The sequence below is a fragment of the Typha latifolia genome, chromosome 7 (assembly GCF_019914945.1).
Source record: "Typha latifolia isolate L0001 chromosome 7, TyphaL0001v2, whole genome shotgun sequence".
In the NCBI taxonomy this organism is placed as follows: Eukaryota; Viridiplantae; Streptophyta; class Magnoliopsida; order Poales; family Typhaceae; genus Typha; species Typha latifolia.
In genome coordinates, this window is record NC_133092.1 from 5,145,614 (window position 1) to 5,268,897 (window position 123,284).

The following is a 123,284-nucleotide window of genomic DNA, read 5'->3' on the forward strand; positions in this document are numbered from 1 at the left end:
AAAGTGATACAAATCACAAAATTTAGTGAGGAATTCAAAATAGTAGATACCAAATGAAATCTAACTGAAGCAAGATTGTGAGGCCTATGTTGCTTTTAAGATGAAGCATTTCGAGAAATATGTTATTATTAAGATGAACATATGAAGAAGCAGATGTTACCAAGATCAATATAGACATTCACAGTCCTCGAAAAGAATAACATATATTTATCCACATTTGCAGAGTGGTTGAGGATCATATTTTTGGTATACAACAGTCAGAGGTTAATGACTGCTGATGAGGGAGAGTAATCTTTCAACAAGGACAGAATTAATTGTGTTCAATTAATTCAATCATGAGTTCTCTAGCTGTTATTTTCTCCAAGTTATTCCTCAGTATCTACTGACCAAATCTTCCTCACAAAGATGATCGATTCACATCTCTCTTCCACCTTGCAAGAATCTCCCTACCCTGTAGTATCAATTGCAGACAACTTAATGAGGCCACATTTTTCCATTAGAGTTTTAGTTTTTATATGTTGTTTTTTTCAATATGTTTCATGATACTACTGATGAACTATAAAGGGATAAGGCGGCAACAAGCTAGTCAAGCAGTCTACTTTATCTTCAGCTTAATGTTATAAGAAGGAACATTAAGTCAGAGAATTCAGTAGATTATGCAAAATGAAATTCTCATTATCAGTCAGTGAGTTGTACCTTGCGTGGCCCAACTGCTAGCTCATTATTTTCAATAGAAACAACCTTGAAACCGAGTGGCTTCAATACCTCCTCATAGCTACATGTATGCAAAAGCAAAGTATGAAAGTATTAATGGATATAAGATATGATTCAGTAGAAAAATAATAGCCTTGGAAAAGTGTAACACATGCTCTTTGAACATAGCTTCACACTTACTCATCTAGAGTATTGTTATATGGTGGCCCTTCTTCCTGATCAGTGATCTGTCATAAGCATGTAACAAAAAATTAAAATGATATGATAAAAAAAAAGAGAGAAAGAATGACAAGGAAACACCGATAGTTCCTTTCTAGCATTGGTGCACTACAGAAAAAGAATTCCCTTTAACCACAAGGTGTGGGACTTCCGAGTTTTCAGTTTTGCAAAAATGATATGCCAAGATGTTCCAAGTTTCCACCATCACCATCCCTCTCTACGGAAAAAGAATTCCCTTTACACCCCAAATTGAATTTGAGGTGGTCAGACAATATTGTCATGCAGTAACTATACAGGCCCAAATTCACATTTGCCATCAATACATCGGAAAATTCGTTATGAAACTAAATAGCCCATCAACTTCCTTTTGTTCTAACTAACGATGGCCGTGTCACAGGCACGGACCGTGCCAACCACCGGCCGGCACGGCACGGCACGTGCCGCGGCACTTGCCGGCCGTGCCGTAATAGAATGAGAGAAAGAGGTAAAGGATACCCACTTTTGCCATTGTAGTCGCCGTCGCCATCGCTCGCCGATCGCCGCCCGCCGCTCGCCGATCGCCGCTCACTGCCCGCTGATCGCTTCGTGCCCTAGCCATCGAGAGAGAAGAGAGATCGAGATCCGAACCCACAACTTAAGTTTTTAACCCTCCCGATCTCTCTCTCTCTCTCTCTCTCTCTCTCTCTCTCTCTCTCTCTCTCTCTCTCTCTCTCTCTCGATCTCTCTTCTCTCTCGATGGCTAGGGCACGAAGCGATCGGCGGGTGGCGATCGGCAACGAGGTCGATGGTGAGCGGCGATGCACTAGGAGGGATGCCGTGCAGCACCCTCGTGCCACATGCCGGTACGCCACCAGCACGACCATCCTTGGTTTTAACAGACATACTTCAGATTCTCTAATTTGAAATTAGTTGCTCTTTAGAAGTTAGCAGACCTTGTCATGTTGCAACTCTAGACTCTAGGTACTTTCTGCCCAGACTTCTGCGGAAAGTAGACCACGGACTATACACACACTAGTTGTCTATTGAAGCCAGAAGTTATATGCTGTTTGTATCTAGTTTTAATGGCATAGAATGGAATGTCATCTCCGCATGATCTTATATTAGGTATGTCTTACCATATAACCAGAATCTATTACTACATACCAACTTCCATGATTGAATCATTCATGGATGGCCATGTCGATTGCGTACCGGCACGTGGCAAGAGGGATGCTGCACAACAACCCTCCTAATAGTTTTGCCACTCGCCATTGACCTCGTTGTCGAGCTTGCCGTCGCCTGAGCTCGTGTTGGGTGCTCTAGCCCGAGGGAGGGAGGAAGAAAATTTGAGAGAGAGAGAGATCCAAATCCGCAAGTTAAATTTTTAACCAATAATCTATCTCTCTCTCGATCTTTCTTCCTCCATCTCTTGGGCTAGGGCACCCGATGCCGACTCGGCAACGGCAAAGGTGAGTAGTCTCTTATCTTTTTCTTTCCCTCTCTTACGGCACAATAGGCAAGTGCCGCGGCACGTGCCGTACCGGCCAGTGGTCGGCACGGTCCGTGCTTATGGCACAGCTATCATTGGAATCATTAACATGCTCCGCATGATAACTACTATGAGTGATTTTGAGACTGGATAAGTTTACTTCCTTGCCCTAACATATCATAATCTAGAGACAGAGTTATGAAGAAGTGAACTAATCAAAACACATCCTAGAAACTTTGTGTCACTCCCAACAGTATGCTGGAAAATTAATGATCCATGACTGCCACTATAAGTAATATAGGGTCTGCTAGAGTTTCTACATTTTCAAATTGGCACAATATATTCCAGATAAAAGGAATAAAATTGTGGATCTTATGAACAATGGAACTTCATAAAGAAAATCACATCGAAAGCTACAAAATTATGAATTCAATTCCAGATAAAAGAAAATAGTAAGAGTTCAAGAAAAGAGTAAAACATCATACTGTGTATATCAGGGTAATAAGCTCTCCATCTGGTTTTAAAATGTCTCTTATTTTCTTCGCCCAATCTGATCTCAAGCATGGATCAATTGCACAAAAGAATCTGCAGTTTCGTGCTAAAATATGAGCTTATTGAGTAATGCATGAGAAGGCATATGCAGAGAAGTAAAACTTACGTGTAATCAAAGATAAGATCAAACAGCTCCATTGGGTTCCAAGTGAAGAAATCTACTGCCAGAAAGGTGAAACAATTCGCATTTGGAAAAGAGGATGACCACTGGAACCAATTAACTTTGAGCTCAATTAAGCTATATTTTTCAATTCTTCCATATATTAGTCCGAAATAGAGTATCTTGGTTAAATATCTTTGACTTAAACTGCTCAAACATACAGTTCAACCAATAAGAAACTATTTTCAGATTTTTCTGATGATGTTACCTCTTTGGCTTTTATAGTAGCACTTTCAGAAATGTCCAAACCTACAACAAAGCGCTCCGGATTGGCTAGAGCAACAACATCATATCCCTGTCATGTAAAAGAAAATAAATGATAGAAAACATGTTCAGCTAATTAAATAAGTGACATAACAGGAGACAAAGTGGATGAATCAAGAACAAACTTACAAATAGTGAAACAAGTTTTATAGAGCTTAATCCAAAAGAAGCAGATTCCAATATCAGGAGACTGAAGAAACCCAGCAGGTAAGGTTCAATCACATAAAAGATGTCTCATCATTCCTAATTTATTAAATTATTTTCTAGTTATAAGTGTCTCATTGGAACATGGTAGTAATGGTCATGATTACGTGAGTGTCCACAGCATACAGTCAATGACTGTACAAGGTGAATACTTGGTGTTGCCAACTTGCCATCCCACTTTCTTTCAATGGATTATTAGTCAAGTGCATAAATAACATATGCTGTGCCACAATTACATAATATTTGAGGCAACCAAGTTTACCTTCGGAAACAGCTATATGATTACAACATTCACATAGAATGCTTACAAGGACTTAGCATTTCGTTAGCACTTTATCTGTGTGTGCTCCACGGGTTGATACCTAGCCTTTTCTCGTCTATGGGCTTAATATGATTACCACATAACTTAACATGCAATTTTATTCCACAGTAAGGAAATAATTCGACAGATGAGCTTCCTCTCAAGGTGGAATTTAACTGTTTCTCTAACCAAGATGTAGCAATGTTAATGAATCTTCTCCAATGATAAATTACAGCGCAGAGAAATTAGCAGCCAACATCGCCTATTAAAAAGAGAAAAAAAAATCCTCACAGTGCCGCATCCAGGGACTAAAGCTCTGCCTTTTGGGAGTGTTTGTGATTGAACAAGATGTGTCACCACTGGTGTTGGCCCTCCCAAGTCCCACGGAGTCACTCCTTCCTCCCAGCTCTTCTCCCAACCTAATCATAAAACCTCACATTGAGGAATCTATGCCCAAGATAATGGAAATTTAACATTAGCTTCTTCTTTTCTCTCATTGAACAATTCTCAGAAATTGATACAGTCAAAAGAACAACTTTAATAAATTGAAAGCTCACGAAACCAATCAATCCTAATCTGGCTCTTTTCATACTACCGGAAAGGGAATAGGGAAATCGGGGTTAGGCAAACCTTGGGTTTTGTTACTCATGAGCTCTCGGAGCCTGGCCACCTTGGGGTTCGAGCTCGGGTCTCTGAATCGCCCGGCTCCGCCACCGGACATCCTTGAGGCCGTTGCCCACGGATTCCGAGGCGACGATAGGATAGACGGGAGAGATCGTCGGGGGAAGCTATTGGCGATACGAAATAGAGGCGGCATGCCCCGCCGCCGCATAATACTTTCGTTATATAAGGAGTCGTTGACCGAAGTACATATATTTTTAATTTTATTTACCAAAATAAATAACACCTATAATTCTATTTAACTATAGTTGTAACTAAAATACTTAACTGTTAAATATTTTACTAGCATTATTTAAATAATACTTCATATTCCTTATTAAATCTCTTTTTTTAGTTTAAAAAGATCTTTACTTAAAAGATGCTAATATTATCAACGTTTTTATTTTTAAATAAATAAAATGTTTAACGGTTAAATATTTTACTTCAAGCTACAGACCCATTTTAGTATTTAAGTTTAGACTTTGTCTATTTTAATAAATAAATTTTAAAATAGAGCTGTTTAGAACTCTTATTCCAATTTCCAAGTCACAGTTTCTTTTTTATTTATTTTTTAGGGAAATCCACAGGCAAAGAGTGACAAAGGTTGGACTTCTTCTGTATACTTCTTTGATGAGCTCTGCTGGTGAGAGCCTTGAGGGAGGAAGAGAAGTTTCTCTCTCATATAATTATTCAGTTTTAAGGAAAAAAATTAAATACCGTCTAAAATTTACGATACTAATCTAACGACTGTAATAGCCTATTTCATAACATGAAAGGGCATATAGGTTAGTATAAAGAATATGCATCTCTAACTCTTCGAAATAACATTCTATTTCGAACTTTTTTCTCCGCTTAAATTTCTCCTTAAGCTTTAAATGTTATACATATGATTAGGTTTTAATAATCAAAGATATCAGTTAATTTATTTTAATTCTCTATTTCTATATTTAAACTAGTGAAATAAATGTGAGCAATTAAAAAATAATCCAGGAGATAGAATTTAACTAAATTTCATCCAGTTAACTATGAAAAATATATAAATACCCTTATTTTGATTTATATAGATTACTCTTATGTATATCTTTGTCTAAAAATATACAAAGATAATTTAATTTTTAAAAAATAACGGCATCGATTGGACTCATTAAAATTTTACTACCCACTGCATTCACTTTCAGAGGTGATCGAGTCTGGAATGCATGTGATCAATGCTTAGGGTTTAAGGTTTATATTTAGGATTCAGGGTTTGGGGTTTAGGGTCTGGTATGCATCCAACGATGAACTAAATTAAGATATGTATCTTGAGAGAGAGAGATAGAGAGATCGGTGATGATACCCAAGTTAAAATGAATGAGATTGAAACCATTTTTACTCTAGTAAGTTACTTTACTAGGTATGATTGTCATATTAGATGCATCTATATTTACAACTAGGATCACTAATTTAATTCTCTCATTTGCTTTAATTAGAAAGCTAGGTATTTGTAAAAAAATATCTTTTAATTTTTAAAATAATAAAAATCTGTGTATATCTCTTATATAAATTGTGTACATTTCGTTACAAACGATATGCATCCAGTGTAAAAAATTATGAAGGCATTCAATTCCAAGAGCCTAATTTTATTATGACTAAAATTTAAGGGCTTTTAAAACATTAATTTATATTAAAAAGAAGCATAAATTATCCCTATTCTATATTAGAAATACTATTTATATTGTTACACATGTAAGTCTAATTATAGTTTTATCCTTAATGTGACTAAAGTTAATTTAAAAATCCTCTCTCATCTCTCCTACCACCCATTTATTTTATTCCATAAACAAAAAGTTCAAACCCAATTTTTTCACTCAATTTTTTCACCTCTCTCCTCACCACACTTATCTCATTACATACTTATAAGTATGCATTGTATACTTACAATGCATACTTATAATAAATAATAACACTTTAATTTATATATCAAATTAAAGATATTTGGGTCAATTTTTATTTAACACTTATATTTTGTCTCAACTTTATATCACATCAACGATAATTGTTATACTACCTTTTAAATTGCCAATAAAATATTAGAATACCCTACTCTAGATTAGAGATATGAAATAAGAATCTAAAATATCTATCTTAGATTTTCTATCTCTAAGCAAATGTCTATCAACTATGACTACCTAAGTTTTTGTAGTAACAATCTGATTCGAAAAGTATCAAAAATTCGATTGAAAATAATTAAATAAACTTAAACAATGTAAACAAACATGAAAGGATTAGCCTATTTATAAAATCAAACGAACACAACGAAGAATGCGAATGATTATATATGGTCATAAATGAATACACTATTTCGGGTCTGACTTAATTACTAAATAATTTTAGATTTGACCGATGCGCGCAAACTTTGTGTGGGTTGATTTACATAGATTACTTTACCTACAAATAGGTACCCTTAGAGCCCAAAGCCCATAAGAAACTTAACTTTCTCAAATATTTAATATAATACTAAACATTTTTCTCTTTATTGCCAAGATACCTACTTTAAAACTAATTTTCATTTAATTCTCCTTATAGATTTGAATAAGTGAATATATGAAGTTAATGTACTCTTTCTAACTCTTTTAATTTTATAATTAATCTATAATTAATAATGTGTGAACTCCACTAAAAAATAAAGTCAAAATTAATAAAATATTCATGTTAAATATATAATATTTCTAACAGTCAATGACTTACATGAGTTTGAAATCACCATCTCAATTGACTCGTAATATATGAGGCTTGTCTCGATAGAGAAGTGATTCGTTAAACGTAGTTTTGGCCAAAACCTCAAAAGATAAGCACAAAGAAGCCGCAACCTAAGTTTATTTGAGGCTTTATCCAAATATATTAAAGTATTTTTTTTTCTAAAGAAAAGATCTTTTGCATTGAACTCTACATTTTATTGATTTTTAATACATACAACTTTTGACCAAGAATCATATATCATTAGAAAGCTTTAAGCTGACAGAGAAATAAGTTTTTAAATTCCATCCACTCGCGGAATAAGCCTAATACTAGTATAGTTATTTTTTTTTATAATAGCATAAGAAAGATTACATTAGTATACGTTATTCTAGTGTTAGTTGTATATTAGTATAATATATAATAATTATATTTGATTGGATACAAAGTTGAAATAGTAGTTTGATAAATAGCTAAAATACCATTTATGATAAATGGACGAGGAGAAGAGAGAGATTGATGATTGAAGTGCTATCTTTTTAAGGTAAAATAGTTGTCAGTAAATATAAAAATATTAGATAAAATAGGAGAGGAGAGAGAAATAGGTATTAGAGCCATAAAAAAAAGGCTCATCAAACTCGAAATATATATATATATATAACTAATTTATCTAAAATTATTCTAGCATTTAAGGTTTTTACCTTCCTCAACACACATTTGAATCTTCCTACTAGTAAGTTATTTTTTCTAAATAAAGTTCCACTTTTAGTCCACATTGGAAAAACAACAAACTTGGAATGATCTTTATAGCTAAGCTTTTCTCTTAAAATGTGTTTTCTTAAATTAATTTGTATTTAATATTTTAGATGTAAGTCGAGCTGAGCCAACCCGATATTTGGGTGAGTCAAGCTCGAGACACCATTAGCTGAGTCAAGCGAAGTTCTAACTCACTCGAACTCGGAGAATAACAAGTGCCTATTCTTACTCATCAACTCATCTAATTCCCAAAACACAATTCAATCAACACCACTTATCTTAGATGCAGAGACGTCCATAACGGTAAGCCAAGAACTCAAAAAGAAAATCCCTTACTTCAATGAATAGAAAGTCTTAGGTACTAGCATTGTCTTTTGCATCATGAGAAGAAGTAAAATTTTTTAACCACTGCCTGAGAGATAGGTACTAGTAGCCATTCTGTTCTCCAAGTTCTTCAGAAGTATCCATTGACCATCTCTTTCTCAGAGAGCTGGATAGGTTGTGTATCTCTTCCACCTAGCAAGTTTCTCTTTTCCCTGTAATATGAAAATCATCAAGTTTAAAAAAAAATCAAGTTCTTTATTAATATTTACTTTCATTTTTAATAAATTACTAAGGATGATTAGGATATATTTATGTGACTGCCCTTATTTTCTTTGCCTTCTGAGAGATGAAGTCAGCAATGGTAAGGTAGAAAATAGAAGCTCCATATCATAATCAATGGAAGTTACTTATCTACTAAATCAAGTATTAATTCCACATAGACATATTTTGATCAATCATTAGATTATGTTTGTAGCCTTGTAGATCTTACTCCAGCTATTTGAGACCATCGAACTAATTAGTTTCTTAAATAGTTTCTACTGTCATGACATTTAAATACTGTCATGAGAGACATTATCACTGGTGAAGAATATGAATAAGTGCAACGGATGGCGATAACATCTGGGTTATAAGGCCTGATACTGATCCCGAACATAAACTATATATATTAACTGTCTACTTGTTCAATATTATTCCTGTATGATATGGATACCTTATTTTATACAAAATAATGGAAATCAAATAAGCACTCATGAAATTACAGTTAGAGAAATTTTTGCCAGTCACTTTTCCAAAAAATTATAGATAAACCAGAGTTGATATATAGTACCTTGCGTTGTTCAATTGCTTCCTCATTATCTTCAATAGAAAGAACCTTGAAGCCCATTGGTTCCAGCACCTCCTTGTAGCTGAGAGGAATAATGATTGGGAGAACAATAATAGTCTTAGAATTCAGCAACTAATACATACTATGAGAATAATTGCACACTTACTCAGCTACAGCATTGTTGTATGGTGGGCCTCCTTCCTGATCAGAAACCTGCCATAATCATATAAGAAAACAAAATATAAACCCCCTCCTGCCATTTGATGCAATACAGAGAGAAATTTCATTCAACCAAATGATGGGAGAATTGCCTATATTCTGGTTTACCAAGATGATATGCAGAACAATCTAGATTTCCTTCATTTCTTGCATCAAAATATGGACAAGTTACATCTCAAATTGCAATTTTTAGGTGGCAGATAATCTTATCATTCAGTAGTGATACAAGCACTAACAGACAGCACAACCCAATTTTAAACCAAAGAGGGTAGAAACTCGAATTCCTGTAATTCTTAAGAGATATTCTTCTGACTGTTTTTCTGAAGGAGACATGAGATGGTCTCTAAAAGTTACCAGATCATGATGTTACAACTTTAGGAACTTTATGTGTTTGAACTCCTACTCCTGAAAGTACAATAAAAGCTATGCACACAATCTGGTAACATGTTGGAGTTGGAGAAATCATATACTGATTATATCTAGCTTTAATAATGTAGACTGCAAATATACTCTGTACGATTTGGCAATAGGTAGTTCTTGCTACGTAGACCAGAGTCTACTTTATAAGCCAACATATTTGTTGAACCAAGTGACCTACTCCACATGATAATTACTTCAAGTTGTAACCTAGAAATAGAGTGATGAATATGTCAAAACATAAAAATAAATAATGCATCGACAGAAAATTATCAAGAACTTATTTATTTGCCGAATAGGCATAAGTCATTTGGTCCTCACATCGTACATGGACTGGCAGAGTTTCTCCATTTCAAATTTAGTATAATATGTTCTACAGGAAAAGGAATAGATTTGTTAGTCTACTGAACAACATAACGTCTCTTGATCTCCTCTTATGTGTTAGTCTATTGAACAACAGAATGTCTTCTTGATATTTATTCCTCTTATGTCAAGCTCTCAACATATACCAAATGCTGTAGACTAATTGGGAAGCAACTATCCTTTAATGTCCGTTATTTTATTAAAAGATTTTCAGAAAAGGAGGAGAAGAGAATGAAATGTGTATTTAATATCATAGAGACGATCACATTGGAAGCCAAATCTTCACATATTTAATTCTGCATTAAAGAGAAATAGTAAGAGCTGAGAAGAAGTACATAATGACCTTACCAAGTACATCAAGGTAATAAGCTCGCCATCTGGTTTTAAGATGTCACTTATTTTCTTTGCCCAATCTAATCTCATGCTTGGATCAATTGCACAAAAGAATCTGCAGTTTCCTATTAAATATATGAGTTTATGGAGTGCACAAGAGAAGGCCTATATAGAAATGTAAAACGTACGTGTAGTCAAAGATTAGATCAAACAGCTCTGTGGGGTTCCAACTGAAGAAATCTGCTGCCAGAAATAAACAATTTGCATTTGGAAAAGAGGACGACCACTGCAAGCAATTAACTTGAGACTCAAATAAGATAATATGTGAATTCTTTCATATATTAATCCTTATTAGAGCATTTGGTTATATCCCTTTGACTTAAAATGCTCAAGCATACAGGTTAACCAATGAACAACTCATTTTATATTTTGCTAGTGATCTTAGTATCTTACCTTTTTGGCTTTCATAATAGCACCTTCAGAAATGTCAATGCCTACAACAAAGCGTTCAGCGCTCGCTAAAGTGACAACATCATATCCCTGTTATTCAAAAGCAAGTATATGATAGAAACATCTTTAGCTAACAAAACAAGCCAGCTAACAGGAGAGGCAGTACGTAAATAAATCTACAAGAAACTTAAAATAAAGAGAGCCTGTTTTAGAGAACCTAATCTATGCATGGTTGTCGACTTATTTCTTATCTAAGGGCTTATCATGATTACAACATTAATCAACATATGATTTTATCCCAACTATTTGGAGTCAGTTAATGTGATTTTCAAAAGAAAGAATTTTAACTGATGAGCTTCCTTCCTAGATGGCATGGTAAGTATTCCCTTAACCACAAAATGGCATTGCTGACAAATGTTTTTAAATGTGAAGACAAAACAAAAGAAAATTAATAGCAATGTCTATTGACAAGGAAAACAATCCTCACAGTGCCACATCCAGGGACCAAAACTCTGCCTTTTGGGAGGGTTTCTGATTGAACAAGATGTGTAACCGCCGGCGTTGGCTTTCCCAAATCCCATGGTGTCAGTCCTTTATCCCAGCATTTCTCCCAGCCTATATGTTCAAGATAACTGCAAATTACTATAGCTTCTTTCTCATTGAAAAGTACAGAGGTTGATACAGGGTAAAAGAACAAGTCTTGTCTGATAGTTCAAAAACATTACATGTGAACACAGATGAGATGGATTTCTATGATAATTCACCAAATTTCCATAAAAAAATTACGTTATCAGTGAATAATAATTTTAATCTTTTATATTCTTACACTCCTCCCTAATCTCTGAACATAGGACCCCATACTCTGATACCTTGTTAACTTACCATATTCTCTAAAAGCTTAAGCTCTTTGCATCATCGAGTTGTTTAATACAACCAAATCGAATTATTATGACGCTTTTAGCATCAATCATGCATGCTGGATCTCCTCATAACATAGGAAATTCAACAGGAAAGCTAAGGGACGCCGGGATAAATTTCCAAGTTCCAGTAAGGCATTATGAAATCCAAAAAATAGGAAGAGGAGGCTAGATTTAGTGCGTGGCAAATTAAAATCCAAGATGGAGAACAAAACCAAATGTTTGATATTGTTTAATTGTAACACCACATAAAAATGTGAGGGAAAAAGAAAAACGAAACAGATTATCAAACCAAGTCCCAAATTGATTGAATGCAATAGAAATGGAAATAAGAAGGGTGGAGGTTTGGCGACCTTCTCCATCGCGGGAGCCGCACACGAGTCCTCGAACTTGGCCCACCTCCGGATTCGAGCTCGGATCCCTGCACCTCATGCAGCATTCGCCGCCGGCCACCATATATCCTCGCTCAGGGATCACGACTCACGAGGCGCCTATAGAACAGGAGGAGGATGCCGTTGGCAAACGGATGTGACGATGCATCTCGCATTCATGACCCTTTCCATTATATAACACCCTCGTTCAAGTGGGGATTATATCTATTTATTTATTTTACTGATTGAAGTCAGCGCATATTTCAGCATATTGCCTAATGAGCTCAATTCTTAGAAGGTAATGAAGGTATGCGCTGAGCTCACCAGTGACGAATTTGATGATTTATATTTTATAGCGGAATCGTTTGCAGACATATTCTTTCATGGTGAGTAACTATAAAATCTGGGAACCATTTGCCAGCAAAATGGCTGCCCTCCAAGCAGAGCATGCTTGGCAACTCGTGTGCCACACGATTTCTAGCCCTGTTCATGTCACCAATTAATACATATAAAAGGGAATGACTTAGAAGGAATCCTAGCATTCCTCCAAAATTGGCATAGCTCGCCACTCTCTTGACATTTTTCATGGCCATTGATGGCCTTCACCATCTTTCATAGCATCGCTAAGAACCCAGCTGGGTCTACTACTCATCTAAAAACATCCACTTTCTCTCCTACCACTCATGTCTCGATCTTCCTTAAGACTAATTCACGTGATCGAACCTTAACCTTTATCTCAAAATAGATATTCCTTTTAGGGCCCAAATCTCATAAAAATGTTATTGCTTATATATCATACTAATATTTCTCAAATATCCAATATGATACTAAACTTATTTTTCTTTATTTTTTATTGTCATGATACCTACTTTAGAACCAATTTTCATTCACTTCTTTTCATGGATTTAACTAAGTGAATATATGACAATAAAATATTCTTTAAGCTAAATTAATTATACCATTAAACCATTATTAATAATATGTGGACCCCAAGTTAATAAAAAATTCATGTCAAATACATGAAATTACCAACAGCCCTTACCACTCCAGACGACTCAATCACTGAAAGCAATCACCCTTCGTCGCCGGCTCCTCTGCCACCGCTGCACAGTCTGCATGGTTCTCAAACCTAGCATACTCCCTCCATTTGAGAGAATTCATACTTGCATTCTTGCTACATCCAATTTCTCCTATTGAAACACCACCCCTTTTCGCATCTTCCAAGGTGATGCCATATCAAACAACAATCCTTCACCCGACTCAGCATCATACTTGAAGAAGGGGTATCAAGTGTCAAACTCATCATTACTACCAAACCATACAGCTCTCGAGAACTGACACCCAAAGAATACGTGCTCTAAGGTCTCCTCTTGTTCTGGTGAATTTGGCGAGGCTGTGGGCCTCAGTTGGGACCCTTTCCCCTCCTCCGGCGAGGTCTGGAGGATTCCCATGGTCAGTGTCCTATTCGGCACCATTTGGGCCATTGAGCCCAAAGCTTTCCTTAGTCTGAGCCTACCCGATCGGGCTGGGTTGGGAACAGGCTGAGTCAGGCTTAAGCCCCTCTGGATGGACCATCTAGCCCAATCCCATTTGGGCTGTGGGCTAACTAATTTTAGCCCATTTTGGCCTGACCTGACTTGGCTTGGGCAAGCCAGCTAGGCCCAACCTCGAGCTCTTTGTGGACCTTTTCTTATTTTTTATTTATTTATTTTTTGAATATCGAAACATAGGTATTTAACTAGGCATTTTACTAGTGCCCGTCTTAGAGCTAAGCTCAAGCGAGCCAATACTGGCTCGGCTTAGCTAAGCTTGATTATATTTTGAGCTTACAAAAAGTCAGCTCAGCTTGGCTCATTTAGAGCTCGAACTGAGCCTCGGAACCTAATGAAGTTCTTTTATATCATTACGAGTATAGTGGTAAATAAATTTAGACCAAACAATAAGGGTAATACGTTAGTTTCCCCCAAAAATTAATAAACTAAGTACGGAGGAAACGGATTCGAATCCCCCAACTCCCGCGGGAAAGAGCAAAACAAACCCATGAAGATTTCCGAGCTTTCCCCCGATCTCCGTCCTACTTCCGGCGATCCCCAACCCCTGCGCCTCCTCCTAGACGATCTCGAATCCCTCGTCAGAGAAATCGAATCCCTCAGCTCCGACGACCTCTCCTCGCCCGCGACTCTCGCCGCCGGCATCCGCCGCTACCTCTCCCGCCTCTCCTCGTTCGGCCCTCTCCCGGACTCCGCCAAGCTCCTCCTCTGGAAGTTCGCCTTCCGCCTCTGGAACGCCTGCGTCGACCTCTCCAACGCCGCCAGCCTCCTCCCTTTCTCCTCGGACGACGACAGACGCCGGCGAATCGACAATGCTGAGATCCGGCACGCGGCCGCCGATATCCTCCTTCTTGCAGGAACGCCCGCAGGAGTCCCCTCCGCGTCGCTCAAGTCTGCTTCCTTCTTCCACCGCACCGGCCTGATCTGGCACGACCTCGGCCGGCTCGACCTAGCCGCCGGATGCTTCGAGCGTGCTACCGACCTGGTCTCTGGAGCCGGAAGGATCGCCGGAGACGAGGACGAGAGGCGGCGGCTCGTATTAGATCTCAACCTCGCAAGATCTCGAACAGCATGGGAGGCCTCCGACCGGATCCTCGCCATCGCACTCCTGAATCGGTCCAAGACCCTCGTCGCCGGCTCGCCGGCGGTGTTTCCAGCCCTGGCCGAGCAGTACCTCCAGTTCGGCAAGCTTGAGCTGTCCAAGAAACCATCAGACGATGCCCTCAACGCCTCCGATCTGCTCGCGGAAGCACTAGATCTATGCGAGAAGGGGATCGCCGCAGCAAGCGGAGGTTCCGCCGCCGAAGCCCTAGCTCTAAGGAACTTGAAGGAGAGATGCCTCCGGTTCATGGCAGCGGAGAGGCTACAAGCGGATGACTACGAGGGGGTTCTACGCTGCGTTAGGGTTTTGCGGGCGGCGAGTGTGGCGAAGAAGGAAGGAGAGCACCCGAGCGTCGGGTACGTGGCGTTAAGGGCATGGATCGGAGCTGGGAGAATAGCGGAGGCAGAGAAGGAGCTCAAGGCTTTGGTCGCAAACAAGGAGGCGGCCGAGGGGGTAATTGTCTCGGCGGCCGAGGCGTACCTCGCAGCGGCGCCGTCGGAAGCGGCCAGGGAGGTGGTGGCTGCTCTCGCCGGCCGTTGCCGCGCCGGCGCCGCCGCGGCGGTCAGGCTGGTGAAGAGAGTCATCGACGGTGGCGGCGGCGCCGGGAGGGCGAGGGCGGTGGCGGAGCTGGCGTCGGATGAGAGAGTGGTTTCGGTGTTCGATGTTGCACCCAACGAGCGGAACGCGATGCATGCACTCCTCTGGAACAGGTGAGAGAACTCCAATTCTCTCTCTCTCTCTCTCTCTCCATATCTCTTGATTTTTATTTCTCTTTACAGTTGACTCTTTAATTTGAATGTTTGAACACAGTGGAGCGGAGCATTTCCGATCGAAGAACTACGAAATAAGCGGGGAATTATTCGAAAGGTCTCTTCTTTACGTACCGCGTGACGAGGAGAATAGATCTCGCCGCTCGAATTGCTTCAGAGTCCTTGCCCTCTGCCACCTTGCGCTCTCCCAGCTTGATCGAGCTCAAGAATTCATCGACCAAGCGAACAAAGTAAGCAATTCTCTCAAAATATCGATAAAAGCTGGAATATACACTTATTCATCTTTTCCTTCGCAGCTTGAGCCCAACATCAAGTGCGCTTTCCTTAAGGTAGCGTTTTTTTTTTCTACTTGTAACCCCAGACCAGCATATAGAAATCACGTCTTTGAGCTAACTGATACTGACCAAAAAGAATTCAGTTTAAGATCCATCTGCAGAAAAAGGACGAGAGGGAAGCCATCAAGCAGATGCAAGCAATGGTGAACTGCATCGACTTTAACCCAGAATTCCTCACCCTTTCCGCGCACGAGGCCATGGCTTGCAAGTCTACTCCGGTGGCCATTGCTTCGTTGTTGGCTCTTCTCAATCTCTACTTCCCTGGAAATGCAATGCCGATGCCGGAGGTTGCCGTTCTCCGCAATCTCATCACCCTCCTCCACCGCAGCCCGGAACCAGAGCTCGAGATCTTAAAGTACACCAAGCGTGCTCGGGTGCGCATGGTTGAGCTAGGAGCCGAGAGTTTCTTCGGTAAGGGAGCCGTCGGGAGCCGCGAATTGAACTGGTTTGCAGGAAATTCTTGGAATATGGGTCTGAAGACCGGGAAGGAGAAGAAGTATGAGCTCTGTGCTGAGTTCTTAGAGCTGGCAGCTGAGTTCTATGAGCTCGCGGCAAGTGAAGACAACGAAGCAAATCAATCCATCGTCTGCAAATCTCTAATTATGAGTGTTGCTTGTATGCTCAATGTTGAGGAGCAAAAGGCGGCTCCTTTGCCGGACTCTGACATAAAAAAGGCCAATGATATGCTCACTAGAGCTAGTAAGGTACACTAAAATGCTAGATAATATTTTCTTCATGTTTTCGCCAATGTGATTCCTTTCATATATACGTGCAGATACTGCCCTCAATTTCATCCTCTGCTCTGGTTGTTAGTGATCAAACGGTGGAGAATTCCACCCTCTTGTTCGTGCACACCTACTTTTCCTACCAACTCCTTAACAGGGTCGATGCCAATTCACATACCCCACAGCTCCAGCTGATCAAAAGCTATGCTGCTTCTAAAGCATGCACGCCGGATCACCTCCTCCAGCTTGGTCTCACTGCTTCTCAGGGGGCGCGGCCCAACCTTGACGTAGCTGAATTCGCCCTTAAGGCCTGCCTCTCCTCCCTCTTGACCTCGCCTTCACCAGAGTACAAGTTGATTAGCATTGCCCTCCGTAAGCTAGCCTGCCTTGCAGGATTCCATGACACTGATGGTGGCAAGAATGATCCGGCCTACGATGTGTACAAGCAAGCGCAGCAGATCATCGTGGGACTGAAGGATGGAGAGTATCCGGTCGAAGAGGGTAAATGGCTTGCAATGACAGCATGGAACAAGTCAGGTCTGGCGATCCATCTGCGACAGACCAGCATTGCCAGAAAATGGATGAAGATGGGGTTGGATCTCGCTCGGCATTTGAAGGGCATGGAGCAGTATAGAGTAGGTATGGAGGAGTGTTTTGCAAATTTTGAGAAGCTCTGTGGTGGCCAAGGGAGAGAAATTGAGGGAGGGAGCTGTAAATCTCAACCAGTCCTAGTATAGAACTACCTTTAGAGAAACCTTTGGAAACAAAGAAGACTCTGTACAGACTACCATCATAAATCTACTATGCAACGATCAAAGTGGAAATGAAAGAATGATTCATATACTTCGTATCTCTTAGATTTTTGGGGAAAAGACTGAAGATTCGGTTTGAAATTTACTTCAGCAAATTTGTGGTAGTACAAATTTAAATCTGGAGTTAAACCCAGGAATTAGACAGAGTCACTTCAATAAATCAACTCATCAGACTGATACTATACTGTGGACATCATACTGTATTCCTTTTTCAAATAATTGAGGTAATATTTCTAAATTTACATTAACCCATGATTTTTATAGGTCTAAATTTACATTAACGTAAGAATTTTTATAGGTCTTTTCATTAGGGCCTATGGTTCCAGGTACTGAATGCTGGGCCGCAGTTATTTATGTTCCTTATTAATATTATACTTCAAAAAAAATCAGAAGCCATAGTTCATCCTGACAGAAGCAGATAAAATGGATGAAGAAGCAAGCATAAGCTTTTATTTTATTGCTTTAAGAGGAGTAAAAAATATGAAATATACCAATTATTCCAATATCAATACTAACTTCCCCGTGGTTTACCATTGCAAACAATATGCCACTCCGTGCCAGCTAGGAGTCCGTCAGCTAGTGATTCTACTGCAGAAGACAAGAGCCAGGTTCTGTTGGAGCTTGCCGACCGAATCCAACCAGTGGTGCAGCAGCAACCCCTCTACGATTCAGCAAGCACCGGAATCGAGCTAATCTTGCAGCAACACGATTTGGATCCTTCGCAAGCCTGCCAAGTGGAGTCCACAATCGTTCTTGTACATGACAAAAAAGAAACAAACAGATCAATAGATTTGTAAAGCCAATGTGGGTACATCTATCAGTTCATTAAGCAGTTAACTGGAGTCCACAATGTTTCAATAAACTCAACTAGTGTGACAGGAATGTGTATACTACATAGAAGATATAGATATCATGTCTTTGATACTGTGGTTTCTTACTTAGACAAGCCGTTGAGCAACAAGAATACAGCTTTCTTTGATCTTGTTATTTCTTACTGTGAGAGCCGTTAAGCAACAAGAATACGGTTATAATGTTCATCCGGGTAACAATAACTTGGTTTCTTTTTACTTTATTGCCGTCAATCAAAGAATATTTGTGTTTCATAGCATATATTCATCAAGATAAAGTATATATCTATACAGCAAACTGTAGCTGAACCAAACTAAGGTTACATGTAGGGATTGTAAAGAATAGCTGACTTGTTTACATTCTCATAGACTATATTCAAATGCTAATAATTAGATGGCTCATACTCTAAAAAGAGAGGAGATGTAATGGTCAACCGAAAATCCCTAGTTCTAGAAGGTATGAGAGGATTATTTATGATGAAACCTTATCAATTTCAACCTATCAAGAAATTAGCAGCAATATATTACCTGCGGCTGCTGCCGCACGTGGCCAAATGGTTTGTTCAATATCTGATGCATCAATATGCTCACCCCACATGCAAACCTCACCACCAATGACCAATTTCTGTTCTTCAGGTTTAGAGATGTTTGTGAGGGGCTCATTCATATAAAACCCCTCCCATGTGGCATCCAAATGATCCAAGTACCATTTGTCCTGGTTGCTCACAATGCACCGCAATCCAGCAGCAACCACTCTCTGAGCCACTCCACCACCAAGCCTATCAACATATAGAAGAATTTGTCATTTTCGAATGACATATTTGATAGGAAGAATACTACATATCGTCGTACATGGTTCAGTAGCATTAGTACGAAATGCAGAATCGAAGGTACTCTGAAATATCATATGATAGCTGTCATGATCTGAAATAGGAATCATGACCGGCAATGCATCTCAATATGCTTGAGATACACGAAGCCTTATTAATACTTTCTACATGTACGATGACAAAATAAATAAATAAAATGAAGATCTGCTTTATTAATTTTAAAACTAATTGCAATAAACATAAAACAATGTTATTGTTTTTGAGTCTCTAACGAAATAAATAAATCTTCTAATAAACAAGCTTAAAATCCAAAATAGCGGAAAAGTAAATAGGTGAATCCTAAGTGGAGGTGGAGTCCGGGTATATCTCGCTCAGTCGCCCCACTGACTATTACTTGAGATAGATAAATAAATTTTAAAAAAAGAATCCATGAGCCAATAACTATAGCTCAGTGAGTGGAATCTACTAAAAAACTAAATAAATTCTAAATTATATTAATGCTGAATAAGATTAACTGAAAGCAACAATATCCATAACAAGTTGCAATAAGCATGCTCTTTAAAATAATAAAAATGATAACCATAAAGAGTCACAACTTGTAACCTTGCACAGTTTCAACGTATTAACATTTTTTCAATATTTATACTGTCATATGTCTCAATGGGTCTAAACCCTATGGATCCACATCAACTACAGTCACCTCGAGATAACGCTCAAAACTTTTTTTCATAGTTGATCCGGTTAGGGTCATCAGATGATATCACTATGTGATCAATACATTCTGTCTTTTCTATTAACCGTTGAGAGAAGTTAAAGTCACCTAGGAATTTATCATTCATCCTAGGACTGTTCCCTAACTCCGCCAGAGTCACCTAAGAAAGTCATCACAGTGATCTGATTTAAGACTTTCCCCTGGACTTTTAGATAGACTTGAGTCACCACGGAAAAATCGCAAGTGATTTATATCGAGATTGTTCTCTAAGTCATACCAATACTAGTCTCATTTTTTCTTTTCACAAATCTCAATATTTGCACAAAGTATGGTGATGCAATGAGTATAATGATTAAATGCACACAGAAAATGTAACAATTAATTTTTGCACGTACGGATGAAAATAATAATTTTGCACACAGAAAATTTAAATGGTCCGACAAAGATATGAAATATAATAAAATAAATATGTGAGTGAACTCACTCACTTGAGTCTAGGCAAGACAACTGAATCTCAAATCCCTAGCTCACGTGCTAAAAATCACTACCTTTAATAATAAATAACAATAACATTTTTAATAAAAAAAATATTAAAATTTTTTTACAATTTAATTCAAAAATTATTAATTTGGACCAAAATAAGCCCAAATTAGTTGGGTTGGGCTGCAGTTGGCCCGCAGCCCAACCAACTAACACTTAAATGGATTGGGCCCAAGGCCCAATCCAATTAGCTAATGGAACCGGGTCGGGTTCCTTGGACTCGGATCCAACCCGACCCGAATCCAAAAACTAAAAGGGAGAAGACCAGACTTGGGTTGCCCGAGTCTGTCTTCTCCAAGCTGAAAAGAGAGAGAAAAAGAGAGAGAGGGAGAAAAAGAGAGAAAAAGAGAGAAGGTGCTGGCGGTCACTACCGACGATGAACCACTAGCCGCACCCTAACCTCCCCGACACTCTCGCGACCCAGCAGACCATGAGATTTGGAGGAGGAACCGTAGATGACGGTCGACAGCTCGACTCCATGGCCGGCGGCCATGGAGTCGTCTCCTCTACACCTCGAGTCATGAAGACTTTAGAGGAGTGCGCCTGCGACACGAGGTCGACGACGCGAGGCTTTGGCACACGAGCAATAGCGACCCGAAGCCGCCGGCCAACATGAATCGCCAGTGAAGTCGAAATCTCAAATTAGGTATTTCCGTTTTTCCCTATTAAACTTTAATTAAAATTTATGAGTGGGAGAGGGCTTATGGTCTCCGTTGGCTCCGGTGGTGCTCCGACAGGCCGATTCCACGGCGTGACTCCATCGGTGAGGAAGAAGAAAGCGAAAGAGGGGAGAAAGAAGAGAGAGAGATGGGGGCTGAGGTGGTTAAGCAGAGAGAGAGAGGATTAGGGTTTTTAATTTATAGATTAAAGATCCCGAATCTGAATTGGATTCAGCGAGATCTTCTGTTGCGCTTCGTCGCGTGTCGGAGAGGGAGAGGGGTGGGGCTGCACGTGCAGAGCACATGCACCCTCCTCTCTCAACCCCTGATCATTATTTTTTTTTTTTCTGGTTCTTACAATAGCAATGTTAACCCCAATATTAATTTTGTTGACTACTTTCTCTAGGTTAAACTCATTAAAATCACTGATATATACATTTCGATGTAAATTGATCATTGCAAATGATCAAACAGTAGTTCTGGATGCAAATTCTGGAAAAAGTAAATCAATAGGATGTTTTCTTAGCTGAAACATTGTTAGGAATATAACAGAACAAAAGTATTTTTCACATCTTTGTCGCAAAATTCAGTTGTCAAAATGCGAAGTTGCTAACTATATGACATGAGAAGTCTTCCCATCCCTGTAAATTTTAGAACTACAAATATGATTTTCTTGTCAGTTGCATAATGTATCAAACTTTTTCGGGAAGATATCTGAGCAGAAATACCAGTTATGCACCACAGTTTTGGGGTTCAGTTTGTCTCCAAAGTGGTTGAATGTCTCCTCCCTGTGACCATAAATATGAGTATTAGAACAAGCTAGTAAGAAAGCAAAAAACTGCATATAAAAGCTTCTTACCAATTAATGATGTCATAACCATGTGATAGTGCTATCTTTTGCGCTTGTAAGACAAAAAATCTGTAGGCATCAGATCCGTTCATATGATGTTTATGCAACCTAAAGATAAAAAGATGATACGATAAGTATTGAGCATGTTGTATGATGGTCATTATACTTATTGTGATCCTAAAATGCAATAGCATGAGAAGTGGGAATTACTTCTAGAGAATAGAAACCAAAGTAGCGGGAAATTATTGAAAGAAAGCAACCATCATACAAATCAGAAATATGAAAGAGATATGCTTAAAACTCTTTAGGTGATATGGGAAACCTGCTTACATGATAGTGTCATAATATGTTACTAACTTATAAGGTTGATGACAACTCTGAACTTCTATTTGGTGCTTGGAACCTCTCCTATGGAGAAAAACTATTCACATTTACTCCATGAACACTGATTTCAGAAGTATTTATAACTACGTCATGGCTACTAATTACGTTTTGCTGCAACTTGTTTCTTTGTTGCCTACCAGTGGCCTCTTTCTTGCATGCAATTCTCTGACCAGCATAAATGCATATCATCTTTTAAATCTGTTAAGATATGCTAAATAATTTTGCATTTATTCTGTACTATCTCTTTTATCATATTTCATAAAGATTTGGTCCTGATAATTCATCACACATCCTCAAAAACACATTGAATTTCTTCACTTATTGTGACTTCTCTTATAACATGTATAAGGTGTCTAAGTTGAAAGTGTTGAGCTGCAAAGTTGAAACCTGAAAGCTCCTTCATAAAGAAGAAATTTTTTTTCTATTAAGCATATCAATAGATTTCATCAACTTAAAACAAAATTGAGAATCCATGGGTAGGTTCTCCTTTTCTTCATAGATGTGCAGATGATTTTTTTTTTTCCATTTGGGTGAATTTATTAGCAGAAGACACCATGTCCAGGATAGGAAAATTTGCTCAGATTCTGCTAACTGAGTACTTGTTGTCATGAGAGTAGAATATGTAAGTTTTACAAATATAAGTTGCACAATTTAGAGATAAAGTCAAAATGAAAAACATAAAATAACAGAGTTCAAATAGATATACACCATTTTTTCACATGAGGTGTTGTAGTCCAGCAACCTGAAATTCGCAAATAAAAATAAATTTTAGATGTACTTAATCTACACAAAAGGATACCATTATTTTGTAATACAATCGATCTAGGATTTAATGAAAGTAAAATTTAGAGGATTTTTTCTGGAAAGAATTAATCAGAAATAGTGGGTACCACAAAAAGAATAATTATGATAAGGCATTGTGCATAAAAGGACATTATTATGAGGAAGTAATGCAAACAAAAGGTTTAGGAAGCTCACCTGTGTTGACTTCATCACCTCCCAAGTGAACAAACTTGAACTTGAAAACCTTGCTGTAATCTGCAAAATAACCAAAAAAGAAAGCAATTAGTTCATTAAAGAAAGAAAAACAATTGGTTTTCCTAGAACTAACAGGAAGAGATCATTGTACTTATGCATTTTTATAACCATAGAACAGAATTGTTCAAGTAAAGATTTCAGAAACAACTTTGATAATTCTTCTATTGAAGTGAGAGGTTAGTTTCCAATATGACAATTTTACGAGAGGAAGTTACCAATATTCAGTTCTACGAAGTCCTACTATAATGAAATTTTTATCTAGCGATATGATATTGAGCATCAGTATAAATCAACTACCAGATGCTTCATTTTCGACTTCCATGAAGTGTTTGATTCTTGTATATGGTACATAACTTAGTACCACATATCATCAGAAAATGGTGACTGGTGACATCAGAATTACATGACAAGATCTAGTATTTTAATATTGGATGAAGGCTTTGTAATTGTGTGAATCTATTTGACACTTGTAGTTGTCACAATTAAGTAATGAATAAGTCCATCCACACATTCTTACACATATATCTATAGTTTCCCTGTATATGTCAATGCTGGATTGCCAGATGCTTGCTTTACAGTTGAAAGAAGTAGAAGATACACAACAGCAATGGTATATCACCTGAAAGAATTCCATCAAGTACTTTAAAAGAAAATTCATTGCTGACATCAAGTGGTTCTTGGCAGTTAGATGATGGCCATAGTGATGGATATCCAACACCCCTAAAGGAAGAAAGTAGTCAGCTTCTCCAAAATTCCACAGTATATAAAAAAGAGCCCACTATCATTTCTTTGACTGATCCAAAAAATGAATTCTTAAGACCTCATTTACTTTAGGAATAAGATCAATTTTAGAATAGATATTTTTCTTTGTTATTTTCAAAATGACATTTTTATTCTACTATTCTTCTACTCACTTATATTTTGTATTTTAAAATAAGAGTGTAACAATTATCTTTCATATGATATAAAATAAAGAAAAATATTAAAAAAAAGTTATTTTATTTTTTATAAAATTACCATAAATACCTTATGATTTAATACAAAGTAGGTTGATGGGATACATATTAAGGGTAAATTAGTAATAGCATTAGTGTATGAAATAAGATGTAGTTTTGGTGATTAATGTTTGAATTCTAGAATAATGTTATTATAATATTTAGCTATTATTTTGAAATAAGAGGTTGTATTCTAAAATAAGAAACAAATTATTTTTGAAGTGAATGGTAGCTAAGGATCCTAACCAAAATGTAGATATTGGCAAAGAGTTCCATTCAGATTTTGCAAGGTTGGTCCAGCTATCTTCTAGAAGGAAAAAGAAATGGAGAACTTCTTATGCCAAGAATGATTGCTTATAAACACTAAGTAATCACCTAATACTGCATGGTGATTCATTAGTTTCTGGAACTAAGACTTTCAGTTTGGTTCAGTTCAAATTTGGATTTGATCTAGGAGTTCTAAGTAATTCTTTTTTTAATTTGGAATCAACCTTCAAATTTGGATTTGATCCCTGGCTTCTAGGGTGAATTTTCATAGTAGAATCATTATGTACTTCTACAGTTTATTTGCACTTCATATTAGTAAATACAAGGAGCAATCTCAATTTAAAAGCATTTAAGTAAAGAAACAATACGATACATATTAAAAACTAAATATTAGTGAAAGCTATTGATTTAACTGGTTTTGTAAACAAAGATAAATCTGTAAATTAGTTGTATCCTCATAAAGGACGACATAAAAGTTAAAGCAGGAGGGCAACACTTTAGAGCTTTCCTCTGGAGAAACTAATAAACTTCTCTCTGACACTATTCATACTCCTTGTAAGTTTTAAGTAAGAATTGCAGAAATAGTTACTGTGTCAGAACAGGGAAAAAAGTTCAAAATCATAACTACCATGAGCGAGCATGGCCTGGAACATCAATCTCAGCCAACACGTTTACTCCTCTTTTTTCTGCATACCTGCAAGATTAATTTTAGCACAAATGAGAAGAAAACTAATTGTGTAATTATACATAGAAGTAGAACAAGCAACAGATATTCACATCCTAGATTTATGTAAAAGATTCTACTATGGATGAGGAACTTGGGCTAATAATAAGTCTTGAAACAGAGGCTATACATGTCTTAGCTTCCATGGATCCAAAAGAATTAGGACACACTCTATTATTCTACTTTATGGATATGGGCAAATGCACACATCCTCTTGTGAACCACAGAACATAACAGTATTTTCCAATTTCTCTTTAAAAGATATCTTTATTCCTTTCAAGTGTCAAACATCACCATTTACATATTGATGAGCCTATATCATAGAGTTAGACTGCCATAAACATATAATATGAACATTATAGGAAGTGTCCTCGTTTCTCAATCATTTCAGGCAGTAGCTTTTTGAATTATCCAAGATGATATAGTAATTCCTGTTTGCATTTAAATGTGGCTTAACCGAGGCTAGTTACAATGTAGACAATTAAGTTTGATAATCAATAAACCAGGGGAGACAGAAGATATATTAAGTGAATCTTGTGTCTGGATAATATAAAAACCTTCAAACACTCTGATAGTTCAAGATGGTATATCTGTAATATGTCACAAAGAGAGAGTTGGAGCATCATTCATAAGTGGCAAGATATGAAAGTCTGATGTTTGTGGATGGATGAATAATAATTGACCGCAGATTTTTAGCAAGGAAACTGATCAAGTCTGGTACATTAAGTTCATACTTAAGTGAATTCTTTGTCGTAGTCCACAGAGAAATGACAATCATGTCAATGATCTAGATAAGTATATAGTTCTAACCTATTTGTAGAAGGCCGCAGATAATAAATGATCATGTCTCTCAGGAACTTGGACGAAATCATAGTTACTCAAAGTTATATAGTATAACAATGGAAGGAAAACGTACTTCACAATCTCAAGAGCATCAGCCATTGTATATCTTTCTGAGTTAGAGTATGCACCATTCCATAGTTTTGGATATGAAGGTACTTCAATAGGGAAAGACTGTTCATCGACAATATGCCAATGAAGAACATTCTGCATGGCGGTAAGATCAAAAGAATGCAGAGTCATAATGCGAAATCTATAAAGTTAGCATATAATTAGAATAAAGCAAGAAAAATCCTGAATAATTATGCTAAGTATCTAAACTCTATTCAGCTTAATTTGGTGGTCTATGTACAGAGAAAGCTTAGCGGGAAGCAAACAAAACATCAAGCAATGAGAACAAAAGAATTTGACATACCAGTTTACTGTAGGTCATTGCATCAATAACACCTTTTATAATGGGTAAAGGAAGATAATGCCTTGAGGTATCTGTATCATACAATGTATCAGTAAATAACAAGAAAAAATTACTAAAGGAGGTGGTACCACACTGTTAATGAAAAATGTGGAGAAAAGTTCCTATCATCTGAAAGATTCCTAAAATCAAGAACTGAACTAAAAGTCTAAAAGCATGCAAGCACTAGTTTATCTTCAATACTTGAAATGCCAATCTTAATGCAATATAGTATTAACATTTTCATCAAAGTTCATATCTGACATTTTTACAGGTGCATTATTTATTAATGACGAGAAGCATGTAAAATTCAGAATGTATCTAACCAATAAGAAGTCCACGATAAGGAAACCTTGGCAGATCAAAAATAGTCCAAGGAGCTGCATGCAGTTCAAGTACTTTTGTAGTGAAATTGAAATGACACAGTTGACTAAAAGTCTGCAACAACAGAACAATTATTACCAGCTTAGTAGGATAAGATCCCAAACCTTCTCATTTTGCATACAATTTAACTTCTGTAATGAGATGGATTTTGAAAGTTACCTGTAAAGCATGAAATGCACCAAAAACTGTTTGTGCCTGCAAAAATAACCTACTGCTTACAAACAGTTGACAAAAAAAAAAAAAATGATGCATATTATATGACATAGTGGCTGTTTACTGCAGAGAGTCTACTGAGTTGTCCGAGATTGCTTTTGCACATCTAAAACCAGAGGTAATATACTTTTGATGATATATCATAATAAATGCACCTTGAGATCTACTGAATTGAAGGTTTCATCTTCTGGATGGACTTCAGCAAGTGGTAAATTTCCTTTCTCTTTTTATACTCTTTTGCAAGTCATGATGTTCTTAATGCCTATCTCGTTTTAAGAGATTGCATGGAAAAGCACTATAAATCTAAAAGGTAAAGAAATCACAATCTTCTGGTGTAGCTAAGGGAAGGAGATGAAACTCAGAAATCATAGAAATTGGAGATAAAATTTTATATACTAGGATGTACTCGATGATCCTATATAATTATAGTTAAATATGATGCTGAAACTGCTTTGGAATCTAAACGGAATATTTGACATTCATCTAATGCTAGTGTATATGACAGTCTTTTGACAATCTCTAACTTTGGTGATGCAAGCACTATGTCAAGAAACATAATTATTAGATGGAAATACAATGAAGAGCAGTAAGGAGCACAGGAACAACTACAGTCATGATATTTACCAGATTTTGTGACATATAGACCAACTAACTCAACAATGTTCCCTGAGATTAGTTGAGAATCCACTGGAAATATAATCTTTTAAACTTTTGTTCCCACCTCAAGTAGAAAAAAATAAAAGTGTAGATATGAAATCACATATCTCATAAAGCCTAGATACTAACCTCAATTTGCCCATATATGGTATTTCCACTTGCCGGCACAGACAACTTGTATGATTCATCAATCCCAAAGTTTAGCTGCACCTCTTCCAATAAGTACTTGATAAGAGCATTAAAAATACATTTTGCATGCTAATTAAAACCAAGTACTTTGAAGATATAATGTGGTGGAACCTTTGCTGTAAAACTATATCTTAAACATTAATATAGGCTTGTTGCACATAGACTTCTAAATTTCAGATCCAATATATCTATTCTAACCACAAATAAGATCCACATGAAACCACATTGAGACAGTGACAATGTGATGCTACTAGTTTCTTGACAAGTAAATAATTCTGTACTTTGCAACGTAGATGCATAAAGAAAACCACTATGAAATATACTAACTTATATTACCAAAGTATTCACCCCTCAGAAAATAGAAGAAATGCGTATCACTATTTTATCACTTGTCATAGAAATTTCCTTGTAATTGTATTAATCTTTTATGTTAAAAAAAATCCATCAAAATGGTTTCAGTTCCCCCGTAACATTTTACTGGACAAAGTGAAGATATGATTCTACCAATGTTCACTAATCTATATGTCTCTCCTAAAGAACTTTGCATTGTATTGCAGAAATATTACTCATAGCCAGATAATTTCAGCGAAAATTACCTCATCGTCTGGTGAATTTATGACGATATTTAAGCCGGCGAGCACACCGTATCTTGGCAAATTCCCATCAATAGTATTAGCCGCTTCGACCAAGCTGACCATCCTCTCAAACGCTTCCTTCAACATCCCAGAACCATCCGAATACTTGCTCCCCTCCATCGACAACCTGAAATCTTTGCTCACATAAAGAGTCTGCGAGCCACGGCGCACAGCCTTCGGCATTGGCCACAGATCTATGCCATTGACGACGACGAAGAATCCAAGCAGCAATCCAACCAAGAACACCAACGACATTTTACTCCCACGAATTGGGTAGTCTTTTAAACACGATTTGACGCAATGTAGATACCAAATGCACGAAGAACTGCGCGCCCAAAGTTCCTCTTCTAAGCAGCAAACCAAGAAAAAAAAAAAAGAGAGCTCTAACAAGAAGAAAAGAGGGTCATCTCGGGAACAAAACAGAGTAGACGAAAGCGACCAGGGTCCCAAAAAAAAAAAAAAAAAACAAAAGATGGGATCTTTGTGAAAAGAATTCCAAACGACAACAGCGTAAAAGTTGTCGTTTTTCGTCGCTATTAGGTGAACAAACTGGACCGGAGAAGAACCCAATATTAGAAACCAACCGAGAGGACAGCGTAAAAGAAGCGGCTTTTTACGGGAGAACTTCACGAGCTCCAGAGCATCTACGAGCGAGGAGAAGAAGACAAACCGCAGGAGGAGGATTCATTAAAGGTGAAGAAGGTAAATAAAAGCTTGGCGTTTGCGGAGTTAATGAGTTTGGCGAAGGTAGATACGAATGGAGTAGGATTCCATTATTGGCTTCTTGCCTTCCTTTTTTGGCGGGGAGGAGGTAACCCTCGTTTTTAATATTATATCTTTTTCTTTTTTTAACATTTTTACCTTCTCTTTGTTGCTGGTCGGTCACGTGTTCTTGTTCTTGTCTCTGTCCGCCAACAATTAATAGATACGCTGAATTATTTATTGACCAAAATGGGTCTCCTTACAAAACTATATACCGTTCTTATCCTCTCACCAAAATTATGAATAATTTATGAAATTTTACATAATTGTCATTATTATTATTTTCAAAATATCATAATTATCGATGCGATTTTAAAATATAATAATTGTTACTAAAAATTTTATACTCCTTCAAAAATGTCAATCCGACTAATTAAATTTGACTAATCATGATTAAAATCAAACTTGGATTAGAAAAAAATAGCAGGGAAGATATATTCTATATAAGAGAAAAATTACTAATAAATATTTTATGCTCTAAATTAAACTTTTAGAAAGAAGGATCTTTTTAGTCAGTTCTATTTGCTTGTTAATTTTAACAATAATTTTTAAAAATAATTTTACTAAAAATTGAATCATCATAATGGCAACCTTCAAAGAGTCAAAAAAAAAAAAAATAATGGTTAATATTTTAAAAATGTAACGGCAGTTCTGATGTTTTGAAACATTTCAATAGCAATTATGTAAAAAAAAAGAAGTTATATTTTATTAGCATCTAATTGTAGATGATTAATTGAATAATTAATAACATATGTATACAAATTATGGCAAATTCTTAGGCACGAAACTTGATTGATTAGATAAGTTGACTAGGATTCTGATTAAGATTCAAGAATTACCAACTTTTGCCAGGAAAGGATGCCAATGTCAAAAGATGGGGACATAGTTATCAATCTATTTGATGTTTAAAATTGAAGTATTGGATTTGACGACATCACAGAAAACAATAAGATAAATAAAATTGTAGGCATTCTAATGTTTTTTTTTTTCTTTCAAATAAAAGAAAGAGTTATATAACAACTCAATTTATGAAGATATTTTATTCACTAATAATAGCCAATCCTTCCAAGAAATACATAATAAAAAATCTAAAAAAGTATGTACATTAATACTCCGCTAAAAATCAATCTCAACATCCACCGAGAAAATTGAGGCTATAATTTCTGTCATGAGCTAATAGGACTCAACTAACTACTGGGCTATATTAATAACCTTTTTAGTTATTAATAGTTAATGGACTTCGTATGGGAATACAACTTTATTTCTTATATCAATCACTATAGTTAGTGGTGTCAATCAAGTTAGATCGAATCATATTGGGTCAACATTAGGGGGACATACATATGACTCATATATAAAATAGTTAGATAGATCACTCAGAATTTGACTAATTCGCATGTTATTTGGGCTATAAATAGATCGACGCAATCTAACTCATTTATTTCAGATAAAAAGGACTGAAATGATAAGCACAAATAGGTGTTCCTTAATCAGGTTAGACAAATAGAACCGTTTAGAAAATTTAATACCAATTAGTCAATAATACCTAACTTTGGAGTCTTAATAAGAGACTTTTCAGGTGATCTTTGTTGTATTATGTGGTCACCCTAATCAATTGCTACGAAGGTCTGAATGACATAAAAGGTAGTTAACCAAATCACAAACTTTATTACCTAACAAAAGACTAGGGATGGAGAGTTTCTGACCACAGGAGGTATGTACCAAAAATTGCTAAAGAAAAATAAAATAAAATCTCTAACTCAGATAATAAAAACTTATTATTTGGTGTGCAGACTTAGAACGATAAAAGACTCAAAAAGAGTGAAGCAATAGTGAATTTGACTCTGCCTTTTATTTTGAAGGACTCGTATCAGTAATCTTAACAATAATATTACCGTATAGTAAATTTAATGATAAATGCAAAATAACCTTTAATAAGTTTTTTAAGGTTAATATAAAAAAATAAAAGCGGAACCAAATTAAAGATCAAGTGAGAAGTATTTTAGGCATTTTAATTTTAAAAATAATAGAAATATTCTCTACTTTTTTTTATCGGCTACTATTAGGTTATAGTTAACTCAATTTTCTTTTGAGACGTTGAAAATGAAACACTTGCCTTTAAATACATGTGCCCCTCATATGGATAGAACTCACTTAGTTTTTAAGTAACCTAATGGTATTTTTCGACTTCTTTTTGCTTATATTATTTGTGAAAAAGCTTTTATCTTGTATATTATGTATGATTATTAGATCACATGGAAACTACCCACGTGAGGGGCACATATACTTGGAGAAGAGTGTTTCGACATAGTATTAGAGTCTCGGCTTTACTAAACAATTCGAAACTAAGATCATTAGTAGCTCCCCCTACCGTTGATCTTCTTCTGCTCCATTAAGAGGAGCTCTCAACTCCGTCGGCCGGGTCGGCACTATGGGTGCATTCCTTGATTGGTGGGGCATTGACTAGCATGCCGACCTCGTCTACCAACAGCAGGTGCCAACTGACAGTGTAACGCCCTCGCCCGGCATAGGCATGTGCACCCCCACAAGACACGCGCGGTGCATGCGACAGGTCAGGCGAGGCCCGTCACGCACAGATACTCCTATGCACATATAATCATAACATCATCAAATAAAACCTGCTAACCTATCAATGATCACATAATCCATCACCAAATAAATCATACTATTAACCAAATAAACATGTTAACATAAGAATATTCAAGTCCATAATAATATACACTAGACCACTACATAATCTAGCAGAACCCAGACAGGCCACAACAAACCATCAAGATATAAGTAAAATAACTAATACAAGAGTACACTATAATTCAACCTATATTATACAAATTATCGTCTAATACAAAAGAGTACAAATATAAAATACTAGTACAACTCAATTTCTATATAAACTATCATCTATACCATCTCGCATTTATAGCTCACCTCATCATCGCTCTAAAATATCTTCTCAAGATATATCAAGTCGCTATCACGTACCACATATCTAAAGGATTAGAAAAGAAATAAAGAGAGAGTCATGAGCAAAAGACTCAGTGAATAGACCTTACCCTGAATCAGTGATATCAAACAGAGAGTAAATTATGTATTAGATAATATAAATCAGAAAGATCATCATGTCATGAATGAATATATGAATGTATCCTCAATAATACATAAATGAAAAGTAGACAAGATGTCATAACTAATAAATTATATAATCCTCGACAATGAATAAACAAATCTCCATACCATACTATTATCATAACTCTCTCTCAAACATGACACATGATGCATGCCGACCATGACAATGCTATGATATCAAATGCAACCATATATGATGTATATTGACTACTTGATAATCAGGTAATCAGATGATAATGAAATCATATACATTTCTCAACATCTCAGACATTAATGTCTGCTCTATATGTCATCATCATACTAAACCACTATGCATAGTCAACACCTGGTACCCGGTCTCAACATCATGTCCGAAAGCTCCAAGCATACTCCGTCACCTGCAAGAGTATTTCAAAAATAACCATACCCCGCCACCCGCAAGGGTATCAACATCCATCCAGACCGGACACCCTTTTAGCAGATAGAAACCTCGTGAGAATAACTCGTCACATATGCCCTAGCAAACGGCATGTGTCTGAATGTCTACTGCGCACACAGACTAATGACCTCGGACGTAACAGAATCGCGACTATGTCGAGCGATCAATCATCTCTAGGCATGCCCTAACCCTCGCGCCCACTCGGGTATCCTCATGCTTTCTATCAACTATCATATCAATCACATTTCATATTTTCCTTCTAAATACCAGATCATATGCATATATCCAGTACGATAGCAAATCAATGCATAATAGGAATTTAGGTGGAATAAGAATCAAGAGAAAAAATAATGCAATGTAGTCTCCAACCGTGTATCTAACACATGCATAAATAGAGAGAGGCGGTGGGGAGGGAGGCCTCGACGGTGGTGGCGGGGCCCACCGCATCAGCTGGCCCGGCCTAGGTTGGCCGGGCGGCGGTTGGGGCGCGTGGCGCCCTTCCCTCTTGCCACATCGTGCCATGCAATATAATTAGTTTTTTTTTAAGGTTGGGTTGTTACAGATAGCCACTCCTCTTCTCTTTTTCGGATGTCCTTAGTTGAGGAAAAGTAATAGAAGTTGAGTGAACCTTTTGGGTCGAGCTATGACCCAGCCCAACCCAAATAGGTTTGTTGGGTTGGGCTAGGTTCAGCTCAATCCATGTGGTGATTAGGTTGAGTTGAACCTAGCCCAACCTAGTTGGTCGTGGTAGACTACCGCTCAGCCCTAAGATGTAGTCTTAGTGGGTTTGGGCCTTGAGCTCTTTTATGTGGGTTGGGGTACGACCTAACCCTTGTTGCCAGTCTTATTTTGTGGGCTTTGGGCCCATGACCCAACTTGGTGAGTTGGTTTGGATCCAGGGATTAGTGGTAGTCTAACCCTTTCTTTGGGCCTTGGTTTGGCCTAATTGGTTTTATGGGCCGCCGTTTACTCTCAAATTATCTTAACCTTTTGGTTAGTTAACCTTATCAAGTGAGCCCTAATGTCACACTTCGATCCAGGAACATGATGGCCACGAATCTTTAGGATAAAACTCGAATAAAATACAAAAGCCCAAATAGAAATCAAATCCTAAAATAGATTGACACATCGAAAATGGTATTCAGTTTTCAGAGTCTTCACTAAGCTGCTTTTTAAATTCCTACAAAATAACAAGTTCTTATGAGCTATACGCCTAGTAAATAACCCACTCTATTAATAATATGTCTAATAACAAATATCAACATGTGATACATATAGTAGCAAAAAAATAATCATAATAATATATATAAGCCATCTTGGAAAATAAATAATTTTCTTATCTCTTATACTGAATTTCAAAATTCATATATGTTAAATTAAAATTATAAATCATTCATATTATCTCATATTGAATAAATCAACATAAAATGAATCTCCACTAAAGTGTATTGTCATGAAAATCAAATTATAAATCATAATATTTCAATTTAAATAAATCAATCTAAGCTGATGTACTATCATGGAAATCAAATCATAAATCATTAATAATATCTCAATTTCAATAAATTAATATAAAATGAGTCGATCTCTACCAAAAGTGTATTATCATCAAAACTAATAAAATGCCATATTGTCTCATTTATGGGTAAAAAATACTCTAACCACTAGCGACATCGTACTACCTAATCACTATCGGGATGGCGCTCAAGACTTTTCTAAATAGTCGATCCATCTAAGGTCACTGTAGATACTCTGCAATGTCCTACCTACTTTTCTACTAGCCGTTGAGGAAAAATTAGAGTCACCAGGATAAAAATGCAGGAATTTATTTTCTAATCTCGCCAGAGTCACTTGGTAACATGTCGCAAAGTTACATTCTAATAATCTTTTCCTTAGACTTATCTTCTTGAAAATAAATTAGGTTCCAAATCTTAGTTTTGCCAGTATTCAACTAATTTATTCTAAATCTCAAGTATCAAATTCGTCAATCATCAAAATTCTCAATTCTTCAAATACAATATATGCACAAATAATCTATAAATCCAAATACTATTATATATATATATATATATATATATCATTCTTAATAAATCAAAAAAACGAATAAATAATAATCTAATATTTGATGTTGTAAAATTTTACATCTCAAATATTCTCAAAAATAAAGATATCTTATTTTATTTACAGAAAATAAAATATTTTAGCATAAATATTTCCTCTATTATTTTCTGAAAATAAAAAATAAAAAGAAATAATTTTTCGGAAATCTGAAATTCATTTAAATTGAAATACTTCCAATTTATATATTATTTTCTGCAATAAAAATAAATATTAATTATTTTTGGAAATATGAAATTCATTTAAATTGAAATATTCCTAATTTATATCTTATTTGTAACAACCCAAAATTTTAAAACATAAATAAATAAATAAAATATAAATAAACATTTAGATAATGAGTAATTTATTTTATCTCTTATATTTTAGCATTTACATTAAATTAAATTAAAATTTTAGGTATTTCTTGGAATTCATAAAAATTACGATTAATCAAATTAATTTTGGATTGAGCGATCGAGGCAAGTTCCTACTCATATTTTCTTAAATTTTTATTATATAAAAATATAATTGATTAATTAGAAATATCTCTTTATATTTATTCTTATAATATTTAATTTTATGAGATAAGAAATTTTATAATATGCGGGAAGTTAAGAAATTCTTTGTTTTAAGAATTTTCAATAAAGAATTAGAGATGTAAAGATTTTGTATTTTATAGAAAACTCAGATTTATTATTCTTAAAAAATGATTTTATGTTTAATTATTTTTTGAAATCCGAATAATAAAATCCTTTTTTCCAAGAATAATAAATCTAAATTTTCTATAAAATACAAAATCTTAACATCTCTGATTCTTTATTCTTTATTGAAAATCCTTAAAACAATGAATTTAACTTTCCGTATAATTGACATTAATTCTATTTTTATATAATAGAAATTTAAGATAATATTAGTGGAACTTGCCTTGATCGCTCAATTCAAAAATAATTTAATTTTTGCATCATAATCGTAATCTGTATAAATTCCAATGCACTCCATTATTAACTTCTTTTTCCTTTTCTTCTCCAATAAGATCTTTTTTCCATCTATTTTCTATTTTCTCTCAAAAATAATCTTTTTTACATGGCTACAAAACCGCCCCTAATTTCTCTCTTTAAAAAAACCCTTTAGGGTTTTCTTTTAGGCCCCTAATTTCTCTCTTTAAAAAATCCATCTAGGGTTTTCTTCTAAGCCCCCTTTTTATAGTTAAAAACAATATAACAAGAGTACTACTAGAATAAAGATTCTAATATCTTAAAGATATACCTAAAAATTTAATTTAATCTAAATCCTAAAATATAAGAGATAAAATAAAATTCCTTATTGTCTAAATATTTTTATTTTATTTATTTATTTATTTATATTTTAAAACTTTGGGTTGTTACACCAAATATATGACTCATTATTCGAGTTTTGTGTGGTTGACTATAATAATAATTAAATTTAACAAATGAGTCGGTGGTCTAGGTGTATCTGTACTAATTGCTCATATCAAAGAATTAATACAAAACAGTGTATAAGGAAAATCATATTAAGCATGCTTTCATATTTAGCAAAGTAAGTTAATTAAATGTTACCTATTTTAATTGAATCCATAGTAATTAGTGGAAGAATAATCTAAAATAAATTATTTTAATTATTTTTAATAATGCATCAAGCCTTTGTATAGCTATGTCGGCTCTATCTGATTAATAAATATAAGAATTCTTAGATGAACCTATCCAAACCTTTAACGGTTTGCTAGTATGAGTATTTAATTAATTTATGGCAAGTTAGTTGTTGTATGCTTTTTATTACTTTCATTAATGAGGTATACTCAATATCATGTGAGGTTGATCAATGGCATAGTTAGAGTTAGTAAACTGGAAACGACGTTAGGCAAGTGAAATTTTTGTAGTCTAGAAATAGTGTAGAGAATAAAATATCTTACCTTATGACATCATCGCTTTCATATTAGATATTTATTTACTATTATTAATACAAGTTTTAACCTACTTGCTATGTGACATAATTACACTTATCATAATTACTATACATATTCATTGACATGATTATGTATAGTAGGATGTAATATATGATAATGATATGTGTTTTATTATACTTATTTATGCTATATAATATTATATCACTAGCCCGCACTATCATAAAAGGCATGACTTATGTGCCTTGATAGTACTTGACACTTCTCTAGCCAAAGTAAATGGCAGAAGAATTAAATTATTATTATATAATAAGGCCCATACTTGAGGTCTTAGTTTATGAATTTAAAACAATCAAACATGTTGTTTCACTAGGCGATGGGTGATTTACTGTCGATCAATAAGAGTTAAACCTATTATAGTATTTAAGTTGAAGAGCAAATAATATGATGACGTAGATCTAATGATACTTACGTAAGGTAAAGGCATCCTTTGAGCGATAACTCACAATTTCTTATAAGGTGGTGCTATGATATTAAGTTGAGGGTTACTATCGATGTACAATATTAACTCATATGATAGGCTTACGATTAAGATCATTAGTTTGCGGTGGCAAACAATTGATCATACTGTTCACTGAGTGAGAAGCAGTCAATTCTACCACTAGAGTCTACCCTCTCTTAGTGGGTGCTTGTGTGGTTAGTTGTAAGTTTTGATATGGCCTACAAGTGTGGCTCTACATGAGTCTAAGCTAAAGACTTGATAGTCTTGAATGATGCATATTATGATATTTATCATTAATACATATGCACAATAGATATAAATATGATGAAGTTATGGTACTAATGCATCTATTATGATCATGATGGGCAAATTCATATTTATCATATTTCATACTTTTAGACTATATAAATGGATATTTGCTGAGCAAATTCATATTTAATATAATATTTCTTTATTGATACATTTTTTATTGGAAATGGTTATTTAAGTTGACTTAGGCTATTATATGCAAATTATTAGAAAAATAGAGGGTTGAGTTACAAAATTCTTAAAGACGATGTGTGAATTAAAATATGAGTAAAATATTGGAGTTGAATAATAAATATTATGATAGTGTGTGTGAATGATAATAAAGACAAAACACAGTTTTTGATCAATTTCTCAAAAGGTTAATAATTGGGTATATTTTCATATCTAATAACTTTGTTAGATTAGTTAAACTGTTGAGTCCAAAGGATTGGGTCAACTTTAGGGTTTAGGGTTCAGCAATTTTAAGTTGAATCAAGTGATCCACACACCAAAAGAAGAAAAAAATGAGTCATCAAAGATTGAAGCTGAAAAAAAATTCAAGCTACTCTGCAAAACTACAGGAGTAGAAATATTTCTCATCTATCACCCAGGTTTGTACCCCCAGTCCCAAATCTTTTACTAGGAAGGTTGATTGTAGAGTAGGGCTGTCAAAATAGTTGAGCCAGCTCGAGTTTGACTCTCGAAACAATCTTGATGATTAGGATTTCAGATGCAGCAAGAACTTACCTGATGTCTACCACTCTTGTAACATTTTTTTTATACATTCCAGAATAACTGAAGAATTGCTCTTATGAAATCAAGCATTATAATTCAGCAAGTTTATCAAGAAACATATGTTTCGAAAACAACAAGGCATAGTCTGTATGTTTAACGGTTGCACTATGTTATCTCAGAGGTGTATTTTTACAAGGCGTTACGGCCCTCGAAAACATTATATCCTATTTTATGCCAGTAAGAACTTGTTTATATTTTGACCTTTTGAAATGCCCCATCTAACTTACTATTGTAATATTTTTTAGCTCACTACTTAATTTTGCTAACCTGGGACGAGATCAAACTGAGAACATACAGATGCAGCACAAAAACATGTCAGCAATCAACCACACTCTCGACATCATCTGAGACAGTAACAAATGTTGACTAACCTGATTGATGGTGAATGTTTTGATTCTGAAGTCTCTAGATATGCCCTGCCCCATGCAAAGGAAGTAGAACTTAGCTGGCCAAATGTAATACCAGGGAAAGCTTGCTTATGACATCACCAAGTTCTATCTTAATCATATCATAGCAAAATTTTAATATTAAGAAGCATAGGAGCCACTGTGTACTGGTCTTGTGGAATGTGTTACTTTCTGTAACATATACAAAATCCTTGCTTGAATACTTTGTCGAATCCATATGGCAACTAAATCTGAAGACTACTTTTATTTCTATAAACTGGCAACCTTCAAACATATATAGGTGCCAGTCTCTGGGACTGAATCTGTTTGAGCTGACTCCTTCGTAAGTAACGGAATGTTACCGACGAGTAACAACTCCCATAGAACCCATGTTTCAAATATATATACAACTCTCTGGAGATTTTGCTAGCTACTCTAAAGTGCATATATCTTCTTGAATTCACTATTTATTATCTCCGACTCTGATCCCATTGACAGAGACCATGAGTGGGATTGGCTTGCAGATGCTCTTCTTATATTCCTTAAGTTCTTCTCTTCCATCCGATGAGCGATGATACAGTAGCACATGGAACCCAAGGTGGTCAGCATGATTGAAGCACCAATCGCCATAGTAGACCATGCCAACCACCAGTCTTTCCGACCAACCACAACATATGTTAGTGAGATAAAAGAAACTGAGATGAAAAGACATGCTAGCCACATCAACTTGTTCATCACAAACACCATCCTTGTCTTGGCTTTCTGCTCCACAACAATTAAGGAAGTCTGGACAACAACAACAGCAAGAGATATGAAGAGGGCCAAGGAGTCAAAGACCAAGAAGATAATGAAGGCCACCTGGTTTGCTATGTAGGCTTGTCCAAGGGTGAACCCATCTGGGGGATTGTTCTCATTATCAACATATTGACCAGGAACTGTAAATATGGCTGCAAAAGCAACAGTGGCAATAAGCACTGCTACCACAGTGTTGGAGTTGATGGCATTGTTTAGACCACCAATATGGAGCTTTTTAAGCCTATGCTTTATTTTCTGAACTCGGGCCTCTGTCTGACGGGTTTGTCTGAGTTGAGATTGAACATCATGTTTTATATCACTTACTGTCTGCTTTAGTTGCTTTGCAGGGTTGGCTGGTTGTGCATGTTCTTTTGTAGTCACAGCACCGAGTTCTCTTAGAATGTAAGCAATCTCTTCGTTGCAGCTTTTTTCTGCAATGGCAAGAGCAGTCTCACCTGCTTTGTTAACTGTGTTGACATCAATCCCCTCAATAGATAATAATGTCTGCAATATCTGCAATCATGAGACAACAAAGATTACATGAAGCATCCTGTAAAAATATAAAATTTGATTCTTCACTGAAGGATCAATGATATGACTAGGAGAAATTTCTACGGTTTGAAGTTTCACTTTCAGTTTTGACATCTAGAGAAAAGGAAAAGTTTGAGCTGAAACTCACCTGTTTCAACCAATAGTGGGCATAAAAAAATCAACAGTCTTGCAAGTTTCTATGTCTGTCAATGAGTTTTGATTGATTATATCCCATCCCACAAAACTTCAAATCATCAGAAACTATTATGAAACTAAATGTAATGTACCACCTTCTTAATGTATGCTTTCCTTACTAATGGTATTATCTGACCTTAAGCAAGCATCAGAAGAGAAATCCAATATATTGCCTAAGAACTTAAGATGAACAGAAGTGGTAGATAAATTTGTAACAATCAGTAATCAAATCAGATATTTAAACGACAAGTTCTTACAATACTTCATAACTGTTTACCCATCATAAATTACTACTCTATATCTGAAAATTTTGCAATATGAAGCATTTTATATAATGTCTTTTCTGCCAAGGTCATGGATAGGTAGGTGGCTGAAGAGAACAAAAGAAAAGGCTTTAAACATGAAGTAGGAAAAAAAATGTCAAACATGTATCATGAATGTGCAATTCAACCAAAAGAGTACACAGATATCTTGTAAAGTAACTAATCTTGATGGACTATAGCTTAGTTACTCAAATAGCACAATTTGAAATTACAATGAGATCATGAAATAAAAGGGGCAAACTTCTTTCAGTACAAAAAATATGGGATAGATCACATACTGCAATCTTTTTCCTTCTGTAAGAACCCAAAATAAAAAGAAAAAGAATATCCCTTGCCATGATGAAAACTGTTAGGTCAGTTAGGAAATTTGGTGAAGAAATGGACAATTGAAATTAAATGAGATACATGCAAACATAGAGCAGGTTTATTATTGTTGGAAAAAATATATATAGATAGATCATTATGCATATATTATCACCTACCTTGATATTGCCTTTTCTAGTTGCAATGTGCAGAGGTTTATTCCCCTTATTGTCTTCCACATGGATAATTGAAGTATCAGGTTTCAGCAGTTCAAGAACTATGTCAACATTTTGTCCTTTCACAGCCATATGGAATGCTGTTTGCCCCTTCTTGTCAGTCCTCAAACCAATGGCAGGATCCTTATTTAGTAAGGCTCTCACTACTTCTACATGGCCCATTCTTGCTGCTGAGTGTAGAACAGTTTTTCCATTATTTCTTGCAATCTTTGCGAGGCTTGCATCAGTTTCTAACAGAAGATTGACAACATCTGTGTGGCCTTGAGTAGCAGCAGTGTCCAAGGCAGTAGAATTTACTGAATTTGTAGTCATAGCAAGAGCAGGAAAGAAATACAAGAGCTCCTTCAATACTTCTGAAACCAAGGGAAAAGCAAGAAATCAATTCCAAAAATATTGGTGTATTATAAAAGCAACCAAGTTAAAATAGTTTCTCCAGCACTTGAATATAATAAAACTTGATAGAATAATAATTAGGACAAGTTATCCAGAGAAGACAGATGAAGCTTAGAAAAAAGAACTATCCCTTTTGGAATTCATATTTTCTTTTTCTGGCAATTTCCTGGCAGTTCCCATGCGCTGTTTCAAACAATATATATCTTTGATGCTAAATCATTACCAACAATATAATCCTTTAAAGATGTGTCAACTTGAATAGGTCTAAAAGTGTCCCATATGTGAATAAAGCTGGAAGAAGGTGAAGGATGAACCAAGGTACCTTTAAGAACAACCTTATATGTGAATAAAGGGACCGTCTTAGTAAAAATCACTTCTAAGTTCTAACTAGTTGTCAGCTCTCCAAGAAAACAAATATGTGTTGTCAGAACTTATGGGTTTCATGTCTTGGTAATTATGATAAAAGAAGGTGACAGAACTTTTGCTTAACTCGTTATTAAAGATCATAAACAAATTCACTCATATATAGGAAAAACAACAAAGAACTTTCACTCAGAAAGCAAATTTAAAATTCATAATATTATAAACAATTTTTCACAAAAATATTTTGCTGTAAGATTAAGAATAAAGGCTTCATATAATCTCCATTCTTGAGAACACATCATTAGGTTTGAGGAGGTTGTAAAGCTGCCATTATGTGTGACAGATTGTTCAGTTTTAAGATCTTGTTTAACTAGCTCAGTTAATGTTAGATGTAAAGTCAGAAACTTCAATATACTTTATAGGATGGATTTCAAATTACCCGTCTTTGAACTCAGATTTGATATACCAAATAAAATCCATTTTCCAAGTGTGATAACCCTTCGCTCGCCAAACCTCTAGTAAGATTTCTATGTGAATTGTCACACCAGCTTAGCTTCTTCCCTTTGATTAATTCAGTGCCTTTTGATCATAGTTCAAAGTTTCAAACTCGGATTTAGTTTCAGCTCGGTTAGAAAACAAAATTTTTCGGTCAGTTTCAGTTCTAGTTTCACTGTATCAGTTTCGGACTTAATTTGATAAATACTTTTCTTTATCTTATTTTTCAATGCATCACACAAAATCTAATAGCATTTAAGCAATGAGGTTGACATTGATTAGGTACAACTGTTAAAGTAGAGAACAGACTGTGAGAAAGACAACGGCTCATAGTAGAATCACCAAACAGAAAAGAAAAACATCTAGTAGAAAGGAACAAAACACTATGTCAATGAAGAAAGTTCTCAACTGATACATATTATTTCCTTTTCCTTTTCTTCTTTTTGGTTCTTTACAGCATTGTGTCATCAAGGATCAATATCTCAAAATGATAGAAGGCAACCTGGTGTATATATAAACTGAGGCAATTGTGCCACTACATGTTTTGCAGGAGTGGTATAACTACCATACTTGGAGAAAACATGCAGTTCAGTAAATAAATAAAAGATTGCAGACTGTATAACTAACAATTAGCTTATTACCCAAAGAAAAAAAGAAGATTTCAACCTTATTTTTTTAGCGATCGTGCATCAACGTCACCAATTGGTTCTAATTCTTTACAATATTTTCCAGAGGTTATATTTCCGACTTTTGTCAATTGAACTTACATCAAAATGGAGTAAATTAGAATTTGACTTACCTAGATGTCCCTGCTTGGCAGCAATATGAAATGCATCAAAGCTGTTATTGGCCTTGATGGCAGCTGATTGCATATCTGAAACATTCAATATCTCATGAACGACCTCCAAGTGTCCCTGCTCGGAAGAAACATATAAAGCTGTCTCCCCATCCTGGTTCTGCTTAGAAATCAATTCCTTCAACTGGTCCTCACTACAGTTTGAAAGAATCTTTTGAACATTGGGTGTGTTGCCAGCCCTAGCAGCAAGATGGAGTTCTGTATCCCTTTTCTTTCCAGGACTATCTTTGTGCTTCCTCTCTTTAAAGCTCATTTGTTTATCCATAGATCCCAAACGGAAACTCTTCTGTTTCTCCATCGAACCCAACTTTAAGCTCTTCTGTTTCTCCATGACCCCTAAGCGAAAGCTCTGCAATTTCTCCAACGCCCCAAGACGGAAGCTTGATTGTCTCTCCATTTCCCCAGTCAAGCAGATCCTCAAAAGGTAAAAAGATGGAACTCCCTTATTCCTTTCTTCAATTACTTTTACTAATCATGGAATTGCAGTTCGATACTCCCGCTGACTAAAAATTAGTAAATCTACTATTCCCGAGTCAAAAATAACAATTCACTTTCTCAGGAGCACTGTCCAGCAGAATCTGTGGTCAACTTTGATTTACATGAGCGAAAATATCTGCCAAAGATGATAAGAGCACAAATTTCTAATCAGAAGAACTAGGGAATATTTTCACCAAACCTATGGTCATAAAACCAAAATTCTTCAAATGGCAGATGAGAAAAATATATAAAATGTGGGCATATCAGACTAATACTTAAAACCGTCTTCCATCTAAAGCAGTGATCTTGCAAAAACTATAAGGCCAAGAAATTATCTACAAATCGGAAAAGTGGGGAAAAACTTCTGTACTTCCTATCTGAAGTTGCCCACTTTATGATGAAAAAGGATTTCCTTTACTCCATCAAAATGAAACCAAAATCAACATATCCCCAAAACCATGCAAAAGAAGAGTGAAATAAACAGAAGCCCAGGCTGAGAATTACCCCCTCAGATGCCAACTGTAAATCACCACTTGACCACAAGAAACTCCTACTGTCTTCAGAAATCAGAAACACTAGATGCGACAAAAAAAGAAACCACAGAATAGCAATATACCCAACAATCGGATGGAAGTTATTGAGGAAAAGGAGGTACCTTTCTGCCCAATTCCAGAAACCCAACTGACTCCAGAGATCGAAATCTGATCTTTTTTTTCCGATTACCAGCTCGCAAATTGAATCCCCATCCTCAGTCTACCCAAGAAACCCATAAAAGAGGAAGACAGGGACTGGGAATCTAGGGACCTTTTTTCCCTCAGAAGTTACTCTACCTTCACTTCTACTACTTCTCAGAGCAAGAGACCCACTTCTTATTTCAACGCGGTAAACTATTTTTTTTTATTGTTTAGGCTACCAAATCGTTTCGTTGCATCATCTTTTGTGGTGCTTCTTAAAAGGATCGTCTTCTGGGATATAGACGAAGGCGGCCATTGCCATCAACATCAGTGGTGGAAGAGGTAGAGGGAAATGGTGGGGAACACCCCAAGTCAAACTGACTCAAAAGAGAGGTTAATAAAAAGGGGATTTTTTTTTCTTTTTCTTTTTCCAAAATTATTACAAAAACATCTTTTATGAATATATATATATGCACAAAAAGTAAATCATCTCAAAGAATAATCTGATTTATTTTCAGAAAGAAAGAGAGAGAGAGAGAGAGAGAGAGACAAAAAAAAAAAAAAGAGTGATTAACACACTGATTTTCATTCTTGTGAGTCAGGCCATTTTGATTTTCAGTTACAAGTCAATTTTTGTTATATGTTTTCTTCCAAACTTTATCCATAGTTTTCTTCCCAAGAAATCTACTCCTAGTGTTTGCCAAAAGCCTATTCTATGACAAACAAGATTTTTCCTTCATTCTTTCGAAAAACATGTTACATCCTCACTGTCGGCACAAGGAGTGTGTTTCATCCTCTCCACCATTTTTACTCTATTAATATAATCTATTATGCTGCTTTGATGTATGTATGCAAGTGTTTATCTTTATACTTCGTAGTTACGAAATATTTTGATATTAATTAATATTTGTATTGTATCATTTGGGCTCTCCATTAACTTTGATTTTGACATAAAAAATTAACTAAGTATAAGGATTGGTTTGTGATTTTAGGCGTAAGTATAGGAGGATAAGATGTATTTAATCTTTTTTTCTTTCTTCTTGGATTGCTACTTCTTATTATTATTATTTTTCTTATTCTATCTCTTAATCTTTTTTTATATAAATCTCTCTAATTGCTCATTTATTAATAAATAAGAGATTAATCGAGGACTAGTTAAATAACTAAAATCTCTGTAAATATTTCTAAAAGTTGAATGTAAGAGTGATTAGACATTTATATATTAATATCTAGTTTGTAAAAGTTATTATTATATTTGTAAAAGTAGTCATTTATAGAAAATTATAGAATAACTAGTTGTAACATAAGGTGTTAGGTTTTATATATACCTATGTAATTGACAAATTATATTTTAAAATATAATTTGTATTTATGTAATGTGTTTAAATTTTATGTACGACCAGATGCACATGTTATTATATTTGATGAAGAATATTGAAATGGAAGAATAATTTCAAAATCAAAGTGTCATTGAAGTATTCAAACGATGGGAGTAATATTAAAAATACCCAATTGCATAGTAACGACCACTTTGCATTCAACCGTGTAGTCTGTCATTTAAATAAGGTGTTGAGCTAAGCCATCAAACTACCGACCACCAAATATTTTCTCTACAATAATTATTTAAAATTAGAGTCTTTTTTGGTTATAGGGAATAAAGTAATTTTTTTGAAGTAAGGAGCTGTATTCAATTAGATATCTACTGCCCGGTTAATAAACTAGGGGTATCAATCAACAAAAGCTTACAGAGATCTAGGGGTAGGGGATCATTAGGTCCCAAAACAATAGTATCTAAAGAACCCTTCCCCTGTTAGCTGCCCCGGTCAGCTACCCGGTTAGCTTCTCTAAATACATGTGAAATTTTCCAATCACTAATTTCTCTCAACAAACCCCAACACCCAACCAAATTTCTAATACACCAGGGACAGGTCACCTCATGGCCTTTTTCACTATCCCTCGGAAAAAAAGCAGGATTTCCTATTAATATTGTCCAATATCGAGTCAGACAACCAAGTATTTCCCAACCAATACATCGGGATTGCCATCAACATAGCATTAATGAGAGCACTACATCCCGCTATCGAGGGTAGACCCCGCTTCCACCTTGCAAGTTTCCGATCTACTCAGTTGACCGAAGCATGATGCTCTTGGACCTTGACGTGCTTGCTGGAGATGATAACCCCTAAGTAGACAAACGACATTTTGGTGGCCTGCAACCCAAGTGCCTTACTCAATTGAGCCTTTTGGCTCTCAAGTAGCCTATCCAGTAGTTAGATGGCCGAATTCTGGAAATTTACCTTTTCGTTGAATATCGCCAAGTAACATGCAAGGCTCTCTAGAACACGGTGTGCATTGGCCTCTATAGTTTGAGTTGTGATAAGGAGATCATCCGCGTATAGTAGATAAGATAGTTTGGTCTCCGCCACTTAGAAGCCAAGAAGGTCACCATTATTTTCTTTCTCATTAAGAATGCTAGAGAGTAACTAAGAAACCAATATGAAGTGGTAAGACAAAAGTGGGTCGCTTTGACGAAGCCTGCGGTAAGGCTGGATCCATTCTGATAGTTTTTTTGTTGAGAAGAATGGCAAAACACAGTGATGAGATACAAGCCCATATCTAGGTCCGTCATACTTCTAGAAATCCCATGCGAGAGAGAGTACCCGTCATCACCTCCCAACTTATCCTATCGTAAGCTTTTTTTATGTCCATTTTAACCATCATTATTGGTGTTGCAATCTAGTCGGAACACATTGATTGAGCCACCTCTTGAGCTGCCAATGAGTTGTCCATGATGCTCCTCTCAGCCATGCAAGCCACTTGTTTCGACCCCACCAAGAGAGCGAGCCAAGGCTTGAGTCTAGCCACTAGGACTTAGGAGATAAACTTGTATGCAATGTTGCACAAGGCTATCAGCTAGCAGTCCTAGATGAGGGTGGGGTGGTCACGCTTGGGGATAAGCGTAATGTACGTGTGACCTTAGTTGGTGGGGAGCATGGTTGAAACAAATAAGCGCTCCACCACCCTCAAGAGACTCTCACCCATGATGTGCCAATAGTGGATAAAGACCTCCACCTGTAGTCCATCCAACCTTATAGCCTTCCCATAGGGGAGATTCCAGACAGCACTCCTTATCTCTTCTTGAGTAATAGGCATCGACGATCTAGATAGCGTCAGCTAGTCCATGGAAGAGTTGATGGGTGATACTTCATTTCCCCACTTCTCATAGAGGTCCCTAAACAATCCTCCTACCTCCTCTTGCTACTGGACCCATTCCCCCTATCATTCATTATCCTTGAGATGTGGTTGCACCGCTGCCTAATAGTCGCTGACAGGTGGAAGAACCTCGTATTTATGTCCCCATTCGTTACCAGTTCATTTAAGAGTGTTGCATCCACTTGAGGTTGATTTGCTTGCTCAACGCCGTCTTTAGATTATAAAGACTTCTCAAAGCCAGCAGGTCCACCTCACTCAAGATACCCTCTATGTCACGACTTTTAACCTCCTTGATACGCTACTTGGTGTCCTGCATTAGCTTCTCAAGGTTGCCCACATCATGCTTAGCCCATTTACGTAGAGCCCTATGAAGCATGTAAACTTTGTGCATGAAGTTATGCAACTAGTTACGTGTACCCTCTCAACTCCAAATTCACTCAACCTCCCTTTTGCAACTATCATGCTCGAGCCAGTAAAGCTCAAACCTGAAAGTCCGTGGAACCTTGTCAGGCATGAGTTAAACTATGATAAATAAGGGTGTGTGGTCGGATGCGGATCTAAGTGAAAAACTTTACAGAAAGGATGCGCACTTAGCCATGCAGCATTGGCTAACACATGATATAGTTGCACCTAGATTCGATTAGCACTAGTTTGGTTGTTACACCATGTAAACAATAAGCCCTCATATCCCAGATCGCACAGTCCTGCCTCCTCCATAAAGGTGCAGAAGGCTTTGTATTTCGAGCCTAGCTCCACTACTCTATTGCTTTTATTCTCCTGCTCCGAAATATACATGTTGAAATCTCTCCTAACGATCCATAGAATATTGAATTTAGTCGAGATGAAGAGTTCATCCCAAAGCTCCGCTTGAGCATGTATAATGTTGTCGGCATAGATTGCCCAAAACTAGGTTTTACCTGCCCAATTGGTGATGACTAGGTGGGCTGCATAGCAGGAGATCGTTACATCATTAACCTAGCCTAGGGTCCCCTTCCATATGATGATAATTCCATTTGACATACCCATTGCAGGAACTACGAACCAATGCCAATAGCGCTCTAAAGCTCGAGTGACCTTCCGAGCTGCCTCCTATCCGGTATAGGTTTCAAGCAGCACCAGCAAGTCTGGGTTATGCACCCTATTTAAAGCTCTACATCTATCTAGTGCCCTTTTCTTAACTGCACCTATACAATTTCATATTACCGACTTAAACATTAACAACATTAAAGTAGGGTTGGGGAAAGGCTTCCTTTACACCTTCCTCCCCCATTTGGCCGCCCCTGGCCGACATCGTACTTCACAAGAGCGAGCTGCATGTCTTCCCCTTCTCCATATTTGATGGCCCCTCTCAACAAAGGTCCTATCTTAAAGCCTATTTTAAGTTGGTCACAATGGAGACATAACTTCCCGATGGACTATTGGACTCCTCCACCTCTAAGCCCACCCCAACTAAGGCAATTCCTACATGTATTATTTACATAGGGTATATCCTCACTTTCACACCACCAATCCTTTCTTTACTTAACAATTTTAACATATGGAGAACGTAAGGCATGTAGCCCCCCACCCCAATCCCCAGGCAGATAGACATCCCATTTAGGGTAGCCATCCCGATGTTAGGCTCTAGAATTTCTTCCTTGCTGGTCTTGATTCCTTGCAACCCAGCGACAACAGCCAGCTTGACCATTAAATGCTGAGGTGACAAGTCTAGATTAGAAGGCTCGTCATTTGTAACTTCTCACCCAACTTGTTGCCTACTAATCATCCATTTTTCATGTGATATTACCCTTTGGTGTGATCTCTTTATTTGGATCGAGGTAGATACTAAGCTTTCCATTTTGTTCTTACCTTTGTTTGTAGCAGTACCACCTGTCTCCATCTTCCAGCAGCCTCCTCTGGTGGTTGTTGATAGGTAGAGGAAGTTGTTGGCTCCTATTGGGTCTTCGTATTCCTCGGTCTTTTGTCCTCTTCCACCGCTTGTTTGGCATGCACCGCCTCTTTGCCTAAATGTACAGAGTTGTAAAGCTAAACTTGTCATTCCTTGCTTAGCAGAATGTGCTTCGAGAAGGGGCAGCTTTAGGTAGCCAAGTGGCAGGCCCGGCTACATCATGTCTCCCCGTCGCTCCCATGTCATCTTTTTGCTTGGCATCGCTAAGACAACTCCCCTTCTTAGCCCTGCATTGGATGGTGAGCCAAGGACCGTACACCGTCATTGGCTCCGACGAGGCCAATCCCTACGAAGGCTTGACAGCATCCTGCTCCGGCCCATCCTCCTTGGTATGCTCTACATCCATTGGGCAACTATTCCTGCCATAGCTAAGGGGCATATGTGCCCTTTGTGACCTATTACCACACATAGATAGCATAAGACAAGTATACTTTCATAAATCACCATTTGCTCTAGCCGGTCCTCATTTGGCCCCAGCCATATCGTCATTTTTAATGGTAGCTGGAGGTCCACCTCGATGCACATATGTGCAAATCAACTGTAGGTGTGATCCGATGTTGTTTCGTCCACCCTTCATGATTTTCTAAAATAAGCCGCCACTTGCACTAGAGCTTATAATTCCCAATACTCCTTGGGGAGGTTGTGGAGTTGTATTCAGACGGGAGCCAAGACAAAAGCATGGCCGAAAGTTATTCCTCCATGGTATCAAGCTCAAAACTTTCCCTAGGATGGTCCATGGACTACTTGTTAAAGCAAAGTTCAGGTCTTCTTGCCGTTCAAACCTAAAGACATAGTTCCTGCATATCAGAATACTCAAATGGAATAAAGTAATTATGATCAAACTGCATATAATTCTTGTATATAATTCCTACAGTAAGGGTGCAAAGGATTTGCTCTAACTTGTGCATTTGGTTTTGGACAGTCAATTAATGCATCATGAAAGCTTTTGGAATTATTCCAACATAAGTGCACTTTTTCTAGGGCTAGTCATATGTTAGATTAAGAAATCTAACATAAAAATCATGCCCTTAAGAAATTTATCTTCTATCAAACACTAAAAATGTCTTGATTTCTCAATATAATAATTCCATTTGAGTGTTCTTATTCTTGCCGAACACTAATAAGTAAGTCGTGATTAGTATGTAGAATTGACTTTTTCTTTTTTCTTCTTTTTTGGAAGCATTCACTCTTAAATATTATTATTATTTTTCCTCACTTTCTTATTTATCAAACATGTAACAGTAAATAGAACTTCCTTAAGGATGATACTTAATTATCAAACAAATTGGCACTTTATTGTTAAGATCTGCCTACTAAAATTTATGCTTCCTTCGCTCATTAATTTATTCTTGGCACAAAAATATCATATTGTAGTTATGCCTAAAGTCAAATTATCCTGTAAACATTTGTTTGAATAACAGTATTATCCTTGTGTTTTTAATTATTACATAGTTCTAGCAATCATATGTCTTCTACTCATATTTTAAGATTTTATAGTAGTCCATTATTACGTAATTGAGAGGAAGTACATGGTGATGATAGAGGATGCTAAGTTGGATGTGTGGAAGGGTAACTTCTTGCAAGTTTGAAGAATGAGAAAATTGTGTGTAAATATGAATCAAAGTAATGAGCAATTCTTGAAGAGAAAAAAAAAATGGAAATTCTTGGTACTTTTTTTGTCAAGTTTGGATGAAAAAGATATCAGTTTTATAATAATTTAAACCACAAGCAAACAAATCAATATAAATAAAAGTTTATAAATTTTAGGCATAATCACAGAGAAGTAATTTATGGTCTAGCCTTTATTTTCCTAGGAGGGTTAGTCTATTAACAAAAAAATTTAGTGAATATATCAAAGTTCTTCCCCTTGTCCCCAATCTCACACAAACTATTTAAAATCAATAATACTTCAGTTAGTTAGTTAGTTAGTTAGTTATGCAGATGGGACCTCTATTTCTGACCTAATCATGCACACCTGGCCCTATCTCAATGGTTTGATACATAATATATGAAATAAATAGTTACTCCAAGTACCTAACACTAATAGTTTATGGAGCCTTTGGCAAAAGAAGAAGGTCATAATACAAGTCTCAATCTATTTTATGTTATTGGTGGAGTGGGTTTGTCTAGAAATAGACATGTGAAAGATAAAAAAAAGAAATATCTCAATGACTTTGTTGCTCAATTGGAGACTTTTTTTTTTTTTGTTGGTCAATAGAACACGGCTCCTATTTTATGCACTCGTCTTTAATTGCACTTGGTGTTGAAGTTTTTGGTAGCTTTTACTGTCAATTATTGGAGCTACACTTAGTCAAATTTGAGGTTTCATAATGTCAAAGAGAGAATGTTCAAACCTATCCATTGAGTCCAAATGAAAACAAACAGGTGTTGCACGTCTTTGATGTCTAGAAGTTCTTTCCTTTTCAAACTCTAACTCAATTCAAAAACTTAAGCAGTGTGGGTAAATGGGAAAGAAAATTTATTCTCGAACACTTAATTTTATAATTTATTAGTTCTTTTTTTTGTTAGTTTATATAAAAATTTTTAAAAATTGTGCATATAAAATATTGCTATGTGATTATTTTGCATCCGCCGTCGGGAGGAAAGTAATGGAGCATATTACCTCGCAAATATTATGAGTGTTAAAAAAATTTTGATATACACTATTCATTAGTTATACAATAGCTTAATGTTTTTTTGTGTCTAACTAGTTATCCAACAAGATATCAGCATTAGGTTTTCTTAAGATTATATGTGCAAACTTTGTTTTCTTCTAGCATATTATCTATCATATGTCCATATATTTTATTAGAAGCCGCACATAACTGGGATATTTATTAAAGATGCAATATATATTGTTGGTCGGTTATCTAACAACTTAAGTATTTAGATCAACTAATTATCAAACACTGAGATAGAATGTCAATGGAATGCATGAATGTGTGGAGGACTATACCATGTGGAGATATTTTTGACCAATTATAGATTGTTCTCTAAGAGAGCCTATCTCATGGGAGATAGGATTCCCCTATGAGATCATGATCTTTAGAAAAGATAAAGATATTTATTTTCTTTAAACATTTCAAGGACAATTAAAATACTTCTCCTAGCTTCCACCAAATCTTCAGGCTTTGTGTAAAATAGCAAGTGGTCAAATAATCTAATTTGATGCAATCAGCTTGCCTCTTTAAAAAAGGTAGGGAAGGTAAAGAATTAAGTTACATTTATTGACATTAGGTGAGTCAAGTCTTCGTAAATTTTTTCTTTTAGAAAGCAGCTAGATAAGTGAGTATATTAATTATGGGTCTTTGTTTGTTTGGGAGTGATGACATGGGCTTATATTAATTGTGGAAACATAATATTTGTCAGAAAAGTATTCCCAACTAAACTTTAATTAGTTTGGAAGTCACACTCGATGCTCTTTATGGATTGAAATAAGATGATAGGAAGAGCTCTTTTTATTTTTAAAGTTTAGGAAGAGCTCATTGCTTGCCACCTTTTCCTTCTTATTACCTTTTAAGTGAGCATCTAACGTGCCTTTAATCTTATTACTTTACTTTGTTGGATGTGACTTTATAAATGTGAATCTCACTTAATGTGATATTAGATTAAATATAATCTCGAGTTAAATATATTTGAATATCTCATACTTGTGTTTTTTTTTTTTTTGTTAAATTGAAATAAATGTCATATTTATTCTAGTCATTTTTGCAATATTATCTAAAATCTTTCGCATTTTGCCCAGCAAAAGACAAAGATGTATTTTAATCATTTCGATGATGCTAAGTTAAATTTGACCCCAAAAAAACTAATAATTTTACTTTAATTATAAATATAAAGATTGATTTAAAACTTTCTTAAGTATAGAAGTGTAAAATGACTTTTAATAGAAATTTAGCAAGATAATCTAAAGTTGAGAAAGTAAATAAGAAAGAAATGCTAATATTTGTGTTCACATGTTTGCTCTCAATATAATCAACTAATGCATGCCAGGACATTACGTAAATTTCAACATATCTTTGAGAAAAAAAATTGTCAAAAATTGGCACATTGATTTCCTCATATGGTAGAAGAATTAGAAGATGTTTGTAAAATTGGCACACTTTGACAAGATCAAGAGTATGATATTAACAAGGGATCACAATGTTAAAGTATATGTCAGAAATCTTTTACAAATTACATAAGTTTGATCCGCAAAACTCGATCCTTTTTCCTCAGAGAAACTGTTACATCACACGAGTGTAAAAGAATAACGGGATCTTCTGCTTGCTCCATCGGCAGAATGATGTCAATGGAAAACTTTTGATCCTCCAAGATGGATACTTCAAGCTGCTGATTTGGGTATTTTGAAGTGCTTTTTAAGATACTGAGATGCCTCTGAATCACTTCTATGACACAGAATTCTCAGGAGTGTTTTGGAATCAGCTCCATACTTGCTTTTCCCTCCTTGAGTTACTTCTCTCAGGTCATCAATCAACACACGGGTCTGCAAGAACACAGAAAACAGCTTTGATCAATGAGGAAAAGAGGAATCTTTAACAAAACAAGAAGGCACAGTGAGTAATGCAGCAAAAGTTTCCATCAAATAAAAATCAAAGTCAACGTTATTGAGAAATAAATAAGGCTCTCAGTTACTGTCGGCAAATAGGTTAACAGGTCCTTCTTTGGGCCTACCATATTTGATATAGTGGTAACTAATGACTTTCTGCTTAAAGCTGTCTCATAGCTAAATATCTACTTGCAAACACTTCTTACATTAGAAAAGCAAAGATCACATCAGAAGGGAAGGGAAGATTATAGCTGCCGTGACAATCAAAGAATTATACTTTTTAATGGGAAAATATCCCAAAAATATAATATGCATCAATTGAAGTTACAAACTTGCAACTATAAAGTCACATTACATTGCATATAGTAGTGTGATACTGTGATATACAAGACCAAATATTCAGCAGGAGAGCATTCAATTGTTAATTCACTTTCTTTTAGCATAGGTTATCATTCGCTTTCTTTATAGCAATCTGAAATGTGGACATGAACTCGAAACCTAATAAGTGAAGTTAGGCTACCAACTGGCTGGAGCAAACACAAATATACAGGATTGGGCATTGGAGAAGTATTCTTGGAGTTAGTTTCAGTCAAATTCAAACAATGTTATTGGCTGCAAATAACAACTGGCTCCAGTTTGCCACCACATGACGGCTTTAACCAATTTTACTGACAGCATAAGCCAGTGCATCTCTTGAATCCTCACACTTCTGTTAGTTGTAAACAAAGGGCAACTCTCATGTAGGCCCTATTATCAAGTAGGAACAGAACAGGACTAATCTTATCACTTCAGTTGTTATTTCTAACCTCAGAAACATGAATTGATAGCTAGCCTGCTGATCAGCACACGTGCTTTACTATTGTTAGTACTTGGGCATTAGCAATTATTTCCAACAATACTGAAGTATGAGTTCATACCTCAAAATTAAGCAATTTTAGTATAGGACGAACACGTGCAACTAAGTTCTCAACTGTTCCTCGGGGCAGCCCATCTCCACCAGATATAAAAAATTCCTGCAATTCACAGAACAGCGTTTTACAAACATTACATAATATTCTCCTTGCATAATCACTAAACCACAAAAGTTGTCATTCTTAAAGACAATTTTCCACAATCAAAATACCCAAGATAGGGGATGGTCATAATTAATCTGAAAAACAAGCTTCTAGATAATGGAAGATAGCTAGCATCAAACACCTTATTATTAGCAGATAAACAAAGCTCCCTAATTTCATTCATCTGAAGAACTAGTTAAAATTGAAACTGCAATTAATTAATCTAGAAGTCACGGTATCCAGGAGGAGTATTTGTTCAGCATGTGCATATCCATCAAAAGGAGGCAGTCATACATACCTTCAAAGTTTCAAGATCATCTTCTAGCAATTTAGCATCACTAGGAGAGAAGACCCGAGTAGGCCCTCCATCTAATATTACCCGGAGTAGCCCATCCTACATAAAAGAACTATTTAAATATCATGGCACTTTTGAGCTCAAAAAATTATTCTCACAAATGTCATTAAAGTGCTACCAAGGATGCTTGAAGGAGGCCAGTGACAATGCGATCCCGAAGTTGCTCAACAATGACATCGCACAGTTGGTTTAGCACCTGTAGAAAACCCAAAACAAGATGGCATAGTCATCAAATAAGAACTCCACAGACATTTATGGAAAAGGCAAAGATAACCTAAGGAAAACAAAGGTAATCAACTACGAAAATTAGATTTAGCTTGCATCTACCATGCATAATAACTTTCTACTACTTCCATTCCTACAGGTCTTTCTGTAACAAGATCTCAGTTAAAAACATTATCCATGAAAAACAATTGTTTGGTGGTTAACAGTGAATATTATAATTTTGAAGGCAGTTATCATTTTCCACTTCTGTTAAGGAAAAGATTCCTTGGTCTCTTGATAAATTTTAAAAAAACAGACCTGAAACTTCTGAATTGTTTGCTAACTAAAAATTGTTCCATTAGTACTGTCAAGATGTAAGATAACTAAAAATATAAGTAGCAAATTAGTGGCAGCTTTTAGTCAAGAGAGCTGCCAAGTTACATGTTTCTGATGGACAAGTAAAACATACATAAATTCGACAGAACTTGATCTTTAATCAACAGTAAAAAGAGTAATAAAAAGAAAAGGTGATTACCATATCAAAAGTGGGAATCTAGTTAAAATAATGAAAACAGTTAACAAATATAAGGAATTAGTAGTGTTAAATAAACTAATAAAAGTAGTTACATGAACCTTTGATTTCTTTATATGGTTCTGAGAAGAGGAATCACTGTGTGAGGCTGTGAGCTTTTAGGTGGGTAAGAAATGATATAGCAAGGAGCTATGAAGCACGGATATGGATAAAGGATACAGAGATACAAATATGACAAATTCTTAAAAGTAGGATATAGATATGGCATGGATACACCAATAAATAAATAAATAATATATTTTTAATCTATTGTCAACCAATATAACATAGGGTAAAAAATAATTATCTCAAAAATGATAAGATAAAAAGAAAGAAAACTACAGATTTAATATCTACATGCTTAAAACTTTAGAAAAATATTGTAATAGAAACTGATATGAAACTCAAAATATTAGTGAAACATTAAAACCTAATTCAACTATTAATCTACAATAAATTTGGATCTTTAGGTGGTTTTCAAGTTATATATTTAATTTATTATCAAATAAACAAAGTCTAAAAGTATCATGATGGATTGGATAATCGTGTATATATATATATAGGTATATATTTTATATCATCTTTTAGCACAAAAATAGAGGGGGCTGGATGATCAAGGAATGTACTAGAGCCGTATCTCGCGATATCAGTGCCCTATTAGAAACTTAAAATTAATTTTTTTCTAATTCAAATATTCCTCCAACCGTATCAGATAAGTATTGGACCGTATCAGTGTTGTATTGGTATCCGATATGTATCGGATACCGATATGGAGGGGCAAAGAATTCGTACTTCGTAGGCAGGGAGTGTTGAAGAGTGTAAAAGGGACCAAGAACTTTGATTGATAGTAATTTACTGATAGCGCTTAGAGACATATATCTGTAAACAAACATGGCCAGCTAGAGTCTAGTTAAAAGTTGGATGTAGATTTTGCATTTAGATCCATTGAATCTTAGCTCCCCATCTTGGTTTGGTCTATGCTTGGTAAAACAATACTTAACGTGGACTATTACCTGATGAATATTGGATCTGGTTTAGGCTGTACATGGAACCAATTTCATTAGGATATGGAAACTATGGATTCCCCGTTACCTGAATTACACCGAATGTAGCGACAGCTACAAAGATTGGAGAGCCCAAACCGACAAAAGCATGTATGCAGTTTAGTAAAAGAAGAGTTAGAATCTTGTTTGTGACGACTGCTTGATGATCCTACGTGAAAATCACCATGCCTCTTTCGATTGAAGGGTCACTTCTATGTAGGGGTGGCAATTTTTTATCCAAAATAAACTTGAAGGCTTTGAATGAGTTTGAGTTTAATATAACCGAGAAACAAGTTGATCCATCTAATCCGATTATTAAATGGGTTGTGTTCATGTTTATTACTCAACCCATCTAAGTTTGACCATTTATAACCTGATAATTCATTTATGACCCGATAACCTGATTATGACATGAATAACTTCAAATAACCCATTTATATCCTGGATAAACATGTTTATAACCCAAATAGACTTGTTTATAACCCGAATAACCAATGTAATCTCTCATAACCCGTGTAACTCATTCATTAAATGGGTGCTAGATGTAACCCGCTTAATAAAACAAGTCGTGATCATGTTTAATATTCCAACCCATTTAATAAACATGTCATGTTCCTGTTTGGTTGAACTTGACCAAGCTTGACCCAATATGAACCTAACACGACCTGACCTAATTGCCTCTCCTAGTTCCATAGAGAATAACATATCAAGAAAATTTAGTTACTAAATGAGTGCGGAGTAGAGAACAAGTGGATGAACCAGCAATATATGCCAAAGCCATTTGAATATAGATGACCTTTAAATGGGAAGCAAATGAGTTATACAGCAACATGCTGATAATGCTTTAATGCATACTGTACAGTGACATGAAGCACATGATTTTTAGTTCATCTGGTCCATGCAGGGTAATTTCAATTTATTCCTAGTAAGTTAACAAATTATTATCACCTCCAGTACAGAGCTAATTTTTTTTCTAAAATCTGCAAATATTTTCTACTTTTTCTTTCTAAAATCTGCATAAATAATTTTTCATGACTTATGCTTCTATGGGTATACAAAGCTTGTGCATAAATTGACATTTTCATGAAGCAAGCATTAGGTATGTAACTGCGGATCTCAAAAATAGAAAGGCAGTGAAGGGACTTCTAATTCATGTAACTAATATATGTAAGGGTTCAGATGAAAAGCAATATGTAACCTAGTTCAATGGAGGTGACCAGAAATGAAAGCAGTCAGAAAATATGAAAGAATTGGATTTTAGTAACAATTGCATAGCTAAAAGCTTTTCTTCAATTCCTTATTAATTTTCCAAAAGACTATATATGCAGGCATACCCTACCGCATCAAGAGCTTCAGTAAGTGTATCCAATCGATTCTGTGATACATTATGTTTGTACAAGTTGTCTATCAATGGGTCCCTAAGATCCCAAAATATGATTTTTGTCCCTGAAAAACATCAGAAAGTTTACATCACAATTGGTAAATTATATAAATTTTAGTTTCCAAAGGAGTCCAAAGTACAGATATGCATACCTGTAAACTCACAAATTCCATCAATAGCTGCATTAATTTCTTTCCTACTCCCATCAAATGCATTCTTCTGCACTGAAGCAAAGCTTATAGATCTCTCATTCATTGATCTTCCTACATAAAAGGCAGATAGCTAACTCATATGGAGACAGGAAGTTCAGGTTTCTCCTAATTCAGCGTAAAGCCAATAATAACATAGGAATCTACATTAAAAGCACAACATAGCTCTATTCTAAACCAGGTTAGAGGAGTATAATTCATTGTCAACAGTGGAATATTGTTCTAATGGATCAGGAACTCACATATGCGGTGTCAAATGATAGAAACATCATTAGGTATATAAAGAAACATATAAAATTGTTGTAGCCATAGCTGTTATAGAAACTATATCAAGTTAAAAATACAGTGAGATACATTCACATAATTTAAAGGGATCTACACACTATAATTGTAAGAACTGAAAAAAAAAAACTCTTGGGGTGCACGCGCATTGCACGTGCACACCCTTCAACCTCTCCCTCTTCGACATGCGACGAGGAAGTTGCGAGAGTTTTGGCCGAATCCAAAGCAAAATCAGATCTGGATTCTATCTATAAATAAAACCCTAAATCCCCCTTCCTCTCGATTTTATCCCAACATTTTCCTTCCTCTTGTTCTTCCTTTCTTTACCATCGAAGTTGTCGTCGTGGAATTGGACTGCCGGAGCAATCGGAGACCACCACGTGACTCGTTAGTAAGACCTCTCCCACCCCTTAAATTAAATTTATATTTAATAGGGTAGATTAGAAATACCTAATTTGTGGGGTTGTGGCTTCGTCCTTGAATAATTCCGGCCGGCAACTTCTAGTCGTTGCCGTTCCGTCACTGGAAGCTGCACGTCATTGGCCTCGTGCTGCAAGTGTTCTCCTTTGGAGCCCTCGTGGCTCAAGTCGCCGTCAGCCATGGATGGAAGATCTCCTACCACCGGTCGCCATGGCTGATCTTCCCTCTCCTCTTTCATGTCGTCAAAGCCGCAAGGAAGACGTTAGCATGGTCGGTGGACTACCAGCGACAGTGATCGCCAGTGTCTCTCCCTCTCTCTCTTGTCAGTCCCTTCGGGATAAAGAAGGCAAATTCGGCAACCGGAGTCTCATCTTCATCCCTTAAATTAAGGGATTTGTGTCGGGTTTGGATTTCAAATCCAAGGAACTTGACCCGACTTAATTAACTTAATTAGATTGAGCCTTTAGCTCAATCCATTTAAGTGGATTGATAGATGGGTTGTGGGCCAACTATAACCCAGCCCAACCAATTAGGCTTGATTTAGTCTAATTAAGTAATTTATTTAGTTTTAAATTTTATAAATTATGATATTATTTAATTTAAAATTTTATTATTATTTATTATTAAAGGTGGTAATTTTTAGCATGTGGACTTGAGATTAGAGATTTCAGTTGTTTTAACTAGATTCGGGTGAGTGAGTTCACTCACAATTTATTTATATTATTTTCATGTTTTTTATCAAATTACATATTTCTCTATGTGCAAATTCTTATTATATTTTGTGTGCAATTTAATTATTATAATTCTGTGTACAAAATATATGATTTAGTACATCGTTATACTTCGTGCAAATAGCAAATTTTAATAGAGAAAAATATAATTGATATTTAGTATGACTTAAAGAACAATCTCGGTATAAATCGTTTGCGATTTTCCCTAATAACTCAAGTCTAACTGGAAGTCGAAGGAAAAATCTTATTTTAAATCACTACGGTGACTTTCTAAGGTGGCTCTGGCGGGGTTAGAGAACAGTCTCAGGTTAGATTGAAAGACTTCATGAGATAACTATAATCTCTTTAGGAGGAGGAGAGAAATAAAGTCAAGGGATTCATTCACGGATGAGTCCTTGCCTATACCTTAACGATTAGTGAAAAAGACAGTGCGTTTATCACATAGTGACACACCCTGGTAATTCTCATCGGATCAGCTATGAAGCAAAGAACTAAGTGTCATCTCTAAGTGATTTCTAGTTGATGTAGATCCACACGATATAGACCCAATTGACAAAAATGATGTTATTATTATTGAAAAAAATTCAGTATGTTAGAACTAAACATGTTATGAGATATTACTTTATATATTATTATTGCCATTATTATTACTTTAAGAACATGCTTAGTGGAATTGTCATTTTATGTTATTGGATTTAAATTTTAAGTTGTAAATTTTGAATTTATTTAGCTTTTAAGTAAATTTCACTCACCGAGCTATAGTTGTTGGCTTATTAGATTTTCTCTTCTAATATTTTAGGTAATAGTTAGCATGGCGACTGAGCAGGATACACTGGAACTCCATTTTCACTTAGAATCCACCATTTTTACCTTTCAGTTCTTTTGATTTTTATGTTTTAGACTATCTATTAATTTAATTTACTTAGAGACACATTAGTGATAACATTTATTTTTTTAATTATTCTTGAATTAATTATTAAAGTCAGATTTTCTCATTAATTCTTGTCATGTCATTGTGTAGTTAAAAAGTATTAGTAAGGCTTCGTATATCTCAAGTGCATTGAGATACATGGCTGGTCATGATGATTTTGAGTCATGACAATAATAGCTATAAACCATGTTTCTTCTATTGTTCTTTGTGTGCAAAGAGGCTCATAAGTGGAAGGTCCATAATGACAAACAAAAATAAATAATGAGCCTAAGATATGTTCTTACTTAAATCTTTGAAAAAATACAACATTCAAATGTAAGTAGAAAGAAAAAGCATTTTTCTTCTAAGGTTGGCACCATTTACTGAAAATCATGGTCATTTACATGTTAAGCAGAATAGTGCTCAAGTTCTGATAACTATCTTTGGCCATCCTCATGCCTGACTGTTGGCACTATTCAGGCTGATCATCAACTAAAGTTTCAATGAAGAAAACCTACATGTAGTGCTCAATATTTCTTATTTGAATGTAAAGCAGTATACAGATTTAGTGGCGATCTTATAAACAAACAACATCACCAAACACATACAGAAAGAGAAAAGAACATTGTAACACAACAAAGTAATAGTGAAGTAATGATTACAAAAATATTTAGAAGTCTAATATTACTAACTGTCAAATAATTCAAACAACAGCTAAAGAAACATACTAATGTTAAGATTCTCGCTTTTCTTCCTGGTCCACCGCTCTTGAATGCTGTCTTCCAACTTATTTAATTGGGTGTTCGCATACTGTTTGTATTACAAAATCATTGATCAGTATCAAATGCTAACCAATAATCAAAACATAAAGTATATTCTAGGTGATGGTTTCGAAAAATAAGTCAGGATCTTCCTCTTAGCAACTAAAAGGATAAAGTTATTTTGCACTATTCAACTACATTCATGCACTACATTGTTAGTTGTCAGATTAGCATTATTAGTATCAAACACTACTTTTGTCTGCCATATTAGTCATATATATGTCTATGAGTTGGATATATACTTTATTTTGCAAATTCTGAACATTTTGAGCCATTAGCAGCTTAATGCTTCAGGATTTAGAAAATTAATCCAAGGATGGAAAGCGACAGCAGTAATCATTTATTTTTTGAATCGAGAGCCTAGAGTTGCTCTCAAAGTTGTTACAACTTTTGTGGAAGTCTTAACATAAAGTCTGTAGCGCAGTCCCATACATAAACACATGCATATATAGCACCTATTTAGCCATTTCACCATTTCGAGGTTCGCAAAAAGGCTTACTTAAGGTGAAATAAAGTGAGAACACTTTTTTTTTCTCTATATCAAGATTGGTTTTTTCAGAATTCCAATGCACAACTAATGGAGTTTGCACTCAAATAGACATGGATTCAAGCAGAATATGCATTCTATTATATTGCTCATTTGATTCATATCACTTATGAACAAAAATGAATTAAGTGCCAAAACAAATGCTCCTGAATGGCTGGATGTGTGTTCATTTGATTGATCATAAAGCTATATGCCACGTGATACTAGTTACCGCTGATCACATCTATAGGCATTTTATGAAAGGCCATTGGCAACTCAAATTATAAAGGTCTCATGGGCTTAACAAAAATAACTTTCTACATTCAATTACAATCTGGATGCAACAATAAGAAACTCACATATAGAGTATTTAGTCGGATGCAAAGCTTCACAACTGAAAGTGCACTTATTTCGCTTGATTTCCTGTCATCTGTTAATCTGAATTCTCCTACTTCCTTCTTCACAAAAACCTTGATTCCAATTTCCTTCTTATAGCGAGTGAGAACAGGCACAGGCGGTAGCAGATCTTCTTTGCTAACTGCAAGTATCAAGGAACAGAGTTGGAACACTATCCACGCAATAATGGGTTGCTGAAATTTGAAGAAAAAATTTGTGTTTTAAACAAAATGAAAAACAATCTCGGCGATGGATTTAACATAAATAACAAAAAAAATATGGAAGAAATTAACAAGAAAATTTAGTGAGAATTGAGCCCCCCCCCCCCCGTGGTTAGACCTAAAGTCACTTCACCCCTCCTATTGTTTCATTTATATCACTTTACCAGTTTACCCCCTTATGGATCTACAGGTCTAATATACAAACTTATTAGAAACAAAGTTGAGCCCCCCCCCCCCGTGGTTAGACCTAAAGTCACTTCACCCCTCCTATTGTTTCATTTATGTCACTTTACCAGTTTACCCCCTTATGGATCTACAGGTCTAATATACAAACTTATTAGAAACAAAGTTATAAAACATTGGATAAGCTTTTCAATTCATCTAAAATAATATCGATCGAATTTTAGATTGACAAAAATATATATTTATTCAATATATTTGTCATCTGAAATTTAATCAATATTATTTTAAATATATTAGAAAGCTTATCTAATTCTCTATAATTTTATCTGTAATGATTATTTTCAAATTAGATCTGTCGATTGGTCAAATATGATGGAAAGTATAACGATTTTAATTTAAATATAACATAAGAAGGTAAAATGATATAAATAAAACTATAGCAGGGTAACGTGAATTTAGGCCTAACCATAGGAAGGGTAAAATATACGTTTCTCTATAAAATAACATCCTAGCTTGCATCTTAAAAGTTATTTCTAACAGGGAGTTCTTGCAGTAAGTGAACTTTGCACTCATGCTCATTATTTCAGAAGTGTAAACAAACTCAAATTAGCACTTCAAATAAAATATAAGGGCTAAATGGTAGAAATTTACTTTACTCAGTCCAAAATATTTAAGAAAATGCATAATGAAATCAGGTCTTCTAACACAATGTTATAAAGCTACCCCTGGTCAAAGTTCATATTGTTAGGTTCCAGTTGTATCTGCTGATTCTGGCTAAGAACATAACCAAAACTTCATAGAATAAAGGGCTGCAGATTTAGAGAAGTGTGAAGATTGAAGAAAGGGTAGTACTTTGGGATAAATAAAAATAAATAAGTGATTTCTAATGTCACCTCCAATAAACATGAAGGAAAGAAGAGGATTTGCACACAGATAGGAATAGTGATGATTTTTAAAATCCCTTCTGCTACTCTGTAAGTGACCAGCATGTACCACTTAAATTAAAGGACATTTGGGTGGTTATACATCAAAATATGCTTCATGGATTAGAATGTCAAAAGTTCTGGAAAAAGCATATTTTAATATGGGTATCAGTTCATTTCTATATCATCGTACAGTAAAACCGCTATGGTAAATCAGGAAAGAGAAATTGCAGAAAAAAAGAGATTGCATAGACAAAAGCCTAGACCTATCAAATTTTCAAAGTTCAAACCAGACTCCCTTTCTTCATCAGAAACTTTGACAGCATTAAGTTTCTTAAGAGCACCTTGAAGAGAAATAAATTTAATTAAGTCAACTTACCAAAATCACTCAATCTGATTGCCAAACAAAGAGAACTCTCAGTTCTCAACCTGGCAACAAGGATATTCCTTTCACTATTTGGAGAAGGAAAATTAAAAAGTATTACAGATACTATCTATATTATTTATAAATCAATTAGTATGTTTTAAAGAATCTTCTACATGACCTTGCTTTAACAGGAAAAAATTGCTCACAGAAATCTATAGAAATAAATTTGAGAAAATGCTCTATCCAAGAAAGAAAAAGATGTTGCTAACCAATGTTTTCAGTAACATGATGGGTATAAACTTGAAATGCATTATCAAGGCCACGGCAGAGGCTATTTAGTTCCCCAACCCTCATTGGCACATTTAGAGCAAAAAATTGATCCACTGTCTGCAAAAAAATATTTAATACTTCAGGAATTAGAAGTTTTACTGTAACATTTCTGACTTACAAACTAAAATTAATAACAGCACATCTACATAAATATATTGACAAACATAGTAAGGTTGTTCCACGTCGAGAGGAGAAGATACTTTAAGCATCAGTTATGATATGGAGGCATTATCCATGACATGATATAGTAGACACCAGGAATGTTGTAAAATGTAAATAACAGCCAATATCATGTCCTTTATTCTTCTTTCCTAGGTTCTATTTCACAACAGTTGATGTCATCTTTAATCATATTCTAGGAACTCTTAAATTGATTTATTACCTAACAGCACTACATGAACTTAGTCAGATGATAGAATTTTCTAACATCTGGTAGCCAACAAGAAATATATCACTGTTATCTCGATGTATGTTGCTCCTCTCTTTCCTTGTGTTGTAGGACAAATACGTACGAGTTCCAGGAAGTCAGTGTTCCTTTAGGCAAGGTCTGCCAGATCGGCAGGTTTTGATTAAACTGGGCAGATCCATTATGAATCTAACATGAATTATTAATATCCTCGGGTCTCTCTCTCTCCCCCCCTCCCTCTCCCTCTCCCTCTCCCTCTCCCTCCCGCTCCCTCTCCCCCTCCCTCTCTCTCGTTCACTCTTTTCTTCTCACTCTCTCCCTTTCTCTCTCTTTCTTTTTATCAAAGATCTAGCTCTGACGAATTTCGGCGACACAAATCTAACTCCGGCGAACTCCAACAAATTCCGGTATATAACTTTTTAAATTTTATTTCTTTATTTCTCTCAATTTTTTAATTTCATTCACTCTCTCTTTCTTCTCTTTCTTCTTCTCCTTCACTGTGCTATAATTTTTCACTTTTTTTCTTTTGGTTTTCTTTCGCTCTATCTTAATCTAATCTCTTCTTCTTTTCAGTGAAAGTCAACAGAATTTTTTTTCTTTTGGCTTTCTTCTCTAATCTCTTCTTCTTTTTCTTCTCTCCTTAGCTTACTGATTTTACTTTTCACCTAATAACTTTCCAAAATCCAAATTATTTTTTGCTGGAATTTGCTGAATTGTCTAATTTTCTGAAATTGTGATTAAATATCTACTGAATTATTTAATTTGTTAAAATTGAGATTAAATTTTTACTGAATTATTTAATTTGCTGAATTTGAGATTAAATATTTGCTGAATTATGTAATTTGCTGAATTTGAGATTAAATATTTACTGAAGTCTGTAATTTGCTGAATTTGAGATTAAATATTTGTTGAAGTCTGTAATTTGCTGAATTTGAGATTAAATATTTGTTGAATTATAATTTATTTGATCTTTGTTTAGTTGTTTATATTTAAATTAAAATGCTTTTGAAAGAAAAGTCACAAAATACCAACATTTGCTGGCAACATTAGATCCCTCTTAGCTAAGACAAAAAGCGTGTCAAATACAACTCGTGTAGAAAGGAAATGAATGGCAATATTAGTCGTCTGGAAAAACATTTAGCTGAAAGATAAGAAAATATAGCAACTTGCACTCAAGTTAGTTTGGAAGTCAAAGGAGAAAATTTTGTCTATCTAATAGGTAAAAAGAAAGATAAACAAATTGCACAAATAAGAAAGTTAATGATTCGTTAAGAATTAATGCATGACTATGAAAACAATGATAATGATAACAGTGAGCAAAATCGGGAGAATGATAACAAGAGACAGATGAGGGCAATGAAAAAAAACAGAATTACAAAAAGAGATGAGGAGATGAAAAGAAACAATGGTGGCAATTTCCAAAATATCTAAATCACTTCTTATGCAAGGAGAGAATATAAGGGCAGTAGTTTTAAGACTCCTGATATTACGAGCTTTACATCGGAGTTTGAAAATATTAGACCGATAGATACATATTTTTTTTTAAAATGGGTCATACACAAACTATTATCAAAACAACTATCAAAAAGATTAAAAAAATGTAAAGAAATATATTGGTCTGGCTAACTCTAAATTTTTCTTCTACAATCATATATCTCTCAATATAAATAGGTGGACCACATAAAATATAAAAAATATAATTAATGTCCTAATGTACTCAAGCATGAGGACAATATTTTTGAAATCTGTGGATGCTACTATTTGTTTTAAAAATACAAATTACATTTTTCAGTTAATGGATGAGATAGTAAAAGAAATTGATGAAAAAAGAATAGTCCTAGTGGTTACTAATAATGGGGTAAATTAGAAGACTGTTAGACAATTACTTATATTAAAATGATAACATTTATATTGGACACCATGTGTTGTCAATTATCTTAATCTCATATTGAAAAATATTATCAAAGATCCTGAAATTAATAGTCATATATAAAGGTCAGAGGTTGACAAACTTCATACATAATCATATTGGGTTCTTAATTTGCTTAAATAAATGACTGGTGATAGAGAGATTATCAAATCCGGCCTCACTAGATTTACCATTTATTTTCTAGCATTAGAGAGCATAATGCAATATAAATATAATATTATGTGGGTATTTACATTACTAGAGTGGTCTACAAAAATTAAAAATATAAAACCTAAAGATCGAAGTTTAGGTGAAGCTTTGAAGATAGCTTTTGAAAATACATTTTGGCATAATATTATAATTACCACCGCAGTATTTAAGCCTCTTGTTAAGGTATTACGACTTATAGGCAATGCAAACAAGTCTGAGATAGGTTTTATATGCGAGGCTATCTACATAGCAAAAAAGTGAATAAAAATATATATAGGCAAAAGTTATAAAAAGAGGTGAAAGTTGATTGATTCCAAATTAAACAAACAAACTACATAGAAATATGCATTCTACTGCTAAGCATTAGTTTATTAATTTACTTTTATTTAAATATTTGAAGTTTAAATGCTTATTCTACAGAATATTTTCTTAATCCAAGATTTCAATATAATCAATTTCTTATAAAATGTATTCAATAATATTTTTAGATGAAAAAATATTGATTGAGAGCTAGCCAATTCAGTACTGTTAAAGTTGCTGCAACTATATCTCATAACAATCCAGCAGAATGATGATCCATTTATAGATAGGAGAAGGCATCAATTTGACACCAATAACAAAGAAGATCTTAAGTCAAACTGTTTGTATCACAGTGTCAAAAAGTTTTAAATATTTTCTCCTTGATCCATACCAAAACACATAATTGATTGATAATTGAGAGATAAGAGAAATTAATTTACTGTCATTATAATATGAGATTGAGGAAAAAGAATTTAAAAGGAAAACAAAAAATAATCAGCTAATTGATTTAAATTATGTTTTTAATGAAGAAGACTTCCTACCTCCATGGATCGGAGAAGTAAAGAATAGATTATTAGATGATATAGATAATCTATAATTAGATAAGGCATTAGGGGAGACCACGATTAGAGCAAAGACTAGTATAAATCATTCGGCAGCGAGAGATAGTATAACTATCAATGCCAGCCATAACTATAATGATCTTGATAATACACCCGGTGGTGAGAACGTTTTTTCTATATTTGCTGAGGAAAGTCAAGAAAGCATAAAAATTAAAAACATAAAAACTAAAGATGTACATACATATCAACGACATCATTATCAGAATGTTGCTTTCTATGATTATAGTTTATCAAGTATTCATTGTTTGAGCCATCACAAAATCCATATGCTGATTTTTTTCTCCCATTATCCTTAGTATCCTCAGACATAATATTTACATATTGATTATTATCCTCCTCAAAGACAACAAAACCTATTTGATATAAAAAATATAATATAATCACTCTTTGAAGCACCAGGCTCTAAACATTATTATTTATAAACTTATGGTGATTATGATGACGATGACCACAAGGATTTACGAGATCTAGTTTGGTATTCATCAAAATTTTGACTTTTAAATAAATACTTTTTTTAATTTTTAAGGTTCATATGTGAATAATTATTATTTCCTCATTTTTTTGTCATATTTTCTAATTTTTTTTAAATTTTCCTATATTTTTAAATAATATTTAGAATTTTACATAATTAAAAGAAATTTGATCGGATCCGGTCCTGTCCAGCCGATACGTATCATTTTTTCAAAAGACCGATCCCGATATTGATCCCAATTCGGCGAACCTTGCCTTTAGGTATAAAATGGACCCTCTTTTCCCATTTCTCAGTTTTTCTCTCTTAATTCAGCTTTGTATTACTGTAGTATGTAATTGGTGCAACCAAGTATGAATACAAACATGTCTCAATGATCTATTTCCCATGGAAAGAAGAATTAAAATTATGGCATAGAATTATAGTAGCACTTTGAAGTGTAAAAATTTTAAAGTGACTAAAGATGATGGAATCAAATAGCAGAGAATTTAACACAGAAAAACCCAAAACCAAAATTTAGAAATTTAGTCATTATAGGAGATTTTCAGTATTTAGATAGAACCTCTTCAATAATTCTATAGACCTCTACAATGGAACTTCCATGGCGTTGCTGAGGTGATATAGGATCCCAAGCCTGTAAATTTTAGAAGTGTCAAAAAATGATGTAGCAATAAGTAATAATTCAACAATGTTAGGCAAGTGCAGGAACACTAACATAGTAAACATTAAGGAATGAAGACTCAGCCGATAAAACAGCAAAAGAAAGGCACAATGGTGCAAGAAGGTAAGAAGAAGAAAGAAGAGAGTAAGAAATTAAACCCCAGATAGGGATTCATTATGATAGAACAGAGTACAGACATCCCACTGGGGCTTCAATCCAATCCTCTTTCCCTTATCCAGCCTAACTCCAGACTCCCTTAACCTTAAAGTAAGAAAACAACACAGAAAAATGGGACTCTAATCGCAGCCTGAAAGGACACTTACTAAAATAGATTAATTATAATGAAAGAATGATTGTTTCCAAGCCTTTTGGAATTTTGGTTGTCAATATCATGATGTCAGCATTCAGTTGTCCAACCAACATGTTCTGGTGCCCTATTCTGTATTGTCCAGTAAAACAAAATTGTATGTAGAATTCTTGTTATAGACAATTGACAGATGTCCAATCTCTAAATCCTGGCCTTACATCAAGGATCAAGGCAACTGATGTTGCAGCCCCGACTTGATCTCCTGCATGGCTAGATATAGAAAAAGATAGACAAAAGCGGTCAGAGTAACAGACTGGTGCAGGTTAGGCACTAGAAATCTCAGGCAGTTAGGCTGGGGCATGGGTTGGGTGTGGATATGTGGGAATTGTTTGATGCGTTATCAGATGACAGATCAGACATCCAACGAGATCTCCGTCAAAACCAATTAGTGCTGCAACCTAGGTTAAGAGAGGGTGAAAACTGAAAACAGGGATTAAAGAGGCTGGAACAGGTCCCACAGGAGAATCCCGTCCAGCCAGCAACAGGCTCTCATGAAGACCTTAAGGTGGGGTCCTAGTGTGGTAGTATGATCAATCAGGAATTCCTGCAGTTAGAGAGGGCCAGCTTCAGGCTGACTGCAAGGAAACACTTCACATGAAGAATGAAAGAAGAAGCTCATAAGTTTTTCTATGTTAAAGAAAGTTATGTCGTTTCCATCCTAAGCCTGAGGTCAGACACAATAAATAACTTCTGCAGACATTGTGGATCAAAAACCCTGGTTAGTTATGCAAACAAAATCTATGTAACATAGCCTAATCTCCTAATTTTGATGCCGATGTCTCCAAGGTGCAGCTCTAAATTGGCTAACTGAAAGATGTCACTTTACTTTACTCCGGACAGATTCTGAATACAGGAGATATATATATATATATATATATATATATAATTAGTGCTCATATCACACAAAATTTTGTGCTTATCAATTTGACGACAAGAAACAAGAGGTAAGTAATTGGTAGCATTATAACATCCTCGAGCAGTAGAAAAAAGCAAGCACACAAAACTGAGTGGTAATACATTATGGATGATATATGCATGAACCTTCTAAAACAGATAAAACTCCAGTTACCTCCTGTTGAATGGCCCGTTTGACCCAACCTATTATTCTGTCAAGTTGTGAATTCACCCAACGCAAAACCAATGTACCAGATATATTTTCAATCTGAAAAAGGAAAGAAAGTACATACAGCGAAATGTTTAGGATAACAATAATTCTGTGTAACAGAAATAGAGAAAATTATTGTGATCAGATATATGGTCCTCTTCTGTAAATTTAATCCATGTAAACAAGAACATTGTTGTGATTTCCATCCTCTTTAAAAGCTTAGAAAGAGGTTGGCAATATTATTCATGCCTTGGCACCTCCTTTATGTTCTGCCCTCCAGAAACTGCATGGAAATAGACATGTGCAAGCTCACGAGGCCCATAGAGATGGAAGGGGTTTGTGAGAATATGAGGTTAGAAACCCAAGACCTCTTGAAAATTTCACACAGTTACCATGTTTGATAATGTCTTATCTAAAAGGATAGGTTAAAAACTGGCCGAAAAAATATATATGTTGTGACAAGCATAAGAAGTAAACTAGAGAAATTTTTTAAAGCAGGATTACGAGATTTTAGAAGGTGACATCTTAACAGATGGTCACGATACTAAATTCTATCCTACAGAAGAATAAAATGCTATGCGACCTTGGACCAGTAAATTTAGAAGAAGAGAACAAACATATTTTTACCTGGTACAGATTTAGCTTTTGTCGGCATATGTCATCATCTCCCACTGCAGAAACCATTATGGTCATTATGTATTGTTCAAGACTGTCAGCTGCTGGGAACACAGAAACAACATCTTCGGTAAGATGTTGAGCACGATCAAGAAATGGTCTCTGGCACAATAGTTCCAAGTAAGCACCTTGAAATTACCGTAGAATCATGTCCACCATGTGTGATATAAAAAGATAATAGTATAATACAGCTTTTATAAATGAGCCATGGCCAATAGTACACTTACCAGCTTGTTTCCATAAAGTTTATGGAGAAGGGAAGTAGAAGTAAATGCAGCCTGTGGATGCCATTTTGATAAAATCGGTAAGAAAATGGTTGATTCTTTTTTCAGAAGCTTCTTGACCTCCTCTGCCAAAGAGGCTAAAATATGTTCACGTGCCGTCTCTGCCTTGGCTTCAAGAGCATGTGTGATCTGTGAGAAACAACAAAATTCTGTTACATTTTATGATCTGCTGGTACAATAGAAAAGGTAAAGAACGATCCAATCAATGACAAATACATGACAGCAAAATAAGCTGGATATACAGAAAGAGATATATAGCTACAGCAACCACAAGACTACCAGAACTAAGGTTTTCAGTGAAGAGAGAAGAAAGAAAAGTTAAAATCCAAAGAGAAAACTCACAATTCACAAGGTTCTAGGCTTCTAGCAAATCCATGTACTGAGCAATAATCATACATAGAAACTCCAGAGAAACAGATGAGAAGAATACAAGGTTTTATTCATCCGAATAAAAGTTGTTTGAAATCGTGCTTGTCATCTTCAAAATGCATAATACAAATCAAGGAAAATAAATCATTAGTATGGCATTGTTTATGCTGTCACACTCTCATATTGAATAAACCATTACTGCCTAAAAGCAGGAGAGATTACGGACTTTCAGCAAGAAGAGGATAATCAATACTCTGCATACAAGAGAGTAGTAACGTACAACTCTTCAGAAGTTAAATACTATATTTGGACCACATGTGAAGGATGCCACCAGTTGGCATGGTAGGCAATGGAAAATCTTTTTACAAATCCTTCAATGCAGGATCCAAGATGGCCAGTCATAATTTGGACAAGTAAAATTTAGCTAGAAACTTCTCCCAACAAGGTATTGCTATGGTTATGGACTACTTGTGCACAACCATGACAACTTTCAGCCCACTTGCATGATCGCATGGTAGCAGAAGCGGAGAAGGCCCTTCTCACTCAGACCCTTTTGAATAAGGCTTTGGGCTTCGAAAGAAAAGAAGGAAGGCTGTTTGCCATAAAATGACTTACAGATTTAATCCATAAATCCGGTCCAAACAGTAAAAGGAAAGGACAAAGATAGTCGACAGTAACTATAGTACTATACTACCAAAAGACACATTGCCATTACATCATCAAAATACTTTCTATAATCTAAACAACTTAACTGAGAAAAAGGGATCATGTGGAACATTATCAGTACAACAGAAAAATAAAAGAAACAAATGGCTAGGATCTTCTCACCCAATTATAGTGATAATCATGATATACAAAAATAAGCTTATGAAACATAAGGGATGTTGACTCACCAACTACTTTAAAAGCTTAAAGTATTAGAAAACGGTGATTTTTATTTTATTATATTCCAAAATTTCTCCTCACTTTCTAAACTTAAGATATTTTGACAAGTCCAAGAAGTAGACTTAACTTAAATAGGTAGAAGTTTTTATTACAACTTGACAAAGTAGGCCTAGAGGGTTTCGAATGCTTTGGTATCATGTAACTCATCAACAATGCTAATAGCTTAAGCTTTTAGAATTTTAGAAAATGATGGTTTTTTATCTTTTATATTCCAACAAAGATATCTTCAAGACTTATACTTTTCCATCAATCAACTGATTTTGAGATATGCATATGCCCAAGGGATCATCATGAAGGAGAAATGTAAGCAAATAAATTAACAAAATTAATTTAGAGTAATAGAAGACTCACCCTTGAAAAAGCACTTTTAATGGAAGATGAAATATAAAGATCAATCTGGTCACGACTAGCTGAGTCTGTTACCTGCTGCAAAGAAGAAACAGAAAAACATGTATAAGTTACATGTGCAAAACTGCAAATAATAATCTCTTATGCAAAATCCTTCGCTAAGTAAATGTCAAAAGACCATATTCAAAAAGAAATGTAGAAAAACAAACTTCCGTAAAGATATAAGTTGTTGCCAACGAATGAACAAATCATCCAATTTAGTTCACCAGGGCTTTTCAAAACAAATAATGTGGATAATATAACCAAGAAAGGAGAAATCCACAAACCTTTTCATTTTCTTCATTTAAGATCCTTGCTGTAAGCATCGCCACAGTCACTATCTCTGTCATCACGGATGACCCCTGCAAATCACAATGGAGATTTAAAACATGAAAAAGTAAGTCCAGCAGATAAATTTCACAAATATCTGAAAAAGTAAAAGAAATCAAAACAAATGTTCTGAGATATTATCAGTAGACAGAAATTTATATATGGCTCTGACTCATATCTACACGAACTATAACAAATAACAGGTCGCATAGAACTTTAAACAGGTCCCAAAGAACTTTCTCAGCCAAGCAAATTATTACTGAAAGTTTCAATGAACAGATAAAGCATCAATAACTGAAAGATGGAAAATTTGTAAAAAAAATGCATAGATAGTGAAACTAAGTGTGTTTTTTAAGTATCCGATAATTTATCTCAACTTTGAAATGATACCTAGAAAGTTCTGTAAGCTCACTAACATGAGGGGCAAAAGAAAAAAAAGGTTATAAGATCAACTCTTTAGATTGTGGTCTTTGTTTAAGTGACAAAATAACACTCTTCACTGCAAGCAAATTATAGAGGGCTCAGTTTTACATTGATGCTCTGATCCAACAAATAGATATACTTACAAACTCAAATAGACACCAGAAAACTTTGAGTCAGTACCATGCTGCGAGTTCAATGGGTGGATTTCAAATGACAAATGAGACACATGCAAATGCAGTATTTACAATGTATAATAAGTTCGACATCTTATTGACCCTCCAAGAGCAAATCAAGCACCATAATTCGGTGATGCAAGAGATAAAAATACCTCGGAGAAGTGCAGATGATAGTCTTCCAGCATTTTGTCAGCCCATTTCTTAATTGGAAACAAGAAAGACTGAAAAAATGTAAAATTTTGATGGCTCTCTTTGACTTCAACCGAACAACGGAGACTTTTCAAGTGTAATCTTTCCTGTGGACCACGCTGCTCCTTCAATGGCACTTTTCTCAAATGCTCAATCACAAATTGCAAGATCTCTTGCTCGCCTGTAATAACAAACTGTTTCCGACAACAAAACTATAATTAGAAATTTAATTCACCAATACATTGATGAGATATTCAATACATCATATTCCAATATTATAGTAGGAATGTGGCACTGGTATCATTTGAGACACAATTTCATCTCACAAATAAATAGCTCATAATGCTTTATTATAGGAAGATGTGACTCTTAAAATCATCACATGAAACTGTTATCTGGATTTATATCACCCCAGTATGAATATATGTCCTGAAGAAAGCGAAAGGAAGGAAACTAAAGAAAGAAAACAAGGTAGAGACTTCGCATGAAATCTGAACTGCAACTCGCCATCAATTAGCAGAGACATGATGTGTCTTATATTTTAACATGACTCAACATCAGATTAATAAAAAAATTAAAAATTAAAAAGGAAAGCCTCAAAGCTCAAAGACAATGCAAACACAACTATAAGGAGGACAAGGTCACAAAAGAAGAGACATACTCAGCTTATCTACAATACAGCAGAAAGGCTAACTCTTCTGGATAAAGGAATGCCTTCAACAGAAAATAGATCATTGTTGATAAATTGTTTTCAGTAAGCATTCTTCTCACAGTGATATTTAATTTATTGACACTTTTCATGGGTACCCTTCTAGTCTCCTACTAGATGGAGGGGTATAATAAATTAATAACTACAGCAGAGGTGCTACTACCCAAGTTCTTCCCTTATACTATGCTGCAATAATACCAGCATAGGAAGCATGGATCAGCAAGAGCTGCAAGTCACTGGATGGCCTACCAATAGCTAATATACTCACGACATTTTGAAACCATAGTAGGAACCAAATGTTAAATAATGAAAATAAATTAAAGGAGAGTCAAATACACCATAATGAACTTACAACTGGGAAAAGAAGCTTAGCAATTCAGTATAATGATGGCATCTAAGTGTTGTTACCCCGAACTCTGAAGTTTAGTATACCACTACATTAAGTCAATCAACATAGCTACAAGCTTCTGGTCACAATAAGGTTGGTGCTTAAATAAGCAGCCAAACAGAATAATAGATCGCTGCATATGCATGTGGACAGATAATCCAACATCAGGACTGTCTCATTTTCAGTGTTACCTGCCGAAATAATACCCATGCATAGCACGTGTCATGGATTGTCTCTGTGATTCCTAAAACTCGCCAAGTTGACTTCAGAAGCTCGAGAATTTCTTCCACCTCCTGCATTGTCCAAGAAATGTCAGATGTAACAAAACTAGCAAAAGAGAAAAGCAATCATATTAATCTACTAATGCAGTTTCATTTCAATCATAAATAAATAAAATGTAAAGACAACCTCTGTGAGTTTTCCCTCATCCAAGATGTCAAAAACACTGCCTAGCATTTTCTCATACAGTCTAACATTGAGAAAATAGCCATCAGCCCAGTGGCAAACTTCTCCAGTAAGATCTCCCCGAGCTGGCCTCTCAGCAAGTGAAGTGGCAATTTCTCTAAGTGATCGAAGGCATTCTATCCGTTGAATTTCAGCAGCAGATGGTGGCAGAGACTAGAAGTAGAAAAGAGAAAACATATAATTAGCTACCAACCAGAAGACAGATATCATGTTGGATGGTTGTAACTTTGTATAGCGCATGTACGTAAACAGTAAACTAGCGGTGGAAATAGAGAAAATGAACAGAAGAATAAAAAGTCTAGAAAAGTGCAAACCTCAGATTCTTCAATCTTTCTCAATAGGTTCCTTAACTCATTGATCTTGCGCCCTAATTCCCCAAAGCCTACTACCGGATGATTTATGAGGCCTTCTTCCAGCATATTGAGCTAAACAACCAACAAGGAAAAGGTAAAACAGATAAGAACAAAGTTAGCTAGACTCATTTCTGCTAATGTAGATGACTAACCTGCCTTTTTTGCCACCGAAGATAAGCTTTCTTGTCAGAAAACTCCATTCTTGAAACACAACACAATAGTTCAAGTGGAACTAAGAGATTGTCCATTCGTTTCCCCACTTTACCTACAAGAGCATTAAGCAATCCTTGCCTTGTGCGTATATCCATTGACTCTGCAATCTGATGAGAAAAACAAATCAAATTGCAAATGATCAACAATGTCTAATCTTTGGTATGCATAACCCTAAAGTATAGTGAGGAGACTTTGAACGCGTACCACTAATAGACAAGATAGAGTCATTAACTATGATGGACAGTAAGTATTTGAAATTTATGATTCTCCAAAATCAGTTAAAGAAGAGGTATTCTCACAATAAATAGAAATCTTTGCCTCAACTATTAATAAATGGAGTTGATGCTTAGAATGAATATCCCTCGGGCCTTAAAGGCTCCTTTATATGTGTGACCGCGATGCAATGGTTCTGCAAATGTGGTTGACGAACAGAGTTGGAGCAAAATATTCTTGATGTGTTAAACTGTAGGCACTTACGAGTAAAGTTGTACCAAGAAAAAATGGAGCAAAAGAGGAGGATGGCTAAATCTGAATAACCAACCCCTCAAAGCCTATTTGATTGTCTAAACCCGAAAGTGCAATTCGTACTCATTAGAGGTTATGCAAATTTGTTAAAAAAAATACATTGAGAATTTAATACTTTTACAGTATTCCCAAATGTCCAATGCAAGAAGTACAGAAGTTCTTTAGCTGCAGCAATTGCACTAATTTGCAACAACAAAGTATATAGGAAGACACAAGGACATGAGGACAACTTGTATAATAAATGAAATCCAAACATCTGCCATAAGAAAAAGAAAAACTTGCATTCGCGATTAAGTTTAGTAGTTCAAAAGTTGCATTATGTTATACTCAATAAGATTTAGCTAATGATATAACAGGATAAAAGGAAAGGTAAGCAGCATGCCTCAAGTTGAGCTCTCATTGTTTCCAACAGACCAACTAATCCTGGAAGGTGAGTTTCGGGTGCCGGATTTTCGCTTTTGCTGCGAGCAAGTTTCCTCATCAATTTGGACTTCTTTTCTTTCTTCTTTTCTTTCATTGGTACAATGAGACCCCTAGACAAGGAACAACAAATAAGAACAGAGGAGGACTGCAAGCACCAAAATGTGATGACAACTGTTTTGACATGATTTAGTGCAGTACTTAAATTTCTAATATGAGAACAAACACAAGAATCAGGAAGAAGAAATCTGGGAGACTAAGGACAAAGAAGGATACCCAGAAGCACCGGCACAGGCGACGAGAACTTCATATGCAGTTTCACGAAGGTCATCATCAGTAATACCTGAAGAGTACAGCATAACATGTCAGTGCTATTATGCCTTTCTTGCCGTACATATTTATACAAAATCTTCCCACCAGGCAGACCTGGAATCGCAAATCGTTTAGACTCCTCTAATAATCTCATGTAATAAGTGTCATCTTTCTTAATCATACAACATCCTATTGATTAACAAGACAGACTTGGATCCTTAGTTTTGTCTTTATAATAAGTTGCAAGGCATGGGACTAAAGGTGATGGTAAATGAACATGTCATGTCTAGCAGTTCACCAATTGAAGGACCCAGATCTGTTATGTTACGACCCGACTGCAGGGGTCGATTTAATTAGGTTGAGTCGAGTTGAGTCGAATTTAGTTAGTTGCTTTTGCTTATTGCTTTAAGATTTGAATTAAACTGGATAATCTACGTATATAAACCCAGCAAGGAGTTAGATCCGACCCGCTATGTTTCTACTTCTATAAACAGAGGGTTTCAATGTTTACTTAGGGATCATAAAATTGTGGATTGACTATCGAGTTAAAATAATTTTGTTATCTTGCATTTACATTTTAATCGTCGCCGCTGGATTGCTTTCACTTTCTTCGGAGAAGATATTAACCCTAGAAACCCTATCAAGCTATCAAACCATAATCCACACCTCCCCTCATGAGTCACCCTCCCTACTAGCCACCCACCATCACCTTACGGTCATCCGCAGCCCTCCGATGACCGCCGCACTGTCGGTATTTTCGTTTTTGTCCAGTTTCGATCTTCATCCACTGTTTCAGTCATATCTTTTCATCGAGATCTTGGAACCGCTTTATTCTAAAGCCATCAAATCCGTGATATCTGAGGCAACCACACATAAAAATTTTAGAATTTTCCTACGAACATATCGTTCCAGTTCTGATTTGTAATAGGCTATTAATTAAATTAAGAGCAACGAAGAAATCCATCTTAGTATATTTAGTTGTATACAACTTATAGAAGGATCCTATTCTATTAACCCATAACCTATCTTAGATAACTTAGACATCATCGTTATCTAAAGCAATTTAGACAACCAAAAGACAATGACCTAATGGAAGCTAGGTTTCTATCTTTTTAGAGTATATATTTGTTGGAATTTTCTAGCATATTGAGAATATGAAAATTGTATTATTTTCTCATCTGGGGCTCCTCATCTGCATTAAATATTACGAACCAGATCTAGATTGATCCAAACGTAATAAAATTATGAAAATTATATGGTGCTAGGCTCACGAGTTAGAGTTCTAATGGTTCTGGTTCACATGATTCTGACGTCTGGATAACAATATATAGATAAAATAGTGGAGAAAGGTCAAAACAGAGTAGAATAGTAATTATCCGACGTTACGGCTACTGTCAGAGAATGGCGGACGGCCAAAGGTGGTGGTGGACGGCCATAGAGTAGGGTGTCTGCTGGAGAAAGATAGTGGCTAGGGTTTGAAAACTTTTGAGGTTCTACGGCTATGATATACTCCTACGAAGATAAATATGATCTAACGGCTATATTAAAAGATAAAGATGATAAGAAATATTTGGCTAAACTTATATTCATTCCACAAAAATTATCAACATATGTACACTCTTATTTCTAAGAGTAAAAATCCTAGCGAATCGGATCCATATGCAGATGATCTGCTTTATTTGAAATTTAAAACAATAAGATAAATCTAACTAACTGACTCAATTTGACTAGACTAACTTAACCCACATAGTCGAATCGTACAATCCACCATGCTGCCGACACCTCGTCCTCAAGGTGACTAGTATACAACCTAAATCTTCTGGCTCATGTCATGCTCATGGGACCACAAGTCTGCATGCAGGTTCGGCTCAATCAGTTTACGAGGGTCCATCGAGTCATTCCAAGAGTCGTCCTCAGGCTCGTAGTCGAGCCCCAAGTTGACTGATTCGGATCGCGAAAATTCGGTACATCTCAAGATATCTGCACTTCAACTCTCCCATTCCGTAGCTAAAACCCTAACCTTAGGGCTAAAAAAGTTTTTCACCCTAAAGGCACCGATGTGGGTTGTATGGGCTCCAGCCACTGCTGGGTTAGGTAGTGGGTTGCCGACAGTCGACCTTCAAGTTGTCCTTGCAGCGGCAGAGCGACGGTTATGGCGTATCACTGATGGGCCCATCGACCCTAGTGGCTGCGGTTGGTATTAGCCATGGCCCCATTTCACAGGAGCCCCGAGGGTAGAAGCCACCCCAACGTTGCTTGGCTCGCAAAAATTCACCGTGATCGTGGCTACCGAGTTCGGCCATGTGGCGGTCTCCAGCGGCTTGGATGGCCACCATTGGATGGCAATCGGTTAGAGGAAGTCGACCATGGCCACCGATGGTTGCTGGAATGTTGGACCCAAGCCCACGAGCGATGGTTTTGCTGCAACAAAGAGAGTCACCGCGGGCATTCTACCAGCCATCTCCTACGACTGCCGCCGATCTGGCTCGGGTGTGAGGGTCTTATGGAAGAGATAGAACGTGGTGGTTGAAGTCAAGAGCACCTGGATTGCCGTCAGTGGAAAGCTAGGGTTTTCGGCCCTAGCTTCCACCATGGGTGAAGAAGACCTTGGAGCCACTATTGCCGGCAGCTCCGACATGGCAGCGGTTGTGTTCTGGGTCTGCAATTGTCAATGGACCTCCACCACAGCCAAAGGAGGGGTCAAAGTCGCGGTTTGTGCTGGCACACCTCCCCCACAAACAGGTTGGGTTTTCTTAGCGTGAGAGGGCTTCACCGCCGTTGTCGGCAACTATAGGCGGCGGTGGGTGGCTAGTAAGGCCTCTGTCAAGGCCGGGATCAAGTTGTTGAGAGAGGTTTGCATCTTCTTCAACTCATTTAAAAATTATTTAAATATTGTCCTTGCCTGCGCCGGTGGGTCATCGCTGGCGGCTGCTAGTGGTGGTGATGCAGCCAAGGAGACACTCACAAGAATAAAGGTGAGTTCCTGGTCCTCCACAGTTGTTCCTTTCTTGTTCATCTTCTTCGATCTCGTGCTAACCATCGGTCGAGAAACATCGGCTCTAATACCAATGTTACGAACTAAATCCGAACCGATTTAGATGTAAGAAAATTATAAAAATTTATATGGTGATAGCATCATGAGTTAGAGTTCCAATCATTCTAGTTTCACATAATTCCGATGTATGGATGAAAAGTAATAAATAAACCAGTGGATGAAGGTCGAAATAGGGCATAGTAATTATCCGATGTTACGACGTTCGTCGAAAGGAGACGGATGGATAAGGGTGGTGGTGAACGGCCGTAAAGTAGGGTGGCTACTAGAGGAAGACAGTGGCTAGAGTTTGAAAGCTTTGGAGGTTCTATAACTACGATCTACTCCTACGAAGATAAAAGCGATCTAACAACTATATTAAAAGATAAAAACGATAAGAAATATTTAGCTAAACTTAGATTCATTCAACGATAATTATCAAAACATGTCAACTCCTATTTATATGAGTAAAAATCCTAGCGGATCGAATTTACATGCCGATAATCCATTTTATTAAAATTTAAAATAATAAGATAAATCTAACTAACTCAATTTGACTCAACTAACTTAATCCTCGTAGTCGAATCATAATATTAAAATAGTTCATTCATTATTCATTAATTGATGTGATGTGCAAACCATTTAAATTTCGTTGTATGGAGTGATAAAACTATATCAACCTACTTAATTGTTTACCTTAAAATTGTCCCTGAAGTTCAAATAGCTTGGTCAAGAAAATCTAAGTATTGTCGTGCTGATAAACTATCGGCTCGATACATGTCAATCAGCACATTACCACGTCTCTATATAGGTTTCTTAGGGTTTCTATACATATTTTAGGTTCTAGTATATATATTAAGGCTTACATTAGAGTCTTTATCCCTAGATAATATCATAAAAAAATCAATTTTGTTATAAATATAGCAATAACCAAGTCGAAATATGATTCAGCATATAATACCAAATAATTTCATATATTTTGAGTGAAAATTTGGGGTAAGTAATATATAAAATAATTTTAATTATGCTGAAATTTATTCAAAATTATAAATTTCGGATTCAAATCAACTCATATAGAATTATTCTAACATATTTTTTCACCAATTTTGACTCAATTTGAATAACTTCGATATATTAATTTATAATATCTGAAATTTGGGGCAAAATCCAAGGAAATCATGTTTTCCCCCTTCTATTTTTGAAGAGTATTTTTAAATAAAAAAAACTAGCATAATATGCTAAATTTATGTAGAATGACACAAATGATAAATCTAGCTTCAATTTGCTATATATAGAATGGTTAATCTTGGATTTGATTTCTAAACTGAAGAAAATAGAAACAAAAGTAAGAAAAACATCTTTTAATAGGATTTGAAATTCTGATCCTTGGATCAACCTTCTTGTCTCCTAGATCTCTCTCTTTCTCCTTCTCTTCTTTCTAATTTGATAAATAAGCCTATCAACAAAGATACCAAAAGAGGGTCTCTTTGAGTAAGCTAAATAAGTGAGAGTTATGGAATAGAAAACTCTTTTGTTGCACACTCTACAAAACTCTTTTAGTTTTCAGGCTTTATATGAGTAATTACTATTTTCTTATTTTTGTCATTTTTCTAAAATTTTCAAAATTTTCCTGCCTTTTTAAATAATATTTAGAATTTTCTATAATTAAAAAATAATCTGATCTGATCCGAGCGGCTGAAACACATATCATTTTTTCGAGAGGCTGATCTTGATCCCGATATCTTGTACCGCATTTATCGTCCTTCCCATTAAAGTGGGGGAGGTTGTCTGTTCTCCATCACCCCAAGTGGTTGGCCATCTATCGATTGTAAAGCGTGCTAATAAAGTGGTATAGATTTGCTTGATAAATTTGCAATGAATTAACAAATGCTCAACAATTTTGTCCGCTTCACCACATAGAACACACTCAACACTACTAGTGTATCCTTTTCTTTTGAGAGTTGTTATTGTTCGTACAAAGTGTGTCAAAGCAAGCAAGCAAGCAAAGGAAAATCTTTACCTTTGAGGGAACCAAGATCTTCCAAATTTGATTGGTGATCAACGATCATGCCAACCAAATTTTAATTGACAAACTTCTTTAATTGCATTCATTCAAGATGGCAATAGGAACTTTTGCTGATTTTGTAGCATTTATCTGATGCTTAAAGCATTCCAAGGGACTACATATCAATGCATGGGCAGCAAATGTCTTAAAACTACCTCGCTAGGAGTGTTCGCAACTTTGCTGCCCAACCACATATGGCAGCATATGAGATTGCAAGCCCATGCATAATTGCTTAAAGCATGCATAATACGCGCATCTGTATGGGATATGGACCGCATATGCATATATGTGCCTATATCTGCATGTAATAGTGATAACTTTTAGACTTCTCTTCATTAATCATGGTTTACAAAAATAAGATTTAGACTTGTGTTTTCAATATCAATATTTTACATAGTTACTTGGTTGTATCTCAGAGTATTATTCTATTTCTATCCTTTCGTCCTAAGAACTCCATCTCTTTTTCAATGTTGTTTCCACTTTAGCACTTCAAGGCATGCAACACACTCATCGCTTATTAGCACTATTCCGTCACTTCTTAACATCCTACAGAGGAGTGGTAGAGCAGTAAGAGGAATAGCTGTGGTGATGATGGCAAAGGGTAAAGAAGTAGCTGCTGAATTGGGTCTCAAAGGAAGGGAAGAAATTCAAGGAAAGGGGTAAAATATGACTTATTTTGGGGGAAGGGGGGTATGAAAACATCAAAATTTAAGCCACGTTTAATAGTTGTAACCAACAAACCTATTTTATGAAAAACACTATGACTTTAGTTTTAAGAAAATGTGTTTTCCCTAAAACATTAACACCAAATAGCCATTTGGTGTCGTAATTTCATTATATGCTGGTGTATTGTTAATTATTTTATTGCCCTTCGTTATATTCTCTAGTAATTACTTGTTGGTGGTTGTTATCAACTTACTGCATAATTGTCAGAAACGTTGGTTTAGTAGAGTTTCTTAAGTAATTATATGATTGCAAAGTTTTAAAAAATTGTAAGTGGTATACGGGCAAACAAGGGACCATGTAGTGCCTAAGAGTTAGGCAGATGCCCAAGCGGGTGCCCAGAATTCAAGATAGTTAAAAAATAAGTAAACAAAAGAAATAATATTAGAGAAGAAGTTGAATTAATACTTACAATCTAAACAATATTCGAATGCATTCTTATTAAGAACTACCGTAACCTATTTGAATCAACTATTCAACATGTACAATAATTCTGAATTTCAGAGTCAATCTACATATTAAAATATGATGTGAGATGCTAAGGCAGGACTTAAGCGGAGCCTAATTATATTCTATCTAAGATGGGAGTCTTGGAGTTAAGATGGAAGTTTTTCAAAACAATGTATGATTGTAAAGTATCATCTAGATCCGCAACTTAAGCTTTTATTCAACCCAACCCAACCCACCTGCCCATCTTCCTCCTCGAGCTAGGGCACCCGACGCGGGTGCAAGCTGGGCCTCGAGCTCAGACCATGACGAGACCGGCGACTAGCGATGATGGTGAGCAGTGACGGCAAGCTCGACGATGAGGTCGAGCTACAAAGCAAGCTCAACGGCGAGCGATGAAGGGCGAATACTGGTGGTAGGGAGATCATCAAACCCGGCGTCACTAGATTTGTCACTCACTTTTTAACCTTGGAGAGCATCATGCGCTACAAGGATGATATTATACGGATGTTTACATCACAGGAGTGGTCTATGAAAATTAAGAATATGAAACCTAAAGATAAATCTTTAGGTGAAACTTTAAAAAATATAGCTCTTGGAAATACATTTTGGGATAATATTACAATTGCCACCGCAGTATTTGAGCCTTTTGTCAAAGTATTAAGACTTGTAGACAATAATGACAAGTCTGAGATGAGTTTCGTATATGAGGCAATAGACATAGCTAAAGAATCAATAAAAACAATGTAGGCCAAAGTTATAGGAAGTGGTGGAAGATGATTGATTCTAGATTGAACAAACAACTACATAGAGATATACACGCTACTGATAAGCATGCTTTTAAGTTTTAAGTTTTAATTTACTTTTATTTATGAATATTTAAAAATTTGAATGCTTACAAATTTTAAATTTCTACAGCATATTTTCTTAATCCAAGATTTCAATTCTCTAAAAATGTCAATAATGATAGTGAAGTCTTGTTGGGGGTTAGAAAGGTAATCAGCAAGCTTGAGCCCGATATTCATAAACAAATCCTGTGCGATAAAGAAGTGAGTTATGATTCAATTAAATAATTTTATTATTATTTGTTTTAAGTTTTAACTTTCAATATAATCAATAAACTAATAATATATTTATGATTTCAGATGGAGAGATATAGATTGAGAGCTGGCCAATTCAGTACTGCTAAAGTTGCTGCAGCTATATCTCATAACACTCCAGCTAAATGGTAGTCTATTTATGGATGGGAGGAGGCACCAAATTTGACGCCAATAGCAAAGAAGATTTTAAGTCAAACTGTATCTTCATCACAGTGTGAAAGAAATTGGACTACTTTCTCCTTAATCCACACAAAAACACGCAACTGATTGACAATGAAAAGATTGGAGAAGTTAATTTTTTGTCATTATAATATGAGATTGAGGGAGAGAAATTTAAGAAGAAAGGCAGAAAATGAACAACTAATTGATTTAAATCATGTTTTTGATGAAGGAGACCCTTTGACTCCATGGATCAGAGAAATAGAGGACAGGTTATTAGATGACAGAGATAACATATGGTTAAATGAAATATTGGGAGAAACCACGACGAAGGCAGAGGCTGGTACGAGTCATTCGGCAGCAAGAGATAGTATACCTACTAGTACTAGTCATAGTCCTGATGATGCATATGGTGGTGAAATCATTCTATCTACATTTGTTGAGGAAAGTCAAAGAGGCATAAGGAGTGAAAATAGAGAAACTAAGGATATATATACATATCAGTGATGTCGTCATGAGATGCATTTTGGTTCCTATGATTATGGTACATCGAGTATTTATTATTTAGAGCCATCACAAGATCCATATGCTAGTTATTATCCTCAGTATCCTCAGTATTCTCAGGCACAAGATCCAAATGCTAGTTATTATCCTCCTCAAACGCAAGTCACACAATAAAATTCATACAATATGACTAGTATGATGGAATCACTTTTTAGAGCATCAGGTCCCAGACATCAATATTTACAAACTTATGGTGATTATGATGATGAAAACTATAGAAATTTACGAGAACCAGCTCGGTATTCAATAAAATTTTAAATTTTGAGCAAGTTAATACATTTTTTAAAGTTTTTAGACTTCATATGTGAGTAATTTTTGTTTTCTTATTTTTTGTCATTTTTTCTAAATTTTTCTGCATTTTTCTGTCTTTTTAAATAATATTTAGAATTTCATATAATTAAAAAATAATCCGATCCGATACAAACGGCCGATACGTATCATTTTTCCGGACGGCCGATACCGATCCCGATCCCGATACTGGGAACCTTGGAATACGAGCAGCGACGTCGACGACAAACGGATCGCTGCTAGGAGGGGTGTTGTGTGGCACTCCTTGTGCCACATGCGGTACATTGCCCGGCACAATAAGTGCCGATCAGCATGCTCCGAGCCGGTCGGCACAACTATCGTCATAAAAGATATTGAACAATTTGTCATATAAAATCTAGCGCTAATAAAAACCTTCCAAACGAAAGATCCCTAGTCAAGTGCTTGATTGAGAATATTTGAGTATCACCTAGATTTACAATAAAAATAAAAAACAAAAATAGTATTTACAAATGGGTCATATTAGCTTATTTTTCATTATTTTCTTTAAATAAAATTTGGGCCACTACTTTGAGCAAAAAGAGAATTCTAGCTATCACCACTGCACATGTTCCAAATCAAACACTTACTTAAATCTAGACGGGCCACTACTTTCTTCAAGTTTGAATTAATCTTATGGATGCTCACTCCACTCAATTGATCAATGATGGAAGGGTCGCTTTACTCGTACAACACTGACATTATGTCAAAATAAAACATCAGGTAAGCATTATTACATTTTATGAGAGCAATCCAAGTACCATCTAATAAAGTTGCTCCAAATCAGGTCCTAGGACAAACAGGTGCACAAAACTTTAACACACTTAAAGGAAAAAGTTCTAATAAGTTGCATGTGGTGGAAAAATCATTTCGGTTGCACTCTTCACCAACCATTGATTGCTTACAAGTATCTTAATGATGAAAATACTACTTGATATGTATCGTGTGGCTAATCTAGTTTTCTATCTTCTTCCTTGTTTCCTCTTGTGATTTACAAAAAAGACTGTTCTTAACATTTAATCAAAGTCAATGGCCACAGATGTCTTCTTTAAAACAGGATTTCACACAGTATATCATTAATTGAGACTTGCACAATAAATGACTGATCTGCAACTGACCTCATGTACTACTTTACTTTAAGGCTGAAGCTTGTACTAAATTTGTCATGGTACTTCTAGAGTTCTCGTCACTTGTATAAGTGAGAACAGTATTTAATGCTATGGTATTTTTCAGTTAATCGCTAGCAATTATTCTCATAAGATTATACTATGAAGATTCTCTTCATGTTCAGACAGCTTGCAGTGTCACATAGACAAATGAGTTCTAATCATACTAACCTGTTTCAAATGGTGGCACTAGTAATGAAAGATCACTAACATCATTTATCTGTCGCCTAGAAACCCTGAGGCTATCAACTTCTTCATCATCGTCAAAGTCCTCGATATCATCAACAGTGAGTTCCTGATCATCTGGAGAATGTAAAGACTGAGATTTGGACAAACTTGTCATAACAGGTGATGACAACATAGGGACTGGTGATGGCATCCTGACAGGGACTTGTGGTGGTGCTCGCACTGGTGGTGACCCAGATGATTCTGGTTTTGTAACTAAAAAGAATTCTTCAGTACTCCCTGTATTGTTCTAACAAATAAAGAAATGTAAAAGAATGTCATATTGATCATGAATTGCCCATGGCCACAGAAAAACTAAATGCTCGCCCGGTAAGTGGGATTGCTAGCAAAAGTAATGGAAAAAGGATGAACAAAGAGAAAATAACATTACATTGATCAAATAATATATATATATATATATATATATATATATATATAATTGGAGGAATAGTAGCATGACCATGCATTTGCCTTTCTACTTTTTTCATAAACCCCATAAACTAAAATTAACAACAGAAAAAATAACAGAGAAGAGTAGATACAGATAAAGACATAGTTAACTTTACTCAAATTTTTCTATTTATATCTCAAGACTTGTTTTTCCTTGCAATCAGAAGCCAAATGAGATCTGAAACACCATTATCTGGGCGACCGATGTACATAACTACATATAAATGTGGTGATGATGTTAGACATACTTTTGATTAGCAAATTCTGATAGAATGATATACTAAATATTGCCGAAAGAGTGAACATTTTTTATCTCACACGAGCCCTCCTATGAACTTATTTAATTGGAATATAGTTTAACTTTCCATTTACTCTCTTTATTCCTAAATTTCCCACCAAAAAAATATATATATCTTCCTCTCCTTTCTAGTTCCACCATCCAAGTACAATGGCAAGTCCAAAGGCTAAATCTAGTTACAGATCCAACAGAAATTATTACAGAATGTTCCTTTGTCAATTAGCAAAACCAATTGTGAGCTATTGCATATACATCATATCTCCTCTATAAATGGCCGATTAGTTTTCCGAAATGAGTAACCACCCCTAATGTTTAATAACTTTGCATAACATAAATACGATCTCAGAGAGACAAAAATAAAGGGACTTCCTTCTTAACAACAGAATATCAAGAATAATAAACATAAGTACTATATTTAGAGAATTCAACCACTAGTTTTCGGTACATTTTAATATTTTGGAAGAAAATAGGAATTTTCTGTTGGAAAAAATCTCAATTTGTTACATTCAATAATAAAGATAGCAGTTGACTCATATGCGAAGAGCGAAGAACAGCAATATATGCTTTGCTGTCATTTTATAATATGTTGCATGAGCAAGAAGAATGCATGTATTAGATGCATCCAAAGATTTAAAATGCCACATGGCATGCAGTGCTTGCAAGGTGAGAGAGAGTATGGAAGAAGGGTAGAAGATCAAAGGGAGGCTAAGAGACAGAGGAGCCCACCAAATCCCTATGGTTGCAGCTGCTAGGATTTTGCTGCAAAGAGGTGAATAGAAAGGAAGAAAGGAGAGAACAAATAGTTTAGGTCAGATTCAGGTATGAATTCCACTGGAAATCAACACAAAGCTATATTAAATTACTTTAAGAGGAATCTAGGTCAGGTTAAGGACAGATTACAGTTGAATCCAGTCTACCAGGAACCTAATAAGTTAACCTGTTTTCTGGTCAGTTTATTGTTAGATTCAGACCTGAATCTGACTGGAAATGTTTATGATGTATGATCATCCATTCGACTCCAAAGCTCCAGAGTGCCTAAACCATAACTCAACCAGATTGATTGCATTTTCATGCTCACAATCATATAAAGTCCAAAATTATGTCTTTTACTTTTTTTCTCCAAAAGTTCCTCATGTACTTGATCTGATACCAAGTTCCAATATCAACCTATATTTTACTTTGAGACATCTACAGAACTTCTATTACAAGTAGATTATTACAATACGCCAATCACATTATTGGTAGAACTATTACGCAAAAGATGATATCATGAAAGTAAACAGAAAGCACCAGTATCTTTTACATGGTCAGTTACATTCATTGAAGTCATATAATCAAATTAAAAAGAGGGTGTCCTAATGCACGAGGCTCCTGCTTACTTAACGTCTTGTGGTGGGAGGGTGTAGGCAACCCTACCCTTATTATAAAGTGGTTATTTGATTATTTCCACAACTTTGAAGTTTGAACCCTTGACCTCCAAAATACAAGGACCAAGCCTTACCCTCATGGCTCACGCCAAGTCATACAATCAGGTAGCATCTTATAAGTTTGTTTCCTCAACCAAACTTTTGCATCAGCAAATGTGGACATGCAGCTGTGTATATATCTACTCGCACACATTATATTTAGATAGCTAAATGCACGTATTCCTAAAAAATACTTTACAGCAAAGCATTCCTTATAGCTTAACCTTGAAGCCCATTTCATATATACAAAGTTTAGAGAAGGAATAGCCACATTTCTTAGTTCTTACTTACCATAGAAGGATAGTCAAGGCTATCATGATATAGTCGAATAGCTTCTGAGAGATCAAGTGTTTCACCTGCATCACCAAATGCTCCTCAGAGTAAAGTATTAAGCATTATTAATGAGGTTAACATAACTGACACAATTATACCTTTCTTAGCACAATTGAGGACGTAATCAATACTGACTTGATCTATATCTACATCATCTAGGGAAACTGCACCAGGCGGCATTACAACTTTCTTGATCAAGCTTCCAGAGAGAATAAAGTTAAGAAGTACATGCCGATCACGACGATAGCGTTGGAGTAGTTCGAGGACATTTTCCCTGTCAACATTATAAAACAAAGAACTGTCTTAAAAAAAGCATCAGTATTTAGAGAAAAGAAGAAGTATCTAATGAAAGATCAAAGATGCATACTCTTCCATAATTTTCGATGCCTCCTCCTATTAAGCTTGAAAAAATTTGTAAGAAATAATACTGCAATCAAAAGTATATTCAATTAAAATAGGAATTAAATTAAGTTAGTCAAATAAAGAAAGCAGCAAAATATTGACTCACGTGACACTTCTATTTACAACCTGGAAAAACAAAATTTTAACAGAAGTCTCATTACCTTAGTTGAACTTGCTTCGCATAACAATGGGAAGACCACATAATACTTAGTCAAAGAGAATTTAGCACTTTTTGGTTAAAAAAATTTCTTTTTCCTTTATCTGCACAACTACCCCAAGATAACAAGGTTGTCGGAAATTGACACCATTGTCAATTGAAAGTAGAAAATAGTTATATGTTTATATTGTTTATCAACTCCCATGCCGCTTCGGTGGATTCTGGCCTTCCACAGGGTTTCAAGTTGAATATCCCTCTTGAGGTTGCAGCGGGCTATTAAATAGATAATTACAAGCAGTCTTTGAAACGGCTATGTATTCAACCACCTAAGTGATTGCATAGGCGATAGCAACTACTATATTGCCCCACATACACTATATACAGCCCAGCCCGATATATCTGGTTGGGCTGCATATGGCGTTTTGCCATGCATTAGTGGGCTAGTTGGAGCCCACATATGGCAAGTTGGCCGATTGACTTGGCGGGCTAAGAAATCAGGTTTAAGCATGCATATATGGAGGATATGAAGGAGACGAAACTGAAGAGAAACCCCTAATTGCATTATTAGGGTCTTCCTCTTGATCAACTCTCTTGATATCACATTTTCTTCTCTCCCCTGCTTGAGATTGATGGTGAATGCAGGATATGAAGGGGACAAAACCAAAGGAAAACCCCTACTCTCCTAGCAATTGCAATGCAATAGCTTCCACCGTCCCTTGCTCTATCAGAATTCATAGTTCCACCTAATCAACTCCTCTATCATGATCCAATGACCTCCCCACACAACCCTATCCCTCAAATCATGTTTGCCCTACCTTCAACTGCACCCTCCACCAATACCACTTCAGCATGTGCCCTCCCTACAAGGCTATTCCCACACTTGGCCACCAGTAGTCCTATGCATAAATTTACTAAACCACCAAGGCATCCGAATATGCAGCTATATACCACCATAGGCCCTATGCAATAGAGGGACCACCCACATACTACATCCGTTATTTAGAGAACTGATTATTAAAGGCTACTTTGGTTAGTGTCAACTAGAATCACCTCAAGATTCTAGGTTGTCCTTTCACAACCCTAAAAAGTGACCAAAGCCCATTAAAAAGGGCGATGATGGCTAGTTCTTTTGTTATCTAAGACTAGCTGTCACGACCCGAGATAGGAATCATGACCGGCCATGCACCTCAATATGCTTGATATACACGAAGCCTTATTAATATTTCCTAAGTGTACAATAGCAACAATAAATAAACAAAGAAAATCTACTTTATTAAATTTAAAACTAATTGCAATAAACATAAAACAATGTTATTATTTTTGAGTCTCTAAACGAAATAAATTTATCTTTTAATCTAAAGCATAAAATTCAAAAGAGCGAAAAAGTAAATAAGTAGATCCTAAATAGAGGTGGAGTCCGGGTACATCTCGCTCAGTCACCCCGCTGACTATTACCTAAGATAGATAAATAAATAAAAATAATAATAATCCATGAGCCAACAACTATAGCTCAGTGAGTGAAATCCACTCGAAAACCAAATAATTTCAAAAAAAACTAAAAACAACAATATACATAATAATTTGCATTAGGCATGCTCTTTAAATAATGACAATGATAACAATAGAGAGTCATAACTTGTAACCTTGCACAGTTTCAACATATTAACATCTTTTCAATATTTATACTGTCATATATCTCAATAGATCTAAACTTTGTGGATCCACATCAACTAGAAGTCACCTCGAGATGACGTTCGGGACTTTTCTTCATATCTGATCCGGTTAGGATCATCAGATAGTATCACTATGTGATCAACACACTTTATCTTTTTCACTAACCGTTGAGAGAAGTAAGAAACACTTAGAAAATTTCTCATTCATCCTACGACTGTTCCCTAACCCCGCTAGAGTCACCTAAGACAGTCACCGCAGTGATCTGATTTAGAATTTTCCCCTGGACTTCCAGATAAACTTGAGTCACTACGGAAAATCGCAAGCGATCGTACAAATACTAATCTCATTTTTCTTTTCACTAAATTTAATATTTGCACAAAGTATGGTGATGCACTGAATATAATGATTAAATGCAAACAGAAAACGTAACAATTAAAATTTTGCACGTAAGAATGAAATAAATAAATTTGCACATAAAAAATTTTCCTGATCTGACAAAGGTACAAAATATAATAAAAATAAATATGTGAGTGAACCCACTCACCTGAGTCTAGGCAAAACAACCGAAATCTCAAATCTCTAGCTCACATACTAAATATCACCACCTTTAATAATAAAATTTTCAATTTGAATAATGTCAATATTTCTAAAATTTTAAAAAAAAACTACAAAGAACTAAAATGGGTTAAATTACCCATTGGATTGGACTGGGCTACTTCTGGCCGGCCCATTCCAGAAAAGGAACTAATCGGGCTGGGCCAAGGCCCAGCCAAACAATGGATTGGGCTACGGGCAGCCCACCCAAACTTTAGTGGTTCGGGTTGGGTCTTTGGATTCGAAATTCAAACCCGAACCCGAACCCGAAAATCAAATGAAAAAGGGTTGGCTCGGGTTAAACCCGAGTCCAACCAGACTTTTCCCTTTCCGTGACCGACGCGAGGAAGAGAAGAGTTGAGGGAGGGAGTGACCGTCGGCGACGATTCACGACCACCCTCAAGCCTCTCGGTTCTCTCTCTCTCTCTCTTCGTCGTCCTCACTAGGTGGAGGAAAACCCACCACCGACTCCGAAGCTGACGACGACTAGAGCCACAAGGGCTCTCCCAGAAGGCAACCATGGCGCAAGGCCAACGGCTTGGAGCTATTGAGCACGAGCAGCAGCAGCCCGAAGCTGCCGGCCAACGTGAGTTGCCGGCGAAGCCGAAATCCCCCAAATTAGGTATTTCTAATTTACTTTATTAAACTGAAATTAAACTAGAGGGATAAGAGAGGGCTCACCAGGGAGGAGTGTGATGGTCCATATTTACTCCGACGATGCTCCGACGGCCGAACCCACGTCGCGATTCCAACGGTAAGGAAGAAGGAAACGAAGGAGAAGAAGAAGGAAAGGGAAAATGAGGCTGGGGGGTGTTGAGGGGAGAGAATTAGGGTTTAAATTTATAGGGCAAAGATCCAAATCTGAATTAGATTTGGATTCGGCCGATTTTCCGTTGCGCTTTGTCGCGTGCCGGAGAGGGAGAGGGGAGAGGGCTGCACGTGCACCCTCCTCTCTCAACACCCCCCCCCCCCCTTTTTCTGGTTCATTCACTAGCATAGCCATGTAGGTTTTCCTCTCCAATTAAACAACAAATACTCCAGGTTAACTAAGAAGACTTTCCAAAAATTCCTTCTCTCCCAGGAAAGTTTAGCCCTAAATCCTAGTATACCTAGCATAATGGCTGATCCAAAGTTATGTCAATGCAGACAACCCCTTTATCTAGGCTAAAGCATATTAAAATACAACTATGGAAGTATGAGACCAAAACAAATTAGAAAAGAGAAAACCATCCCACTAACCCCCCCCCCAACTGAACACACATATTTTATATTTTCTCCGTTTGGAACTTTGTGGGGGTGATAAGTAGATAGTATGAAGTAAGGTTTAGAAACTCGGTATCAAGATCGAGATCGGCATTTAGAAAAACCGAAACATATCAACCATATCGGTTGTATCAGCTGCCAATATCAGATCGAGTTATTTTTAATTATGTAAAATTTTAAATATTATTTAAAATGCTGAAAATTTTCTAAAATTTTATTAAAAATAATAGAAAAATAAGAAAGCAATAATTAGTCACATATGAAGCCTAAAAATTAAAATAAAAAAAAACTCACACAAAACTATAACACATTCTGATTTGAATTCGATAAATTTTTATATCCGTAAATTACTAGTATAGAATAACAGTAAAGGAAGAGATCTCCCTTCACTATTGTTTTATAGCAGTAAAAAAAGAGGAGTTTAAAAATGAGTGAGAAAAAGGGAAAAGAGAAATTTAAAAAAAAAATCATCTAAGTTCACTAAAGTGTAGACTAGCCGAACAGGCTCACCAGATTGGCCGCCGAATAAGCTCGATAAAGTATGAGAGTAGGAAGAAAGTGTGAAAAATAGACGTTAAAAACTAAAAATTTTAAAAGAAAGCAGTTGATGTCATCAATTACTAATGTCTAATAGGTTAGATATATTCTAGATTAGACCTAAACTGAAACCAATATGTGTCGATCCTAGACTGAAACCAATCACCAAACTAGTTTCGGGTTCGAATCGAGATCGGCCTATTTTGAAATCCATGGTATGTAGCCCCTGTCCTGCAACATGGTCTTTTAAACTTAAAAGTTCCAAAGGAGTGAATAATAATATGCCTATTTAATTGTGTCTTATACAGCAGTATGTACCCTGAGAATGGGAAGTCGAACAGCCCAAGGCAATATTTCAAGAATTGGCTAATACAGTTATGTGCCATAGACTGATAGACGACAAGTACAAGAATGGGGATTCCTTTTCATAGATAAAAAGAAGAGGGAGTAGAGGTCATTATTAGTGTTATTGTAAAGCTTGTCCCATGAATTCAAGTGGCCATATCTTGCTCTCAAATGTCTATTCAATCATACTAAGTTACTAACCAAGACTATTGAGTCCATTCAATTATAATAACAGCTCTTAAGCACTATTAATTGGAAAAATCATCCTATATCAACAAGAACTAAATCTTGGACGTCAACTTTGCCACCCTCCTAAATGGCTGCTTTCAAACTTCTACTATCTAACTTCTATCTTCTAAGTCAAACAGAAGGACTACAAATTAAGCATTTTGACAGACAGATTTCAGCACAGTTATGAATAGAACCTAGGTATGCTTGCTTTAACCAATGATTATCACATTCCACTTTATTTCTCCATTCAATTAGGTCTTTATTAAAAAAATGTTTCTCTTTGAGGGAAAGTAGGTACTTTGTGCGCGGTCTACCGTAGGTAATGCTGGTTTGTTCGATTCTATAGCACACCGGAATCTTCTTATATAGAAGACAACTACTTAAATTGGAAAAAACTAAGTAGACAACTTAATTCGACAACCACAAATCAAAGTGTTAAGCAATCAAATAAACATATATTACCGAGCAATATTTTGAAAGGCGGCCATGGGTGGCAGGCGCCCATTACCTAGCGCCTAGGCTGAAGGCGGGCGACAAGGCATTCTAACATTTTTTATATAAAAAATAAAAAATAAATATATAATATATGACTTCCTCCAGTTAGTTCACATTCTGAAAACTAATTACTGTACAGAGTCAGCAAGACAGTAACTAATTACTGATTTAAAAACAGTGAAATTGAATAATTACTGTACAGGATATTTCAGACTTTTCAGTATTCGCATAGGTCCAATTTACAAACTAACCAATAAGCATGTAATTACATACTACATTTCAGTAATTGTCAATTCACAACTAATATTCTAATTACCTAATTAGCATTTAGCAATTAATTAAGAATTTAAGATAGAGCAGGGAAGCTATGCGACATGCTTGCCGGCGCCGAGAGTGGAACGGAAGAAGAAACAACCGAGTGAAAGGGAAGAAGAGAAGAAGAAAGGAAAGAAAGAGAAGCTGGCAGCTGCCCCCTTGCCGTCGCCGGCGCCGAGAGTGAAAGGGACGAATTAAAGAATAAAGAAAATAGGAAAAGAGAAGAAAGAAAAGTTACCTGCCGCCGCCTCTTGCCGTCGCCGCTCCCACTCCCTGCTCCCGCTGCCGCCGCCGTCGCTCAAGAGAGGAGGGAGAGGAGGATGAGAGAGCGATTGGGTATTTGGGTTAGGGCTGCCGTCGCCATGGCCACCTTTAAAAACATTGTTACCGAGACAAGGCAAAATGAAGTAGAGATCTAAGGCTAATATGATGGAACAAGATAAAAAGACGGCGAATTACGAGATCAGTATATTACCTTGTGATTGTCCGCTTTAAGCTATCAATTTTTGGATCTGCGCAAAGGTGAGAGCAAACAAGCGCGTGGGAGAGAATCGACTTCGATCCCTGAAGAGAATTGGCACTCCTCGAGCTTTGGGGCTCGGATTTCTACCAATCTAGAGAGAGATGGAAGACAGCACGGCAGAGAGGGGCGGGGAGAAGAGATGGAGGGAGAGTCCGGAGAGTATCTGTCGAACAGATCTGAGCACGTGACTCGGACGCGGTAGATGGAAATTATTTTAAAAAGAAAAGGTTAATACGGACTATTCCAATTTTGTACACTATAAAAGAAAACAGCTAATATCGATATAAACTGTTGTTATATTTAGTTCTACACGAGCATAATATATTTAATATGACATAAAGTTAATATTAAATTAATAAAAATAGTGAAATTGCCGTAATATCTTCCATTTTTTACCTGCCATACCCTTGCCTCGTCCCTCCGTTATCCTTTGGTTATTGATTGCTTGCTTGATCAAAATACCCATTAGTGGATGGATCAAAAAATACTAATATATAAATAATTTTAATTAATATTTACTTTGTGCAATATTAATATAAATAATTTTAATTAATATTTGCTTGCAGGCATTTTACTGTACAGTGCGGACTTTTTACGGTGCAACGTGCACATATTTCTTTATACTGCGGACATATTTTTTTACATATTTAGAGGTAACGAAGACTTATATATATAATGCGGATATTTTACTATGTAGTGTAGACATATTTTCTTCAAATAATTTTTTTTACATATTTAAATGTAATGCAAACTTATATTGACAGTGTGGGTTTTTTACTATATAATGCAGACATATTTACTTACACTATAGAAAAAATTTGTTTCATATTTAAATGTAATGCAGACTTATATAGGTAGCGTGGACATATTTTCTTGCATTGTAGATATTTTTTGCATATTTTAATATAATGCAAGATTTATATATGTAGTGTGGGTTTTTAGCTATGCATTGGGCTATCAAAATAAACGAGCGGCTCGGGCTCGACTCTAGCTCAGCTCGACTGAAGCTCAAGCTCGGCTCGGCTAGAGTTGAGCTAAGCGCGTGTCGGGTTAGAAGGCTCGAAAATAATTTTGAGCCGAGCCTGAGTTGGAGCCGAGTCGCTTAGGCTCGGTCTGATAGGCTGAGTATAAAAGGGATTTCAATTCAAACCCTAAATCCCTAATTCCAATCTTCTCACCCCAACTTCCCTAGTCTACTTAGTCGCTCAAAGGCTCTCCATATCGCTCAAAGCCTTAGCCCACCTCCTCCTCCACCGTGGCTCACCTCCTCCTCCTTCCCTAACCCAGCTCCTCATCATCCTCCTCAAGTTGTCACCCCATGCTCACCTTGTCCATCTCCACCGTGACCCACCTTCTCCTCCTTTGGCAAACCGTCATCGTCCTCCCTTCGCTAAGACTCGTCTCCTCGTCCTTCTCCACCACGGGCCACCTCCTCCTTCTTCGGCAAGCCGACTCCTCCTTATCCTCCTCCTCAAGCTGTCACCCCCTGCTCATCTTCCTCCTCAAGCCGTTGTTGCCTCATCATCGTCCTCCTCCTCCTTCACTAAGCCACCATCTCATTCTCCTCGTCCTTATTTCAACTTAAATAGATTGTGACTCAGTTTTGACTCGATCTGGCTTGATTCAGCTCAGCTTGAATAAGGCTTAATAGTATGCTCAATTCAGGCTCAAGCTCGTCTTGGACTTGATCTGGCACGGCTCAAGTTGAGCTGAGCTGAGGCTGAGCGTGAGCTGGCTCACTCAGGCTTGGCTCGTTTTACACCCTTAGTTATGCAATGCAAATATAATTCCTTGAATTGCAAATAAATTTCTTGCATATTTAAATATAATATAAACTTATATATATATATATATATATATATCGAGCTTTTTGCCATGTAACACGGGCACCTTTCGTTGCACTAAGAGAAATGCATATCTATGCTGATCCACTACTCTCATAAATGGCCCAACCCACAATGCATGCATATTTTTATAATTTTTTTAGTCTTACATTAGATATTTACTAAACTATATATCAATATATAAGTATGTTCTTATAAAAGATAACTAAAATATCTTCATATAAGCCCATTAAACTCAGCCAAATAAAATATAATTTTGTTTATATTTAACACGTTATGTCAGACCCATTATATTTAACCTCAACTCAATATCTAATGGGCTAATGAGCGATAACGGACTAGAATATTCTAGCCCGGCCCAGCCCAAGTAATTGATGAGTCAGATTATGAACAAATATTTAAGTCCAATTAATCCGAAAAGGTCGGCCTGGCCCAATGATCACGTCTAACCCCATATGAGTTAGAAAAGGAAACGCTCTCTCCTCTCCCATCTCATATTCACCTCAGACAAAGAACAAAGAAAAAAATTTCCATAGGGCCCTTCTCTTTCCTTCCCACAAAGCTTTCCCTCCTTCCTCCGATGAGCTCCTTGTACCTTCCTCTTGTATCCTCGTTAATGGCAAACTACCTTAAAAGGTCAAACTACCCAAGGTCCTCTAGATCTCCCAACCTCAAGGACCCTCCTCCGCCTTACGCGAGTATAGATGACGGCGGCACGGCAGAGGTCGACAATGACGAGGAGGAAGTGGAGGTTGAGTGATGGAGGGTAGTTCCCACACATTAGTTCTGTAGTGCTCTGTACTCTCTCTATGAAGCCTAAAATGTAGACTTATCTTCGCTTAATATACAAAATGAGTTACTACAAATATTAGTACTTGAGGTGTAATACGATTGTTATTAACATTAGACTTGCATGATACTTTTCAATTATACTTTATATGAGTCACTAAGAACAAATGATACTTATATTAAGATGTGTAGATACATCAGTAACATTAATAAAGATTAAAAAGTATTTTCTACAAATTTTGGAAGTAGATAAAAATTTTGGAAATGATATTTTTTTATATAATTGCACTAAAAAAATCTTAAACTTGACATTAATGACATAAAAGGACATGAATATGATAATAGATCAAACATAAAAGGAAAACAACAAGTTTATAATTCCTCTAGATGTCTCTCTACGTTGTTCATTGAATTCTCAACTGAGTAATATTTTGCTTGAAGATAAGATCCTATCGAAGTAGAGATCTCGACAGTCCTAGCTTAAAGATGGGGACCAAAACACTAAATCTTTTCATTCATATGCTAATAGTCAGAGGAAATTTAACCATATCTCTCCCTTATTTATTAATGGACCCTTTATTTCCGACCCTAAGAATATAAGTCATTGCTTCTATAATTTCTACAAGTCCTTATTTCAAGCTCTTTTGTTTCTTTGGTTGATGTGGATTGGACCTCTCTTATCCTCCTCAAGACCTTGACTTCTCTTCTCTTTGTGATTGATCCTTTCTTAGAAGACAAAATTAAATATGTTGTCATGGGACTTGTTGCGGATATAAGGCTCTTCAAAACTTTTGGGGTGTTATCAAGTGTGGTACTATTAAGATCTTCTCGAGTTTGTTTGAGGGTTCTGCACATTTAAAGAGTAATAATAAATCTCAAAAAAGAGGTGCTGCAACGGATAAAGATACTAGATCTATTAGTCTAATGAATCACATCAAAAAGATTATTATCAAGGTCTTATCTAAGAGGCTTACACCATTCCTTAATTAGAGTATCATCCCAAATCAATCAGCTTTTATTAAATGAAGGAGTATTCTTGATAATTTCATGGCAGCTCAAGAACTTCTTTCTTAGTTTCACCGGTCAAAACTCCAGATCTTTTACTTAAGCTTGATTTGGGGAAGCACTTTGATTATGTGAATTGATCTTTAATTTTTAGTATCTTCAAACCCTTGGGTTGTCCAGATAAGTGAATTTCCTAGACTCTTTCTTATTTAAATTTAGCTAGCTCCTCTACCTTGATCAATGTTCACCCTAGCCATTACTTTCGACTAAAGAGAGGCCTTAATCCCTTATCTCCTCTTTTGTTTATCTTAGTGGCTGACTTCAATTGTCTGGTTAAAGTAAAGATTCAAGGCTAGCCACTCAAAATTGGATTATTCACCTCGGCTGACAGGTATTCTATCATATCCAAGTTTGAATGCCAAATCTCTCTCAAATGGCAACTGTTTAACTATGCTCAATGCAGTTCCATCAGCATTGTCCTCTTCCTTCTTATATTCTAGCTAGCAGATAACATTATATATAAGATTAAAAATATTTCTGTGGCAAGGCAAGCGAAAGACAAATGGGTTCCACTGTCTAGTTAATTGAGAAAATGCCTATAAAAACTATCAAAGCAGACTAGGTGTACTAAATCTTTGGGCCTGGAGCATCACACCTCTAGCAAAGTGGTGGTGGAAGCTCTTTGAGGATAATTGATCATATTCTTGGAAAGACTTTATTCTTGCAACTTATTACCACAAGAGAATTCTCTCAAGGAACAAAGTCACTTCGCCTATTGTGATATTTGGAAGGGTTGGCCCTTGGTCTGATAGATGGGCTACAAACATCTCATTTACTATCTTTTTTCTTGTGGCTCACCAAACTTGCACAGGGAGGAAAGAAAGCATAGGGAGTTAGTTATCAAAAGTTTAATTAAACGAAACTTTCTTCAATCTTCAGGACATTACACCGAGTAAATCCTTAGTCAAGCAAGAGATCCAAGACATCCATCTCATTCTCAAAGGCAAGCATCTTACAAAGGACATAGATAAAATTACTAAGTGTTTTAATCCTAGAGGTAACTAGATAGTCAAATTCCATTATAAATTATTAAAATTACTGAGGGATTGGGTCAGATTTTTTAAGCAGCATATGGAAGCTCACAATTTGAATCAAAGTTAAGGTGTTTCTATGGCTGGCACACTTCAACAGACTTCATACCAATGACTTTGATAAGAAAACGCTTATGAGGTTCCACAACTTGTACACTTTGTAATGAATCTTAGGAATCAACCCAACACAATTGAATCTTTCAGTAATTTTAATAATATGGTGATAAAACTGATGAGAGAGAAACAATTGAATCTTTCAGCTCTCATCCTTTACTGCTGTAGCTTTCATGATTGAACTATCACACCTTTGGAGGAAATGAGAACTCTATTACCTTAGTAAGAGAAATATCTCCTTTGACTATCCATCAACTATCTTCTTTTACATTCTTACAATCTTGATATAATTGGGTTTAATCCATTCTTTCTATAAAAAAAAAAGTAAATAAATAAATAAGAGGGATTGGATACTAATTATTAGTTAAAGACAAATGCTTATTATGTTGAGAGGTACATATGCAAGAGAAAAATTTTAGCTAATCTCACATTTGAGATAGAAATTTTATCATTTCGAATATGGTTATACATATCCAATCTGTCGTTATAGATGGTTCATACCCATGAGACAGAAACTAAGGGTTTGAATTGTTAAAAGTGAGAGCTAGGAAGGCAAGTCTTTTCAAACCCATAACTCAGTTCAATATCATCCAAGTCTAAGTGGTAATCCTCACTGTGGATTAATTACTTTTGTTAGGTCAAAAGTTTAGGTTTGTCAACTCCACAACTTGTCCTCCGGAACTCACGCCAAACATTAATTAGACCAAAAGGAAGGTAATAAACCACAGCAGCATCCTTTCCTTGAATGCAAGCTATTCCTTCCTATACGATGGCATGTTAGCTAAATTTTGAAACCACCCAACAGCAAGTCACAAGTGTTCGTTACATCACATAAATGGCAATACATATGATTTCTTTTCATTAAAAGTAATCGTGCTACCTCTGAAACCTTCCTCTCTCCTACACATTTTCCAAAGAAGATCTTTGGTTGAGACCCACCAAACCCCCATTTAAGAGTTTAGAGGACTTTCTCAAGTCTTAACTACCCAAATTTGGTCCACCGTTAGGTCTCTTTGGTGCTTCTTTACCAATAGTCTACCAATTCCAAACTGCCCAAAAGAAGTCAAAACAAAGTTAATTTCTTCCACGGCTGAGTTACATAGTTGTTAATTCTCCACCAAAACTATCCATTATATATAACTGTATAACCTTCCTCTCTCATTGATCAATTCCTCAGCGTTTACACATTCCAATGGCAGAGCTCATGCACTTGTTTCTCCTCTCATTGCTCTACTTCTACTCCTTACCTGGAGCAAATGCAGTCTATAACATTCAAGATTATGGGGCCAAACCCGACGGCACAACGGACTCGGCCCGGTCGATAATTAGGGCTTGGGCTGCCGCCTGTGGCTCGGCCCGGCCTGCTACCATTCATGTACCCACTGGGAATTTCCTGGTGAGCCAGGCTAGTTTTTCTGGACCATGCAAGAGTGCTGCAATTAAGTTCTGGATTGAGGGGACGATCGTCGCGCCGGCCGGCTACGGCGGAAACAGGTCTTCGGGGAAGTGGATCTCGTTTAGTAAAGTCGACGGTGTGTCGATATCCGGGGGGAGCCTCGACGGACGGGGAGCGGCTCTCTGGAGTTGCAAATTGGCCGGCCGGAGTTGTCCGACTGGTGCATCGGTACGTTAACAAGCTCAAGTTGTAGCACTAGTAGTCAGCAATTAACTTAGCATAGAATACTATATATGTAGTGCAATATTGTCAATATCAAATGTTTCCTTGCTTAGAACTTGTTCACATTAATTTCCCAGAAGAAAACTTAGTTTATTTGTTGTGTACTACCACCCACTTTTATTTGTTTTCTTAAAAAAAATGCCTCCTTTCCGTTAATAAGGAATTCTTTCAGGACACTCTAACTTTTGGGTCAAATGAAAATTTATTAAAAAAACAAACCTTATTATTGTTAGCACTTTGTATTTTACTTTTATTATCTCAAAATGCTTGTTATCGGTTACTATACATATAAATATATATTATACCTATCAAAGTTTACTCACATATAAAATAGAGTATCATTACCTCATCCCCTCTCTGGGAGATAAGTAGATAACCTTGTCTAAAGAAATTCGAAGTATATATTATCACTTTTATTCTAAAGAATAATGAAATATTCTCTATTCGACTAAATTTAAAGAAAATATTCTAAAGAGATAAAATATATAAGTATTAAGTATAATAGTGATTTTATTTACATTTGCTAAATACTTATATACTAAGGTGTCCTAAAAAATTAATCCATAAATGATATAATATGTTAAAGTAATGATAAATAAAAATAGTATAAGATTATAAACTCTAATTTTCTTTTGTAAAACCTGATCCTCGCATGCAGTCACTGACGTTCACTAACTCGAAGAACGTGGCGATCGACGGCCTGACGTCGATCAACGCCGAGCTCTTCCACATCGTTATCCTCCGCTGCCATGGCGTGACGGTGAACGGCGTCAACATTCGCGCCCCGGGGAACAGCCCTAACACCGACGGCATCCACGTCCAGATGTCCACCGGTGTGACGATCGTCCAGGCGAACATAAAGACCGGCGACGACTGCATCTCCGTCGGCCCGGGCACCGCCCACCTCTGGATCGAGCGCGTCTTCTGCGGCCCCGGCCATGGGATCAGGTGAGCATTCTATGAACTTTGCATGGCTCTCTTCTTAGAAATTAAAATTTTAATTTTTAAAGGTGCAAGTATTTACCTTATATTTATGATATGAATCAACTCATCTTCTAGTTTGGGTCCACCTGTCAAGCTATACCTTTGTGGATTTGTAGGTAGACCTAACCAACTATAATAAAAAAGTATGGGATACTTACACTTAGAACCTTGAACTATTAAAAATATCTCTCTCAGTTTGATAACATAAATAAATTAATTAAAAAGAAAATACTAAAATACCTCTTAAAAAGCAAGAATATTTTGATAAACTAAAACTTGACTCTCTTCTTCCCTTAAAAATATAAAAATAAACTAATTAAGTAGATCGGAGTTTGTATTTATAAATAATAAAAGGAGAGGAAATTATGTATAGTATAGTGATCAATTTAGGGTGTGGTCGTGTGGGTGTTAATAGTGCTATTTTTCAGCCAAGACCTTGTCTTGTTTAAAATTATATATTAAGAATGTTATGTTCATGGCTCTAAATTATAGCCCATTATCATATAAACCCTCTCAACTCGCTTTAAACAAAAATATGAAATAATCATCTTATTTTCCGCTAAAATAAGAAAAAATTGATCCGAAGGTGGGAATAACTTTCAAGGTTTTATATGATTAATGTGTCACAAAAATATAAATAGAATATATATAGATAAAAGAGTGGGTTAAGGGTATCAAATATTAAAATAGTGTGCAGTTTTCTAATCAATGTTATGCTCTTGGATTAATTTGGTGTTAAACTTGTTGGGTTATTTATTTTTCTTGTTAGCATTGGAAGTTTGGGCAAAGGACAAGGAGGGCTCCCGGAGGAAGGTGTGGAGAACGTAACAGTGAAGACGACGACGTTCTTCGGTACTCAAAACGGTGTTCGAATTAAGACATGGGGGACAGGCCGACGAGGGAATGTAAGTCGAGTCGTCTTCGAGAACGCGGTAATGAAGAATGTCCAAAACCCTATCATCATTGATCAAAACTATTGCCCCACTAAAAAAGGTTGCCCTAATAAGGTATATATCTGTGCACCTTATCATATGGATATTTATCGTTCAATTCTTATATTTTGCTATTCTTTTTACTAAAACAGCCCACCGTTAATTTTAAACTAATGATAACTAATTGAATAGAAATTTTTTTTCTAAGAATTTAATTAAAAAATTTATATATTTTTTTTCTCTCTAAATATTTCACCAAAGAAGGATAGTCTTTGTTGAGGAATATAAAAAACCATGAAGAATAACCCTCAAGTCATCAACTGGAAATCTAAAATGCTGAAAAAGTTGGCATGAACCAAACAAACTCTTGAAAATATAGTATAGTATGTGACATATAATTTTCCCTTAAACTTCTTCATAAGATGCTGCTTATTTAATATATGCGTTCAATTCCAGAGTTCTGGCATCAAAGTCAGCCAGGTGAAGTATGTGGGGATCCATGGGACATCAGCAACGCAGGTAGCAGTAAATTTCGACTGCAGCCCAAGTAATCCATGCAGCGGAATTAGCTTGCAGGACATCAAGCTCAGCTATCAGAACCAAAGAGCACACTCTTACTGCAAACATGCCTATGGGATTGCCTCTGGCTCAGTAGTTCCTCCAAGCTGCCTATAATTTTATTATACATATATAAATACTAGTAATTGATAGCAATACGACATTAAAATAGACACACTCCAATGTGTTCTTCATCTTCTTTAATTAGTTATTCTGTGGGTCTTAGGGATCGAGTAATATTGTAGAGTAAACTTTGTGCTCTTGTCTTTACTGTAGATGTATGCTGTTGAACTGAGTGATGTTCACTGCACTTTTGATCATTGCCTCAAGTCTGCTTGAAGAATGATATAAGGTTATGGATTATCAAAGATAATGATCTGGATGAGAGGTTGGAAAAAAAAATTATTACTCCAAGGACATGAAGAAGAGGTTGATAGAGATCTAACAAGATGCATCCCTCCTTGAAGAGGAAGACTAATCATAGATCCCCATGACAGAGAAAACACATCAACCTAATGCCAATCTTTGATCTTTTTTCACATCTCTCTCGATCGCTTTCTTAGTTTCTTCTCTTCGAGTTCACAGTTCAGCAGTCACGCTCACGCAGCCAACAGAAACCCTCCCCTCCCCTACTCCTCAAGGGAAGCTACTAAATTAACCTCCGATTAATCCACACGTCCGGCAAGTGACAAAAGTGGGTCCCCGCGATACGTGTCGACTTGACTGCGGAGAAAGAAAGAGAGTTCCGTTCGGAACGCCGGCACAAGATGCCCGTACTTCTCTCTGTTTACACCCGACGACCGAGGAAAAGTAAAAAAAAAAAATAAAGAAAGAAAAACACGCTATTTTTTTTTTTACCGAAATATACTTCTCTCGTATTTACCATCGGACTGGATCTAATTTACCGTAGCCTTAACAAAATTATTAAAATACTAATCAGTTCAGTATTTTTATAGTGTGCTAAACTGATTAGCGTTTTTATTTAAAAATAAAACGCTTAAGGAGCAGTTTATTTATTATAAACTAGATTTCCTTTTAATTTTTTTTACCGAAATAGATTATATCTCAAACTTATTATCAAATAAGGTCTAATTTACTATAGCTCTAATAAAAATACTAAATTAATCAATGTTTTTAAAAACGCTAATCAGTTCAGCATTTTTTTCGCCGGATAATTTTTTTTCTTTAACTGCTAAAAGATTAAGTTAAAGAAATTTATATACATAAAATACTAATTAGTTCAACATTTTAGGATCAGACTTAACTAATCAGTATATTTACTTGTAGATAAAATAATAATTAATTCAACGTTTTTATTATGGCTACACAGATCTCATTCGACAATAAATTTAAAGAGTAGTCTAGTGTGCGTTGTAGCTCGATTTTAACTTACTCTATAATGATTCAAACATAAGTATTCAGACCAAATTACAACGGTTGAAATTTCCATTGAAACTAACGAACTTTCAATGGGAGTAAGGACTATATTTCTGTGGGAGTACTTAAAGTTCTCTCTTCTTTTTTTTCTATATGTCAAATTAATAGTTGATTAAACCATTGCAACTTGTGCTTAAGTTTGAAGTACATAGGGGGTGAGTTGAAATTGAATCGTACCATACCGAGATAAATTGTAACTATTCATGACTATAATAGCACCAAGTAATAGGATTTAATCACATAATAATTACTAAAAGTTTTTGTAATTAAAAGGGACTTAAAGTGCTATATTTATTTTTACAACTAGCTAAGTATTTCACTCCTTTTCATAAAATCTTTCTCATTTTTATATTTTACATATTGCAAATTTGTATAAAAAGAGAAAATATTTAAAAAAGAATGTTAGAAAATTTAACAATTTTAATCGAAGGTTATCTCTACGATGAAAAAAGAAAGATTAAGCGAAAATTTACGTGCTCAAGTTCTGAGCCTAAGTTAAAGTCGGCTTGCTCAAGCTCAGCTGATTTATATTGTACTTTTAAAGACTATTTTACGTTCAATTAAGAGGAAAGAAATAGAGCAAAATCGAGGATAAAAAAATGCTATTATAATTATGAGTTTATAAAAATTTACAAACAACAACAAACTTTTGCTGTTGTCTTTTATAAATCTTTGATAAATACTACTGTACAACAGATTAATGGGATAGATAAACGAAACCACTGTACAAAACTCTGTGAACTAATATATATATATATATATATATATATATATATATATTACCATATAGATTCCTAAACTAAGGAAATTATGTGGATATAAAAAAAATTTAAGGTATGTCAATGGAATCGGTGATAATTATTAAAAACAAAATCAGATCCAATTAAAGGGTTCCTGGAAAAGAATCCCTTGTTCAAAGCGCGGCTAGAAAAGAATGTCTACTCTAAGGAATAGTAGTGAGAATGAGAGAGAAAATAGTAAGCATAAAGACGGAGAAACTGATGGTAGTGCACACGGAATCCTTTCAACTGACGCCACTCCACCACTAAGTTTCATCTAATACTTGCAATTATGACTTTAATCTCCGCGAGTGTCCCGGTCTCTCCCCTCTCTCTGGTCCCTCGTTGATTTCCGCGTTCTCACGTCGCCTACGACCCCACCTTCCCTTCCTGGGGAAGTCTTTTAGGCATAAGTTTCCTTGGTCGGGCTCCATGCTTCTCCATCTCTCTCTCTCTCTATATGGGACTCGCTGGTGAGCGATTATTCTTCTTTATTTTTTATTTTGTTATGTTTTTTTATTAATTTCAAGCTAACACATCTAGGCTCTGGTTTTTACGCTTTGGTGAGCTTACTGCCATCTGGGTCTTTGATGGGTTGGATCAAGATGATGTTTTTATGAAATTTCTCCATGGAAATGTGCTTGAATCTTGGTGGGTGTTGGACGGTGATGGTGAATTGGGCTCAAGGCTTGATTTAGGTGGAAATAGAAGTTGGAAATATATGTCGATGCTTATGATGTTATGAGTAATTGAATTGATTTTCTTTCACTATATGGATCTTTTGCCTAGTTCATTTTCTTTTCCAGTGCTGTTTTATGCTTCTATGTTCTGGCCTTACTTGTTTTTAGTAGTTGAGAAATGAGAATTAAGGAGGAGCTTTATAAGTTTCTGTCTTTAATAATTCTGCTAAACATCCATATGGATTAGTGTGGACATTTTGGCTTCAGATAGCTTGTTGGAGTGTAAATTTGATTGAAGTACCTTCTGACTTTAAAGAGAGCATCTGCCTTGATGAGCTAGTTCTTGTGTTATCTCCTTTAATGAGTGTGTACTCTTTGCTAAAGTGATTTCATGCTTAGTCTTGTTCCTGTTACTTTGTTTACTTGTTTATTTCAATAATCATGGAAAATATGCTTTTAAGTTGTTTAGGGTAGTAATGATAAATTTAAACATCAAGCCTGTCTTGACTGTTTTGTGGTAAGTATTCCATTGGTAAATGTTTCTTTTTGGTGGTCTTCAACATATTAGTAACTTGAACTATTTTTTGTGTAGGTGAAGTCACAAACTGAGAAGTTGTAGAGAACTGTCTTGGCTATTTAAATTCGCTAGAGGTGCAGCAATTGATATACTCATGTTTGTTGCCATGAAAAGGAGGGCTCTTTCCACTCCTCTTGAAGCCCTTTTCTTACTGTTATTGAGCAACATATGTTATGGCACGGAGAGTGATATCCAATGCTTGAGAACTTTAAAGAAATCTTTGAAAGACCCATATAGCATGCTTGCGGATTCATGGAACTTCAATAACAACACTGAGGGTTTCATATGCAAATTTAATGGTGTCGAATGCTGGCATCCAGATGAAAATAAGGTTCTTAATTTGCATCTCTCCAGTATGAGCCTTGAAGGTCAATTTCCTTTGGGTCTTGAAAATTGTTCTAGTTTGACTGGACTAGACCTTTCCAATAACAACCTTTCTGGACCCATTCCTGCCAACATCTCGAAAATGTTGCAGTATGTGACAAGTCTTGATCTCTCCTATAATAATTTTTCGGCTGAAATTCCTACAAACCTATCAAACTGTACATATCTTAATATCCTTGATCTTAAACACAACCAGCTAACTGGAGAAATTCCATGGCAAATGAGCCGGCTTACTCGATTGACATCAATTAATGTCGCTGATAATCTCTTATCTGGTCCCATTCCACCATTTTTGAGTTCCTTTTCATCTGAAGGCTTTGCAAACAATCCAGGGCTTTGTGGGACTCCTTTGGATGCTTGCCAGGGGCTTACCAGGAAGCAACACCCTGCAGTCATTATTGGGGCAGCTATTGGTGGAGCTTTATTTGTTGTTACACTAGCAGGGATTGTTCTATTTTACTATTCACGTAAAGTGCCTATCAAGAAGAAGGAAAGGGACACCCATGAAAATAAATGGGCAAAGAGTCTAAAGGGAACCAAAGCTATTAAGGTAAGCCACTGTGTTTTTTCATCTTTCTTCTCTGTTAGTTAACTTTTGTCAATAACACAGTTTCCAAATTTGTGATATTTTATTTACCTTGCTTATTGTGTATACAAACTCATGATTTTCTTTATTATCCAGGTTTCCCTGTTTGAAAAATCGGTCTCAAAAATGAACCTGAGTGATCTTATGAAGGCCACCAATGACTTCAGCAAAGAAAATATCATTGGCACAGGGAGAACAGGCACTATGTACAAGGCAGTACTGCCTGATGGTTCTTTTCTTGCTCTTAAAAGGCTACAGGATTCACAATATTCTGAATCACAATTTGCCTCGGAGATGGCAACACTAGGTAGTGTGAGGCACCGCAACTTGGTTCCCCTTTTGGGCTTTTGTGATGCCAAGAAGGAGAGGTTGTTGGTATATAAGCACATGTCCAATGGAAGCCTGTATGATCAGCTGCATCAGGCAGATGGCAAAGAGAATGCTGTAGAGTGGCCACTAAGGCTAAGAATCAGTATTGGAGCAGCTAGAGGCCTAGCATGGCTTCATCATAGTTGCAATCCACGTATTCTTCATAGGAACATAAGCTCCAAGTGCATCCTCTTGGATGAAGATTATGAACCTAAGATATCTGACTTTGGACTAGCAAGACTTATGAATCCAATTGATACTCATCTTAGCACTTTTGTTAATGGCGAGTTTGGTGATTTTGGTTATGTGGCACCTGAGTATGCCCGCACGCTAGTAGCTACTCCTAAGGGTGATGTTTACAGCTTTGGAATAGTTCTGCTTGAGCTTGTAACTGGCCAGAGACCCACTCAAGTGTCCAATGCTCCAGAGAGCCTTAAGCTCAGTTTGGTAGAGTGGATCATTTATCTTTCTAACAATTCTCTTCTTCAAGAGGCAATAGATAAGTCTTTAATAGGAAAGAACTATGACGCCGAGCTTCTCCAATTTTTGAAAGTTGCATGTTCTTGTGCTCTGTCTTCTCCTAAAGAAAGGCCAACTATGTTTGAGGTATATCAGCTTCTGAGAGCTATTGGAGAAAGATATCACTTCACGGCTGACGATGAAATAGTGTTGCCGATTCAAAGTACAGATGCTGATTTCCTAGATGAACTTATTGTGGCACGGTAAAGGAGAAACTTGAAATGCTGTATAAATAAGCAATTTATTCCTAGTATCATGACATGAAATGTTGTGCTACAGCTATCCCTTCATTTGTTGATATAACTTGATCTCCATCTCTGCATGTTGTGATGCACAGTTTTCTCCAGGCAATGGTACGCTACTACTCTCATCATGTTCAAAGAATAGCTCATTTGTATCAGCGTCACCTTAGCTATTTTGGCCATTAGTTGGGAAATGTTTGCTGAGGTGTTGGTAAAATAATGTGTGCCTAGTTGGAAGGTGTCCTATCTTTTGTTTTCCCCTTTATTATGATCGCTTGTATATCGTCGCAAAAATATTTTAAGACAAAGATAAGTTCCAGTACTCAGCGATCATTCACTTACATGATATGAGTGAAAATCTAGCAAGTAAGTAGCCCACTGCTTCTCAACATGCGAAAGATATTTTGAGCATTAGGCGAGAACAGTCAGATTAGCCATTAGTTTTATCTATACTTCGCAATGTATAATAAGGTTGTTGTGGATGTCAAAGCAAATTATTTATGTTCTTATTTCTACAATATTACTTGAGAATTTAATGAGCTTTTTTTTATCATTGCCTTTGTGGGGATCTCATTGGTTATAAACTTATAATGCTGTATATATTATCTCAAGTTGCCACTCCCTGGATTAGTAACGACAGTGTTTATGTCGTTTACTTATGGAAAATTGGGCCACCTAAGATATTGATGAAAATATAGGGTGTTGTTTCAAAATTTTCCTAATATTTTAAAGTAATATATTAGATCCAAAGAATAATTATATCTTGGAAGTTAGTTGAGAAGAGAATACATAGTGTGCTGTTTTTCTCCCCCATGGATGTTGGTGGGTGGGTCAAGAAATTGGGCTCAGACTTGTTAATTATCTTAAGTAAACAAACAAAAATCTTAGAACTGTTTTTAATATGTGAAAAGAAAAGGAAAAGAAAGAAGAAGAAAAAAATGGAACCTATCTAACGTTCTATGGAGCTAACAAAGAACAGAGTCTCTCTATTCAACAAAGGATGTAGAAGACTTTTTAGCAACCAAATGGAGGAATTACAAGTGTTGACTAATGTGTGGGAGTTCTTTTTTTCTTTTCACCAAACTAGCCCTCTTTTAAATTCTATTTACCTAACTAAACTATATCTCATACTTAATTTTAAATAAGTGTTGAATAATTTATCATTTTATTTTAGATGAAAATGTTAGAAATTTGTTTTTATAAAATACTAAATTATTTAACGCTTTACACTTTAGAAAATACTGAATAGTTCAACATTATATTAGAAAATATAAAAAATATTAAAATTAAAATTTGGAAAAGGTATCATTTTTTTTGTTATTCTGAGCATAGCAGGCTGTATTGAATAACTGCACTATTGTAACCTATAAATATTTTCATATATCCACAATAATATATTTTATAATTAAAATGAATAATCGAGCACAAAGTCATAATATTACAAACTTTTTTATTTATCTCTATCTATATCTTTCTCGTTTGAGATCCGATTAAGCTTTGATTAAAATTATTATATTTATTTTTGTTTCATCTTCATAATGGCATATCATAAGTCTAAGATAGACAGTTAGTTAGAAGTTACATCTCCATAATAGCATATCATAAGTCCAAAATAAACTATCGGTTAGAAGTTATGATATGCAATTCACCGTCTTAATAAGACGCCAACTAATTTAGTATTTTTAATTATAAAATATTTATCATTTCAACGTATTATATGTATCATCTTTACTTAGTAAAATATTCTAATAAATCAGTGTTTTATTTAGAAAAACACTAAAATGATAGGCATTTTAATTTTTGAACAAAGTAAAATGATTAAATAATTCAGTGTTTTATTTAGGGCTACAATTAACTATACTTTTTTTTTTGGTATTAAGTTTAGAGTGTTATTTATTTTGGTAAATAAAGATTAAAAGAGGGTTAGTTTGGTCAAAACGGAATATTTGGAAATTAGCTTGCACCGATCAAACTCGCATTACCGCGGACTAAGACGGAGGAGGGAAAGAAAAATTCACGGTTCGCTGGCTCTCTGCTCGCTGTTCCCTGTTCAATGCTCCAGACGTGGCAGTGGCAGTGGCAGCTCACGCCCACCCCCTGTCCCATTCCACGGGACACCGGTCTCGGTGTCTCACTCCCTGCCTTACCAACCCGCGCCGTCGCGCTTTTAAAACCACACCGAACCCCCAAACCCAAAGGGCAATCGAGGAGGAGGAGGAGGAGGAAGAAGAATGGAGGTGAATAACAAGATGGTTGTGTTCAAGGGCTTCATCGAGGGGAGCCCGAAGGAGACGGACATGGAGGTGAAGGTGGGTAAGGCGAGGACTAGGGTTCCCGAGGGGGCGGCGGGGGCTGTCATCTTGAAGAACCTCTACCTCTCTTGCGATCCCTTCTTGAGGGGGAGGATGAGGGAGAACTACGGGTCTTACATCCCTCCATTCCAGCCGGGATCGGTAAAAAAGCTCTCACCTTTCTACGAAAATTGCTCGTCTTCTTTGGTGATGGCAGATAAAAAATTCCTTCTCTTTTTCTTTGTTTTTTTTTTTTCATCAAATTTCTGGTGTATGTTAGTCCTACCTATAAGACCTTGTGTGGTAATTGCAAATCGAGTGGCCATTTGCAATTATATTTAGAAAAAACCACCTCTGGCTCATTCGGAAGGAATACTATTTAGTATCTTTAGGTGGTCCTCTGTGCAAAGAAGTGCAGCTTTCTGTTTTATTTGGATTGAGAAATTCTGTCAGCTTGAGTTTGGTAATTTCTTCAATTAATATTCCTAATCAAGATATTCTTCGCGTACAACTTGTAGCTTACTTTCCATTTGAATGGTGCCATATATCATGTCAAAATTTTACTAAATTCACTTGATTGTTCTTACGGTAAGTTTCTTACATTTGTAGGTCATAGAGGGCTTTGGGGTGTCCAAAGTAGTGGACTCCGCTAATCCAAACTTTCAGGTGGGCGACTTGGTTTCTGGAATGATAGGATGGGAAGAATATAGTTTAATTCAGAAGACCGAGCAATTGAGGAAAATTCAAGTAAACGATGTTCCTCTTTCTTATCATATAGGATATCTCGGTACGTAGCTATCTTAGATCATTCTTGTTCCATTCTAATATTCTTATTATAGTGTTCTTTTTAGGCTATTTTTTCATTAAGTATAGCTGAATGCTAAACATTTTGATGCTGGGTGCAGGTATGCCAGGCTTTACAGCTTATGCTGGACTCTATGAGGTTTGCTCCCCAAAGAAGGGAGAATTTGTTTTTGTATCTGCAGCATCAGGAGCGGTAGGCCAGCTTGTCGGTCAGCTTGCAAAGCTCAAGGGCTGTTACGTTGTCGGAAGTGCTGGAACAAAACAGAAGGTACCTTTTTTCTTTTCAAATAAGTGATATAGTATATATGACTAGCAAATCTTTACATTTTTGAGATAATAATTGAGCATATATTAGGTTGAACTTCTGAAGAACCAGCTGGGTTTTGATGAAGCTTTCAATTACAAAGAGGAGTCTGACTTGAATGCAGCTTTACAGCGGTCAGTTTTTTCTTTATGCATTGCGTGGAATATAGATAAACCTTATTCTGATAGTTATGCAGTGTAGTTTTAAGTTCTTGCACTGAATTGTGTTATTATATATTTTACCTATTTGTTTCTTTAATCTTGTATATCTATAATATATATACATATATTTACTCTTTACTGCATTACCCTACTTTTCTAATCATCTATTCCCTCTATAGACTATTGTCCTCTTATTGATGGTGTAGAAGCCAAGTCCCTTATTTTTGCTTTTGTTATTCCGTTTCTAAATGATGATAAGTAAATACTGGCTGAGCTATATTGATGCAGAGAAAAGATCGACAGATTCTCATATTAGATAGCTAAATTTAGATTGAAATTCTTTATATCCAACTCTGACAGATCTAGCTCGATAAACCTTTGGTTTTCAGGTACTTTCCACAAGGTATAGACATCTACTTTGATAATGTGGGTGGATCTATGCTCGACGCTGCGCTTCTCAACATGAGGATGCATGGGCGGATCGCCGCTTGCGGGGTGGTTTCTCAGCAAGGAATATTTGATGCTAATGGGATCCATAACCTGATTTGTCTTATAACGAAACGTGTCAGGATGCAGGGATTCCTGCAAAGTGATTACCTTCACTTGTTTCCTCAATTCTTGGAACAGATGATCAAATACTACAAAGAAGGAAGTATTAAATACATAGAGGACATGACTGAAGGCCTGGAGAATGCTCCAGCTGCTCTTGCCGGGCTTTTTACTGGTAAAAATGTAGGCAAGCAGGTTGTAAGAATCTAAACTTAGTAAGCCGTCTTTTCTTAACTAATAAGAATAAGAGTCTGTGTGTTGATGGCTCAGAACTCAGAAGTATTAATCTTTCACTTATAGGAAGCTATTGGAATCAAGAATAGACTCAATAGGTTTCTTGATATGATTGAAAAAGGAGTCAATTTGCTATTATGTTTTTCCTCTTTTTTTGTTGTTATAATGTTGAAAGAGGTTTCCACAGGATGGCTAAACTGTGGATAGTTATATGCGAGAAGTCTATTATTATGTCCTTCTTTTCTTTCTTCTCATGTGATTTTGTTCAACAAGGAATTGAATTGTTTTGTTTATATGTTTTGTTTCATTTATTTTCCTCTGTTTTATAATTTATTGGAATGCAATTAGCTAGAAGAGTGATATATCATAATGATATCAGGTTATGAATATCATTATGCACGAAGTTGATGGTTAAAATGATAAATTCAGAGATAATTACCATGATGAGAGGTTAATAATATTACTCTTAATTTCCCCTATATCTATAAACCGGACTATATTTCTATGGGAGCAATTAAGTTCTTTTATATATCAAATTAATAGCTGATTAATCGTTGCAACTGTTATAATAGCCCAGATAATGGGAGTTAATGATATAATAATCACTAAACAAGTTTTTGTAATTAAAAGGGAGAGAACAAGAGAGAGCCATTATATAATCACAGTATCAGGTAAAGATTCCATGGAACTACAGGATTTATTTAACTGTTTTCAGAACTAGTACTCTAATTTATTGGAAGAGGCTTTTTATTAGTAAGTTAGTATCATGATTTCCAGGATACATAGAAAATTTCAGTCATTAATAAATATTTTAAGAGATATTAGTCACATAGGGAAAAGTTGAAATAATATAGGGAAAAAGATATTTTACCTCCTTGTGGTGAGGCCAAAAATTAGTGTCCTCGTGAATATTAATTTTGGTTGATTAACTCATTTGTAGTTCTACTTAATAAACATTAATTTTATATAAAAAGATTAGAGTGCTATTTTTATTTTACAACCAGCTAGTATAATTCTCTTTTATCTTTCTTATTTTGTGTTTTAGACATTGCATATCTTTTAAAAAAGATATACCATACAAAGTTCAACAGTGTTAACGAAGGTATCTCTACTGTTTGGCTTTAGGCCAAAAAATTAACAATCTTATGTTAAGTCACAGCTACAAAAAAAATTAAGCTACAGAGATAAATTTAAGGAAGCATTCTGAATTTTTAGCTGAGGTAAGATAAGTTTAAGGAGCTAAACTTTGCAATAGAGCGTATATCAAGCTCCCTTGAGGTAAAATACAGAAGAGAGAGTTTCCTGCCAACTTCTCTAAAAAGTTGCAGTATGTGACAACTCTTGATCTCTCCTATAATAGTTTTTCAGCTGAAATTCCTACAAATCTATCAAACTGTACATATATTAATATCTTTGATTTACAACACAGCCGGCTAACTTGAGAAATTCCATGCCAAATGAGCCGGCTTTGCTGATAATCTCTTATCTGGTACCATGCTACCATTTTGGCTCTGCAAACAATCCGGGGCGTAGTAACACTTTGCAGTCGTACCAACTAACTCTAGTAGAGTTTGGTAGGTACATATCTTCCCTATGACTAAGAGGGTCAAGAGTTCAACTCCAATCCTAAATAATATTGTGGAAAAATTATTTGGTGATTGTGCTTAATGGCTCGACTCGGTAGTGTGGTTGACTTGGAGGAGCAGCTCGACAGCGCGACGGCTTGAAGCAAGTTTCAATAACGTTTGGTTCAGAATAATTGTACGCACATGATTTGAAGCCTAGACTAGGCAACTTACTATATTAGCTAAAAGCCTTGTGAAATCTAAGTGCCTCTATATTTAGAGAGAGTTGGCTCTTTATCCGGTCCATATCTAACCTTTGAACTCATCAATAATTTAAATAAAAAAGACACCTTGCAATCATTATTGCAGCAGCTACCGATGTTTATTTGTTGTTACACTAGCTGGGATTGCTCTATTTTGCTGTTAGTGTAAAGTGGCTATCAAGCATATGAAAATAAATGGGCAAAGAGTCTAAACTCTAAAGGAAACCAAAGCTATTAAGGTAAGCTACTGTGTTTTTTTTTCATCTTTCTTCTCTGTTGGTTAACTTTGTCAATAACACAGTTTCCAAATTTGTGATATTTTATTAACCTAAGATATCTGACTTGGGACCTGCAAAGCTGTTGAAACCAATTGACACTCATCTTAGCACTTAATTAATCTCCTCCATCTCTGCATGTGTAATACTACTCTCATGCTTGCAGAATTGCTCATATGTATCAGTATCACCTTTAAATATTTTGGTCACCTTTGTTTTCCCCCACTTCTATGAACACTTGTATAACATTAAGACATAAATAGGTACCAGTACTCAGTGGTCATTCACTAAGAGTGGGTGGGTATCTAGCAAAAGATATTTGAACAATCCATTACTTTTATCTATACTTCTCAATGTGGATGTCAAAACAAATGCTTTAGGTTTTTATTTATAGAATGATATTAAACGATTTAAGGAACTTCTTTATCATTGCTTTGGTAGGGATCTCATTGTTTTTTTTTTTCCAAATACTTGTTATATCCAGACATGTCGGTTGATCAATCTAGGCTATAGATTTTGCAATCTTGAGTAGCTAGGCTGGCTAACCTATGAGCCGCCTTATTATTAGTTCGACTCGTGAAACATACCCTAACATTGGGGCAAATAAAAATCCACCTTTTTTTTTAGTTATAAACTTATAATGTTGTATATATTCTCTTCAAGTTGCCCCTCGCTGGATTAGATCCTTGTCTGTCATTAAAGAATAATGATTGTTGGATATCCTAGTCAATATTTATGTATATTTATAGTTTCCTCGATTCAGTTTAGTGTTGTTGGGAAATATAACGGTATGGAATCATGAATCCCTTTGTTATCCTATTGTAATTTTTTAACTCTATTTTTTGGCCCATTTTCAAAGTATTATTTGTATCTGTCTCAAATTTTATGTAGCAAAGTCTACACTTATGCTTTTCACAAGATAATAGTTTTTTTTTTTAAATCTTCACAAGGATTAACTTCAAGTATCTAAAAAAAAAGTAAGTTTATGTTTCTTGATACTTAGGAAAATTATAATCGATAGAGTATTATTATTGTTTAATTTTTTTACTATGAAATTATTAAGGGGGGAGATTATTAGTGCAAATTTGTAATGATAAATTTATGTATACAAAACACTAAATATTTAATTTAATTTTTTTGTATTATCAAGTTATATTACCTATAGAAGATTGGATGTGTTATTAACACCCGTGAGCGGAGGGAGAGAAACTAGGTTAGGATAGAGGCCTCCCTCCTCCTAGCCAAAAGGGGAGGAGAGTAAGCGGAGTAAATGCAGCATAGAAAAGATCTCTCTATTAGGGTTTTCTTACAAAAAGCTCTTGTGTGGGAAGAATAGAAAATAAGAATAGTGTTAGATATGTATACTTATATAGTATCAAGAGCCGAGCTTAAATGAACCTAAATCTCTACTTAAAATTAGTTTTGAGCCTAGCATTTTGTTTAGATTCGTCTCACATAATTCTGAGCGAGACTAGGGTTGCTCATGTGCTGGGTTGGGCTTGGCCCAGTCGAAAAAAAACTTTTAACAAAAAGAATTATGAATCAAGAAGCTAAATTATCTCATAATATCATGATACTTTTTTTTTCATATGTTCACATCTTACATCCACATTAACTTATAGAAATTCAATATTTTGAATTCCTACTACTAGTGAATGGGCTAATATATACGGGCTCTGGTCGGGTCGAGAATTATGGGCTTGGAACGGGTCAAGCTTTAGACCCTCTTGACCGGAGCCAATCTAATAGTATTTCGAATCAAGTCGGGTTAGGTTTTCACCATAATTTTGTTAGGTTGGACATGAATCGTTTTCAAGCCTGCGAGCTTTTTGAACGGATCTAGTGCTCAAGCCAAGCTTAGTTCAAGCCTAAATCGAGCTCAAGTTTTAAATAAGATCAATTCAAGTTTTAAACAAACCTAGTTCATGTAAGAGTTGATTAAAGCTTGAAATTCAAGGTTCGAACCCGTAAATTTATCAAAAGAATGGAACTCTAATACATGCAACTAATTATCAAATTATCAAAATAAAAATAGACTATTATGTTTAGTTAGTAGGGTTAGATCAAACTAGAGGCAGATATAAACCATTATGTCTTAATCTAATAGTCACAAATTATACATAGCATAAATTAATATTATATATATATATAAGTTTGGCTCGAAATTAATTTCCATCAAATTTAGTAGACCAAGCACGGTTGATTCATATTATCGAGTACATGACTTACTCTTTGTTTGGCATCACTGATTCGGGGTAAGGTCTATTCACTGAGCCTTTTGCTTATGACTCTATTTCTTTTCTAATCCCCTCAGATATGTGGTACGTAATAACGACTTGAGAAGATATTTTAGAGCAATGATGAGGTAAGCTATATATGCGAGATGGTATAGATGATAGTTTATATAGAAATTAAGTTGTACCAGTATCTGATACTTGTACTCTTTTGTATTAGACGATGATTTGTATAATACAGGTCGAATCATAGTGTACTCTTATATTAGTTATTTTAGTTGTATCTTGATGGTTTGTTGTGGCTTGTGTGGGTCCTGCCAGATTATGTAGCGGTCTAGTGTATATTATTGTGGACTTTGATATTCATATGTTAACAGGTTTATTTGGTTAAGAGTATGATTTATTTGGTGATGGATTATGTGGTCATGGATAGGTTAGCATGTTTTATTTGATGATGTCATAATTATATGTGCTCAGGAGAGTATCTGGGTGTGACGGGCTCCGCCCGACCTGTCGCGTGCGCCGCACGTGCCGTGTGGGCGCGTGGGCGTGCACGTGCCCGTGCTGGGCGGGGGCATTACAATACCAACCACTGCTCTGTTTGTCATTGTCAAGCAATTAAAATAGGCTTTAATAAGAAACAAAAACATTTCAAATATAAAATTTAAAATAAAAATCTTTACCTACTACTTGCCAATGTTAAATGCCTCTTGATTAATACGTAGGATAGAGATCCCATACAATTACAACACTTGAAATATGACTTAAATTTATATTCTAAACTCACAAATATCATGCAAGAAAGTTCAATTATAGAATTGGAAATCAGGAATTTAATAGTCTTAGGATCTACTGTATATCTCTTGGCTTTAGCAACACCCACCCACAAAACGTGCAAGTGTCTTGGATATATATATATATGAAAACACAAGAGGAATGTTGTAAGTGCACAAGCATATCTAAAAAACGGAACACAAGATTTACGTGATTCACTCAATGCCGGGCTACATCTAGTAGTATGAGGAAAAGTAATTTTACTATTAAGAATATGAGAAATAAGTAGCGAAATCTCATCTGTTTACTATCTATAAGTAACCGGAACACAAGATTTACGTGATTCACTCAATGCCGGGCTACATCTAGTAGTATGAGGAAAAGTAATTTTACTATTAAGAATATGAGAAATAAGTAGCGAGATCTCATCTGTTTACTATCTATAAGTAACTGATGGCTCCTTTTAGAGCAGTGAGGAAATTGGAGGAGCTGACTTCGTTGTTCGACATTCTAATTATGCCTCCCTTTTTGCGGGTGCTCATTGTGGATCGTATTTGTCCGTCTTGATAGCTGAGGCAGCGGTGATTAGAGATGCACTACTATTTCTAGGAGACAAATTGAATCTGATTCTCTCTTTGTGGTCAATATTTTGAATGGTGCAGCTAAGCCTGCTTAGTCCGTAAAGGCCATAGTGGAAGACATAAATTTTCTTACTTGTAATTATTAAAATTGTAAAGTTAACTATATTTTTAGAGAGGCTAATCATTTTGCCAATTGGTTGGCTAATTATGGTAGAATAGGCTATGGTTATATTTGAGATGAGAATTTTCTTTTGATTTTTTATAGTTGTTCGTCTCCGATTCTAACGAAGCTTTTTGTAATCGTAGAAGTTAGTTTATAAAATCCCTTTTCATTTAGAAAAAAAAAACTAGCTATAAGTATATAACCTTATGAGAGGAAAACCTTTTTGTTACCCATCCTTAAACAAATCAGTTTTCAAGAGTCTCCTAGCCATCATTTCTGACCAAACTTGAAACTTTGAATTGACAAGAAAACTTGGAGAGCTAAACCCTCAATTCCTTTCTTCTCTACACCAACGAGAGAGAGAGAAACTTCTTCTATCAACCCACCTAATATTTAGGTAAACTCAAGCTCTCTTCGTTCAGTCGAAAATTATGAGTCAAGAAAAACTCGAACCTATTTGATTTGATTAGGTGAGTTTGATATCAGAAAGCCAACATAATATACACGAAAGTAAACACGAACTTCTCTCTTCTCTTTCACCCTAATCTTGCACTACCCATATGTTCGGCACATTCTGCAACTTTAGCACTCTATTTATTATTGCATCTCATTTGTGTCCCTTGCACATTTATTACGAGCTCTCATAGTACTTATCATGTGCCTTTATTTCTCGTCTAAAATGCTAACCCTCTATATCTTTATATAGGTATCCTATTTCTATCCTTCTCCTAGTCAAACTAGGGTATACTTCTTATTCCATTATGAGATATTTTATAATCTTATAATTTAACTAGAAGAGTTCTCGCTATCTCCTACATTATAAAGGAGACCAAAAATATAGATCAACAAGCTAATTTCCTAGTCAGATTAGGACTAATCATGAGGCCTAATCTAACAAATTTACACCATAATTAAACTAGTCAACCCAAGCTTGATTAAGCTTGACTTGAATAAGGCTCGATTATGATCAAATGAACCAATTAGATCAATCCTAAGACAATAAGATATTCTACTGACCATTAGATCAAGATTCACGAGACTCAAACTATACATAATATAATTTGATGGAGGGCAAGCCATTGCGTGCTCAAACTC

At 35.7% G+C, this 123,284-nt stretch overlaps 9 protein-coding genes across 13 annotated transcripts; 4 read left to right on the top strand and 5 right to left on the bottom strand.

Moving 5' to 3' along the window:
• Nucleotides 1–156: 156 nt before the first annotated feature.
• On the bottom strand, nt 157–4,732 carry LOC140793078 (probable thiol methyltransferase 2). Its single transcript, XM_073144442.1, has 8 exons — nt 4,513–4,732; nt 4,174–4,301; nt 3,322–3,408; nt 3,060–3,160; nt 2,887–2,986; nt 895–941; nt 697–775; nt 157–451 (listed from the first exon to the last, which is right to left on the bottom strand). Exons 1-8 carry the CDS (start codon nt 4,712–4,714, stop codon nt 398–400), a joined length of 798 nt encoding a protein of 265 aa, XP_073000543.1. The 5' UTR covers nt 4,715–4,732; the 3' UTR covers nt 157–397.
• Nucleotides 4,733–8,329: 3,597 nt separating this feature from the next.
• On the bottom strand, nt 8,330–12,493 carry LOC140792533 (thiocyanate methyltransferase 1-like). Its single transcript, XM_073143603.1, has 8 exons — nt 12,216–12,493; nt 11,433–11,560; nt 10,949–11,035; nt 10,684–10,781; nt 10,511–10,610; nt 9,330–9,376; nt 9,167–9,245; nt 8,330–8,549 (listed from the first exon to the last, which is right to left on the bottom strand). The coding sequence occupies exons 1-8, from the start codon at nt 12,316–12,318 to the stop codon at nt 8,496–8,498; spliced, it is 696 nt and encodes a 231-aa protein (XP_072999704.1). The 5' UTR covers nt 12,319–12,493; the 3' UTR covers nt 8,330–8,495.
• A 1,710-nt stretch (nt 12,494–14,203) lies between these two features.
• LOC140792938 (TPR repeat-containing protein ZIP4) lies at nt 14,204–17,558 on the top strand. 2 transcript variants are annotated; one of them, XM_073144186.1, is made up of 5 exons: nt 14,204–15,595; nt 15,696–15,885; nt 15,952–15,984; nt 16,074–16,694; nt 16,766–17,558. In XM_073144186.1, the coding sequence occupies exons 1-5, from the start codon at nt 14,274–14,276 to the stop codon at nt 17,450–17,452; spliced, it is 2,853 nt and encodes a 950-aa protein (XP_073000287.1). In that variant the 5' UTR covers nt 14,204–14,273; the 3' UTR covers nt 17,453–17,558. The 2 variants fall into 2 exon arrangements, with proteins under 2 accessions (XP_073000287.1, XP_073000286.1); XM_073144185.1 differs by having other exon boundaries at nt 15,696–15,984.
• Nucleotides 17,559–17,951: 393 nt separating this feature from the next.
• Nucleotides 17,952–29,367, bottom strand: LOC140792939 (beta-hexosaminidase 3). Its single transcript, XM_073144187.1, has 14 exons — nt 28,705–29,367; nt 28,049–28,123; nt 27,209–27,244; nt 26,992–27,103; nt 26,630–26,700; nt 26,291–26,421; nt 25,279–25,344; nt 24,008–24,108; nt 23,329–23,388; nt 23,059–23,092; nt 21,976–22,074; nt 21,845–21,904; nt 18,904–19,154; nt 17,952–18,279 (listed from the first exon to the last, which is right to left on the bottom strand). The coding sequence occupies exons 1-14, from the start codon at nt 28,996–28,998 to the stop codon at nt 18,113–18,115; spliced, it is 1,557 nt and encodes a 518-aa protein (XP_073000288.1). The 5' UTR covers nt 28,999–29,367; the 3' UTR covers nt 17,952–18,112.
• A 9,785-nt stretch (nt 29,368–39,152) lies between these two features.
• On the bottom strand, nt 39,153–45,072 carry LOC140792372 (ankyrin repeat-containing protein At5g02620-like). Its single transcript, XM_073143335.1, has 4 exons — nt 44,685–45,072; nt 43,496–44,165; nt 41,389–41,798; nt 39,153–40,370 (listed from the first exon to the last, which is right to left on the bottom strand). The coding sequence occupies exons 2-4, from the start codon at nt 43,947–43,949 to the stop codon at nt 39,498–39,500; spliced, it is 1,737 nt and encodes a 578-aa protein (XP_072999436.1). The 5' UTR covers nt 43,950–44,165; nt 44,685–45,072; the 3' UTR covers nt 39,153–39,497.
• Nucleotides 45,073–53,967: 8,895 nt separating this feature from the next.
• On the bottom strand, nt 53,968–97,623 carry LOC140792065 (protein unc-13 homolog). 3 transcript variants are annotated; one of them, XR_012109691.1, is made up of 28 exons: nt 97,376–97,623; nt 97,139–97,270; nt 91,255–91,314; nt 90,986–91,161; nt 90,846–90,910; nt 88,287–88,590; nt 78,519–78,585; nt 78,205–78,355; nt 77,237–77,404; nt 77,046–77,156; nt 76,675–76,884; nt 76,458–76,559; nt 75,133–75,363; nt 74,339–74,413; nt 74,016–74,090; nt 72,294–72,479; nt 72,019–72,168; nt 71,356–71,448; nt 69,821–69,892; nt 65,281–65,398; nt 63,281–63,459; nt 62,303–62,384; nt 59,175–59,281; nt 58,981–59,087; nt 55,942–56,019; nt 55,767–55,862; nt 55,331–55,426; nt 53,968–54,350 (listed from the first exon to the last, which is right to left on the bottom strand). XR_012109691.1 is itself a non-coding variant. In XM_073142879.1 (28 exons), exons 3-28 carry the CDS (start codon nt 91,260–91,262, stop codon nt 54,189–54,191), a joined length of 3,270 nt encoding a protein of 1,089 aa, XP_072998980.1. In that variant the 5' UTR covers nt 91,263–91,314; nt 97,139–97,270; nt 97,376–97,623; the 3' UTR covers nt 53,968–54,188. The 3 variants fall into 3 exon arrangements, 2 of the variants coding, with proteins under 2 accessions (XP_072998980.1, XP_072998979.1); XM_073142879.1 differs by having other exon boundaries at nt 59,175–59,285; nt 74,016–74,087; XM_073142878.1 differs by having other exon boundaries at nt 59,175–59,285.
• A 5,715-nt stretch (nt 97,624–103,338) lies between these two features.
• LOC140792526 (polygalacturonase-like) lies at nt 103,339–106,738 on the top strand. Its single transcript, XM_073143592.1, has 4 exons — nt 103,339–103,890; nt 104,603–104,892; nt 105,698–105,935; nt 106,317–106,738. The coding sequence occupies exons 1-4, from the start codon at nt 103,459–103,461 to the stop codon at nt 106,533–106,535; spliced, it is 1,179 nt and encodes a 392-aa protein (XP_072999693.1). The 5' UTR covers nt 103,339–103,458; the 3' UTR covers nt 106,536–106,738.
• A 2,133-nt stretch (nt 106,739–108,871) lies between these two features.
• On the top strand, nt 108,872–112,544 carry LOC140792888 (probably inactive leucine-rich repeat receptor-like protein kinase At5g48380). 2 transcript variants are annotated; one of them, XM_073144113.1, is made up of 4 exons: nt 108,874–109,107; nt 109,178–109,332; nt 109,907–110,825; nt 110,958–112,544. In XM_073144113.1, the coding sequence occupies exons 3-4, from the start codon at nt 109,986–109,988 to the stop codon at nt 111,954–111,956; spliced, it is 1,839 nt and encodes a 612-aa protein (XP_073000214.1). In that variant the 5' UTR covers nt 108,874–109,107; nt 109,178–109,332; nt 109,907–109,985; the 3' UTR covers nt 111,957–112,544. The 2 variants fall into 2 exon arrangements, with proteins under 2 accessions (XP_073000215.1, XP_073000214.1); XM_073144114.1 differs by lacking the exon at nt 109,178–109,332 and having other exon boundaries at nt 108,872–109,107.
• A 1,436-nt stretch (nt 112,545–113,980) lies between these two features.
• LOC140792075 (2-alkenal reductase (NADP(+)-dependent)) lies at nt 113,981–116,627 on the top strand. Its single transcript, XM_073142897.1, has 5 exons — nt 113,981–114,444; nt 114,892–115,069; nt 115,188–115,354; nt 115,442–115,524; nt 115,941–116,627. Exons 1-5 carry the CDS (start codon nt 114,223–114,225, stop codon nt 116,308–116,310), a joined length of 1,020 nt encoding a protein of 339 aa, XP_072998998.1. The 5' UTR covers nt 113,981–114,222; the 3' UTR covers nt 116,311–116,627.
• The last annotated feature ends 6,657 nt before the right edge of the window (nt 116,628–123,284 follow it).

Excerpts from the sequence above, each read along its gene's own strand:
- LOC140793078 (XM_073144442.1), bottom strand. The coding sequence starts at position 4,714 with ATGCGGCGGCGGGGCATGCCGCCTCTATTTCGTATCGCCAATAGCTTC. Across the intron at positions 3,409-4,173 it reads TAGTCCCTGGATGCGGCACT|GGATATGATGTTGTTGCTCT; the intron begins GTGAGGATTTTT and ends TTTACATGACAG. Across the intron at positions 452-696 it reads TAGCAGTTGGGCCACGCAAG|GGTAGGGAGATTCTTGCAAG; the intron begins GTACAACTCACT and ends TTGATACTACAG.
- LOC140792533 (XM_073143603.1), bottom strand. The coding sequence starts at position 12,318 with ATGGTGGCCGGCGGCGAATGCTGCATGAGGTGCAGGGATCCGAGCTCG. Across the intron at positions 10,611-10,683 it reads GATCTAATCTTTGACTACAC|ATTCTTTTGTGCAATTGATC; the intron begins GTACGTTTTACA and ends AGGAAACTGCAG. Across the intron at positions 9,377-10,510 it reads TTATTACCTTGATGTACTTG|GTTTCTGATCAGGAAGGAGG; the intron begins GTAAGGTCATTA and ends TGATTATGGCAG.
- LOC140792938 (XM_073144185.1), top strand. The coding sequence starts at position 14,274 with ATGAAGATTTCCGAGCTTTCCCCCGATCTCCGTCCTACTTCCGGCGAT. Across the intron at positions 15,596-15,695 it reads CATGCACTCCTCTGGAACAG|TGGAGCGGAGCATTTCCGAT; the intron begins GTGAGAGAACTC and ends GTTTGAACACAG. Across the intron at positions 15,985-16,073 it reads TCAAGTGCGCTTTCCTTAAG|TTTAAGATCCATCTGCAGAA; the intron begins GTAGCGTTTTTT and ends AAAAGAATTCAG.
- LOC140792939 (XM_073144187.1), bottom strand. The coding sequence starts at position 28,998 with ATGTCGTTGGTGTTCTTGGTTGGATTGCTGCTTGGATTCTTCGTCGTC. Across the intron at positions 28,124-28,704 it reads TAAATTCACCAGACGATGAG|CTAAACTTTGGGATTGATGA; the intron begins GTAATTTTCGCT and ends GAAGAGGTGCAG. Across the intron at positions 25,345-26,290 it reads GATGCTCTTGAGATTGTGAA|GTATGCAGAAAAAAGAGGAG; the intron begins GTACGTTTTCCT and ends TTAATCTTGCAG.
- LOC140792372 (XM_073143335.1), bottom strand. The coding sequence starts at position 43,949 with ATGGAGAGACAATCAAGCTTCCGTCTTGGGGCGTTGGAGAAATTGCAG. Across the intron at positions 41,799-43,495 it reads TGCCAAGCAGGGACATCTAG|AAGTATTGAAGGAGCTCTTG; the intron begins GTAAGTCAAATT and ends CCTTGGTTTCAG. Across the intron at positions 40,371-41,388 it reads CTAGAAAAGGCAATATCAAG|ATATTGCAGACATTATTATC; the intron begins GTAGGTGATAAT and ends TCATGATTGCAG.
- LOC140792065 (XM_073142878.1), bottom strand. Across the intron at positions 71,449-72,018 it reads AAAAGCTAAATCTGTACCAG|ATTGAAAATATATCTGGTAC; the intron begins GTAAAAATATGT and ends TTCCTTTTTCAG. Across the intron at positions 63,460-65,280 it reads TCATGTTACTGAAAACATTG|TTAGCAAAGAAGATCTGCTA; the intron begins GTTAGCAACATC and ends TGATACTTGCAG.
- LOC140792526 (XM_073143592.1), top strand. The coding sequence starts at position 103,459 with ATGGCAGAGCTCATGCACTTGTTTCTCCTCTCATTGCTCTACTTCTAC. Across the intron at positions 103,891-104,602 it reads GTTGTCCGACTGGTGCATCG|TCACTGACGTTCACTAACTC; the intron begins GTACGTTAACAA and ends CCTCGCATGCAG. Across the intron at positions 105,936-106,316 it reads AAAAAGGTTGCCCTAATAAG|AGTTCTGGCATCAAAGTCAG; the intron begins GTATATATCTGT and ends GTTCAATTCCAG.
- LOC140792888 (XM_073144114.1), top strand. The coding sequence starts at position 109,986 with ATGTTTGTTGCCATGAAAAGGAGGGCTCTTTCCACTCCTCTTGAAGCC. Across the intron at positions 110,826-110,957 it reads AGGGAACCAAAGCTATTAAG|GTTTCCCTGTTTGAAAAATC; the intron begins GTAAGCCACTGT and ends TTTATTATCCAG.
- LOC140792075 (XM_073142897.1), top strand. The coding sequence starts at position 114,223 with ATGGAGGTGAATAACAAGATGGTTGTGTTCAAGGGCTTCATCGAGGGG. Across the intron at positions 115,070-115,187 it reads TTATCATATAGGATATCTCG|GTATGCCAGGCTTTACAGCT; the intron begins GTACGTAGCTAT and ends TGCTGGGTGCAG. Across the intron at positions 115,525-115,940 it reads TTGAATGCAGCTTTACAGCG|GTACTTTCCACAAGGTATAG; the intron begins GTCAGTTTTTTC and ends TTTGGTTTTCAG.